Here is a 144179-nt window from a genome sequence, read left to right on the forward strand (position 1 = left end):
TCGGAATCACCCCATGGTGAGAGAAACTCCTCGGCAAAGAGACATTTTGGGAGCCAGCTACAGCCATGAAGCTGCTGTACAATTCTTATTAATAAATAGCTTTTGTGTTCATTAATGAAGACTGTGAAAGCACATCTTTACATCACTGAAACAAGAGGAACAAAGCTGCTGATAGAATACAGGCTGCACCCCTTCAATCAATCAGCAAAAATGAGAAAACTTCAGCAAGTCAAAGTCTGCTCTCTAATGCAATCATTTTTATAAAGAGAATGTATCAATTTTATTTTTTGCTACTCCAAATCCCAATGCTCTTCAGTTAATCAGGAACAAATCCAATCCACTGTTTGACATTAAAAATATTTAATTGGCTGTAAATGCGGTAAAGCCCCAATATTATGAGATTCACTGTAAAATAAAAGGCAAGATGAAGAAAAACCAAACTCTCAAGTAAGAGGGCCAATAGAGGCCATAGCTTAGAATCAGTGGCAGAGGTGAGGTGAGGAGATTGTTTTATTTAACTCAAACGTTGTCAGGGTCTGGGAAGCTCGACCTGAAAACGTGGCGGAAGCTAATTTCAGGAATAATTATGGAAGGAAATTGGAGGCTGAGGAACTCACACCATTACAGGCAAAAGGTGAACGTGCAGGACTCGGCATGACTACTCTTTCAATGAGCCAGCAGAAGAGCGATGAGCCAAATGGCCTCCTTCAGTGATGTGCATGTCTTCCATTACAGCAAACAAAATCCTATTAATATCGTAGTGAACTGTTCAGAGAGGCCAGGGGCCTGGATTCAGAAGTGGAAGACCAGAGGTTTATTCCTTTCCATCGGTTTCAAAAGGAAATAGTTAGCAGAGGAAAGTTGTGCAATATAGAAATGTCAGTCTGACATGAATACTTAGTGGACGAATGATACAAATAATAAAACATTTCAAGAAGTTTATCCTGAACAGTAATTATGCCCCTGGTAACAAAGATTAAATTTCAGTAATGTCACGACTTTCATATATCGGAGAAGCAGCAAGACAATTTAAGCACATCTAGTACAAAATTGAGTGTTCTATGTTGGTTTACTGAATTTTAAATGACTGGACTCCACTTACTGGGCACCTCCTGTGAAAATTCCCCAGTGGAAGACTATGGAGGGAATCCTGAACAAGTATCAAGTCCTGTGAAGTTTATTGTCTATTGCTCCCCTCGAGTAAAATGTCACATCCAGTTTCTGGATGGATGGGTTTAAACTAATCCCAGAATAAATTTACAGCTATGAGTTAATGTCCAGGTTCACTATTCAGTCAACAGGACCATTACCAACAGGACAAAACTAAATCAGACTGCAGAGGTTAGTTAGAAATTGCCATGGAGCTCATAGTTAATGGTGACAGGAAAATTAAGGCAAATACTTACCCATATCCCGACAAACACATTTAGTACAAAATATGCTGCAATTACTATAATATCAGAGATGCTGAAGGACTGTGCAGAGAGGTAATAGCCGCCAGTTCCGTTCATCTCCATTGTTTCACTTGAGGTTGTGTCTGATGAAGCCAACTGTGACAGTGCGAACTTTGATTGCCAATGAAGTCACTGGTTAACATAAGAAATCGAACATTAGTCAAATGTTGCGCATTAACCCAATGAGCCATTGCAGTGGGGGGTAGATGCCATCCATGTGGTAATTGCCTGTTTGCTCTTCAATTAATAAGGCAAAGCTTTTAATCACTGTGACAGGAATCCCTCTAAACACACAGAAAAGTGCATCACACCATTACCAAAACAGCCTTAGCGTTTGCTTTCAACACTTGATGCATCAATTTCCACATGGCCGGCATTAACTATTAACTAAGGAATACTTTGTAAATGCTTTGAGTGTATTCTTACAAGTTTTTTTAGAAGAAATGTTGCCACTCGGTAACATAAAAGGATTCTCTGCCCCCCCCCCCCTCCCCATTTCAATGGGGACTCTGTACTAATGAAGATCAGTCTTTTCAGGTGATGACCAATCTGTTGTATGTTACCAGTACATTAAATCATTAGTTCCTATTTTTAATATAAGTAGTTTTTTTTTACCTCCAGTACAAAAGTTGTACAACAACTATTGTGCTAATCAGTAGAAGTCTAACACTATCACATTGTAGCTTGGAATTGTGAGTCTCCATCTCATTCAACATCATGCCTTTGTAAATGAGAAGAACTAGCCTATTAAGACCTAAAATCAGCTTTGGCCTGCTAATTTCAAGAACCAAGGTTACTTCTGATAAGTACAAAAGCAAAGTACTCTAGAGACTACGTCACATAGATTAGACAAATCAGTTGGCAAAGGAGGCCTTGAAGATTAGTTAATAGAGCGTATTTGGGACAATTTCTTACAATAGTACATTCTAGTGCCAACACATAGTAAAAGAGCCTTTAAGTATCAGTGATCATCACATGATGATATTTCACAGTCAGTTTGAGGGTGAGAAGTATGGACCTAAGACTAGAGCCTTCAACTTACATTGAGCAATTGCAAAGGTATGAGGACAGAATTCCAAAAGTGAATGGATATTTCCTAACTCTCAATAACGTTATATTCCATTGAGAAAGAAAAAATTGTTGAGAAGGATGCACCATCACTGGTAAAGTAAGGAAGTTAAGGCTAGTATCAAATTAAAAGAAAAAGCATACAGTACTGCGGAAATGACTGGCAGGTCAGACAATTGGACAGACTATGAGAAATCATCCAAAAGATAATGGGTCAAAATTGGAATATGAGAAAATGCTATCTAGAAATCTTAAAAATTAGTCATAGTATCTGCCGGGGTAGCATGGTAGCACAGTGATTAGCACTGTTGCTTCACAGAGTCAGGGACCTCGGTTCAATTCACGGCTTGGGTCACTGTCTGTGCGGAGTCTGCACGTTCTCCCCGTGTCTGTGCGGGTTTCCTCCGGGAGCTCCAGTTTCCTCCCACAAGTCCCAAAAGATGTTAGGTGAATTGGGCATTCTGAATTCTTCCTCAGTGAACCCGAACAGGCGTCAAAGTGTGGCGATTAGGAGATTTACACAGTAACTGCATTGCAGTTTTGGGTTGGGCAAGTGTTCCATTGGGGTTTAGATGCGAAGAACCGGGGGTGGCGATTTTGGTGGGGAAGAGAGTGTCGTTTGTGGTGTCGAGTGTGGTGGCGTTTAGCTGTGGCAGATATGTGATGGTAAGCGGTAAGCTCCAGTGAGAGCGGGTGATGCTGGTCAATGTGTACGCCCCGAACTGTGACGATGTGGGCTTCATGCGGCGTATGTTGGGCCGGATTCCTGACCTTGAGACAGGGGGTTTAATAATGGGAGGGGATTTTAACACAATGCTGAACCCAGCACTCGACCGCTCTAGGTCCAGGACGGGTAGGAGGCCGGCGGCGGCCAAAGAGCTGAGGGAGTTTATGGACCAGATGGGGGGGGGTGGATCCTTGGAGATTCATGAGGCCGGGGGTTAGGGAATTCTCGTTCTTCTCCCATGTCCACAAGGCTTACTCCCGGATTGACTTTTTTGTTTTGAGCAGAGCATTGATTTCGAGGGTGGAAGGTGCGGAATACTCGGCGATAGCCATCTCAGACTACGCTCCGCATTGGGTGGACCTTGATTTGGGGGAGGGGAGGGACCAACGGCCGATGTGGCGGTTAGAGGTGGGACTGCTGTCGGACGAGGAGGTGTGCGGGCGGGTCCGGAGGTGTATAGAAGGGTACCTAGAAATTAACGATAACGGGGAGGTGCAGGTGGGAGTGGTCTGGGAGGCGCTGAAGGCAGTGGTTAGGGGGGAGCTGATCTCCATCAGGGCCCATAGGGAGAGTGGGGAGAGGAGAGAGAGGGAGAGGCTGGTGGAAGAGATGGTGAAGGTGGACAGGAGGTACGAGGAGATCCCGGAGGAGGGGCTGCTGAGGAAACGTCGTAGCCTCCAAGCGGAGTTCGATCTATTGTCCACCAGGAAGGCGGAGGCGCAGCGGAGGAGGGCGCAGGGGGCGGTGTACGAATATGGGGAAAAGGCGTGTTGGATGCTGGCCCACCATCTCCGGAAGCGGGAGGCAGCTAGGGAGATTGGGGGAGTTAGGGATGGAGGAGGGAGTCTGGTACGAAGTGCGAGGGGCATCAACGGGGTGTTTAGGACCTTTTATGAGGAACTATACCGGTCAGTGCCCCCATTGGAGGAGGGAGGGTGGATCGCTTTCTGGGCAAGCTAAGGTTCCCGAGAGTGGAGGAGGAGCAGGTGGGGGGGTTGGGGGTACCAGTTGGGTTGGAGGAGCTGGTAAATGCGATGGGGAGCATGCAGATGGGTTCCCGGTTGAATTCTATAAGAAGTTTTCAGACCTGCTGGGCCCGCTGCTAGTAAGGACCTTTAATGAGGCAAGGGAGGGGGAGCTTTGCCCCCGACGATGTTTATGGCGCTGATCTCACTGATCCTGAAGTGGGATAAGAATCCCCTTCAGTGCGGGTCATATAGACCGATTTCGCTCCTGAATGTGGATGCAAAACTGCTAGCAAAGATATTGGCCAGGAGGTGGAGGACGTCGTGCCACAGGTCATACACGGAAATCAAACGGGTTTTGTGAAGGGGAGGCAGTTGAATGTTAATGTATGGAGGCTTCTGAATGTCATAATGATGCCGGCAGTGCATGGAGAGGCAGAGATAGTGGCGGCAATGGATGTGGAGAAGGTCTTTGATAGGGAGGAGTGGGGATACCTTTGGGAGGTGTTGAAAAGGTTCAGGTTTGGAGAGGGATTTATTAAGTGGGTGAGGCTGCTGTATGAAGCCCCGGTGGCGAGTGTGGTTACGAATGGGAGGAGGTCGGAGAATTTCCGACTGTACAGGGGGACGAGGCAGGGGTGCTCCCTGTCTCGCCTGCTGTTTGTGCTGGCGATCGAACCCCTGGCCATTGCCCTGAGGAAGTTGAGGTACTGGAGGGGGATACTGCGGTGGGGGGGGGGGGGGGGGGGGGGGGGAGCATCGGCTATCGTTATATGCGGATGATCTATTGTTGTACGTGGAAGACCCGGTGGGGGGAGGTGAAGGTTTCAGTCTGGTCCCCGGTACGGGGAAACCACCGGTTTGTACCAGGGAGGATGGACGGAGGGTTTCTGAGCTGGCATAGGGCAGGAATTAGGAGGATGGCGGATCTCTTTCTCGATGGGAAGTTTGCGACCTCAGAGGAGTTGGAGGGGAGGTGGGGTCTCCCCCCCAGGGAATACCTTCAGATACATGCAGGTGAGGGCGTTTGCCAGGCGGCAGGTAGCGGAGTTTCCACTGTTGCCGCCAAGGGGGGTTCAGGACAGGGTGCTCTCGGCGACGTGGGTTGATGAGAGGAAAATTTCGGCAATCTACCAAGTGATGCAGGAGGGAGAGGAGGCCTCGGTGGAAGAGCTGAAAGATAAGTGGGAGGAGGAGCTGGGAGAGGAGATCGACGAGGGGACGTGGGCGGATGCCCTGGGGAGGGTGAATTCCTCCTCCTCCTGCGCGATGCTTAGTTTAATTCAATTAAAGGTGCTGTATAGGGGGCACATGACTGGGACTAGGCTGAACCGGTTCTTTGGAAGAGAGGACAGATTTGTCAGGTGTTCTGGGAGCCCAGCAAACCACACCCACATGTTCTGGGCTTCCCCTGCGCTGGAGGGCTTTTGGAGGGGTGTCGCGGAGATGCTGTCAAGGGTGGTTTGTTCCAGGTTTGAGCCGGGCTGGGGGCTTTCAATTTTTGGGGTAACTGCGGAGCCGGGAGTGCAGGAGGCGAAAGAGGCCGATATTCTGGCCTTTGCGCCCTTGGTAGCCCGGCGCAGGATTCTTTTGCAGTGGAAGGATGCGAGGCCCCCGGGCGTGGAATCCTGGATCAATGATATGGCTGGGTTTATCAAACTGGAGAGGGTCAAGTTTGCCCTAAGGGGGCCAGTGCAAGGGTTCTTCTGGCGGTGGCAACCGTTCCTAGACTTTCTGGTTTGTTTGTTTTTTCCTTTATTGGGCATGTGTGTTTGTTCTCATGTTCAATATTTTTGTTAATTTATTGTTTCTGAATTTGGAGCGGGGGGGGGGGGGGGGGATGGGGGGGGGGGGGTTGCTGTCATCTCTCTTTTTCTTCTGTTTTTATTGGTTAAAACCTGTTGAAAATTTGAATAAAAATTATTTTTTAAAAAACGTCATTGCAGTTGTAATGTAAGCCTGCTTGTGACAATAATAAAGATTATTATGTGGCGACTTCTGTCTGGGTGCTCGGTTTTCAGACCTTTCCGCCTGATGTACGTGTGCTTTTGTTTGAGGAAAGCAAATAAATCAGTAGTATAGGATCCCTCCATTCTTACCATGTCCTGTAGAAGCAGTTCCAAACAGAAGTGGGACAAGGGAACTTCAATGGAGTCTTGAGCTCTTAGAGCCCCAGCAGGGCAGTAGTGGCCTCTGCTGAGGCTGGGGCCCCTCAACGGATGACCGAGAAATTGGTTAGCTTCCTGGCCGATAAATCTAGGGAGCTGCGGCAGGAGATGACCCAGGATCAAAAGAAGGCTTTGGCCCCAATCCGGGTGACAATGGAGAAGTTGGACCAGCGGATGGAAGTACATGAGGAAGTACATGAGGAGACGATTCAAAAGGTGGAGGCGGGGCTCGCCGAACATAGTGATCGGATTGCATCATTGGAAGAAGAGATGACAGTGCTGGCAGAAGAGTGGAGGGCGCTAAAGGTCAAGGTTGCCAATCAGGAGAACCGCCCCAGATGACAAAACGTAAGGATTGTCAGGTTGCCGGAGGGCTCCAAGTGCATGAACTATATGTCCAAGATGTTCGGAATGTTGGTGGGGGAGAGGCTCCTCCCGAGTTGGACCACACCCATAGATCGCTGAGGCAGTAGCCCAGATCGGTAGGTCGGCATGGTGGCACAGTGGTTAGCACTGCTGCCTCATGGCGTTGAGGACCTGGGTTTGATCCCTGCCCCAGATCACTGTCGGTGTGGAATTTGCATGTCTGCGTGGGTTTCACCCCCACAACCCAAAAGATGTGCAGGATAGGTGGATTGGCCACGCTAAATTGCCCCTTAATTGAAAAAAAAAGAATTAGGTACTCTAAATTTATTTTTTAAACAAGCCCAGATCGGGGGATCCAACTCGACAATCATAGTCAGGATCCTTCGTTAAATGGATAAGGAGCGGGTCCTGAGATAGGTGAAGGACCATTTGGAATTGTAGATGGGAGGGCCATGGCATCAGGAAATACCAAAATCTTGGTACACAGCTGGCAAAATGAAGTGTGGCGTTTAATGAGGCCAAGGCTGCGCTGTACATGAACAACGTGCGGTTTGGTGTGGTACATCCGCCTCAGCTTTGGGTAACTTTCAAGGACAGAGACTATTATTTTTTCTTATATTTTATTCAAGGCATTTTCATATAAACAAAGAAAAGATCAACCAAATACCATTAGAAACAACCAATACCTACTCTCTCCAAGTCTCCTAATACAACCCCCTCTAACATCGCACCCCCCCCATTTTACCCCCCCCCTTACCGCACACTCCCCCCACAACCCTCAAGCCTTCTTAAAGAAATCAATGAACAGCTTCCATCTCCAGGTAAACCCACCCATTGATCCCCTCAAGACGAACTTGGCCTTCTCCAGCCTCAGGTCGCTCACCTACACCCCGGCTTTCGGCACCGGTGAGTCCCTCCTCCTGAGCAAAATCCATCTCCGGGCTTTCAGGGAGGCAAAGGCCTAAACATCGGCCTCTCTCATCCCCTGGACTCCCAGGTCTCCTAAAACCCTGAATACCTCCACCTCTGGACTCGGGGTCACCTCGACACCCAGCACCTTGGACATCACATCCATGAATCCCTGCCAGAGCCCCTTCAATCCTGGACATCCCAGAACATGTAGATGTGATTCGTGCCAACCCCCCCCCCCCCCCCACACACACAGCCCAGACCTATCCTCTACCCCCCCCCCCCAAAGAACCTACTCACCCTTGCTATTGTCCCTCCCCCGATGCTCCGCCCCCGATGGGCTAACTTCACGGCGGCGTCGGTTGCGTGTCCTCTCAGTTTTTGGTGACCTCACATGGTGGTTGTGGATTGTGTCCAGTGCCACCAGTCGGGGGGTGGGGTCATTCTGCTGGCAGGATGTAGCTTCGCAGGAGCTGTGGGGAGTGGTTGGGGCGGGGGATGGTCCGGGGGTGGCGAGGTGGGGTTTACAGGGGGGCAGAATCTGGCAGCCTGGGTCTGCGGGCAGCTGGTGCCATGTTACATGTCGTGGCCGCTGCCATGCGCATGCCATTCTCTGTCGGCACCACAGGTAACGTGGCGCGGCTGTTAACCCCCAAAGGGCGGAGCATCGGTGTGGGGGGCGGCACGACTTTTTGGTCATAAGACCAGACACTTCCTCCGGACATTGCCTCAGAATCGGAGAATCCAGACCGCTATTTTGGCCCATGCCCCCATCCCATCCCAGCAATCCCACCTAACCTTTTGGACACTAAGCAACAATTTAACATGACCTATCCACCTAACTTGCATATCTTTGGACTATGGGAGGAAACAGGCGCATCTGGAGGATGACACTTAAACAGGTGAGACAGTAAGTTGCAATGAGAAAATAAGAAATTAATAAGTAGATATAGGTAGGTTAGGTAAGTAGGCCAAGATTTGGCAGATGGAGTTTAACGTGGCTAGGTCTGAGGTTCCCTTTTTTTGGTAAGAAAAATGGAAAGGCAACTTATTATCGAAATAGAGAGTAACTAGAGAATTCTGCAGAGGACTGGGTGTCCTTGTGCATGAATTTCAGAAAATTAGTATGCAGATACAGCAGTGAATAAGGAAGGCAAATGGAGTTTTAGCCTTCATAGCTAAAGGGATAGACCATATAAGTAGGGAAGTGTTGCTGCAACTGTACGAGGCATTGGTGTGACCGCACATTGAGTGTTTTGTACAGTTTTGGTCCCTTTATTTGAGGAGGGATATAGTTGCATTAGAGGCAGTACAGAGGAGGTTTACTAGATTGATTTCAGAGATGAAGGATTTGTCTTATGAAAAAAAATTGAGCAGTTTAGGCCCATACTCTCTCAAGTTTAGGAGAATTAGAGATCTAATTGAGCTATATAAGATGATAAAAAGTAGTGACAACGTAGACTTAGAGCGGATGCTTCCCCTTGTAGGACAATCTAGAACAAAAGATCATTGCCTTAGAATAAGGGGTAGCAGATTTAAAAGAGATGAGGAAAAATTACATCTCTCAAAGGGTTGTGAATCTGTGGAATTCACTGCCCAGAATGCGATGAATGCAGGGGCTTTGAGTATATTTAAGAAGGTGATAGCCAGATTTTTAATTAGTAATGATTGAAGGGTTATGGTGAACGGGCTGGAAAGTGGAGTTGAGGCTGACAGATCAGTCATGATCATATTGAATGGCAGAGTGGGCTCAAGGGGCTGAATTGCCTACTCCTGCTTATGTTCTAACTAGACTGACAACTTCCCAGGACCAGATGGTTTTCTGAAATGAATTGAATGCAGAGTTAGTAGATGCATTGGTTGCAATTTTCCAGAATTTCCTAATACTCGCTAATACTTCTATTCAAGAAAGGGCAGAGATAGAAAGCAGGAACTTGTTTTTTCATTTGGTAGTACAGGACTTGAGTTTTGCTGAAAGATTGAGACATTTTTGTTGAAGCTTTTCATCCTCCACTTATCAGGATATGGGCAAGAATTTACTATCAGGGCAATCAAAAATTCATGCTATATGAGAAAAGAGTGCTGATTGGTTGGCAAGTGGGCTCTAATTAGTAGAGATGTTGCCCTGGATAATGCACCAGTTGATGGTGATTGACAGTTAATTGCCAAGCATTGTTTGAAATTTAACCAGGCAGGTTGACTCTGATTGGTTCCTGAGGAATGAATCAGTGAATGGCTGTTCACTTGTTGGTTTAGCTGAAACAGGCATGATGGTGTTCCCATGCATCTTCTGCCTTTGTCTTTCTAGGTGGTAGAGGTTGTGGATTTGGAGGATGTCATCAAATGGAACCTTGATGAATTTCTGTAGTGCACCTTGAAGATAATACTGCTGCCACTGTGTATTGGGGTGGAGGGAGTAAATGATTAAGGTGGTAGATTTGTTGACAACCAAGCAGGATGCTTTGTCTCAGAGTCTGTCAAGCTTATTGAGTGTTGTTGGAGCTGCACTCAAATAAACAATTGTAGGGTTTTCCATCCCATTCTTGAATTAGAAATATAGGAACTGGTGTAGGCCATTCAGCCCCTCGAGCCTGCCCCAGCATTTAATAGGAACATCTGATCTGTGACCTAACTCCATATACCTGCCTTTGGCCCTTGATATCTTTGCTTAACACTTGTAAATGGTGGACAGACTTTGGGGAGTCAGGAAGTGCTTTACTTGCCACAGAATTCCCAACCTCTGAACTGCTCTTGTAGTCATAATAATTAAATTGTTGGTCCAGTACAGCTTCTGGTCAATGGTAACCCCCAGGGTGCTAATGGGGGATTCAGTAATTGTATGCCATTGAATGTCAAGGTGTTATATTTTCTCTTGTTGGAGATGGTCATTGCCTGGCACTTATGTGGTATGAATTTTTCTAGCCCTTCATCAGCTCAAGCGTGAATATTGTCTCGGTCTTGTTGTATCAGGGCACAGCCAGCTTCTGTATCCGAGGAGTCACGAGTTGTCAACTTTTGCAAATATCATTATTCTGCCGTTATAACGGAAGCAGCTGAAGGTCTCAAAAACTAGCCCAGGTAACTCCTGAAGCAATATCCCGGGACTAAGATCATTGACCTCCATGAACCACAACCATCTTCCTCAGTGCTAGGTATGATTCCAACCAGTGGAAACCCCTGATTCCCATTGACTTAGGGCTCCTTGGTGCCACATTTGGTCAAATGCTGCCTTGATATCAAGGGCAGTTATAGTCACTCTCACCTCTTGAGTTCAGCTCATTTGTCCATGTTTGAACTAAGGTTATGAGGTCAGGAATTTAGTGGCCCAAATTGAGCACCAGGGAGCAGGTTATTGCTGAGTAAGTGTCACTTGATAGCACTGCTGTGACTCCCTTCCATCACTTCTGATATGCCCAGGTGAGCAGGGGTGAATTGGCTCCCCACTATTTGACCTCCTCAGTTGATCACAACCAAGATTTAAGTTTCTTTTTCACAAGGATATGGTTTCCCAAATCAGAACATTTTCAACTATTTATGTAGAGCAAAAGGAACCACTCAAACAGTTTTCCTGAATCAAAGGAAGAGAAAATATAGCAACCCTTAAACTCAAAGGAAAAGTAATAAAATACAATGCCACACACACATGCTCAAAAATACAGAAAGTTTAGCATCCAATTTTCAAAATGATTAAGCAAGCTTTGATTCTCTTGAGGCGTGGATTTTTTCAACCTTGTGGTCAATTTGTTTAAGTGGTCTCATGGATGTGGTTGCAACTATTCCAAGACCTTCAGTTCACAGTTAGATTTCTAGCAATGTTGGCTTCTAGACTGGTTGAACACTTCTTCCAAAAGGGAGAGATCTTTTGGTCCGTCTCTTCTCCTGAAGTCCTTTCTTGCCAATCTCTGCAATGTCCAAAGCCAGGCTGTTAGACATAGAGTCTCGAGCATGAAAACAAGCCCTTCAGCCCAACTTGTCTGTACTGCCCAGTTTTTACCACTAATCTAGTCCAATTGCCACATTCCTCTATACGCCTCTTACCCATATAACCGTCTCAATGCTTTTTTAAAAGACAAATTGTACCCGCTCTATCACTCCCTCTGGCAGCTCGTGAAGACACTCACCATCCTCTGTGTGAAAAAATTGCCCCTCTGGACACTTTTTTGTATTCTCTCCCTTAACTTTCACAACCCTATGCCCTTGACTCCCCCTACCTCTGGGGAAGGAAATAGATGTTGACCTCTACCTATCGAGTCAAGAATGAGGGTCGAGAGAGACAAAGGTTGAGAGAGGAAAAGGTGGGAGGAAGAGAGAAAAGTGGGGGGGGGGGGGAGGGAGAGCAGAGACACGGGGGGGGGGGAAGGGAGAGAGAACGGGGTGGAAGGGAGAGAGAGCACGGGGGGTGGTGGACGAGAGAGAGAGAAGAGAGATGAGAGGAGATGAGAGATGGAGAGAGAGAGAGCGACGAGACGAGAGAGAGAGAACGAGAGAACGAGAGAAGGGTGGGAAGGGAGAGAGAGAGAAAACGAGAACGAGTACGGGGGGGAGGGAGAGAGAGAACGGGGTGAGGGGAGTGGTAGAGAGAAACGGGGTCGGGGGGAAGGGAGAGGAGCGAGAGAGAGACCGGGGGAGGGATAGAGAGGAGAGAACGGAGGGGGGGAGGGAGAGGAGAGAGAGGAACTGGGCAGGGAGAGAGATATGGGGGAGGGAGAGAGACTGGGGGAGGAGATGAGAACGGGGGGGAAGGGAATGAGAACGAACGGGGGAGGAGAGAGAGAGAATGGGGGGGAGGAGAGAGAGACACGGGGGGGGGGCGGAGAGGGAGAGGAGAAACGGTTAGGAGGCGAGAGAGAAAACGGGAGAGGCGAGAAGAACCAAGGGAGTGAGAGAAAAATGAGGAGATAAGAGGGGAGAAAGAAAGAGAAATAAAAAGAGAAAGGGGAAGAGAAAAAAAGGCTACTGAAGGCATTCACCTTGGATGGGACATGTGATGCCTGCTGCAGGAGGATGGGCCCAGTTCAGAGGTGAGGCACCCGTACGGCTAGTGTCACTCTGCGTAACCATGGGTTACGGTGGGAGGCCAGTGGGTATGCGCAGCAGGATGGCTGTCTTGCAGGGCTGGCAATGGACGATGGTCACACGACCCAACAGCCCATTCCCTGGTCGTCCCCTACCTCCCAGCCAGGTCACCTGCCCATGGTCACGCCTCTGGGAACATGACCTACCTCCTCTCTTTCCCTCAGCAACCACGGCGCCGGTTTCCCAATTTTTAAAACCAAAAATGAAACTCGCCGTCAGTAATTCCTCCTGGCAGAGATGGAGCATCGTTGAGGCAATGGGAATACCAGGTCGGACCCGTTAATGATATGCCAATGGCATTTACTGTACACGCAGAGTAGAATGCATTGACATTGCAGTTAAAGGTACCAGAGCATGGCATTCCATCGGGCACCAGCCACGATTATCGGCTCACTTGCGATTCTCTGCCCAAATCGCTTTTTGCGATTTTGCAATCGGTGGTTGTGAATCCGGAGCCATCTCTTTTAATTAGGCAAGTTGCAGCCTTTTGGAATCAACATAGAGGTCAACAATTTCATATCACAATCTCTGTTCCCAAATTAAAGTTTTATTCTTTTTCGATAGTGGTGCTTTTTCCAATTTACATCTCTCCAACCTTTTTTGGTCTCATTAGTTTTTTTAAAAATAAATTTAATTACCCAATTATTTTTTCCAATTAAGGGGCAATTTAGCGTAGCCAATCCACCTACTCTGCACATTTTTGGGTTGTGGGGGCGAAACCCACGCAGACACGGGGAGAATGTGCAAACTCCACACGGAAAGTGACCCAGAGCCGGGATCGAACCTGGGACCTCAGCGCCGTGAGGCGGTTGTGCTAACCACTAGGCCACCGTGATGCCCTTTTGGTTCTATTAGTACCTGATTTTGCCTTCCACCACCATCTCTTTCATATTACCTGCCTGTCATTCAACCTATAATGTTTCCCTTTGTTCCTTTCCCTGCTCAGTAGTTGCTTAAAATCAGTCATATCACTAAATTTCACATTGCCGATAAAAGGTCTCTGAACCGAACACACTAACTGTTTTCACTTACACAGATAACAACACAAGTGTTTCCAACATTTCCTTTTTCTATTCCTTTCAGTACATGTTCTGCATATTTGTTACTAGGATTTGCAGACTAAGTCTTTGGTCTTGCAGTCTTTGGTCAATTGAGAGATTCCTGTTCCCATACAGTTTAGTCATTTACCTCCGTAATCCTTATGCATAGGGAATTTAGCAGGGTCCATCCTAGAGAACGTATGCCAGATGAAATTGAAATCAGGCTTGGGTGTCGTGTGCCTCTACCTCGCCAATCTAGGGTTCAAACTCCAACACTGCTCACCGCAGGCAAAGAGGTCCAGGGACATTTTCAGCTTAAAAGGGCATGAATCTATTTATGTCAAAAACAAGTGGGAACATTGTAATGATACTGCCTGTTCTGCCCCCATATTTACAGAATCTTCAGTTGTCTCGTTTTGATTGAATATGCACAAGCCAACCCCGCTTGAGGTCCAGAAAGCTAGAAGCATGTACAGTTTAGTGAAAATAAAGTTAGTGAATGTTAAAGTAGATATTAGGAAGAACTCATTTACTCAAGAGATTTAAATGGCATGCTCAGCATGGGGGTTAGAAACTGTGTGTTGGAGGGGGTGGGGGAAAGAATTGATCTTTCAAAATATTCTACCATCCTGCAAGGTTGAAGTTGGCTACTACAAATTTATTTCCCATCCACGTCTTTTATCCATTTAAAGAGATTCTGAATTTTGAAATGCTAAATATATAGGGAAGAGCAGTCTATTAAAACCAACCCTTTCAATGGTCTCAGGCACCTCCCCTTTGCTATAGGTTAAAACTAAGTATGTCAGCCAGTATGTAAACAGCATAACACGCCAGCTGTCACTTTACAGCAACAGACAAGATTAATGGCAAACGTGTTATGCTTACCAAAGCTTAAATTATGCTCGGCTAAGCTAACAGGTACTTTACGTTGCATTTTTATCTGTAAACAGTTCTCTAAAAAGATCTAGCACCAATGTAATAAGACATTGGTCAGTTAAGACAAATAGAAGAAAAAAAACAAGGACTTCTAAACTACTCCAGGCAGCATTTGAACAAATGATTAGGTGAAATGGTCAGTCATTAATACTGCGGATATCCCCATAACTTAAAACAATGTGCTATGAAAGGAAACAACGGCAGCTTGATGCTTAATTTTGTTGATCTAAATTAATTTTGCATGCTCAAAAGTACCCAATGCAGTACATACAAAGAGGCAATGAGCAAGTACAAAGCAATGAATACTAGGTTGCCTTTATTTAAGAAGGCTGGCTCTTGTTGACAGAATGAGCCAAGATCTCTCAAACAGTTAACGCTCGCACAATTACCAGTTCACAAAAATATCACAAGGCTATTTTAAAATGTATAACATGAAATGTTAGCTGAAACGCAATTTTTAGATCCACAGTGCTGCAGAGGAGATATTACTGAAAGGTCACCTGGAAAATTCTCTTCAATCAAGTCTCTACTTTTCCAGTCTTTGTTTTATATAAAAGGCCATTTCAGTTTGCATCAATAAGCAGAAAAATGATTCAAAGGTTTGGAAAACCCTGCGAGCTGAAATTTATATATGATTTGATTTATTATTGTCATATGTATTAATATACAGTGAAAAGTATTGTTTCTTGCATGCTGTACAAACAATGCATACTGTACATAGGGAAGGAAGGAGAAACTGCAGAATATAATGTTACAGTTATAGCAAGTGTAGAGAAAAGATCAATTTAATATGAGGTAGGTCCATTCAAAAGTCTGATGGCAGCAGGGAAGAAGCTATTCTTGAGTCGGTTGGTAAGTGACCTCAAACTTTGGTATCTTTGTCCTGACTGAAGGTGGAAGAGAGTATATCCGGGGTGCGTGGGGTCCTTAATTATGCTGGCTGTCTTTCTGAGGCAGCGGAAATTGTAGACAGAGTCGATGGATGGGAGGCTGGTTTCCGTGATGGACTGGGCTACATTCACGACCTTTTGTAGTTTCCTGCAGTCTTGGGCAGAGCAGGCTCCATACCAAGCTGTGATACAACCAGGAAGAATGCTTTCTATGGTGCATTTGTAGAAGTTGGTGAGGGTCGTAGCTGACATGCCAAATTTCCTTAGTCTTCTGAGAAAGTAGAGTCGTTGGCGGGCTTTCTTAACTATAGTGTCGGCATGGGTGGGGGGGGGGGGGGGGGTGGGTGGGGGTTGGTGGTTGGTGCGGAGAGACCAGGACAGGCTGTTGGTGATCCTGTACACCTATATACTTCGTTCCAATTAGAACATAGAACATAGAACAGTACAGCCACAGAACCCGAGGCCCTTCGGCCCTCGATGTTGTGCCGAGCCATGCTCACCCTACTCACCCAACCCACAGTATCCAACCTATACACGTACCCCAACCAAACCCCCAATTAACCTTACTTTTATTAGGACAATACGGGCAATTTAGCATGGCCAATCCACCCTAAACCCGCACATCTCTTTGGACTGTGGGAGGACACCGGAGCTACCCGGAGGAAACCCACGCACACACGGGGGGGCCGTGCAGACTCCACACAGACAGGACCCAAGCAGGGAACTCGAACCTGGGACCCTGAGCTGTTGAAGCATTTATGCTGACCACCATGCTACCCTGATGTAGACAGGGGCATGTTCTCCACTAGGCTTCCTGACGTCGATGACAATCTCCTTCGTTTTGTTGACATTGAGGAGAGATTATTGTCGTTCGCACCAGTTCACCAGATTCTCTATCTCATTCCTATACTCTGTCTCATCATTGTTGAATCCGACCCACTACGGTGGTGTCATCAGAAATTAGAAAATCGAGTTGGAGGGGAATGTTGGCCACAGTCATGGGTGTATATAAGTATAGTTGGGGGCTGAGGGACACAGCCTTGTGGGGCACCGGTGTTGAGGCTGATCATGGAGGAGATGTTGTTGCCTATCTTTACTGATTGTGGACCTGTGCGTTAGAAGTTCAGGATCACAGTCACAGAGGAGAAGCCGAGGCCAAAGGCCCGGAGTTTGGAGACGAGTTTCGTAGGAATGATGGTGTTGAATGCTGATCTGTAGTCGATAAATAGGAGTCTGACATAGGTGTTTGTTATCTAGATGTTCCAGGGTAGAGTGCCGGGCCATGGAGGGTGGCGTCTGCTGTGAACCTGTTGCAGCGGTAGGCGAACTGTAGTGGATCAAGGCAGGTACGGGAGGCTGGTAGTTGATTAGTGCCATAACTAACCTTTCAAAGTACTTCATAATTATGATATGGTCAGAGCCACTGGACGATGGTCATTAAGGCACGCTGCTGGGACTTTTGTTTGTACAGGGATGATGGCCATCTCTTGAAGCAGATAGGGACCTCAGATCTTGTTAAGAGAGGTTGAAGATGTCTGCGAATACCCCCGCCAGCTGATCCGTGCAAGACCCGAGTGCTCATCCGGGCCAGTGGCTTTCCGTGGGTTGGACCTTTGAGAAGGCTGCTCTGACGTCGGCAGTGGTGATCTCAGATACAAGTTCATCCACGGCTCCTGGGGGGGAGGGCTCGCTCTCGCTGACCTCTTGCCTCAAAGCGGGCATAGAATGCTGTTGAGCTCATCAGGGAGGGGTGCGTTGGAGCCGCCGATTTACATGCCTTCATCTGTAGCCATTTTGTCTTGCAGACCTTGCCATAGACGGCGAGGATCCATGTGGCGGAGCCTGGGCCTCGAGCTTGGTCCGGTGCTATCTTTTGGCATCTTTGATGGATTTTTTTAGATCATATCTGGCTTTCTTGTAGAGGTCAAGGTCGCCTGACCAAAAAATAAATAAATAAATAAATTTAAAAAATAAAAACAAATCGCTTATCGTCACAAGTACGCTTCAATGAAGTTACTGTGAAAACCCCCTAGTACCACATTACGGCGCCTGTTCGGTGAGGGGCTGGTACGGGAATTGAAACCGTGCTGCTGGCCTGTCTTGGTTTGCTTTTAAAAGCCAGTGATTTAGCCCTGTGCTAAACCAGCCCTGACTTGAACGCCTCAGGACTAGACTTCAGCAAGCAGTGGATACCCTGTTCATCCAGCGTTTCCGGTTGGGAAACACATAGATTTGCTCTTTGGCACACCGTCTTCTAAAACACTTACTAATGTAGTCAGTTACGGTAGTGGCCGTTACGTCGTTCAGGCTGGTCGCAGATTTAAATACTCGACCAGTCCACTGACTAAGCAGTCCCGTAGATTACTCCAATTCCTCAGACCAACAATGCACCACTTTCTTTGATGAATTCCCCCGCTTACCGTTTTTTGCTCATAAGCCAAGAGCAGGGGCACAGCCCTTGTGGTCAGATTTTCCAAAGTGTGGGCGGGCGGATAGAGCGGGTAGGTTATGTTTGATATTTATTTTGCAGTGGTTCCAGGATTTTTGGGCTTCTGGTGGAACAGGTGACGTGGTGGTGTAAACTTGGGTCACCACAATAATTAACACCAAGCACAATTATTCCAATCTGTTGTGAACAAACCTCAAACCACAAAAATCGTATGAAATCATATTTCACCACAGTAAAATCTTATACGTGTATATATATATATGAAAAAAATGAAAATCGCTTGTCACGAGTAAGCTCCAATGAAGTTACTGTGAAAAGCCCCTAGTCGCCACACTTTCGGCGCCTGTCCGGGGAGGCTGGTCTGGGAATCGAACCGTGCTGCTGGCCCTGCTTTAAAAGCCAGGTGATTTAGCCAGTGAGCTAAACCAGCCCCTATATACCAGCTCTATATATATATATATTTTTAAAAAAGCCTTCCGTGGCAACACCTTCCAAACCCACGACCACCTGGAAGGACAAGGGTGGCAGATTATGGGGAAAACCACCACCTGGAGGTTCCCCTCCAAAGTAACTCACCATCCTGACTGGAAATAGATCACGTTCCCTTACTGCCACTGGAACTTCCTCCCCTATAAAAGCATCTGAGTGTACTTACATTATATGAACTGCGGTGGTTCAAGCATTCATCATCACCTTCTCAAGGGAATTAGGGGTGGGCAATAATAGGGGCCTACTCAGCTGAACCATATCCCTTGAATGAATATTAAGGGCAGGATTCTCCAATCCCGCGGGCAGAGTGTCCACACAGTTGTAAAACGCTAGTCGCGTTTTACAACGGCTGTGAACGGGCCCCCCTCCAGGGGGCCTGCATGGTGCTGGAGCGGTTTGCGCGTTCCAGCTGCACGATCCCGGTCGCGAGCTGTGTGCGCAGGACTCCGTGCCTGGAACAGTGGCACCGGCACCAACGCGCGCATGCGCAGTGACTTCCCTTCAACGCGCCGGCCCCTGACGCAACATGGCGCAGGACTACAGGGGCCGGCGCATAGGAAAGGTGGCCCCCAGCCACAGGGGCAGGCCCGCGATCAGTAGGCCCCGATCGCGGGCCAGGCCACATCAGAGGCCCCCCCAGGGTTCGGACCCCCCCAAAGCGCCACTCGACCCTTACACACCGAGGTCCCGCCGGCCAAGAGCAGGTATAGAATGGCGCCGACGGGACTCAGCTCTTCCTACGGCCACTCAGCCCATTCGGGCCGGAGAATTGATGGGCGGCCGCGTAGAGCGACCCCTGACCTGCGCAGTGCCAACTACGCCGGCGCCAATTCTCAGCTCTGCAGAGAATTGCGTGCCGTCGTCAGGGCTGCATGGCGCAATTTCATGCGGCCCGGCGGCGATTTCTCCGACCCAGCGCCGGGATCGGAGAATACCACCCCAAGTTCCTTTTTTTAAAAAAAAATCACACATTGCAATTTAGTGCTTTTTTCAAACTTTTTAATGCAATTTTGTTACACTTCAGCTAAATGCAAACTTACAAACGGTTACTAATATTCCATGGACACATAGCCCAGTGACCTTTGTAAAGCAACGGATGGGCAATTGCACAGAATCTTTTTGTAGTAGTTTCAAGTGTTTTGCACACCTTTGCACAACTACATAATGCTCAGGTTTCTATTATAAATATACAAACATAGTCAATGAAACCATCAAATCTGAAAAAAATAAATTAAAAGCATACATCTTTCCTATTAAAGCTTTATTTTGGATTTTATCCTAACAGCGTTGGCGAGAGATGAAACATAAGGCCTTTTACTTCAGGGAGCTTGGTGTTGATTTTGCCCAGGCTCAAAGGCAAAATCTCTCTTCAAGCAGATCAGTCCTACATAAAAGAATATGAACAACCTCAATTTGTTTTCCAGCAAGGTCCCATTGCAAACTGCCATTGAAAAAAAAACACACAAGCAGTTAGTAACTTACTCTGTCTGTCTATTTGTGTTTTTTTTTATTTTGAATTTTTGGTTCAGGGAGCAGTAATCACATCAGTGAAACTGGATGGGTGAGTCTGAAAGCACTCAAAAAGATACACATAGTTGAAATGAAGTTTTAAAGCCCTTGCATCACTGACCATTACTATGATCATAACGGCTTCGATCAGCAATGGTTCTTCTCTGCAAGTCCTTCCAGCCAGTTTCACTGATAAAGAATGCCAGAATTACCTGTACAAACACAAAGTCCAATTTAAAAGGGGGGGGGGGGGAAAGAGAGAGAGAATGGGGATAGTGACGATAAACTGCTCTTTAAATTGAACATTGACACAGATCAAGTAATAAATACAATAAATCAAGCCATTAAAATTTCATTTAATGGCAGTACTGCACTACTCCCAATGCCAATTATGTAACTACCAATTTTAAAATATTGTCATGCCAGTCAATATATATTTCACCACTGAATAATTTACCAGCGATTAGTATATTGGGAATAAAATTATATAAGGTGATAAATTACGTGACATTCAAAGTTTTCCTCACACAAAAAAACACCCTATTTTTCATATTTTTGGTTCTTATCAGTGTTCAATACCCACGTTCCATCATAGCAATATAATGACCAGATATTTTTCTCCAGGGAGAAGCTTGATCATCGCAGGCAATGCAAGTTTGACACCAAAACAGGGCATTTATGAAATTGTTTCAGGGCAGTTAGTGAAGCACTCAATCTATTACAAAGTCAGGGAAACGTTCTGGTTTTGGATTCTCTCGAGGTGGAGACCTTTTACTATGCTGTACATGACGGGAGCAGGAGGTCTTTGGTGCGATCCCTGGGGTCCACTCTTCAGCAACGTTACCTCAAATACACACAAAAAGTCTACCTGCCTCAATGGTCACTTGACCATTAATCAGGAAACTTTCCTGAAGTTTAAAGGAAACAAGAACAGACACACACAAAGTAAAAAGTTACTTTCAAAAGATGGCTTATTTTATCTGTACAATTGCACATGACATTTTACAATTATGTATCCCTTCATTAAATTCCCTCGTGCATTATTAAAAATGTATTTTATTAAGCTTGCAACTTCTTTCCATTAGATTTTACAATTTCGAAAGAAACAGCCCAACTACCTTCAGGATCTCTAAACTAGCAAGATTTTCTAAGAAAATTGCTCAGGAGTTTGGATTTCATCCAAATGCTTAAATCAGGAAATTTAAAATCCAAATAGAAACATGCAACTCCCAGCCACAAAGAAATTAATATCATGCAAAAATTAGTATCACGCAAAAATGAGGGGTTGCAGGGGTGGAAAATTATTCTTCTTGGGAACAAATTCCAAATTTAAAACTTTCCAAGGTTTACCAAAAAACAGCTGGTGGCCAGGGTAACCTCCTCCAAGCACCAAGACAAGCTGTGAAAAATATTCCAGATATTGAGTTGAAAAAATACCGTACTGCAATTGAAATAAGGAGGATTGAATTTAACATTAGTCTTTTTCACTAAAGCTATTGAGAATTTTATGAGCTATGGAAAGTCCCTAGCATGCCCGTTTTAAAAAAACAATAGTCCCAGTCTGCTCAGAGGAAGTCACTACAACTTCAAAGAAAAGTGGTGTATGACATATGGGTTAGTGCGCACAATTATTGCACAACATAGAAACAGACAAGAATTCCATTCAACCTGGTGAAAAGCGGACCAGAGAACAGATGAGAAGAAAGACATCATGGTGCCCAAATACATGCAAACATTCCCAGTTTTCATATTCAACCCAATAGTCAATCATATAAAGCTACTTAAACCTGGTGAAAAGATCAATTAACAGCAAGATAACCTTTCTGCATTTATTGATATAATAAAGGAACTCCTGTGGTGTTGCTGTGTGGGGTGTGGAGGATTCGCTATGTTAAGGACAGCGGTAGTGCCTTATATATCATCAAAAAAAAAGATATCTACTGAAATCGGTTTCCCTTTATAGAACCAGTACAGCACAGAACAGGCCCTTCGGCCCTCGAGTTGTGCGAGCCATGATCACCCTACTCAAACCCCACGTATCCACCCCTATACCCGTAACCCAACAACCCCCCCTTAACCTTACTTTTATTAGGACACTACGGGCAATTTAGCATGGCCAATCCACCTAACCCGCACATCTTGGACTGTGGGAGGAAACGGAGCACCGGAGGCAAACCCACGCAGACCACGGGGAGGAGTGCAGACTCCGCACAGACAGTGACCCAGCGGGAACGAACCTGGGACCCTGGAGCTGTGAAGCATTTATGCTAACCACATGCTACCGTGCTGCCCTGTTTAAGCTTTAAAGGGCAAAAAGGTTTAATCTTTATAAACAGGTTCGGAGGTCAATTAAATGCCACTTCCTTTGATAAGACAAGCCTGAAGTAATAAGACGAAGACTGCTGACTACCCATTTGCTACTGATACCACTGGTTGTAAAACCCAGCTTCTGACTGTTTAGAAACATCCACAATGATAGTTTCCTTTTCTCTTTTGATTTTTTGTGCCTGTAAAAGCATGACACAATCCCAGTCTGATGGACAGCACGAGATGCAGGATTCCTAAAATATATATCTCCCTGCACAAGCTCACCTTGCCATTATGTAATAGCAACAACTGCTAGTTTTAAATCCTCCCGAGGATGGTGCTGTTACCTCAAGAATAATGAAGCAACAGTTCAAAGATGTGCAGGTTAGGTGGATTGGCCATGATTAATTGCCCTTAGAGTCCAAAATTGCCCTTAGTGTTGGGTGGGGTTACTGGGTTATTGGGATGGGGGAGGTGTTGACCTTGGCTAGGGTGCTCTTTCCAAGAGCCGGTGCAGACTCGATGGGCCGAATGGCCTCCTTCTGCACTGTAAATTCTATGATCTATGAATACCGGTTAGATTTACTTACTCCAAAGATGGTGCTGCAACATCAGTCTGGGTGCTGCAACATCAGTCTGTTACAATAATCACAGGTAAAAGGCATGCCTGTCCCTCCAACTAACAGTGAGCAAGGTCACAGGAAATTCTTTATTAACAAAACTGCCAATGGCACCCAAACTATCTAATTACAGAAAAAAATACAAATCAATTTGACTTTCAATTTGCTGGGGAGACAAGTTAAATATTTGTGGAAGGACATACCACCCAGACCTCAAGTGGCAGGAAGGGGCATTCTCATTAAAATGGAACAGATAGAGACAGTCCTCGCAGAACTCAAAAAGGGCAAGGCAGCTTCTGAAGAACCAAGTTGTGAGTGGTACCAGCAGCAGGTTCCTCATCTGTCTTGTTCGATCAGGAAATGGTACATGAAGCCAGAAGCCCAAGACAGCATTACTCATTTTGGTTCTCAATTGGAAACTAGCAAAGGATCGGGAGAATAAAGTATCCAGTTTATGTTCACTGAGGTGTGTTTCCTGCCAGGACCTGCCTCTATCTGTCCCATTTTAATGAGCACGCCTCGTCCCTGCCTCCTACTGCCACTTACATCTGAGTTCTGGGATAGTATGTCCTTCATATTGGGAAGTCTTCCAAAATTTATTCTTGGGCTGAAAGTGGCTGTTTTAAGTAAATTCAGGACCCGAGTCCGCATTATGTGCTACACATATAATGCCAAACAATTACATCACATTTCAGAAGACACCAATATCTACTTCTGCACAAATAGTTTTCTCCATTAAAGCTGCACGCCCTGCAATTTTCATCCTATTTTAAATTAACTGTTACGTATCAGTCAAGATAACACCACACCGTGTTGCTCATGTAATGTTTACAACTGTAAGTCAGTCACCTTGCAGACCAGAGAGTGTAGAATTAAAGCATTAATCATAACACAACAAAAATTGATTCCCTTCAGAATATTTAATCTTCAAATGCTTGAAATCTGTTCATTACCACCATGCCAACATGAGGGTTAATCTCTTCTTCACATGCTGACCGATGGGCTGTGCTGTAATTGATTATGACCGATAGATCAAGGGATTCCTAACCACGTTACACATTCACTGAAGCAGACTAGCACAAATATAAATTGTACTAAGCTAATTGGTCCCTGTGAATCTTAATAGGTCCACGGCAGACAGTTCACAAAATGTTACTTATACCCCACAGAGGAGGATTCTCATTGCACGTGTGTAAATTATGTGGCAATCTAATATTTTTAGAAAAAAGGACAATCCAAAGTTGAGGGAGCACAAGTGCAACAGCAATCCAATGTAAAAAGTAACAAAGCACATATTCGAATATGCGCACTGATCTCGTGTTGATTTATGAGCTAGTGTCTAGACATCTTTGAACACAAACTACTGAAATGTTTTTCCAACTCAAATCCATCAAGTCAATACTTCATCTAAATCGGCACAATTTAAATAACTATTATTTTAATGGCTCTACAGATTTTACAGAAAATGTGGTCTTCTTTTATATGAATGATCCAGGCTAGAAGCTTGGAAACAAAATCTTTTGGAGTAAATGTTAAAATCTCTCAACATGGCTTAGTGGATTATACACTATGTGCGTGGAATTTAGCAATGAAGTTCAACAAGCTTGCTGATTTATCCTTAGTTTCTGCTAGTTTCCAGATCGCCGTAGTTTCCAGGTTCCTTGGGCTACACAGGGCAGATAGAAAGTATACAAGGTGTCCCACTCTTAAGTTGTTATCCAGTGGTATTTCCATGTGCATTCCATGTGCACCCACAGTTACTACTAAGCAGAGTATCTGACTCTGGTGATGTCCCCCCCTCTGCTGGGCCAAATAAACAGGTGGCACTAAGTGCATAACAACTACTTGAGAACCAGGTTAGCTGCAGAACTGCACCTTTTCAGAAAAAAACAGCACAAAATAAGAGTTTCATCAGGATCATCTGGCAGGTAGGTTGGGTGGGAGACAACCCAAAACTATCTTGTACTAAAATGTTAACGTGGTTCAAAGTTGCATGGAACATTAGAAATGTTATTCCTTACATAGAAAGGAAAGACCAAGCAATTCCATTCAAATTATTCATCATGTGCAATATTTAAACATTTACTTTTTTTTAAATCCAGGTTAAATACATTAGAAAGAACTTGCATTTATAAGCCCTTTCATGACCGCAGGACTTCCCAAAGCACTTTGTCAAAAAAATATTTTTGAAGTGTAGTTACTGAGATTAAATGTAGGAAATTAGCACAATCTAGGTTGGCTATTTCACGTGTTTATGTTTATTACTTTTTATTGTGCTGCCATCACCTGGAGCATATTACCTTCGAGAGCAAAGATGTAGCTGAAGATATGAAAACATAGTACAATACTCCTAAATACAAAAGCAATAAAAACAAAGAGGGATTTTGGTCATACTTCGAGCTTACAAAACTAGGAAATCTGAAGTATCAAATAGATAAGTCTTCATATTCAGCATTGTTTTTCCTAAAAATTCACTTTACAAAGTCAGTCTCTTTTAAAGACACTTTTTTGGCACCAGTGAATCACGACACTTCCTTGCCAAGTTAAGTAAAGGTACACTTCGAGCTGGCCTTAGGGAACACCATTTCAATCATCCATACCATTTTCGGAATAGATATGACATTGATTCACCATTGTGGATTCTTCGAATAGCCTCAGACAAGATCATGCTGATGTCAACGGTCTTTATTTTATGGCACTGAAGTTTCTGGATTTCATGCGGTATTGTATTGGTTACTACCACCTGCAGAAGCAACAAACATGATTAACAGGAAAATGCTCACTTAATACCCAATCTCTGCCAATAATTTACAATAAGCCTGTTGAATTGTCAATTACAATTAGGAATGGCTATATTTCTCTAACAAATGGAATGAAACATAGGCCATTTTGCAGTAATAGATTTGAATTATAACTTTTTCTAAGTAATACAAAAAATAATCTATAAATGTTTAACTCAATATCGTGAAATACCAATCAACAGACTAGAGTTACCTCATCAATTGCTGATTCTTCTATCAATCTGGGCGCATCAGATGACAAAAGACCATGGGTAGCCATTACATAGATTTTGTAAGCTCCTCTTTCCTTCAACGTATCGGCAGCTGCTAAAAAGCTATCAACGTCATCAATTATGTCATCCTGTCAAAAATTCAGATGAAAACAATTTCCATCAGCAAATCCTACTTCACCATAATGGAAGCACAATTCTTTAAACAGAATGGATGGGAACAAACCAGTTTTGTTTATGGAGCAGGTCAAATCCAGTTTTGCTTATGGAGCAGGACAAAACCAGTTTTGCTTATGGAGCAGGACAAAACCAGTTCTGTTTATGGAGCAGGGCAATCACATTCTAGAAATGCACCATCTCACTCCAGGGTTACATTTATATCCCGAGCTACATTACACCATTATACCCAATGCAAATCCAGTTTACTACACAATAGCAGACTACTCCAATACTACTTGTCAATACAGGTCTTAAGTTTTGCAATGTGACAATAGATGATAACTGTCCTAAAAAGCAATTAAACTAGACCCATTGCATTATGGGCAACTATGGAAAAGTCTCCCAACTTTCCAGATAGCCACTCTCCATCGTTATCCAGGTATGACAGACAGAAAAGAGGTGTCACATGTAGGCTTGTGGTAGTGCCCGCCCGCCCACCACCACAACAAGTTGAAATGAAGTACTCAAGTCCTTTCTTACAGAGCTTCTTAGAGGGAAGATGATACAACACACTGTTCTTCCAACTCCCGGTTTAAGCGGAGATTTAAATTAACCACAAACCGATTGAAACAAATAACTGACAAAAGTGAAAGTAGTTTGGAACATTAACCCATGTACTTTGCAGGAAATACCAGTCTAAGGCATAAAACTGCTTGTCATTTGGTGCCAACACTAAGAAAACGAGCGATACAAGAAATTGCAACATGTAGCTCTGGAGCAGATAGATGCTCAAAATTAAGGTTAAGGTAAACTGCTGCAGCTCAGTAGGAGCCTCATTTTACAGGATTTATCGGTTACAGGATTTATTGGTTAAAGAGCCGTACGATCTCTGTAGAAATGACGACAGTATAGTGAGTTCAAAGTTCATTTAGACATTAAATAGACGGGCAATTTTCAAGCATTAATTCAATTTAATAAATGGGCTATCTCTGGATTGCAATCCAATCTCAAGATTCCAATTAGTTTTTGTTCAAAATTCCCCAGGCTATCCTTCCCTTTCCTATTGCTCCTCCCTCGCTAGATTATTCAACAGTGATTACAAGCAGCACTGATCATTTCCTATACAAGGAAGCCATTATGAGTTTGCAGAAAAAAGATTCCAAGAATGGTCAGCATTAAAAAAAAATGAACATTCTATTCCCCTCCACCTCTTGAAGTCAAAAAACTTGAAAGATACTGACAATTAACTGAAATAGGATAAAATCCAATTATAATTATGGTTTGACAATTACAGGACAAACTTAGTACTGTTGCCACATAGAATAATGAACACAAGAACCTCATTCGTTTCAGTCCAATTTATAGTGAAGCCTGTATGTTACAAAGCCAACTTGTTTATTTACAAAGAAGCATGTTGAATTACAGGCTTCACCACCAAACCTCAAGGTTTAAGTCAAGTTAACATGAATGAAATGAAAGTTTCTCGTAAAAGGTAATAAAATGCGACTGAATGGCTAGCCCATTTACAATCATAAAATTCTTCCTCAAAATAGTTGTATGTTTTAACAACTTTAAACCTAGGTCAAAATTCAATGTCCAATTCATCTAACAGCGAATACAGATGTTCCAAAAAGCTGTAAATTCTACATCTGAACTTATTCATGTATAATTATTGTACTATTATTTTTTTTTAAAGTTTGGGGTGGAAAGCAGTGTTAATTTGACTCACCAAAGTCATTAACTGAATTTAATTAACCATGAAGGATTCTAAATTTATTCTGGAAGTCCTGGTTTATATTAAAGTTTGGGAATATAAATATATTCGTGGTGTAAATATCAACATAGAGACCACTTTAAATTAACTTCATTCCAAAAGTCAAAAAACAAGTTTATCTGGAAGTCACCAGTTACTTTGCTCGTAATATTTTTGCACATGAAATGCCTTCTTTTAAAAAAAGTTTCCTATTTTGCAGTCTCCTTTCCCAGTATCAAACTAGTTGTCTTGTTGCAACAGCGTGCAAGTCAATTCTAAAAGATGACAATTAGTAATGTCATTTGATAACATCATGGCTGATCCCATGGGGCCTCAGCTCCACATTCCCGCCTCCCAATTCCTCTTAATCAAGAATCCTTAAAATGTTCATGACTTTGTTATTGCCCCTCTCTGAGGGGAAAAAGTTCCAAACACTCACGGCTCGAAAGAAAATTCTTCTCATCTCCATCGTATTTTTAAACGGTGAACCCTAGTTCAAATCTCTCCCACAAAGAGTAGATCCTTTCAGCATCTACCCTGTCAAGTTCAGAATATGTTCAAAATAAGATCACCTCTCATTCTACTAAACTCCAATAGATACAGACCCAATCTTTCCTGTATATACATGGGTTTACATTTCTACCTACCTTTTGCTAGTTAATAAACTTACTCCATCTTAACTCAAGAAAGCATGGTTAAGTTGGCTCATTTTTAATCAGGAAAGGGAACCTTTTTAGATTGTTCCTACCAGTAACAGCGTGTTTGGCAGCCAGTCATTCCTCCTCACCCAGGTTTGTAATAATTTTGAGGGTATCCGAGCTGGACAGTGACAAATCAAGAGGTGTTGCTCGGATGAATAACTTTTGGGGAATCTCACCTAGGGTTGGTCGTGACAGTAGCACCACTGCAGACCACCGAGCTTGCCAAGTCCTAAAGGACATAGCTGCTAGACTAGGTGTGTGCAGGTGGTGAGGTAATCAACAAGAGGGAATAAAAAAAACTTGACCTCATCCTCACCAAACTGCCTGCAAGATTCATCGAGCAATCCATGAGAGTATCGGTAGGAGTGACCACTGCATAGACCTTGTTGAAACAGAGTCCCATCTTTACATTGAGGATATCCTCCATTGTGTTGTGTGGCACTACCACCGGTGCTAAATGAGATAGATTACAAACAGATCTAGCAATTCAAAATTGGGATTCATGAGGCGCTATGGGCAGTAGAATTGTGTTCAACCACAATTCGTAACCTCATGGCCTGGCATACCCCTCACTACCACCACCTCCCATGCCAGGGGATCAACTCTGGTTCAACAGGAGTGCAGGAGGGCATGCAGGAGCCACAACAGGCATAGCTAAAAATGAGGTGTAAACTTGGTGTAGTTACAACACAGGCCTACTTGCCTGCAGCAAGTAATAGACAGTAAAGTGATTACACAACCATGGATCCGATAACCACTGCAATCCTGCCACCGTCCAGGTCCTGAATGGTGATGATAATTAGATAACTGACTGGAGGAGGAGGCGCCACAATATCCCCATCCTCAATGATGGAGGAGCCCAGCACAGCACAGGGCAGGGCAAAAGATAAGCTGAAGCATTTGCAACAATCTTCGTGCCGATTGAATGACCCATCTCCCAGGAACCCAAAATTACAGATGCACATCTTCAACCAATTCGATTCACTCTCGCGATATTAAGAAACAGCCAAGGCACTGGATAATAAAGGCTTGGGCCCTGACAATATTCTGACAATAGTACTTAAGATTTCTGCTCTAGATATTGCGGCGCCCTGAGATAAGCTGTTACAGTACAGCTACATACTGGCATCTACCCAGTAATGTGGAAAATTGCTCAGGTATGTCCTATACACAAAGAACAGGACAAATCCAATTTGGCCAATTACCGCTCCATCAGTTTGCTCGCGATCAAAGTGATGGGAGGAGGTCATCAACAGTGCCATTGAGCAGCACTTGCTTAGCAATAATCTTCTCACTGACTCTTAGTTTGGATTCTGCAAAGTCACTCAGCTTCTGACCTCATGACATACAGCTTTGGTTCAAACATGGACAAGAACTGAACTTCAGCAGTGTGTGAGAGTGACTGCCCTTGACATCACAGCAACATCTGACAGAGTTTGACATTGAGGAGCCCTGCCAAAACTGGAGTCAATGGAAATCGAGGGGGGAAACTCTCCAATGTTGGTGTCATACCGAGCACCAGGAAGATAGCTGTGGTTGTTGGAGGTCAATCATCTTAGTCCAGACGATTACTGGAGTAGTTCCTCAGAGTAGTGTACTCAGTCGTACTATGTTCCCCTGTTTGATCAATGACCTTTCTTCCACCAGGTCAGGTGGGAAAGTCACTGATGACTGCACCATTCACAACTCAAGCATTGAAGCAGTCCAAGTCCAAATGCAGGAAGACCGGGACAATATCCAGGCTTCAGCTGAAGTAGCCATAACATTTGTGCCACACAAGTGCCAGGCAATGATCATCTCCAAGAAGAGAGAATCTAACCATCACCCCATTACGTTCAATGGCATTAACTTCACTGAAACCTCCACTATCAAAATTCTGAGGGATGCCATTGACCAAGAAATTTAACTAAACCTACTGTGGCTGCTAAAGGAGGCTTTGAGGCTAGGAATCCTGTTGCGAATACCTCACCTCATGACTCACTCAAATTTGTCAGGAGTGCAATTGAATACTTGCCACTTGCCTGGAGTGCAGCTCCAAAGGAAGGTTAGGTGGATTGGCCATGCTAAATCACCCCTCAGTGCCAAGGGATGTGCAGGTTAGGTGGTGTTATGGGGATAGGACAGAGAGTGAACCTAGGTAGGGTGCTCTTTCAGAGGGTCGGTGCAGCCGCGATAAGCCAAATGGCCTTCTTCTGCGCTGGAAGAATTCTACGGTTCTATATGCCTCCTTAAGGAGGTCAAAACTGTACACAGAACTCCAGTTGTGGTCTCATCAATTCCTTATATAACTGTAGTAAAACATACCTACTTTTACCATTTATCTTCCTAATTGCTGTATCTCCATACTAACTGAGATCCATGCACCAGAATACCCAGATCCCACAGAATTTCAATTCTGCATTAAATTGCCGTTGTAATAATGTGTTGCATTTCTATTCTTCCTGCCAAAGTGGATAATTTCACTTTTTCCCCACATTATACTCCCATCTACCAAACTTTTGTCCACTCACACAACCTATGCCCTCTTGGAGATTCTTACATCCTTCTTCACAACCTAATTTTTTGCATCATCGGCAAATTTAGCAACCATACCCATTCATCCAAGTTATTGATAATAAATTGTAAGTAGTTGAGACCCCAGCACTGATCCCTGTGGCAGTCCACTCGTCACATCTTGCCAACTGTAAAATGATCCATTTATACACTGATTTCTGAAACTAGTCTATGGCACCTTATCAATGCCTTCTGGAAACACAGCATAATGAATAGTACAGACGCATTTAAGGGGAAGCTAGACAAGCCTATCAAGAGGCTTACAACGATCGATTTAGGTGAAGAAGGATGGGATGCTCAAGTGGAGCATAAACACTGACAAATCGGCTTGTCGCAATGCTGTATATCACATGTAAAAATTGCCACATCAATTTTTACTATTTTATATTTTCAGCAAACCTCTGAATGTACTTACTGAAAAGCTGAAAATAAATTTCCTTACTTGTACTTTTACAATAAAGCATTTCCCAATTATGTACAATTGCCGTGTTGTGTGTAGACTTTCATGTTCCAACTCACCACAATAATAGCTATTCTCCCTCCGACATCTCCAACAACTGTGATTGGAGGTTTTTCCTTTGGAATGGCCACTGGTGAGGAAAAATAAAGTCAAAATAATTACATCTGCTGTACGGCACAAACCCCATTTCAATAGAGCTATGCAATCCATTTGCAACCAACAACTCTCACTGCAGCTTCACAGTGGGCTAAACACCTGGCTTGCAAAGCAAAACAAGGCTAGCAGCGCTGGTTCAATTCCGTACAGCCTCCCCGAACAGGCGCCGGAATGTGGCGACTAGGGGCTTTTCACAGTAACTTCATTTGAAGCTTACTTGTGACAATACGCAATTTTCATTTAATTTCAATTATAATTAGAAAGTACAAACATAATATAGAATGTGTCAACACCTTTAAAACTCTTCACATTCATCCAATTAACACCATTGTACAGTTACCAATAGATAACTATTTGGCCTAGCGATATCAGAATTCAGGATGTTTTTAATAGATACCAGGAACCTGGCTTGGAATAATAACTCTAAACTGCTTTTTAAAATAGAATGATGAAGCTTCATTTCAGCACGGGATTTGCTGATTAAAAATAGCAAGGAGCATGTCAGTGTAGACTTACTAGGGATTTCCAGACTGGGATGTATGGCTGCTGCATTTTCACTGTAGGTGGTGAATGTCGCCATCTACTAAATCTGACTCTGAATCTTGCACTTCACCATGAATCACTGCGATCCCTAAACGTAACCGTTCAGCAAAAGACTGTGCTCTGAAACAGAACAGAAAAGGCCTTTGAGAAACAGATCTCCAAAAGAAACTCCCTTGCTTGTCACATTACATGGTAGAGGTGTGTCTGCTTTGAGTGCAATGGGCGGAATTTTCCCAGAATTTGTTAGTGTTAAGCTCTGACTGAAAACTGCCACATTCTGGAGAGAGAAACAACCGAGTTGGCAGGCCAGATTTTCTGGCAGTGCGCAGGAAATCTGGGTGTGGTTTACACCGTCACTCTGGCAGTGTGGGGCCTAAAACCAGCTCCACCGAGATCTGATGCACGATCCGTGTTGGAAGACCACCCCCAACAGGGAGGTATTGGGGGGGCAGTACTCTCTTCTCCTTTCCACCCCCCACTCAATATGGACGGTTTGCCCTCCCCTGACAGTGCCCACTTCGCACTGCCACCTGGAAGTGCCCCTTGGCAGGGTGTCGGGGTCAATTCCCCAGCCTTGGGCTCTCAAACCCATGGGTCTCCAGGCACCTCCGCACCAAAGGCGTGGTCATCATGGACTGATTTGCGCTTTTGGAAACCATCAGTAATTCACGTCGGCATGATGGGGGTGGGTGGATGGATCCATCATGGGAGGAAGCTCAGTGTATAAAGCCATTTCAGTACATTCAAATTTATTCAATTAATGGAAATCCTTTCTGGGAGTGAACCTAATCATGTCATGGTGAAGATCTCAAACAGAGATCTAGCTGGTGCAAATTCAGTTTTCGTCCCCATCGATTTAATGGCCATAACACAATTTACGCCTGTGGCCAATGGGTCGCTAGATCTCGTCCAATATATCAAATTTGAAATTAACAGAGTTAGAAACATTAAAAGAAATAAAGAAATATTGTTGCATTTGCTAGGATTTCAGTGGAAACTTATTACTGTAACCTTATAATATATCACCGCTCCCTGCCTAACAGCGGGTGTAGCTACACCACAAGGACTGCGGCAGCTTCACCACAGCCTTCTCACGGGCAATAAATGGGAACCTTGTCATCAATGCCACATCCCACAAATGGATTTTTAAAAAATTCCTATCCTGGTTCACACCTTTTGGCAGATGCAGGTGATTTTGCAACAATAACCGCAATTTCTGTAGTCGGGGATCTGCACAATGAGAAGAGAAAGTCAGGTATGTATTCCTTAAACCCTTACATACAGTGGGTGAATACCACCAACATTATTTGATACTCAACTTATATCACATTATAACTACTGTTTAATATTTACAACCAACATAATCTATTACAAAGGTACATGCTGTAATATGCTGGATTTAGTGTACTGTGTTCAATGCCTTGGAAGTGCAATTTAAAGGGGAAACCACACATCTGGTTCATGGCATATTAGGCACACCTGATCCTTGCATTTATATTGCGCTATACATATCTGCTGGTCCGTGTTGCCTGGGTCAGTGCCTGCTTGTACTGTTATAGTTCGCTTTATACAACAAATTTCAAATTTTGCATTTGAATCCAACCCTGCAATGTCTTTTCTTAGCAAAGATGCACAATATAGGATAGCAACATGTCATTTTTGTAGCGAGATCACTTTCTCAAGCAGCCTTTCTACTTAGTGCTAATGATTGAAGAACAGTGTCAGCTAATTATAAGGTTAAAATAAACTTCTCATATACGCATAACACCCTCAGATTTCCTTCCTTCAGTGATTCGTGACAAATACTGGTGACTCTTGGGAACTGGGCGCCGCAAGTGAAAATGTGTCAAGCAATTGCTGTTTAAAAATTCATACATTTACAGAAGTGTGGCGTTGCTGGTTAGGCCAGCATTTATTGCCCATCCCTAATTGCCCTTCAGTAGGTGGTGGGGATTGCCTTCTTGAACCGCTGCAGTTCCCGAGATGTAGGTATACCAACAGTGCTGTTAGGGAGGAAGTTCCAGGATTTTGATTACAGTGACAGTGAAGGAATGGTGATTATATTTTCAAATTGGGGTGGTGAGTGACTTGGAAGGGGAACCGCCAAGTGGTGGGGTTCCCATTATCTGCTGCTCTTGTCTTCTAGATGGTAGTGGTCATGGGTTTAGAAGGTGCTACCTAAGGAATCTTGGTGAGTTCCTACAGTGCATCTTGCAGATGGTACACACGGCTGCCACTGATCGTTGGTGGTGGAGGAATAGAGTGTTTGTGGAAGGGGTTGCTTTGTCCTGGTGTGTAAAGTGTTTTGTGTGTTGTTGGAACTGCACTCATCCAGGCAAGTGGAGAGTATTCCATTACACTCCTGATCTGTGCGTTGTAATGGTGGACATGGTTTGGGACGAGTTACTCGACATAGAATTCCAGAATTCCTAGCCTTTGACCTGCTCTGGTAGCCACAGTATTAATATGGCTAATCCAATTTAGATTCTCATCAATGGTAACCCCTCAGATATTGATTAAACATAGAACATAGAACAGTACAGCACAGAACAGGCCCTTCGGCCCTCGATGTTGTGCCGAGCATTGTCCGAAACCAAGATCAAGCTATCCAACTCCCTGTCATTCTGGTGTGCTCCATGTGCCTATCCAATAACCGCTTGAAAGTTCCTATGATGAGTCCTGTTATAGTTCGCTTTACACTCCACTATCACAGCAGGCAGTCCATTCCACACCCTAACCACTCTCGAGTAAAGAACCTACCTCGGACATCCCTCCTATATCTCCCACCCTGAATCTTATAGTTATGCCCCCTTATAACAGCTACATCCCCCGAGGAAATAGTCTCTGAACGTCCACTCTATCTATCCCCCTCATCATCTTATAAACCTCTATTAAGTCGCCTCTCATCCTCCTCTGCTCCAAAGAGAAATGCCCTAGCTCCCTCAACCTTTCCTCATAAGACCTATCCTGCAAATCAGGCAGCATCCTGGTAAATCTCCTTTGCACCCTTTCCAATGCTTCCACATCCTTCCTATAATGTGATCAGAACTGCACACAATTCTCCAAATGTGGTCTCACCAGGGTCGTGTATAGTTGCAGCATAACCCACGGCTCTTAAACTCAAGCCCCCTGTTAATTAACGCTAACACACTATTAGCCTTCTTCACGGCTCTATCCACTTGAGTGGCAACCTTCAGAGATCTGTGGACATGAACCCAAAGATCTCTCTGTTCCTCCACATTCCCCAGAACCCTGCCATTGACCCTATAATCCACATTCAATTTTATCTACCAAACTGAATCACCTCGCACTTATCAGGGTGAAACTCCATCTGCATTTTTCGTCCCAGCTCTGCATCCTATCAATGTCTCTTTGCAGCCTACAACAGCCCTCTACCTCATCCACTACTCCACCAATCTTGGTGTCATCAGCAAATTTACTGACCCACCCTTCAGCCCCCTCTTCCAAGTCATTGATAAAAATCACAAATAGCAGAGGACCCAGCACTGATCCCTGTGGAACACCGCTGGTAACTGGTCTCCAGTCTGAAAATTTTCCATCCATCACCACCCTCTGTCTTCTATGTGATAGCCAGTTACTTATCCAATTGGCCAAATTTCCCTCTATCCCACACCTCCTTACTTTCTTCATAAGCCGACCATGGGGAACCTTATCAAACGCCTTACTGAAATTCATGTATACGACATCACTGCTCTACCTTCATCTACACATTCAGTTACCTCCTCAACGAATTCAAATTTGTGAGGCAAGACTTACCCTTCACGAATCCGTGTTGACTATCCCGGATTAAGCGGCATTTCCAAACGGTCATAAATCCTATTCTTCAGGACATTTTCCATTAACTTACCGACCACCGAAGTAAGACTAACTGGCCTATAATTACCAGGGTCATTCCTATTCCCTTTCTTGAACAGAGGAACAACATTCGCCACTCTCCAGTCCTCTGGCAGTATCCCCGTGGACAGTGAGGACCCAAAGATCAAAGCCTCTGCAGTCTCATCCCTTGCTTCCCAAAGAATCCTTGGATGTATCCCATCTGGGCCAGAGGACTTGTCGACACTCAGGTTTTTCAAAATTGCTAATACATCCTTCCTCAGAACATCTACCTGCTCCAGCCTAGCCACCTGTATCACACTCTCATCCTCAAAAACATGGCCCCTCTCCTTGGTGAACACTGAAGAAAAGTATTCATTCAACGCCTCTCCTATTTCTTTTGACTCCATGCACAAATTCCCACTACTGTCCTTGACCGGCCCTAACCTCACCCTGGTCATTCTTTTAATTCTCACATAAAAGAGTAAAAAGCCTTGGGGTTTTCCTTGATCCTACCCGCCAAGGACTTCTCATGCCCCCTCCTAGCTCTCATAAGCCCTTTTTTTTAAGCTCATTCCTTGCTACCTTATAACCCTCAAGTGACCCAACTGAACCTTGTTTTCACATCCTTACATACTCTTCCTTTTTCCTCTTGACAAGACATTCAACCTCTTTTGTGAACATGGTTCCCTCACACAGCCATTTCCTCCCTGCCTGACAGGGACATACCTATCAAGGACACGCAGTATTTGTTCCTTGAACAAGCTTCTCTTTTCATTTGTGCCTTTCCCCGACAGTTTCTGTTCCCATCTTATGCTCCCAAATGCATCATAATTACCCCATCTCCAATTATAAACCTTGCCCTGCCGTATGGCCCTATCCCTCTCCATTGCAAGTGAGACACCAAATTGTGGTCACTATCTCCAAAGTGCTCTCACACAAACAAATCTAACACTTGGCCCGGTTCATTACCTAGTACCAAATCCAATGTGGCCCCCCTTCTTGTCGGCCTATCCACATATTGTGTCAGGAAACCCTCCTGCACACACTGAACAAAAACTGCCCCATCCGAACCGTTCAACCTATAGAGGTTCCAATCAATATTTGGAAAGTTAAAGTCACCCATGACAACTACCCTGAGACCTGCACACCTATCCATAATCTGTTCTGCAATTTCTTCCTCCACATCTCTATTTGGGAGCCTATAGAAAACTCCTAACAATGTGACCGCTCCTTTCCTATTTCTAACTTCGGCCCATATTACCTCAGTAGGCAGATCCCCTTTGAACTGCCTTTCTGCAGCCGTTAAACTATCCTTGATTAACAATGCTACTCCTCCACCTCTTTTACCACCTTCCCTACATTTACTGAAACATCTATACCCTGGAACTTCCAACAACCATTCCTATCCCTGTTCTAACCATGTCTCCGCAATGGCCACAACATCGTAGTCGCAAGTACCAATCCACGCTCCAAGTTCACCTACCTTATTCCGGATGCTCCTTGCAGTAGACACACTTCAACCCACCTTTCTGTCTGCCGGTACACTTCTGCGACCTTTACACCCTCCTTAGTACCTCACTACTCTCAACACTGGCTTCTGGACTACAGCTCGTTTTCCCAGCCCCCTGACAAATTAGTTTAAACCCCCACCCCCCCAAAGAGCCGTAACAAATTTCCCTCCCAGGATATTGGTGCATCTCTGTACAGGTCCCACCTTCCCCAGAATGTGCTCCAGTTATCCACGTACCTGAAACCCTCCCTCCTACACCATCCCTGCAGCCACGTGTTTATCTGAACTCTCTCCCTGTTCCTCACCTCACGCAAGTGGCACTGGCAACAAACCAGAGATTTTTTTTATTTTTATAAATTTAGAATATCCAATTCATTTTTTCCAATTAAGGGGCAATTTAGCGTGGCCAATCCGCCTACCCTGCACATCTTTGGGTTGTGGGGGTGAAACCCACGCAGACACGGGGAGAATGTGCAAACTCCTCACAGACAGTGACCCAGGGCCGGGATTCGAACCCGGGTCCTCAGCGCCGTAGGCAGCAATGCTAACCACTGTGCCACCGTGCCGCCCGCAACAAACCAGAGATGACAACATGGTTTGTTCTGGCTCTCAGCTTCCACGCTAGCTCCCTAAATTCCTGTATTAAATCCCCATCTCTTCTCTTACCTATGTCGTTGGTACCGATGTGTACCACGACTTGTGACTGTTCCCCCTCCCCCTTAAGGATTCTGAAAACACGGTCCGAAACGTCACGGACTCAGACACCCAGGGGGGCAACATACCATCCGCGAGTCTTTTTCGCTGCCACAGAACCGTCTATCTGTCCCTCTAACTATCGAGTCCCCAATAACTATTGCTCTCCTGCTCTCCCTCCTTCCCTTCTGAGCCACAGGAACGGACTCAGTGCTGGAGATCCGTTCACGGTGGCTTACCCCTGGTAGGTCGTCCCCCTCAACAGTATCCAAAACGGTATACTTGTTACTGAGGGGAACGACCACAGAGGATCCCTGCACTGACTGCTTCCTCCCAGCCCCTCTCACCGTCACCCATCTATTTTGATTCTTCGGAGTAACTACATCCCTGAAGCTACTATCTATGACCACCTCTGCCTCCCGAATGATCCGAAGTTCATCCAGCTCCAGTTCCCTAATGCGGCTTCTGAGGAGCTGGAGATGGGTGCACTTCCCACAGGTGATTCAGGTGCTTGTGGGGGATTCAGTGATGGTAATGGCATTGAATGTCAAGGGCGATGGTTAGATCCTCTCTTGTAGGAGATGGCCATTGTCTGTCACTTGTGTGGCACGAATGTAACTACGCAATAGTAATCTAGTAAGTGAGTTTATAAACTTTCAAAGTACAACATTGAGCAGTATGTGAATTCAAAAAACAGGTGAGGGAAGTCTTCACATCTTTATTTCAGTAACTCGAAGGCAAGTAACTATAGTTTAGTGTATATTTGATGACAGGTAATTTCTCATATCTGAAAGCAGTGCATTGTCATGCAATAACTACATCAACCTCACCTCTTCTTGAATGTACTGTAACAGGAATGGGGATGCTCGCAGATTATCAACTGGAATATTGAAAAATCCTTGGATTTCTTTCTGATGCAAATCCATTGTAATCAAATGAGTCAAGCCTGAGGAGAGTATGGAAAAATACAAAATCTGCAAAAGCAACTCAGGTTCTTATGCACTTGGGTGTCCTACAGCAGTGATCAAATCACAAAGTCAACTAAATTACTATGGCTGGATTATCATTAGCGCCAAGTACCTTTCATGTGCCTTAAAAACTGCATGCCTTTCTTAATGTCTCGTTCCTGAATGTTTCATTTGCTTCATACTTTAAAGTGAGATAGCCTCCTACACCAGGAATAGAAAGTTTCACAGAATGTACAGTGCAGAAGGAAGCCATTCGGCCCATCGAGTCTGCACCGTCCCTCGGAAAGAGCGCCCTACCCAGGTCCACACCTCCCGTAACCCAGTAACCCCACCTCACCTTTTTAAGGGACAATTTAGCATGACCAATCCACCTAACCTGCACATCTTTGGAACATGAGAGGAAATCGGAGCACCCGGAGGAATCCCATGCAGACACGGGGAGAACGTGCGGACTCCCCACAGACAGTGACCCAAGCCAGGAATCGAACCTGGGACCCTGGAGCTGTGAAGCAGCTGTGCTACCCACTGTGCTACTCCAAATGACAGGACACCGTTACTCTTTCAAAATAATTTTAGTCAAATGTCCGAAATTCTAACGGAGTAAATCCTTCAAAATTGCAAACAAACTGTTCAAATTTATTTTTGAAATACATTACAGGTGCAAAACCTGCTGAAAAGCAAAACACTGCAGAACTAGCTTCACCTAATTTTCTGCCTATTGCAACCTGATTACACAGATTTCCATTGTCCTCAACATTATTGCAGGAAGAGTGAATTGGACATTCTGAATTCTCCCTCTGTGTACCCGAACAGACACTGGAGTGTGGCAACTAGGGGCTTTTTACAGTAACTTCATTGCAGTGTTAATGTAAGCCTACTTATGACAATAAAAAGATTATTATAACACAAAATTTAATTCAGGTTCTGATGAAGGGTCACTAACCAAAATATTACTCAGTTTCCCTCCACAGATGCTGCCTGATCTGCGAAATAAAATAGCTTTTTATTTTCATTTCAGGATTTCTAGCATCTGCACTATTTGCTTTTATACGTGCCATTTCATCTTAAAAGCATTTTTGGGCTTCCATGCTAACTACAAAGGTTGGCTGGGGAAGGGGGATTGGGCCTAGGTGTCTCAATCGGAACAGGGGCCGGTGCAGACTCAATGGGCTGAATGGCCTCCTTCTGCACTGTAGGGATTCTATACATTACATTTCCAGACCTTCTGTTCTGGATATAGTAGCATTAGCAACTAAACAAGACTACTGATAGTGAGTAGCATCTCAACACATCCAATGCTTAACCAGGTGGACAAATAAGGAGAGATTTGAAAGAGCAGATTCATCTTTCATATAGTACAGAAAAAACCATTCAGCCCATCAAATCTGCACCAGTATTTTCTCCACCATTCACTTGGACTAGTCAAAATCTCTGCTCACTTTTTCCATAACCTTTCATTTTTTTTCAAGCAATAGTTTTTTTGAAACAATGTAAGGATCTTGTACTTCAACAAAGTTTGTGGCACCAAATTTTAACTATACTCTGTGGATCTCCCCTGCAATACTTTATAGTACGTGGGCAATGTTCAAAAATATTAAACATCCCACTTTTTATTTGTAAATTAACTAAATAGAAAACTAATTGATGAGGAAAGATGGCATACATAAATATATACTTTAATGGCTTGTGACCACCATTACTTCCCAGCTAATAGCTCACTCAGTTATGAAAATACCATTAGAATTCCCCACATAGTGATCTGAACAAGAACAGCTTTCCTATTCGCAAACATCCACCTAAGAGGATATGGGGTGGCATGGATAGTTGTCTATTCCCCAAAAGGCTCAAAGGAAAGCCTGATAGTAAATTTAGAATATACAGGCTGTTTCAATGCCCTAGCCACAAATATGCCAGGATATGAATTTTACTGTCTCTCTATATCATACCTGAATAGTCTTGACTCAGTGGTGGCTCTCTCAGCAAACAGATGATTAGACAATCAATCCCCTCTCTAGGATTTGAGCACATAACCTATATTAACACATCAGTGCAGCACAGAGAGTACTACATTGATTGAGGTGTTGTCTTTAAGACAAAGAAATTATCAGCCCTCAAGTGAATGCAAGAACTCCCATGGACAACATTGATCACTTTGTCATCATCATAAACAGATTAACTGGTCATTCATCTCAGTGCTGTTTGTGGTGTTTGCTGTTGCACTTGCCTACAAGACAATGAATACTTCAGAAATAATTCACTGGCTATAAACTTGAATGTCTCAAAGGCTGCACAAATTAAAGTTATTTTTTTATTAAGAAAAACTATGTTCTCTAAAACAGTGTACAGCTCCCATGAGCAGAGATGCAGAACAAATAGCTCCAGCACAACTCACCAGCTTGGCACATCATGGATGCCAGAAGCTTGGACACAATAGAGCCTCTTTTCCTCATCTTACATTGCTTGCTGTATGGAAAGTAAGGGATTACACCAATGATATTCTTGGCACATGAGGTCTTAGAGGCATAGATCATGATAAGGAGTTCCATAATGTTGGTATTGACATCCCTGTTGTACAAGAAAAAGTAAGTTATAATTTTAAAAATATTGACACAGACTCATATTAATGACATGTATTTTAATGTAATTCCCTACTCTTCCCCTCATTTTCCCTCTTAAAAAGCTATCCTCAATCAAGAGCAATAGAAGGTCTATTTGCAGGTTATCGTCACCACTCCTTAGGCAAAGGAAGAACGAGTTAAATCTTACACCTGCCTCTCACCTCATTCCAAGAAACTCTACCATGCAAGGTGACTTATGACTAGGCTTCGATGATCTGGTCAAACCTGAAGATTCAGCAAGGTATTCGCTATAACACTGTTCTTCTCATGGTCACTAAAGCTGAAAATGGAAAAAGTAGACATCCTGGGCAAGATTCTCTGGCCTCCCAGCTGTGTGTTTGTCAGTGGTGGGAGATGACACTCCGTTCACTGGCAGCTGGATTCCCTGCTCCTGCCACTGTCAATGAGAATTGCCATTGAAGCTATGCCACCAGAGAACTAATGGGTGGGGGTGCGTTGCTGGTGGGACCAGAGAAACCCTCCTGAATGGCCCTCTTGTAGACTGAACTGATCTTTCTACGCTTATTCTTTACAGTTATAGCACTAATTCCATATGCTGAATCCGATGTCTTATGTTTACGCATTTGCGTTGTGTATTTATAGTACGTTCTATATATTCATGTAGGTGCGATCTGCCTGGACGGTACACAGAACAATACTTTACACTGTACCTCAGTACACGTGACAATAAATAAATCAAATCAAATCCCGACCCCCATCTTAAGCCTGCTCAAGTTAGTTTCATTTAAAAAGTTTGTCAACAACGTATTGGCAGTCCAGCTTTATGCAGCACCTGTGCACACACATTCGTTTTCACGCAGTCAGGCAAGTTGAACAAGATCACGAAAAAAAAAAGCACTGTTGCTTGCAATTTTATTTATTTAAAAGGCTTGTGAAACAAAGTAACACTTCTTCGAAACGATCATGGGTTTTCAACTTACACCGGAACTGTAGTCGAGAACGGGCTTCCTGAATAGAGTCAGAACAGATGTACGACAGCATGACAAAATACTCATGAAAAATAACCCATTAACACGATCACTGGAACCAAGATAGATGCTTTATAGACTGATTTTGCCCTGAGTTTCTATTCTAAATTGGTATTGTGATGCAGCTCAGAGTTTGAATCTTTAAATTGTAGTGGGCACTACATATGGAGAAGAAAAAGTTACTTAAGTATTCTTTCATCAGAGTTGTACACTGAAGTTACAAACAATCAAAGATATCACAGAAGATAGGAATTCAAGCTTAATTTTCAAACTCACACTCCCAGATGCAAATTGGTACAAGCTCATGTTCCCTGTTTGACGAAGAAAATGCACAGTAGATCAAGTTACATTTCACCACAGTACTTACTTTGAAACAGTCTGAATAATAAATACGTCCTTTCCCTCTGACAGACTCCTGAATCTGTACTCTTGTTTCTATCAGAAAGAACAGAAATCACCAAAAGTTAAGTAACATGAAAATGGAGTTCAAACTAATTTCACATTACTAGTTCCCAATCCCTATTCTTCTACAGCTCAATCCAAACAGCTAATGCAACATCATAAACCACACTATAAATGTTACAAAATATTGGGTGGAGGGGAGGTAAATAACATGGGGGAAGTTGGTGCTGGTGGGAGTAGCCTATAGGCCCTGTAAAGGAGATTATTAGTAGAAATGCTAAAAATTACAAAAGATTTTGCTATACTGTTGGACGGAGAATAAATCAGGAGATAATAAAGGTGTGTTAAAAAAAAGGCAGTGCTTTAATCATAGGTGACTTAATCTTCATGTAGATTGGGAAAATCAAACTGACAGAGGTAGTAATGAGGACGAATTCAGAGTGTGTATTGGGTAGTTTCCTCGAACAATATGTTGTGCATCCAACCAGGGGTCAGGCTATTTAATAAACAATCTCCGAGTTAGGAGTAAATGATCCCACAAGGAAGCAATGGCGATAACATGGGTAGGATTTAGCATTCGATTTGAGAGACTTGGATCAGAAACAACTGCACTACATTTAAATAAAGGGAAAGGAATCATAAAAGAATGATGGCAGAGCTGGCTGCAGCGGGCTGGGAAAGGAGTTGATCAGCAATTGGCAGACCGTTTCTGAAATTAGTTCAAAGCTCCACAACAAAAATATATCCCAGTGAGGAAGAAAGGGGTGAGTAATCAACCATGGTTAGCCAAGGAAGTGAAGGGTATAGCATTAAACTTAAGAAAAAAAACCATATAATGTGGCAAATATCAATGGTAAGACCAGAGGATTGGGGAAAGTTTTAAAAAACCAACAAAAGATAACCATAAAATTAAGAGGGAGAAGATAAACTAACAAGAAAGATAAAAACAGACAGCAGAGCTTTTTAAAAAACATAAGACGAGAGGCCAGTGAACGTAGAGAATTAGACTGGGGAAATAATAATAGGGATCCAGGAATGGCAAGAGTTAACAAACACATTAATCAGCCTTCACGGTGGAAAGACACTAATAACATTCCTAAAATATTAAATCATCAAGGTGCAGAAGGGAGGTGGGGAGGGAATAAATACAATACAGAAAATATCTAGGGAAACTAAGGGGGCTAAAGTGCCATAAGTTCCCTGACCTGATGGGTTGAATCCAGGGATATTAAGGAAGCACTACAGAGATAGTCGATGCAGTGATATGAATCTTCCAAGAAGCCTTAAATTCTGGAAAAGAGTCCCAGAGGATTGGACAACTGCCAATATAACACTTTTGTTCAAAAAAAAGGAGAGAGCAAAATAACAAGTAACGTAGGCCAGTTAGCTTAGCTTCTGTGATTGGGGAAATGTTAAGATTCCATGATAAGGATGTAATAGCAAGCATTAGAAATACATAATATAATCAAGAAAAGCGAATGTGGCCTCATGAACGGAAAATCATGCCTGACAAATTTATTAGAATTCTTTTTGGGGGTAACAAGCTGGGTTGATAAAGGGGAACTATTTGATGTAATATACTTGGATTTCTAAAAAGCCTTCAATAAAAGATACCACACAAAAGACTACTTAAGATAAGAACCCATGGTGTTGGGGGTAGTATGTTATCACAAATAGAGGATTGGCTAACTGATAGAAGACAGAGTTGGGATAAGAGGGGCATTTTCAGGATTGCAACTTGTAATAGTGGAGTGCCACAAGGATGCGTGCTGGGCCCATAATTATTCACAATATATTATAATGGCTTGGACAAGTGAAGTGAATGTAATATTGCCAAGTTTACAGGTGGCACAAAATAGCTTGGAAGGCAAGTGGTGAGGATGACACTAAGAGTCTCCAGAGGAATATAGACAGATGAGGCGAGTGGGCAAAAAACTTGGCAGATGGAATATAATGTGAAGTTATGGGCCTGTACTTAACAGAGTTCAGAAGAATAGAGAGGCTACCTTATTGAAACATTTAGTATTCTCAGGGGCTCGACGGGATAGATGCTGGGAGGATGTTTCCTCTTGCGGTAGAGGCAACAGAAGCTGAAACAAAATAGTTTCAGCACAGGAGTATAGAGACTAGAATTTGAAGAGTAAATAATGGATGGTACCACCCAGCTGATAATCAGTCTGGAGCCAGAGGGCATAATCCTCAAGAGTATGGATCACCCATTAAGACCGAGACGAGGAAGAATTTTTCTCCCAGACGGTAGTGAATCTATAGGATTCTTTACCGCAGAGAGTTGGATCATTAAGTCTGTTCAAGATTGAGATGGACAGATTCCTTAATCAGTAAGAGAATCAAGGATTATGAGCATTAGGCAGGAACTGGAATTGAGGATCATCTCAGATCTGCTATGATTTAATTCAACAGCAGTGCAGAGTCATTGGGCTGAATGACCTACTTCAGCTCCTACATCTTATGGTCCTATACATGGAAACAAAAAAGATGTTCAAAATGTTCCAACAATTAGGAACAAATCTTTATGCAGGTGAAAAGATATCCAACAATCAATCAATAAAAAGCAAGTAAATATTGTCCATTAAAAGCAAATGGCGATGGGAAACCCTATATAGGTAAACTATTCCATGGTTATTATTCTACATCTCTCATCAAACAAAGACATAACAATTGGGTTCACATTCACTGCTGATGTTTACAGAATGTTATTGCACAAAATAAAAGGAGACAAGTCATTTACACTGGAATTTCTGTTCCTATGCAATGGTCCCCATTTAAAGTGGTATGATAATGACAACAGAATGGTCAGCGTTTTCCACCATTAAAAACAGGTAGCAAGTTCCGGAGTCCACCCATACACAGAAGACTGTGGAAACCAAGGATTTGCTGTCAGTGATGTTGAGATTGGGGTTAGGCACCTCCAGGCAGTAACCAACTGAATTAATGAAAGCTTCTACTCTTACATAGTCAATCTCATTGCAAAAACAGCATTTTGTTGAATGAGGCCTAACTGGGAAGAGACAAACTGCTACAGGACAACTACACAATTTGTTTGTTTCACAGATGTGGTCAATGGCAAATCAATTTATTGCCCATACCCAAATTACCTTGACAGTGATGATTCTAGAACATAGCCGAGTGTTGTTTTTAATTCCTTCATGGGAAGTGGGTGTCGCTGGCTGTGGCAGCCCATCCCTAATTGCCCTTGAGAGGGGGCAGTTAAGAATCAACCACATTACTGTGGGTCTGGAGTCACATGTGGGCCAGACCAGGTAAGGATGACAGATTTCCTTCCTTAAAGGACATTAGTGAACCATGGATTTTTACGACAATCGCCATCATTAGACATTTAGTTCCAGATATTTTATTTAGTTTAAATTCCATCACCTGCTGTGGTGGGATTTGAACCTGGGTCCCCAGATCATTATCCTGGTCTCTGGATTACTGAATCCAGCGACAATACCACTATGCCACCGCCTCCCCTATTCAGGGGAGACAGAGGGCAGTTAAGAGTCAACCTCACTGTTGTGGGTGTAGAGTCATCTGGCTAATATTTTCATGAGAAGATCATGTTTAGGACAGGCGAGATCAAAAAGGATTCAAATACTTTCAAGACATTAATTTTAAACTCCTCAGTCATAGAATATTTGAATACTTTAGGAGATGAAAGCAATTGGCAAAATGCAAATTGTAGAAATACCTTGGGTTGACGTATGTATTTTTAAATTCCAAGGTAGATAGATGTCTCACCAAGCAAACAAGATAAAATGGCCATGTGGGGAAGGGGACATGAAGCAAGAGTTATATAATCAAATTGATTTTTCATTTCTGAGATCAGGTGAAATGTAGACCCAAGGGATAAATATATTTTATCTTCTTCCTATGTGAAGTAAACTTACACCTCACATGTCCTACTGGTCAATGGTCCACAGCACAAAACTGCTCACAATTTGGCACTACAGCTGATTCATTACAACTGGAGTGAGGAAGGGAAAAATATTATTCTGGCACAGGACACACGCTGTTCTGTGACAAAACTGCTAAAGGCACTGAGTATTTATTCTGCAATTGATTGCAGTTTTGTTTAGTCTGGAAGGGATATTTATTTATCTTGCACTTACATTTTGCAAATATAGCATTTCACACCAAAGAGGGGTTTGGCTTTGTTCAGCCATTACACATTACAGTGATCAGTCCATGCTGTTATGCAACCAAATCCACCCACGCAACCCAAGCTCATTAGCACAACATATTCTGGCTTGGTCAATTTACTACAGACCATTACTTAATGCATAGAGATATATTTCTGACTGCCAATTTACAGTCCACACTATTTAGCCCAATTCACAAACAGTTCGAAAGAAGCAAATTAAGTGACACAATGAACAATTTTTTTCCCCCAACTTAAATGTAATGGAGCAGAACCAAGTGATTTTTCCCTTTATAGCAGCTGTGTAAGCATGACTTTCCTGTGGAAATATTTACTTTAAAAATACTCTGAAGCATTATCATTGATTAGGAGCACAGATTAGTAAACAAGTGACAAGCAAGGTTACTGGTTAGAGTTTTCACAGCAATTGCCAGAATGCTAACCACAGTGCCCCCTGACGCGTTTAATCACCAATCCAGTAGTTTTGCTGCCTTGTTTTAAAAATTAACCGTAAACTTTTGTCATTGAGAAACGTTAGTGCATTTGAAAACAATTCATCCTCTATTAGAAACGGTTTACAATTCTTTACTTCTCAAATTCCACCCCTCCACCCAAAAGTGATTTTGCCTCGTCGTTGTACCATAAAAGTCTCCTCCATCGTAAAAAAAAATGCACAATTTAGATTTGAACTGGCAACAATTTTTAAAACCTCAAGTTCAGTCCTGGGGATAATGATAACCAAACATCTACTTCTGAAAGTAGAATGCTTCACCCATGACACTATGACAACAAAATGTAATGCTAAGTATTTGGCAAGTGAAGCTCATACGCTTGTGTTCCCAATAAACCTGTGCAGAGTAACTACAACATCAGTCTATTCCAAATGTGTCAACTAGCTTCCACTTCACATTTTTGTCTATATAGATCATTCAAGATTTAAAAATTCTGTTTCATGTTTATATATTGTAATGTAAAATTTCAGTTTGCATCTATGAATAGGTAAAAATATCAGTTATCATGATCCTCTCTTTCCCAGAAAAAAAAGAGCTCCAACTCCCTCAAGGTTTTCCTGATCAGAATGTAATCCTTGCACCGTCTCCAGGTGATTCTATATCTGGTGTAATATGGACGGCAGAATCATGCTGTGTGGTCTAAACAGGGTTCTTCGACAATTTAACAATTTTAAATTCTAGTCCTTTAGAAATGAACCTCAGTGCTTTAATTACATTTTTCATATCTTGTTAACACATGTCGCTAATACAAAATAACCTGGATCTCTGCTCTTAAATGTTCATTGAGCCTGGCCAGTGAGATGTCACTACACAGTTTGACAAAATAAGAGAGCCAGATTTAAGAGGCAGTCTTCAAAAGGAAGAAGTGAAAGTTTTTTTAAATTCAGAGGTCAGGATCAGCTGGTCTGTGACACTGGCAGGATTAATGTTGAGAAACATGTTAAATGAGGATACAGATAGCTCAAATTGAAATACAAGTTTTCATTCTGCCCGCACATCAATGTAACTTGAGGGGAGCTGACTTGAAATCTAAACCGCAACTCCCAGTATCATTTGGAAACACGTTGTACAACTGAACAGGTGCAATCTTTAGTCTATATCCAGTTAAAAGTTCATTTCAACCATGGCAATGATTGCCGACAACTGGTCCAAGCAGCCTCCTTTAACTAGTGGAGGAGAGCAGGGAGGGTGAACCAGAGTTTCTGCTCCAGAATGCTATGAAACAAATGCTTTTATAATGGGTGAAAACAATATTGATCATAGCCGCAAAAGCCCTCATGCTCCATGGCATCAGAGAGTGTGTGGGACCGAAAGCAAATACACATCAGTTCCTCAGAAACAATGTAAAGACAAATTGAAAGGGAATCAATTTAGAATACAAGAGCAATCCATATGCACATGGTTGTCAAGAGGCTGACCCTCAAACTTTGGATTCAATCGGTCCTATAAATAACACAAACCAGATTTAACTGATCTAATTAATCAAAATTTAATTCAAATGAAAAAGGGCTCTAGCATTCCATCTACTAAAAGGATATAATTGTTATGGAGATATATTTAACAATGTTGCGCTGGCCAAACACCAGTCATCACATAATTCACATTACTGTTCACAAAAGCAGCTGTGATAACAAGACCGTCTCAGAAAAGCTGCTGGACTCTATTCGCTCGGACAATATAACTACTATACTACCAACAAATTAGGCATCAAGTAAGGAAACCATCTGCCCGAGGGAGAAACTTAGAAAATTTACAGAACAGGAGGACATTTGGCCCATCATGTCCAGGCCAGCAGAAAAAGAGCTAGTCATACTTTCCAGCTCTTGGTCCTTAAGAGTTCCAACAATTTGCAATTTGTAAGACTGAGAGACTAACCACGGGAGTAATAACGTTGACCAATGGATATCTTATATTAAAACAAACTTCAATTTAAACACAGAATCAAACACAGTAATAGCTTTCCAATTTACAGCTAAAGACTCACTATCAACACCTGCCACTGTGTATTCTAGTTCAGTGACCCAATAGCACGGTGGTTGGCACTGTTGCTTCACACTGCCAGGGACCCAGGTTTGATTCCCGGCTTGGGTAACTGTTTGTGCAGATTACGCACATTCTCCCAGTGTCTGCGTGGGTTTCCTCCGGGTGCTCCGGTTCCTCGCACAAAGTTCCAAAAGATGTGCTTGTTAGGTGGATTGGACATTCTGAATTTTCCCTCAGTGTACCCGAACAGGCGCTGGAATGTGGTGACTAGGGGATTTTCACAGTGGCTTCATTGCAGTGTTAACATAAGCCTACTTGTGACACTAATAAAGATTATTATTATAGCTCAAATGCCTCAATTAGGATTTCTTGTCTCACTGTGCAGACCTTTGCAGACACACCCTTCAAGGGACAACCAGAAAATCCTTCTCTCCACAGCGGATGCCATCTCCCTGGCCCTAAACTCTTCCCTGGAGTATCTCAACAACAAGGGCTCCTACGTCAGACTCTTATTCATCAACTACAGCTTCACCTTCAACACCATAATCCCAGCCAAGCTCATATCAAAGCTCCAAAACCTAGGACTTAGCTTCCACCTCTGCAACTGGATCCTCGACTTCCTGACCCATAGACAACAAGCAGCAAGGATAAACAACAACACCTCGTCCACAATAATGATCAATACTGGGGCTCTGCAAGGCTGCGTACTTACCGCTACTATACTCCCTGTACATACACATATGCACACGACTGTGGCAAAATATGGCTCTAACTCCATGTACAAGTTTGCTGATGACATGACCATAGTGGGTCGGATCTCGAACAAAGATGAGTCAGAATGCAGGAGGGAGGTACAGACCCTAGTGGCGTGGTGTAATGACAACAATCTCTTCCTCAACGCCAACAAAACTAAAGAGCTGGTCATTGACTTCAGGAAGCAAAGTATTGTACAAACTTCCGTCTGGATCAATGGTGCGGAGGTGGAGATGGTTAGCAGCTTCAAATTCCTAGGTGTACACATCACCAACTACCTGTCCTGGTCCACCTACATTGACGCTACGACCAAGAAAGCACAATAGCACCTATATTTCGTCAGGAAACTAAGGAAATTCGGCATGTCCACATTAACTCTTACCAATCTTTACAGATGCGCCATAGAAGCATCCTATCTGGCTGCGGCACAGCCTGGTATGGCAATAGCTCGCCCAAGATCTTAAGGAACTAGAGAATCGTGAACGCGGCCCAGTCAATCCCATCCACTGGCTCGGTCTACACCTCCCACTGCCTTGTGAAAGCAGGCAGCATAATCAAAGAGCCCACCCCTCCGAGTTATTCTTTCTTCCGTTGGGCAGGAGATACAAAAGTCTGAGAACATGCACTAACAGGCTCAAAAACAGCTTCTACCCCGCTGTTACCAGACTCCTGAATGACCCTCTTATGGATTGAACTGATCTCTTCACACATCTTCTCTACTGAATAGTACTACAGTCTGTATGCTCACCCGATGCCTATACACTTACATTATGTATTTAAGCATGTCCTATGTTTTTTCATGTATGGAACAATCTCTCTGGACTTACGCAGAACAATACTTTACACTGTACCTCGGTACACGTGACAATAAATAAATTCAATTCTGTCAAACACTCAACTGTTCAACTTAAAAATCTTATAAGCAGACTGCAAAACTACAGAGACCTGGCTCCTCCCATTAATTATATAATCTTTATCCTCAGCACAAGGCTTTCGCCAGCCTCCTCCACTAAAGGTGTCCCATGGCCCGCTTAGCAGAACAAAACACAATCCCTCTTTAATTAACGTACAGCCCAAGGAAACACCAAAAATCAAATGTTCCATCAGCCATCTCTATAAACAAGTAAATGTCTGCTTTACTGCCTACATCAATTGGAACCTAGGTTTTTAAATAATATTACTACAAAATAGGAATATATAAAAATCTCATACATTCACACAAACCATGTTCATAGCGAAGGCCTTTTTCAGAGTACCTGCTTCGGCAATTCAGGCAGCTAGTTCCAGACAACCATCACTCTCTGGGTGAAATCAATTACTCCTCAACTCCCTTCTCCAAGTGTTCTGCCAATTACATGAAATCTATGGAGCGGGATTCTCGAGCCCCTCGCCGGGCTGGAGATTCGCCGCAATCGCACCACGCCGCCCGAGATTCTCGGAGGAGCAGAGAATCGGCGCCATTTGCACGGCGCTGGTCGCGGGCCGTTGTTGCCGGCCGGGCTGCCGATTCTCCAGCCTTGATGGGCCGAGCGGCCGCGTGGAAACGGCAGAGTCGCGCTGACGCCAACTCTGCACGCAGGATCGGGAGATGGCCTGGGGGGGGCCTCCTTCACTGGGGGGGGGGGGGGGGGGGGGTCCACTGATGGGGTCTGACCCGTGATCGGGGCCCACTGATCTGCGGGCCGCCCCCTCCAGACCCAGCCCTATTTTGTTACATGGCCAGCCCCTGAACCCCCGCACCATGTTGCGTAGGGGCCAGCGCGTTGAGGAAGTTCCCCGAAGATGCGTGGGTTGACGTGGCGCCCAGTTGGTGCCAGGAAGGGAGGCTGGAGCGGCGTGAACTGCTACAGTGCCGTGCTGGCCCCCTGCAGGGGCCAGAATCAGTAGTGCCCGTGCCCGTTTCGCACCGTCGTGAAACACGATGGCGTTCACGCCGGATCAGTCTGATTCACAAGATTCCTTGTATTCAAGTGTATGCCGCTAATCACTGGACAACTCGTTTAATTTCTAGTTACTGTTTTCTCTTGTCTTCCAACTTGCATACTAATTTTCTGCCTTTCTTCATCAATGTCACTTCTCTCATTTCAGAATCGACACAAGTTCTAACCCATCCCCCATGAAGCTAATTTAAACCCTCCCTCCCAGCACTAACAAAATCCCCTGCAAAGGTATTGGTCCCAGCCCTGTTGAATTGTAGCCCATTCGGCTTGTAAAGATCCCATCTTCCCAGATGTAGTTCAAGTGTCCCAGGAATCAAAAGCCCCGTCTCCCTCCCCATCACCTCGTTATCCATATATTCATCTACACTATCCTCCTTTTTCTGTATTCATTAGCACATGACAAAGTAATCCAGAGATTACTATCTTCAAGATCCTACTTTTAACATTTCCTTCCTAACACCCCAACATCAGCCTGTAGGACCCACTTTATTTTTCTACCTAGGTCATTAGTACCGATATGAACCACCATAATCTGTGGCTATTCATCCTGGAGTCATATGTGCAACTGCAGAAAGGCATGTCTACTCCATCCATTAAATCCTCAGCATTATTGCTTTTTCCTAATCTTCTCCCACTGGTACAGCTGAGCCACTTGCAATGCCATGGTCTTGGCTCCAGTCGTACTTCCCAAAGGGAACCAAGTATTCAGGGAACTCCTGCTCTACCTGCCAGTTGAGTTTTAAAAGTGACTTACAAACCTTGTAGTTGACACAGATATCGCTGCACTAAATACTGCATTTCAAAAAATGACAAATGTCAACTTGCCGTTTCAAATCCCCAATGACAAAGAAGTACCAAGTGAAATTCAAGCACCACCACAAATGGGCAGCACGGTAGCATTGTGGATAGCGCAATTGCTCCACAGCTCCAGGGTCCCAGGTTCGATTCCGGCTTGGGTCACTGTGCAGAGTCTGCACATCCTCACCGTGTCTGCGTGGGTTTCCTCCGGGTGCTCCGGTTTCCTCCCACAGTCCAAAGATGTGCAGGTTAGGTGGATTGGCCATGCTAAATTGCCCTTAGTGTTGCGTGGGGTTACTGGGTTACGGGGATAGGGTGGAGGTGTGGACCTTGGGTGGGGTGCTCTTTCCAAGAGCCGGTGCAGACTCGATGGGCCGAATGGCCTCCTTCTGCACTGTAAATTCTATGTCTAAAAATGGAGAGAGAAAAAAATCTGGAGGGTAAATCAAACCCAGCTTTTTCCTCTATTGCTTCTAGAAGGTAACTGCAGTGCAGCATTGAAAGTTATCCGGAGAGCTGATCACTGCTCCATTCTGGCATCCAAATAATGGGACATGATTGTTACTTTATCAGGTTTATGAGATTACTGATAATAGCCAGACTCCTATACTTTGGAATTAGATGTTATGAGAACAAGATGTTTCAATTTACTGTTTGAGTTAAGTTAATGCAAGTGGACCATGCAATCATTAATTAACACCAAATGTCAGCCGAGATTCCGCACAGACATGAGGTTTTCATTCATTTACACCATCCACACTTATTTGTGGGCAGCTGCCTAAAGACCACTAATCATTTGCTATTTCCACAGAGGTCAATTATCGAGGCACTGCTTTATAACAGCACTAGCTATTTCAGGCAGCGATGGAAGATACTTGCCATATCACGTACAGAGATATTAACAAAACTCAGATTCATTATTTAAATGTAGTAAAATCTCGAAATGTATCAAATCGTGTCTTGAAAGTTGGATCTGTGAGCAGCAGATGCCTCCGGGATCATTGGGTTTCTCTGTTGGCCACAGCTGTCCAATTAGATTTAGCATCATAAATCCTTTGTTTCTTATTTCCAGGAGAACAATTTAACTTAAACTAACAGCTGTTTCCAAAATGACTTCCCACAATATTATTAGATATTTTAAAATGTTGCCAGCAGAATTATCCATGAATACAAAGTCTATTATAAGATCAGATCAGCCATGGCCTTTTTGAATGGTGGAACAGGCTCAAGGAGCAGCATAGCCCACTCCTGCTCGTTTATTTAAGGTTATAATGCTTTGATGTCTATCATAACTACTCATGCACATGACTGCTAGATGCCATTTTACCATCCTTTTCTTATAGCTGACAAATCACCTTAATATCAACACTCCCGCTATAAGCAGTGGGGAATGTATATGGGTGTGTAAATTGTAAAAATAATTGCAATTTCAGAAGCGGATTCTTCAACCCCGAGCAAAAAGAAAAGTTCCCACTATTTATTTACCTGCGAAGACAATACAATTCAGCAGAGACATTTCCTTTAGGAATGTACTTCCATTACTTAGCCAGTGGTGATAATTGAACACCTGTAAAGAGACCACCAAAACAACCTGGCAAAGCTCAACTCCCAAAAATGATACCTCATCCAGCCATTTACAAACCATCAAAAACAATAACTTGGGTGTGAAATCACATGGCTCAATATTAGCATATTACATAGCTGCTCCATGATTGATGGGATACCATCTTTGTTTCTATTTACCAACCAGAAGTCAGAAAATGAACCTTTTTTTAAATTTAAGCTGTATTTAAATTATTTTTTTCCCCAATTAAGGGGCAATTTAGTGTGGCCAATTTACCTCTCAACACAACATTTTGGGTTGTGGGGGTGAGACCCACACAGACACGGGGAGAATGTGCAAACTCCACACGGACAGTGACCCGGGATCCAACCCGGGTCGTCGGCGTCGTGAGGCAGATGTGCTAACCACTGCCCCACCGTGCTGCCCCAGAAAATGAAAAGTTTCAGACAGCTTTTCAGACAAGTGAATCCTAAACAAACAAAAACTATCACACCACACAAATAAGCAAGAAAGCAGCAGAGTAATTTGGTTGAGGAACTCTTGCGAGTACATTGAAGACAAATTATAGGGATGCAGTTGGAAGAGTTGTGTCTCTGAAAACCCCAGAATGTCAAAAACAAAGCAAATTTAGTGCTATTTGTGAAGTATTACTAGCAGTTTGGTGCTGTGAACTGCTTCCTCGTAGAATATGGATCAAGGGTGCCCAAACATTTCAATCAGGACTCCTGCATTAGTCAGAACATGACACATCAATCCAATTACACAACTATTGGTTGCAGAGTAACTGTTAGAAACTTTCAGTAGGAAAATCAAGAGGTTTCAGGCCATGAGGAACCCGGTGAACAAATTAAATAGAGAATCATTTAAACTAAAGGAAAGGAATGGAAGAAAGAACTAATTTACATAATGCCTCATTATATCCTCAGGTGAAAAGTGCTACTTCATATTAATTACTTTTACAGGATATTCAATGTTGCTACACAAACACATGCAAAACCAGCCTGTGCAAATGCAAAATTAGCCTGTGCACAATGAGAATCTGCAAAGTTAATGGAGTATTGGTCTTGTTTCAATAACTCATTCTTGATTTATTTTAAAAACATATTTTCCGTACAAATTGTTACTATGGCTTCACCACTGGTCGGTGGGGGGGGGGGGGGGGGGGGGGGGGGAATAAATTTATCTTTGAGCTAATGTAGGGTTATTCTGCTCTAGGGGCCCACGTATTTATGTTAACCACTTCAACAATAAGGGGGGTTATGACAAATAACCTGCATCTTAATCCCTTCACAAATAGAATCCTACATACAAATTTGATCTGTCCCAAAAATACAATCTGTTCACACATCCGCCACAAGATCTTGTATTACACAACCACTCTGACATCAGGCTCATCAGTCGGTCACTGTCCTCCCTTTCAATCACAAAAATGGGCTGGTGAAGGTGACAGAGAGGAGCTTAACCACAAATCAAACATCAGCATACCCGTGGCCGCCTGCGTATCTTTTAATTTAAAAACCGTCCTCAAAGAAAGCTTACTGCTACAAATCACACTGAACTTTAAAGGTTGGAGTCTTGTATATGCCTATGTTCTGAACCATGACTCTTCAGTAGTACAGGCAATACAGATAAACATTAGCTTTGCTTTACAGGTTCCTGGAAATATGCAGTTGTGCAACAGAGACACTAATAAATGTTCAACCTGGAACCCATTTACAGACTATTGTAGGTCTAATTACAGGAACAACCACAGTAATTGCAGTGAGATTTCTGAAGTTAAGAACAAGAAGTTAATCCTTTTGAGTAAGTAGAATGTCAGATACAGACTTACTGTAGATGTTGTTAACTATTAAATTCGGCCCTGGGTTTTTAAAAAAAAAATAGCTCAAGAGAAAACTTTTTCTCAGTCTGCTAATGAGATTCAAAATCAGCTTGAGAGGTAAGAGAACCTAGATAACTGAAAACTATCTTGCCCACACCCTCTGACAGCGAGGCTGGGGGAAATGTCAAAGGGACCTCAAAGCTTCAGTTGAGTCACTCCTGCTGGCCCAGTCTGAAGAAGTATCAGCAGATGTCTGGGAGCAGTACAGTCATTGCGCATTGATGGAATTTTTATTAAAGCCTAAAATAAAACAACACAGTTACAATCCAAAAATAAGAATAATATTCCTGTCTTTCCAACAGAACAGTAATATCCAATATGTACAAATTAAAGGAACAATGCAGATATACTCTGCTACAGGCCTGTAGTTTTATCTAGTTTCACCAGGCAGTACACGGACAAATTAGATCAGGTCATTACTGTATATTCTGAATGTATCCAAGTAATAGATCAGCAAGACCATTGTAATTAAATGATTTACTATAACATATCCAGTCCCTTGGTATCTTCTAGTATTTCAGCAAAATGGTTGTTAGTTTTCAAATCAAAAATATCTCAAACGGAATGCATTATAAAACATCTGCTCCTTTGACACTTTCTATCAAATGCTTCAAGCTGTGCCAATATTTTGTAGTATGTCTGCTTTGAAAAGTTCTCATTATTTCATCAGTGTTGACCTTACAGAATTCAATTAATCCTTCAAAGTATGCATCTGTCACACTGACTGAGCAATTTCACCTCTTGCATAACCCCAGTGTCAGATCTTATTTTTAAATAGACAAAAACTATACACGCGCAAAAGCCATTCCTCGTGAAGTAATGCTCACGCTACAGCTAAGCCTTAATGCATCAAAATTCCCAAGAAGCTTTTGCGACTATAATATGTTACATTGTGCACTTACCTCTGTTAGCTTCTTGGTAGACTTGAACTTTACCCGGTTCTACGCCAAGTCGCCTAAAATTGAAGATGAGGAATAACCCTCAAAAAAATCGTTCCTCAAAAACCACATTGCTGATTTTTACACAAAATTAGGGTAAAGGCACAAGAAATGTCTTCAATAGGGAACTGAAGATATTGAGACAAAAAAAATATGGGGTAAAACAGTTTTTGGAGGGGGGGGGGGGGAATAGCAGGGAAGTACTCAAATCTTCCCATCAAACCTGCACCAAGTATTGATTACCTATAACCATTATATAGAATTACATCGACACCAACAGGCAATCACATTTTTCTCTCGAACACAGAAACTTAAAAAATCATATTTAATCAATGGCTCAGCAGGTAAGTGGCCCAACATAATGAGCCACATGAGGCCAGCACTGCTTGTTGGTCTGTACTGCAATGCTTTGTTTTAGGGTGATAATTTGGGTGGGCACTACAAATAAGCTTTATGTTCCAAGAATTGGGCTGGGGGAAGGGAAAAGAGTGCAAAAGCTTTGACAGCTTCCCGACAACTTGTCACTGACCTCCATTAATGGAAACGGCGAATGCTACTTTGCGGGGTAAATGACATGTCTGACTTACCTGTAATGGCACACTATGGTCGAATAGCCCAGTCCCATTTGAAAACCTGACTATTTAGCTGAAGTAATGGGAGAGTGTCTGCACTTGCAGAACACCTTAATAGGTATTACCATGTTCAGAACAGGAGGAAAGAAAGCTGGAAATGGGGGAAGCCGGAGATAAAAGGTGCATTTCTATAATACCCCCAAAGCAATAAAGTGGTACTGATCAAAACATTTTATCATATTTTTAAAAATATATTAAGAGTGGTATGGAAAGATGAGCCTTATGCTCAGAGTGGCTCTAGATGAATAATCTGAATAACTGTGGCAAAAAAGAAAATCAACAGCAAAAATTTACTGTCCAGGAAGCCTATTGGGAAGATTCATTTTATAAACAGAAACAATTGACTCACGACACATCATAACAGTTCGGTATCCAGAAGATTTTAATGAGCTTCACAAATCTGAAGATCAATACCACTACTGCCCCTCTCAGACAAATCGGACCATTTAAAAGTCACATCTTCTGAGTAAAACTAGCATAAACTGTGCCAACTCCTATACCTATTTTCTATGTTATTGTTTTGGTACATGGATCTTTAATGGAGACATATCTTTTAAGTTGAACTGGGGAAGTGAGAAACTTGAAAGTTGAAAAATAGTACACTGTGCTATGAAGATTTAGAACAGAAGAACTCAGACTTTATGGCACCTGGGAAATTGGAAGGATTCAGTTTGATTGGTTGGCTGATGACCAATGGATTGGCCAGGGATAATATTCTGCCCGGCAATCGACAGCGATTGGGTCCTACCGGGTAAGGCTTTTTCAGAGAACCCAGCAGAAAAGCTCCTAGACGTTGAGAGGAGAGGTTGTGTGTTGCTCTCTCTCTCTCTCAAATGTTTCCTGACCTCTGCTTCGGAGTCTGCAGAGAAGTCTCGCGATCCTGATGAATCTACAGTGAAAACCATTACAAGACTGAAAGCAAATACATCATCCAAATACATGCCTAGATTGAAGAAAAATCAAACTGGAAGACGTCCATCTGAAGCAGAGACTTTTATCCTTTTACTTTTAGTATTATTCTTACATCCCTTATTACACACGAGGGTGGGCGAGTTAAAGAAGGGGAGGGGGTTAGAAATTAGATAATTAACCAATTATATTTATTGCCTATTTTATTATAATTATTGTTATTATTAAAAGTTCATTGTTTAAATTTACAAACTCGGCGACTGTAGTTATTGGACAGCAAAAGTCTTGGGTATTTTCCCAATTTAGAGTTAATTTCAACTGTGTTGCGACTCTGGGTCAAGTGGAACTGGAATTGACTGCTCACTACCCCAGGGTGTCGTAACAATGTACATGTACTGAATAGTGCAAATCAAGGAGATGTCAGTAGCTGGATAAAAACATTTTTGAGAAACCACCAAGAAATTAAAGGTACATTCATTCGTAAAAAAAAAAACATCTGGAATTAACTTCTGGCTCAGGATCACGTTAAAAACCACCAAAGAAAGATGGATTGACCACTGCATTTAATTAGTGGGTGGAGATAAAAGTCCCTCCAAAATTAAAAAAAAAAGCCACTTATCAATAGAAGCAATGTACATGACATGTTGACACATTATTCATTAACTGCTTTTAGCGTTATTATGAAACATAGTCAAAAGACTCAAATTTCCAGTGGACCCGTTGTCAGTGTTAGCTGAAAGAGGCTTATCCAATCTAATGCCACATTCCAGCTCTTGGTCTGTAGCCCTGTAGGTTACAGCAATTTTGCATATCCAAGTTGTTAAAACTGTTATGAGTGTTTCTACCTCTATCACCTTTCAGACAGTCAGTTCCAGATCCTACCATCCTCAGTCAAACTATTTCTGCTCAACTTCCCTCTAATCCTTTTACCAATAACTTTAAAACTATGCCTCCTGGCTATTGACCTTAAAGATTGGAATCCTTCCCAGCAAAACCATAATTCCAATTTTTTTTTAAAGTTTCAACCATGAAGCTCAAACTTTTATAGCCTTGTACGGCAGCTCCCCTCCCTCGCTTTTCAAAATATTGCAAGACACCCTTTTCTGAAAACGCAGTCTCATGGCTACATGACTATTGACTGCCCTCTGTTAATCTTCAATCAATTAATAGCTTGCCTACTCTAAGGAGGGTAGATCTGACTTAGCAATGAACCATAAACCATGGAGAAAAGGAACCGAGTCTTTATGCATTGGGGCCATTATAGAGGTGTTTTTACACGGCATCTGCACACGCCCACTTACCAAGCAGGTTCACTGGATAGTGAAACAAGGCAGGAAATTAAAATGAAAAAAATGAAAATGAAAATTGCTTATTGTCACACGTAGGCTTCAAATGAAGTTACTGTGAAAATCCCCTAGTACGGGAAATGAACAGTGCTGCTGGCCTGCCTTGGTCTGCTTTAAAAGCCAGCTATTTAGCCCAGTGTGCTAAACCAGTTCCCAGAAATGCTGCCTACTTTATTAAGTCTGCCAAAATCGAGGGTATGGGTCCCCAAGGCACCCTTATTAGAAACTCTTACTGCTGAGGGTCAGGTAACATGGCAAATTCCCAATCTTTACCATTCTATAGCACAGTGGATGGGACAATTGTTCATCGAGTCAGTTGGCAATGGTGCTACACAGAAGAGAAGTTCTGGGAAAATGTTAAAAATCAATGCAAAGTTCTCCTGTAAATTACTCTCCACAAAAGACTGCATTACTCAAAAAGGAAACGCATGAGCAAAACAAAACCTAGTTCCTCTTACCCAATACCTGAATATTAAATGAAAATGTGTACTTTGCTCTATTGCTATGCAACATCTTGTAACTGCAAAAGGCTGAACTTTAATAAGGAATCAAGGGTAAAAATCAACCCTCAATGAAATATAGACACAAATGATAAAAAAGTTGAAATAAATCAGTACTTTGGTAACTGTTCATTTAGCAAAATATATGAACATCCAAACAGTAAATGGATTTAAGATCCGAACATCAGGAAAACCTTTGTACCCAAACTACACTTTCATGTATTTTGGTTTACATAAAACTCTGTAGGCTAATTTATAGTTTATAGAATTTATACTGACCCCATAAAAATACTGGAGATTTGCAGGAGAGATTTTAACAAAACTATAAAATTTATGCCAATAGGTTAAAAATGCTATAATTGTGGGTGATTTGCAGTTTTAGTACTTTTTTCAAATATGGAATGTCAAAAGTATTGGGCAGACTCAGGAAGGAAACAATTTTTAATCACCTAATGAGCTGTATTAAACTGGCTCTGGCTCAAAACTAAACCCACACATAGGAAAAAAATACACAACTGGGTGTATAGCTATCCCACCCTCCCCCTCCCCCTCTGTCAAAACATAAGCAAACATTTTCATACATATTCAAGCAAAAAAAAATAGCTCCGCAATTAGTGATGTCTGCCCACATCACCATGCTTTTAAAAAAGTATTAAAAATTAACTGTAAAATACCATATCTCCTGCTGATTACATGATGCACTCTTTTTGCATGCGTTGGTTGCCCTTAAAAATCACAGATGATTCACAAGAATAAGAATCAGGGTGGATAAACGGCACCCTCTCAATCTGATGTCGCAATGGCTTTGTAAGAAAAAAAGTCTGTTTACTTACTCTGAAATCTTCTTCGCCAATTCTGTGTAGGCTGGACACGAGTTGGCAGAGAACAGTGCCAGACCTCCTTTGGTTCCATTCATGGCTGGTAGGTCCTGTTTGTTTCCTCTCAGGATATTGTTAACCCAATGACAATTCACCTGCAATACCAAAAAAGAGGGAAACATGTATTATATATTATACACATATTGCACAGTGGGCACCATTTTATGATAAAATCACCTGTGAGCTTCAATAGTAGTAACTACGCCTGGGAGGTGTTGGCTGAAACCAACGTGCAGCTGTAGCGGCTGCATCCTCCCAGCTCAGCAGCACACTCTGAACACTTGCAAAGCCTCAGTGGCTCTGCTGCAGTTCCTGTCACATGTGGCCTGCTTGGAAAGAGCCCCTTCACCATTTGATTCGGATCAGCGCCCGAATACTGGGCGAGGCCCAATAGACCGACGTCAACAACCCTCACCATCCCCACCGACCGGACGCACGCTGCCCACCCCAAGTCTCCCGGTTTGCCGATGATGGATTAAGCGCGCGTCCCAACCCACTCAACGGTCGTCTAACTACTGGGCGGGTCGGCCACTGAGAACCAAGGGGGCCTCCTGAGAAACCGCTTCTCACCTGCCGCCACCGCCAGCTGCCTCGAAGCTGCTGCCGCGCGCTACCCTCCACTCAGCCCGCTTGGCAACCGCGACCCACCCCTGGCAACATAGGCCCTGCCCCTGTCAACTCGCCCCACCCCCTCGCAACCGAGACCCTGCCCCTGGCAAATCGACCCACCCCCTCGCAACCGAGGCCCTGCCCCTGACAACTCGCCCTACTCCCTGACAACCGACGCCCCACCCCCTGGCAACCGAGGCCCCGCCCCTGTCAACTCGCCCCACCCCCTGGCAACCGTGGCCCGGCCCCTGGCAACCGTGGCCCGGCCCCTGACAACTCGCCCCACCCGCTGGCAACCGGGGCCCCGCCCCTGATCATTTGCAGGTCACCCCGACCGACCTCGACTCCGCCCCTGGCAACTCAGCCTCGCCCTCCAGCAACCTAGGCCCCCGCCCCTGACAACAGCCTCTCCATCTGACAGCCCCTGACAACTCAAACCCGCCCTCTAGCAACCCAGGCCTCGCCCCTGACATCTCGCTCCGCCCCTGACAGCCTGCGCCCTGACAACTCAGAGTCGTTCCCGGCAACAGTCTCCCGTCTCACCCCCCCCCCCCCCCCCCCTTACCAGGGGTACCCGCCCGCTCCCCTTGACAGCGCACGCTCCGCGTCCGCCCCGTCAACTGAGCCCCGCCCCCCGGACAACCCAGCCCCTTCGTCGCAGCGTGCCGTCCGCTGACATCGGGCCCATTACAAACCGCCGCATCGCCCCGCCCTCCCTCTGACAGCCGGCTGGCCCCGCCCCTATCCTGCCCCGCTTGGGGGCGGGGACAGGGTTTCTAAGCAACGACGTGGTGCGAGACAGCGCGTGACGCCAGCTCGTAGCGCGAGGCGGGGTTACGCCGGGCAAGTGGCGGATGCAACTTTTGTTGCCATGGTCAAGTTGCAAAGAGTTTGATTTGCCGATTTTGCAAATAGATTCTTTCACTGGCATAATAAGAATGCAGTCCCGTAGCCGTCTTTTTAAAAACAATTTTGTCCTGTGATAAAGCAATTTGGGGAAATTAAAGCAATCCAAGAAGGGCAATCTTCCCTCTCGATACAGGTGCTGATTGCTACATGTTTAGCTATTATCGAGCCAGAATAGCCCTAAAATGTGTTTTTATGTAGTGCCCGTTAGTTTGGCAAAATGACCCATCTGCGTGACAAAGTTGACCTGCAAAAGACGGTTTTCCATTGGGGCAAGGCAGATTTTACTAAAATAAGGCAGGATCTGGCCAAAGCTGACTGGGAACAGCTTCTTTGCGGGAAAGTCTACTGCAGAGCAGTGGAGGGCATTCAGAAAGGAAATGGGGAAATTCCAGGTCCGACATGTTCCCCATAGGGGGTAATGTAGGAGAAACAAACCCAGGACGATAAGGAGGAAGGTAAAGACTTGTAACAAGCCCAATGGGAGAAAATCAACTGCAGCCCTGGAGGAATATAGGAAGTGCAAGAAGGAGCTTAAAGGAATTAGAACAGCAAAAGGGGGGCATGAAAAATTACTTGCAAATAAGATTAGGGAGAACCCTAAGATATTTTATAAATACATAAAGGGGAAAAGATTAACCAGGGAAGGAGCAGGTCCCATTAGAGGCCAAGGGGGCAATCTGTGTGAAGCCACAGGACATTTTGCTCGGGTGTTAAATGAATACTTCTCATCGGTCTTCACTCAGAAGGAGGACGTAGGTACAGAAGTCAGGAAATGTGACTGTGGCGACCTTGAGCAGTTTGACATAGGAAGTGAGGAGGTATTGGAGACTTTGACAAACGTGGGTGGCATGGTAGCACAGTGGTTAGCCCAGTTGCTTCACAGCTCCAGGATCCCAGATTCGATTCCCGGCTTGGGTCACTGTCTGTGCGGAGTCTGCACATTCTCCCCGTGTCTCCGTGGGATTCCTCCGGGTGCTCCGGTTTCCTCTCACAGTCCAAACATGTGCAGGTTAGGTGGATTGGCCATGCAAAATTGCCCTGAGTGTCCAAAAAGGGTAGGAGAGGGTACTGGGTTACGATAATGGGGTGGCGGTGTGGGCTTGGCTAGGATGTTCTTTCCAAGGGCCGGTGCAGACTCGATGGGCTGAGTGGCCTCCTGTACTGTAAATTCTATGAATATTGACGGGCTTAAAAATAGACAAAACCCAAGGCCCGGATGAATTGCATCCCAGGCTGCTGTGGGAGGTGAGACAGAAAATTGCAGGGGTTCTGAGGCAAGTTTTTAATTCCCCTCTGGCCACAGGGGAAGTGCCAGAGGACTGGAGAACAGCTAATGTTGTTCCACTTTTCAAGAAGGGTGTTACATATAAATGTTAGATGTAAACCAGGGAATTACAGCCAGTTGTAGTCTTACAACTCCAGTCTTACGTCAGTTGTAGAGAAACATTTGGAGAAAATTCTAAAGGAGAGAATTAATTTCCACTTGGAAAGGAATAGGTTGATTCGGGATAGTCAGCATGGCTTTGTCAGAGGGAGGTCATCCCTAACAAATAAGATAGAATCATTTGATAAAGTGACGGAGTGTGTGGATGAAGGAAGTGCGTTGGGAGATTAATTGATAAGGTTGAAGCACATCGAATTTAAGGAAATTTGTCGAGATGGATCCAAAACTGGCTCAGTGATAGGACACAAAGGGTGGTGGTAGAAGGCTGTTTGAGTAACTGGAGGCCGTGTCCAGCGTCGTACCACAGGGATCAGTGCTGCGTCCCATATTATTTATTATATATATGTATAAATTATATCGATGAGAATGTGGGAGGAATAATTAGTAAGTTGCAGATGACACCAAGATTGGTAGGGTGGTCAACAGTGTAGAAGGGGGTCATAGGCTACAGTAATATATAGATTGGTTGGTCAGATGGGCAGAGCAGTGGCAGATGGTATTTAATCCTGTTAAGTGTGAGGTGATGCACTTTGGAAAAAGAAACAGGACAAGGGAGTATGTAATGAATGGCAGGGCACTAGGAGGCTCAGAAGAACAGATGGATCTTAGGTACTTGTTCACAGATCACTGAAGGCAGTAGAGCAGGTGAAAAGGGTAGTTAAGCAATATGGGACACTTGCCTTTATCAGTTGTGGCATTGAATATAAGAACAAGGAGGTTATGTTGGAGCTGTACAGAGCATTGGTTAGGCCACAGCTGGAGTACAGTGCGCGGTTCTGGTCACCTCACTACAGGAAGGAGGTGATTGCACTGGAGGGGGTACAGAGGAAATTCACCAGGATGTTGCCTGGGATGGAGCATCTGAGCTATAAGGAGAGACTGGATAGGCTTGGATTGTTTTCTTTAGAGCAGAAAAGGCTGAGAGGGAATATGATTGAGGTGTGTAAGATTCTGAGGGGTTTGGGGAGAGTAAATAGGAAGCAGCTGTTCCCCTTGGTTGAGGAGTCAATCACAAGGGAGCGTAGTTTTATGGGGAGGAGCAGGACGGATTTGAAAAAATAAATTCACTCAGAGGTTGATGAGAATCTGGAATGCACTGCTTGGGAAGATAGTGAAGGCTAGAAACCTCACAACCTTTAAAAAGTGCTTGGATGAGCCCTTGAAACACCCTCACATTCCAGGATATGGAACAAGTGCTGGTAAATGGGATTAGCGCAAGATTAGGGGTAGTTATTGTCGGTGCAGATTCAATGGGCCTGTGGTAGTATGACTAGGGGTATTACGGTACCTTGGAAGTGAGCTGCTATTGGTGCAGAGTACTCGCTGCCCATTGGCCCGGGTAAGTCATGTGCCTCTCAGCCGATTGGCTGAGAGGTAGGTAGCTCCGCCTACAAGGCGGGATACAAGAACCCGTGCTTCCCAGCAGTTGGCCTTTCTTCTGTACGTCTGCTGCCGGGCACCCATCTTGTGCATTAAAGCCTATCGTTTGCATCTCATCTTCGTCTCGTGTCCATTGATGGTGCATCAGGGCCAACGGATCTTTTCTACGCTGTACGACTCTGTGAGGTACAATAAAATGAACGCCAGACCAATGAACCAAATGCTGCAATCCTCAATTGCCACATCTAATTGGTCTAGATTTTTCCAGTCAGCAGTGAGCCAACAGCACGAGCCATTCATTCCAGTTACATTTTCCCAAAGATTTTAAGAATCTTTACTGAGGCATGCAGAGTCTGAACCAGAATGTATCGTTAGAATATTTAATTCAATGTAAAATCATGCACAGAAAGCAAAACAAAGAACAATATTGGAAGAAGAGATTGGGAGAGAGACAAAAAAGAACTCCAATAATAATCAAAATCTGAAGGAATGAGATATCACACCTGTAAAAGTTAATTTTCGGTGTCAAATAGCTGGCTCGGCAATAAATGAGACTTATTGTGACATTAAAGTTCAATGGATAGAGCTGAGCCTTTACTGCAGGTGAAGTGAGCAACGGGATTGTCATAAGGGACCTTAGGGGCTTAGAGTACAAAATCAAGGACGTTATGATGAACCTGTATAAAACACTGGTTTGGCTTGAACTGGGGTAGTCTGCCGCGTTCTGGCCACCACACTGGGCATCACAAGATGGCGCCGGAGCATGGCGTCTCTCTGCGAGCTCTCCCGAACAGATCCTCATTTTACATATCTTATAATCATTCTAATCTTTTAAAATTTAATTCTAAGACTACATTGTGTACCTTGTGTTGCCCTATTAAGTACTTTCATTTTATTTAATTTTCGTGTACTTTTTTTAAAAAATAATTTTTATTGAGAAATTTTGATTTTATACAACAATAACGCACCTTAGTAAAATACCGAAAATAACAATAATATTAACAATCATATACATTCGCCCCATCCCCATGAACAACCCAGCATTTTAACAACAACGCAAATTAATTGACTATAAAGTTACAGAATAAACACTACAATAATGCACCACCCCCCCCCCCCCCCCCCCCCCCCCCCGGGTTGCTGCTGCTATTGACCCAGTTACCTCTCTCTGAGCCAGGAAGTCCAGAAAAGGCTGCCACCGTTTATAGAACCCTTGTGTTGATCCTCTCAGGGCAAATTTGACCTTTTCCAATTCTATAAATCCCGCCATGTCACTGATCCAGGTCTCCACGCTTGGGGGCCTCGCATCCTTCCACTGTAGCAGAATCCTTCGACGGGCTACTAGGGACGCAAAGGCCAGGACCCCGGCCTCTTTCGCCTCCTGCACTCCCGGCTCCACCCCAACCCCAAAAATCGCGAGTCCCCACCCTGGCTTGACCCTGGATCCAACCACCCTCGACACCGTCCCCGCCACCCCCTTCCAGAATTCTTCCAGTGCTGGGCATGCCCAAATTTTCGTGTACTTAATGATCTGTTTGAGCTGGTCGCAGAAAAAGACTTTTCACTGGACATGTGACAATAAGTAAAATCCAATTTAGGGAGGTTGTGAAGGCATTAGAGAAGGTGCAGAAAAGACTCACTAGGATGGTTTCAGAGATAAGGGGCGGTATTCTCCGGTCCCGATTAAAAATCGGGATGGCCATCGTGAAATCGGCTGAGGTTCACAACGGCCTCGGGGCCCGCTCCCCGCACCTAATTCACCCCCACCCGGGGGGCTAGGAGCTGGCCACCATCTTACCCGGCAGCGATCTCGTCGCGCTGGAAATGACGCGCAAAATAGCGCATTTGTGAGGTCATCGGATTACTTCATCGCGCACACGGCGCGAACCGCGCATGCGCGATGGCCGTCTTTCTCCTCAGCTGACCGGCAAGACGCGGCGGCTTATTCTTGCCAGGAGGCGGAGGGGAAAGAGTGCGTCCGTTTTGGACGCTGGCCCGACGATCGGTGGGCACCGATCGCGGGCCTGTCCCCTCCCGAGCACAGTCGTGCTGCTCCTGTGCCAATCGGGCCCCTAGATGCCCCAAACGGGCATCTGGCGCTCGTCTCACGAATGCAGCGACCAGGTGTGGTTGCTGCCGTGTTGAAATGGGCGTGAAGGGCCGGCCGCTCGGCCCATCGGGCTCGGAGAATCACTGTTGGCCGTGAAAAACGGCGAGTGGCGAATTTTCCGAGCCGGGGGGGGGAGAATCGCTGGGGGCGCCAGGGGGGCGTGAAAAATGTCGGGAGGCCCTCCCACGATTCTCTCACGCCACGTGGGGAGCGGAGAATTCCGCCCAAGAAACTTCAGTTACCTAAATAATTTGTTCTCCTTTGGAGAAAAGGTTAAGAGGAGATTTGATAGAGATATTCAAAATCACGAGGGCGCTGAACAGAGTAGATAAGGAAAAACCGTTCCCATTGGTGGGAGGATCGAGTACCTGAGGGCAGAGATTTAGGATAATTAGCAAGCAAAGCAATGACACGAGTAAAACCTGTTTTATGCAGTGGGTATGTCGGATCTGGAATGTGCTTCCTGGGAGTGTGGTAAAGGTGGATTCAATCATGGCTTTCATAAAGCAGTTGGACCATTATCTGAAAACAAAAGATTGCAGGCTGTGGGGAAAACGCGGAAGTGTGCTTCTAGGTGAATTGTTCTTGTAGAGAGCCAGAATAATAATAATAATCTTTATTATTGTCACAAGTAGACATACATTAACAACGTGTGGTAGTATGACCAGGGGTATTACGGTACCTGGCAGTGTGAGTTGCCACTGGTGCAGAGGGCTCGCTGTCCATTGGCCCAGGTATCGTGTTCTCCGTATTCCTATTGGCTAAGAGGGAGGTAGCTCCGCCTACGAGGTGGGGTATAAGAACCTGTGTGCCCCAGCAGCCAGGCCATTTCTGTACGTCTGCTGTCGGGCTCACTTCTTGCTGATTAAAGCCTTTCGTTTCGGACTTCATCTACGTTTCGTGTCCATTGATTGTGCATCACAACGCAATGAAGTTACTGTGACGGGGCCGCTATCTTCCTTCTGTGCGGTAACACATCAATTATTCCAATTGTATTTGAATAGCAAGTTTCTCAGTCAGAAGTGGCAGCATGGTATAACCTCTGGATGCAGGGCATCTCAAACAACAACCACCTGATTAACTGTGCATTTGTGATCGCTTCAAGTTGCTATCCAATTTACTCCTTGCCATTAAGATGTAATTGCAATAGAAGCAGTTCAGAGAAGATTCGCTTGACTGATGTCTGGGATGTGCGTTGGGGGATCAGGGTACCTTAGGAGGAAAGGTTGGACAGATTGGGTCTGCATCCATTAGAACATAGGACATACAGTGCAGAAGGAGGCCGTTCGGCCCATCGAGTCTTCACCGACCCGCTTCAACCCCACTTCAACCCTATCCCCTTACCTCAATAACCCCTCCTTACCTTTGTTTTTAGACACTAAGGGCAATTCAGCATGGCAAATCCACCTAACTTGTATGCCTTTGGACTGTGGGAGGAAACCGGAGCACCCGGAGGAAACCCACACAGACATGGGGAGAACGTGCAGACTCCGCACAGACAGTGACCCAGCGGGGAATCGAACCTGGGACCCTGGCACTGTGAAGCCACTGTGCGACCGTGCTGCCCTAGAGTTTGGAAGATTGAGAGACAATCTTATTGAAGCATATAAAATCTTGGGCAAGGAGGACGCTGAAATAATGCTTCCCCTTTGGGACCGACTAGAACTATAATAGGTTAAAAATAAGGGATCTCCTATTTAAGACAGAGTTGAGAAGAATTTTTTTTTCTCAGAGTCCTTTGGAATTACTCTCTGCCCAAAAGAGCAGTGGAGATAAGATCATTGAATATTTCTCAGGCAGAGGTAGATAGATTCTTGATTCTCAAGGGAGTTAATGGTCATTGGCAGACTGCAGAGTTGAGGCTACACTCTGAGCAGGCATGATCGTCTTGAATAGCAGAGCAGGCCCGAGGGGGCGAATGACTTGCTCCTGCTGCTAATTCAAATGATGGTATTATTTCCATCACAATATCTGGGCCTATGCTTTTTAAATGTTTGCAGGGATTATCACAGTACCCCTCTGCCCAGAAATACATTCTGATCATTTAGCACCATCTGTGTTTGATGGACTCCCATAGTTATGTTTTGCGAGTTTCACAAAGTTTAAAATATTGTTCTGGGTTAACCATTTCCATGCCACTTTATATGATAAAACTATCGCTTAGAAGCGTGCTTTCCCAGCTGAAACCCAAGTCTCTCCGATCTTTTCCTAGAACTGAAATCCTGATGTTAGAGATCAGCCTTATTGTTCTATTTTGTTCTGCTCACAGTAGGTGAATGTGACCAGAATGGAGTCAAGATTACAACTCAAAGTGTGGCCTGGATAGACTACTGCACCATTTATGTGTCCATTATTGCTTTGTACTTCTTATCTTAGCATGATGTTCTTTTTCATCCAAGGTATGTGTTTTTTTGCTGGCTAGGCCAGCATTTAATGCCCATTCCTAACTGCTCTCAAGAAGGTGATGGCTGCAGTCGATGTGTGGGTGCACCCATAGGGCTGTTAAGGCAATTATAGGATTTTCCCCCAGTGACAGTGAAGGAACGCCTTTATATTTCCAAGTCAGGGTGGTGACTGGCTTGGAGGGGAACTTCCAGTGGTGTTTCCATGTGTTTGCTGCCCTTGTCCTTCTAGATGGTAGTGGTCTTGTGTTTGGAATGTGCTGTCTAAGGAGCCATGGTGAGTTACTGTAATGCATCTTGTGGATAGTGCACACTGCTGCTACTGTGTGTTGGTGGTGGTGGGGGTGAATGTTTGTGGATGGGATGCCAGTCAAGTGGATGGTGTCAAGATTCTTAAGTGTTGTCTTAACTGCACTCATCCAGGTTAGTGTGGAATATTCCATCTGTTATGGGCCAGGGTTTAGAGAACCCCAAAGTGTGTCATGGAGGTCACCTGACCCACAACTTTTAATAGATTGTGGATATGGGGAACCACGGGCCTACCTTATAGGTGTGATGCACCAGAGATCCACAGTACTTTTAAATTAAAACAATGTTTATTTATGAAACCAGTTACCACTGTATAAACCCATGATAAACATCTTAACAACTATCAACACCAATAAATCCTCAAAGAATACAGTACACTATAGATAACCCTTGATAAATTTCCAAACAACAACCGGAAGACAAAAGACCCTTTTTAACACAGGGATCAGGTTTAAATCCACTATTGAGAGCAGTCAGCACTTTGAAATTACCCAATTAATTTGGAGACAGTCTTTAGTTTGCAGAGAGAGATCCTTATACAGCTCCTTGCTTTGCCTGCAGCTATCCAGCTCTCAAAACAAAACTAACCACACCGTGTAGCAAAATAGCCTAAAACAAAAATAAAGCAGACAGATAGCCCAGCTCCACCCACACTCTTGACATCACTGATAAACACCCATTTCTTAAAGGTACATCCAGTACAGCTATTTTTATAAACACCCATTTCTTAAAGGTACTCTCACATGACACATTACACACCTGACTTGTGCCTCGTAGATTGTGTAGCCATCTGGGATGGCCACTTCCAGAATACAAAATGGACGCTCGCAAAGAATATAGGGAACTGTGGACAATGCTAGAAAACAAGCAGGCACAGAAACCTGAATGTATATTTGGGAAACAGCTCCCAGACGGAATTGAAACTATAGGTTGATTAGCATATTGATGGCCCATCTCCGGGAACAAAGGAATGACACTCAGGTAACCGATAGTATTGCAGACATCCCGGCGCCAGAAAGACACAAACAAAGCAAGGCCAACGGCCACCTAAGACACGCCCAGCTATCAGGGCACCCACCCCTTTATTGGTCAAGATCGATAACAGTGATTGAGAAGCGACCCAATTAATTGGGGCCAAGTTTAAGGCCCACCTAAAAGCACGCAAAGCCCCTCCAAGTATAAGAAGGAACCCCCACGAGAGATTCGCTCTCTTGGACGTGGCTCTCAAAGCGAAGAGACCTGTCCACCAGCATCACCAGAGGCAAGCAAGTTCAAGGTCAACGCTCGCTACCAGACGGACAACCTTAGCTGTTCTCCTGTACCTCTTTGAACCCAATAACCTCAGATCCGAACAACGGCCATTGTTCCTCTGACTGAGTGAGCACCTGAAGTTAAGTACAGGCGTTAGCGTTAGAGATAGTTTAGTTTGTAGTATTTTGTGCATGTGTAGATCCTACTGTGTGTGTAAATAAATAGTATTGACTTTGAACTAATTAACAGGTGTATTGGCTCTTTGATCAGTATTCGGGTTTGAACCTTGTGGCGGTATCGAGAGATACCTGGCAACTCTAAGTGTAAACATAATTAGGATTAAGGAAGGCGACCATATTGACTGCTATATTTATAGCAAGTAAACAGAGCAACATTTGTGCCTTGTAGATGCAGCATAACAAGTGGCCATTTAACCAATTGTGCCATTGTTGGATCTCCGATGGGGTTATACAATTAATTCCACTCCTCTGCTATAGCTACATAGTCCTTTAAGTGTGTATCAAATTCTTCTGTTTGATGCTATCATGGGCGGGATTCCCCATTCCCCCAGCCGTGTGTTTCTCGGAGGCACACCATTCGCTGCCGGTGGGATTCTCTCTTCCTGTCGCTCGTCAATGGGATTTCCTATTGAAGCCATCTCATCACGGCTGGTGTGCCCTGCCAGCGGGAAAAGCAAATCCCTACGGCTAGAGAATTCCAGCCCTTATCTACTTTCACCACCCTCTCAGACATTGCATTCCCGATCACATCAACCCGCCATGTAAAAGAAAGGTTTAGCATAACTTCTTTGCTTTTGCACTGTATCCTTATTGGCACAGTAGCACAGTGGTTAGCACAGTCGCTTCACCGCGCCAGGGTCCCAGGTTCAATTCCCGGCTTGGGTCACTGTCTGTGTGGAGTCTGCACGTTCACCCCGTGTCTGCGTGAGTTTCCTCCGGGTGCTCCAGTTTCCTCCCGCAAGTCCCGAAAGACGCGCTGTTAGGTGATTTGGACATTCTGAATTCTCCCTCTGTGTACCCAAACAGGTGCCGGAATGTGGTGACTAGGGGCTTTTCACAGTAACTTCATTGCAGTGTTAATGTAAGCCTGCTTGTGACAATAATAAAGATTATTATTATTATTCATGTATCGACCAAAATCATGTTCTTGATGTGTCAGTGCAGTCTAATGGTATTTCCTCGTTAGCAGATGCTCCTTCAAAGTTGATTTGTGCAATACTATCAATTCTGAATCCATAAAAGAAGCCTCTTGAAAATATTGCATTGTGCATTTCCATTACTCATTCCAATATGGTGCTCTAATTCATTTCGGACACACTTAACAAGGAAATTTCTAAAGCAGAATGAGATTCTTCCAACTCATGACGATTTAGGCCACTGAACACCTGACAGCAGGAAGTAGAAGCTGAAGATGGTTGCAAAAGCTGCCATTTGGTGATCGTAACTGGTGAAATCCAGCAGATGTGTTTTCTCCGTATCCTGCACCTCACACCATTTGGAATTGGCAGCTGGTCACTGAGCCCTGTGTGCAGTGCTGCGTTGTTGGAGGTGCCGTCTTTCAGTTGAAACGTAAAACTAAATCTGCTCTCGTGGGTGGGCGCAAAAGGATCCCTGGTACCTTGCGAAGAAGAGCGGGCAGGTTATTCCTGATGTCCTGGCCAATGTGTATCCCTCAATCAACACAGGGGCCCGGCGTGTATTTCTCTATCTAACACCACGTAAACAAATGATCTGGTAATTACCATATTTTTGTTGTCGGAGCTTCCTGTACATAAATTGGCTGTTTTGTGTTTCCTACATTGCAATAATGACTCCACTTCAAAAAGTACCACTTTGGCTGTCAGCACTTTGGGACAGTCTGCTGTCATGAAAGATGCTACATAAATGCAAGTCTTTTTTTTTTATTATTTAGTTGTCTAACTTGTATTTCCCATGATGTGGAGATGCTGGCGTTGGACTGGGGTGAGCACAGTAAGAAGTCTTTACATTAACCTTGTATTTCCCAGTTACATTTTCTAATGATTTCATATGTACACTATTTGCTAAATTTTTAAAAAATGTCTGCATGCAAAGAGTGCTTTGCGTGACAATTTGGACTTTGAATTCCTATATGTCCACTTTACCTGTCTGGTCTGATGGTCTCACAGCAGCAATCAAATTATCAGTTTGCAACACAACAGGTTTGAGCTTAAAAGAGCTATTTCAATGAAAATGTGTTTGTTAAAACTGAACATGATGTGGATTTTTTTTAAGTCCTCACAGCATATGGAGCTATTTCAATTCTCAAATGTTACCTTTAAAATGCAATTCAATAAAAACAGATTTGCAGCTGAACGTTAAAAATTGTGCCACATCCGAATTCTGTTTTGAAATGCACTGTAATAGACTCTGCTCAGAATAGAAAGGGGAGTAGAAGGCTATGTGTCATTACCATATTCACGTGCGTCATAAGAGTACTCTAAAATTAAGAAAATAGCAGCACTTTGAAGCCAACTGTGTCAATAATGAATATTCTGATAAGCATAAGAGGGAAGACAAACATTTTACGTCTACTGTACAAAAGAGGGTAGATTAAAATCAGCATCCTGACTGAATGTACTCTTTAGTTTTCTACTTCTTCAACCTTTTAAACTCCACTTAAGTCTGTGCTTGCAGTTGTCCAGTATGTACACTTTACAACTAGTTAATTGGATGGATGATTCTGCCCTCATTTTTCAGGATGTTCAGCACACGTTGTCCGTTCATTGGTTCTAGATGGTACAATTGGTCTTTGAAAGAAATGACAAAACATGCAACTTCAAAAGGAATCCGATACACTTTAATCTCAATCTAGTGTGACCTGGTAAATACTTTTCCATCCAGTACATCTATGAATGGCTATTTTAGACTTCCATAAGCATGGGAAAATTAAAGAACAGCAGAACAGCATTTGAGACTCATTGGCCGGGATTCCCCGACCCACGCCGGGACGGAGAATCGGCGGAGAGGCGCGATAAACCCGCCACGCCGCTCCAACGCCGGCCCGGCGATTCTCCGTGCTCGTCGGGCCGAGTGCCCGCCGAGTCCCGCCGGCATGGTGTACATATGGTCCCACCTGGCGGAGCCTCGGCGTTCTGGCTGCGAGGGCCATCCTGGTTGGGGGGGGGGGAATCCGACTCTGGGGCAGGCCTCCACGGTGGCCAGGCCCGCGATCGGGGGCTACCGATCGGCGGGTGCGCTCATTCCGGGGGGGGGGGGGGGGGGCTATGTTCGTCCACGCCGGGCCCCTGTCGGACTCCGCCATGTTGCCCGGGGCCGGCGCAGAGACGGCCACCACGGCATGCGCCAGTGTGGAGATGGGCGTGGCGCGCATGCGCGGACCCACGCTGGTCGTGTAGGGCCGGTTTTCGGCGCCGGAGCAGCGCATGGCACTCTGGCGCCATTCTAGCCTCCGAGGAAGAGGAGAATGACTGGGCCTGGAGGCCCATTGAAGCAGGCGTTGCTCGCGCCGGTTTTGACGCCGGCGTCAACACTTGGCTGCGTTATCGGTGAATCCCGGCCATTAAGTTTTTTCACTGTTGTAGCTGGTTCCAACAGAGACAATCTGACATAACATTGGCTCCATAATTAACTTTGGCAGAGCTCATTGAGTGAGGCATCAAACAAAATATAGAAACAATTAACATTGAATAAGATAGGAACCTCTGGCTCATGAAACCTCCACTTGTCCCTTTAAAGGCAACACACCAGCGTGATGGCCACATGGCCTACGTGACCAATTGGGACGCTGAGTGGTGAATCACACCCAGGAATGGAGTTCTCTTTGGTAAAGAGACATGTTGGGCACGATCTTCCCAAAGTGCCCCGAGTGAGCATGTTTGACCATGTGTTTCCCGCCACTCTCAGTGCTGAGAAACACAAGCGGCTCGCTTTGAATAAGGGCCTGAATCGGGAACGCGCAGCCAACGGCACATTGCCCCGTTTTTTACAATGGAAAGATTCCCTCGCCGGAAGATCTCCCCCCCCCCCCCCCCCCCCCCCCCGGCCGAACGCAATATGTGAGGGTCCCGGCCCCCCCCTCTGCACCCCCCCCAACATCCACACTGGGCAACCCCAGCCTGATTGTGCACACGCAAAAAATGCCACCTTGGCACCGCCAACCTGGCACTTTGGCAGTGCCTTGGCCAGCTGGCAGTGCCACCTGGGCACCTTGACCATGCCAGGCTGGCACCAGCAGTGCCTGGACACCACCTTGCCCAAAGGCCATGCAGCTGGGAGCCTCCAATCCCCTTGGAGACAACCACGAGTGCTGTTCCGTCTGGTCCCTGTTTGAGGGGATCAGTACCAAAAGGCGCTCGCCCGAGGTCTCTGCGGCAAAGGGATTGAATCTCAAAGCCTCAGGTACCTCGGATAAAGTGCAGATAAATTAACTTGTAACACGTTGGCCATTCATAAAAATATTTTTTAAAAAACAAGAAGGCATAAAGATTTGGGTAGGACATGTTGCCATGCGGCATACATTCCTGCCAAAAGGTTCAGCTAATTGTTTGCAATTAATTCTGGAAAATCTGATACAACCGACCACCCGACGCTGTACTCCAGTCTAAAGTCAGGTTCCTGAACATTATATATGGAGTGTGTAAATAACATACCAGATATATCTTATGTTTACCAGTGATACTGGAAGTCCTATCTTCGTGACAGAATAAATTACTAGTTCCTGACCTGTTGCAGAGTTTTATTGCTTCTTGTAAAACCTTCAGATTTCATCATGAATTATTAAGGTATTAGTGGCTTGGTTGTCTTCCAGCAGTTTTAACTGTTCCTATCATTGGGTGAAATGTAATTCCCTCCTCCCATATTGCATTTGGTGGTGAGGGGGCATCAGGCAGTCAGGTGGTGGATCGGGACTCCACGATCTTCCTGCCATTGCCTTACTAAGGGCGGGATTCTCCCGTAACCGACAGGGCGGGGGTTCTGGCGGGACGGGGTGGTGTGAACCACTCCCGCGTGAACCACTCCTAGCACCTTCAGGGGCTAGGCCGGCGCCGGAGTGGTTTGGGCTCCGCTGGCCGGCGTGGAAGGCCTTTGGCGCCACGCCAGCCGGGGCCGAATGGACTCCGCCGGCTGGCACGGGGCCACGCATGCGCGGGAGCATCAGCGGCTGCTGACGCATCCACGCGCATGCGCGGGGGGGTTCACCTACAAGTCGGCCATCACGGAGGCTGACATGGCCGGCGGGTAGGAAGTGCCCCCACGGCACAGGCCCGCCCTCGGATCGGTGGGCCACGATCGCGGGCCAGGCCACTGTGGGGGCCCCCCCGGGGGCCAGATCGGCCCGCGCCCCCCCCCAGGAACCCGGAGCCCGCCCGCCCACGCTGCCAGGTCCCGGCAGTAAGGGACCTGGCCTAATTTACGCCTGCGGGACTGGCAAAGAATGGGCGGGACTTTGGCCCATCGCAGGTCAGAGAATCGCCCGGGGGGAGGGGGGGGGGGTGGGGGGCTGCTGCAAGCGGCCGCCGACTGGCGCGGCGCGATTCCCGCCCCCGCCGAATCTCCAGTGCCGGAGAATTCGGCGGCCGGCGGGGGGCGGGATTCACACTGCCCCCCGGCGATTCTCCATCCCGCCCCATGTCTATGATGGGATGACCCAGGAATGACCTTCCTTCCCTGATGCCAATGGAGACCCTTACATGGACAGTTAGTGCCCATTTTAGGGCCTCATGCTCCACTGGTGCCTATTTAACAAATGGCAGGCAGGGGTCTCACCAGTCAGGGACCCTCAAAAGCAAACCCTTTTAGTGTTACTATGGGCTCCAAGTGGAAGGGGGGGTTCCTTCTTTCAAAGGTATTCAGTGCCTCATTGAAGGGTCACCCCTCAGGAAGGAGGAAATCTACTCTCTGCCCTTGCTCCTGAGCGTGACCCCACGACCCCAATCTGTTGATCCTGGGCCTTGAGCGGGTGTAGTACCGGAGTGGCCACCACCATCTGGAGGGGTCGCTGAGCAATGAAGAGTCACCGGTCTCTGATTGGCCAGCAGCTCACGGTGGGCGGGACTTCTCCCCCCTCCCCCAGGGTCCATGATCTCTGGGAAGGTTCGCAGCTGCCCAGTGAAGTGCCTTCTTTTTCTTCTTTCATTCCTTATCCAGTCCAAAGCCCTGCTGGAGAACAAATGTAACTCCAGGATGTTACCTTCAAACTTGCACTGGGGCAATATGTTATTATATGCTCCATGGTTTGGTCAGGGTTCCACTGTTGCAGCCAGACAAAGATTTGAGGTGCCACTTGTACATCAGGCCATTCCCGGTCTGTATTCTATTGAGCATTGCCCATTTAATAAGGTCACGGCGAGTCCACACGGAGTAAATAAAGAACTTTGACTTATTTACAATTATAGTATCTACACTTCCTTGTAGATCCATAACTGGTCTATTTCTGATTGGTGTCTTACTGGCCGACCTTTTACACAATGCTATTCCTCCGCCCCTCAGCGGGGGAGCTCATACTCCGCGAGAACCACGGGAAAGATAATCATTCACACCCCCCTCCCCCAAAGTCCGAAGACGCCCTCAACGACTGATGGGAAGGAGGAGCAGGTGGAGGACGTCGGACTCGATTCGGTTCCGACGAATCATCGTGTACCTGATGTGCTGGCTCAGTTGGCATATACATCGCAGGAACATCTGCGGCAAGTATGCCACGGTGGATGATCGGGAGGAAGCAGCTGAACGGTTTAATGGGCATCCGAGACCTCAGATGGCTCCGCCTCCAGTTCGCAATCCGAAGATTCAACAGCGGGCTTGTCGGCATGGACATAGACTGGAGGTGTCAGAGCAGGCTGGATCGGCAATAGAGTCGGAGGATCCAGAGCAGGTCTCTTCTGAGGAGTGACCAATGTCCTTGAGCAAATATGATCCAAATGTCATCTCAATAGTTGCCCCCGGACCTGCACCTTGTAAGAGACTGGTCCCCTTTGGCGGGCGACAATCGCAGAGAGCCAGCGAGCGCCATCATTCAACTTACAAACAAACACCACATCGTCGGGTGTGAAGAGCCAGAGAGGTCAGCGTCGAACTGGACAACGCCCTTGTAATTCCTGGTTACAGCGCACCTTTGCGCCAATGTCTGGAAAATCAAACTGAGTTGGGGACGAAATTTACAACCCATTAGCATCTCAGCGAGGGCTACCCCAGATACTGCGCGCAGCGTGGTCTTGCACAAGAATCGAAAACATGCCAGACTAGTGTTCATCGAGCTCAAAGTCTGCTTCTTTAGCCCCCCATTTAACTGCATGCATGGCCCTCGTTGCCAAGCCATTTGACACCGGATGGCATCGGGCAGTGTGGACATGCCAAATCCCGTTGACTTTCATGAAGGTGGTGAACTCTTCACTCGTGGAAGAGGCCCCGTTAACTGTTACGAGCACCTCCAGGATTCCATGGGTGGAAACAAAATGTGCAATCGCTCGACAGTTGCCCAGGGGGTGATTGTCACCACCTTGTGGACCTCCAGCCACTTGGAGTGGGCATCCACGAGGAAGAGAAACATCGAACCCATGAATGAACTGGCACAATCAGAGCGTATGCGGGTCCAAGGGCAACCGGCCCCTCCCAAGGGTGTATGGGTACCACCGCAGGGTCCATTGTTGATCCAGCAATGATCCATTTGTTGAGCCAATTTGATCCATTGTTGAGCCAATGTTTCGATATCCGTGTCCAAACCCAGCCACCAGACATAACATCTCGCCAGCATCTTCATTTTGGACACAGGTGCCCGCTGTGAAGGTCCTTCAATACGATTGCCTGGTCTTTCGCCAGAACAACATCCCTTGTGCCGCACAGAAGGATACCATCTACCGTCAGCTCTGAGAACTTTGAGGAGAAAGCCTTCAACCCCCCTGGTAGCTGTCGATGATGGTAACTGTACAGCACCAGATACCGCACCTTGGCAAGTACAGGGTCAATTTGTGTCCAGTCACGAATACACAATACCATGACAGGAAAGGAGTGCCTAAAATTCAGGACAGCAACCACTTCATCCGCCGTAGGGGGGGGGTTGTGGATTTGGCCTGGAGAGAAAGATGGCTCAACGCATCAGCATGCACAATCTGAGTCCCTTGGGGTGCTTAAAATATTATTCATAAGCAGCCAATAGCAAGGCCCAACGCTGGATCCTTGTGCAAGATGAGAGAGCCTTATCCTCACGGAAGAGGCCCAGCAACGGCTTGCGATCCGTGACAATAAAGAAATGGCGGCCATAGGCACACTGATGAAATCTCTTCACTCCAAATACGATCGCCAGACCTTCCTTTCGTATTGGAGCGTGCTTTTGCTCAGCCAGAGCCAGCGTCCATGAGGCGATCAGACGTTCATAGCTATTGTTCGTCTTGTGAGACAGGACTGCCCCAATCCCATACGCCATGCATCACCTGTGACAAATAATGGCTTTGAAGGATCGAAATGCATCAACTCCCCCAAAGAGGACAACCACCATTTCATTATTTTAAATGCCTCATCCTGGGCCTTGCTCCACACTCAAGACTGGTGCTTCTTGAGGGGCAAATGAAGGGGGGGGGGGGGGGGGGGGACCAAATTCGGAGTGAACCTGCCATAATAATTGACTACTCCAAGAAAAGAGGGAAGCTCTGTGGCGTTCCACGGGGTGGAGGCCTATTTGATAGCTCTCACTTTCACAGTGACCGGGTGCAGGTCGTCCCAGTCCAGCTGATACCACAAACATACGACGTATTTTCCTGGGAAACGCGGACTTTGTGCGGTGCAGGCAGACCTCATATTCGGAAAAGTGCTTCAGCACTACTTCGAGGTTCGGTAAATGCTCCTAGCCCGTGGCCCCCATGACTAGCACGTCATCTAAATAAACAGCAGGGCAGCAGCACGGTGGTGCAGTGGTTATCACTGCTGCCTCACGGTGCCGAGGTCCCAGGTTCGATCCCGGCTCTGGGTCACTGTCCGTGTGGAGTTTGCACATTCTCCCCCTGTCTGCGAGGGTTTCGCCCCCACAACCCAAAGATGTGCAGGGTAGGTGGATTGGCCACACTAAATTGCCCCTTAATTGAAAAAAATGAATTGGATACTTTAAATTTATTTAAAAAAAATCTAAGTTAACAGCAACTCACAGTAATCCACACAGGATGTTCTTCATGATGGGCTGCAAGATTGTGCATGCCGAGGATTCTCCGAATGGTAGTTAGTTACACCCATGGAGACCCTTGTATGTATTGATCGTGACGTACTTCCATAAGGACTTATCGAACTCCAGCTGTAGATAAGCATTGCTCATGTCCAATTTTGTAAATGTGCAGCTACTGGCCAATGTAGCATAAAAATCCTTGATGCGGGGATAACGGCCTAATCTCACAGTCATGTTCACTGTCAATTTATAGTCTCTGCAGAGGCGGACTGTCTTATCCAGCTTCATGACAAGGAACACCGTCGCTGTCCAATCGGCGAAGCACACAGGTCTAATGATGCCCAAACCTTCCAAGCGATGAAGTTTGGTCTTGACTTTCACCACTAAAGCACAGAGAACTAGACAGGCACAAAATTATCAGGGCCGGGTCTCTGGGTCCACCTGGATTTTGGCCACGGCCCCTTTAATTGTACCCAAGCCAGGCTGGAAAACCTCGGGAATCTGGCTCAGTACCACAAACAGACTGCCAGATGCCACTTGGAGGATGTGCTGTGCCTGGTGTAGCCAATCACAGTGCCGCAGGCTAGGGCTGCTTCCTTTCATGACAATAAGGAAAAGGCGAACCAATTAACACCCATAAATTATCGGGGTAAGCGCATCCCCACTATATTAAGTTGTTCCCCAGGAAAAGTGGCCAAGTGAGCCGTTGTCTCAGCCAAAGTTAAGGTGTGCGCACCCCGTTTAATAAGATCAAAGGTACTAAGCACAGGTGCGTTCCAATCCCATCCTCGTCGCCAGTTTAATGAGGGCACGGGGAGTCCGCACCGAGTAAAATAAAGAATTTTGATTTATTTACAATTATAGTATATACACTTCCCAGTGGATCTATACCTGGCCTCTTTCTGGCTGGTGCGTTACTGGCTGACCTTTTATACAATGCTAAATGGAGTTCCCCGCCCCTCAGCGGGGAGCTCATACTCCGCGAGAACTACAGGAAAGATAATCATTCCCACCCTGTATGTCCCGTGTGGGATGGTACAGTTCCCATGCGCCGGGGGAGATTGAAGGCTGGTTGTTGAGATGTTGGGTTGGAGGCAATTGCTTATTTTGGAGGGAATTTTCTGCCTCAGCTTTCTTCCAGGTTTCAGTGTTCTAGAGGTGGAGATTATTGACTCATGCCCAGAAGTGTTTTGTAGCGTCATGTGGTGAGTTGGCGGCATTGAAGCTACCTGTGGATGGGGAGGACCAAGTTCCTGCTGATGAGAGTTATCTCGGTGTATGTGGCTGAATCCGGTCCAGCGGTGTGAGGGGAGATATTTGAGAGGACTGGCAACCAATGAATTAGAGTTGATCTCAGAGTTCCAGAGATTATCCTCACTACCAACTGAAGTTGTGTGTCGATGGCTGGGATTTTCCGGCCTCCCCGTGGTGCATATTCCGCTGAAGGAAGGTGGCCTGCAATTGGATGGTGGCGGGATCTTCTGGCCTTGCTGAAGGCAATGGCGTTTTCCATGGCTCGCCGGCTGTGCTGCCAGGGAACCTGCCCTGGAGAGGTAGAAAATCTGGCCAAAGAATTTGATGTGTCTGATTGACACTTCCTTCAACGTGCCTTCCCGAAAAAAGAAGAGGGAGGGCTTTCGCCTGCTCTCCAGCCCACAGTTGGGACGCCCGCCACCTCCATTAAGTATCGCCTATTGTGTGAGAGTTATTGCTAATTGTCCAGTAAATCACACAAAAAGTATTTCTTGGTTGAAGAAGATGCTATCGTTGCATATATGTCGACAATGTGTTTTGGTGCTTCCCGTGGCAAAGTTGTTAAAATATGCAGAAGCTCCAAGAAACTACTGCCAGCATTTGTTATCTCTGCTTCCTCGTGGTTACATTCTATTCAGAGAAGTTTGGGCCTCAGCGTTTCTCGACTGCTTTTAAATTGCTTGACAAAAATCATTTTGAGGAAGTGGATGAAGCCTACAAAAAAATGCCAACAGCAATTTGGAGTTTATTAATAGGTGCACGGGGCACAAGAGTGAAATAGCAAATGCTAAGTTTGTGCTGGTTGAGCAAGGTTTAGAACATTATACACAGTTTCTGATGCCCGGTTTTACAAAGAGTTTTCTGATGTGGGTGCGGCTGCCTCAATTGTCCATCACTTGTTGGCTTGAGATGGTGGTCGATGGGCCAGTTCGTGACTTTCCTTGTCACTTCTAAAAATATATATTTTATTCAAGATATTTTCATATAAACAAACAAAAGCAGAAGAGCAAAAAATATTATGAACAGCCCACCCCACTGCCCCCCCAACTCCCCTAATACCACCCTCTCCTCATCTCCTGCCTTCCCCATTTTAACCTCCTGACCCCACCCTCACTCCTCACCCCCCGCCGACCCCTCATACACACTGAAAGAAGTCAATGAACAACTTCCACCCCCGGACAAATCCATCCACTGATCCCAGAAAGACGAATTTGACCTTCTCCAGCCTCAAGAATTCCGCCAGGTCACTCACCCACACCCCCGCTTTCGGCGTCTCCGAGTCCCGCCTCCCGAACAAAATCCGTCTTGGGGCTATCAGGGAGGCAAAGGCCAAAACATCGGCCTCTTTCATCCCCTGGACTCCCGGGTCTTCTGATACCCTGAATATTGGCACCTCTGTACGGAATCACCTCCACCCCTAGTACTTCGGACATTACAGCCGCAAACCCATGCCAGGACCCCTTCAGCTCTGGACATTCCAAAACATGTGGACATGATTCACAGGCCTCACCGCGCATCGCCCACAACCATCCTGTTACCCCCTCAAAGAACCTAGTCATCCTTGCTACTGTCATATGCACCCTATGTCTTACTTTAAACTGGATGAGGCTTAACCTCGCGCACAACGAGGATGCATTCACCTTCTGCAGGGCCTCTGCCCAAGTCTTGGCTCCCACCTCCCTTCCCAGTTCCTCCTCCTACTTGCGCTTTCTGTCCCACGCCAGGGCCCCCTCCCAATCCATCAGCTCCTTATAGACATGGGACAAGCCTTCCCCTCCCCTATCTCGCCCCTCAACAGCACCTTGGTTTGGAAGCCCAGGAAAGGATGGCACCTTTCTCCTTCCAAAATCCCAGACCTGCAGGTACCTAAAACTTTCCTTGTCACTTCCAGGCCAATGGATCATCCACGGTGTTGCTTGGCTGAAGTCACAAGTACACTGGTCTGTAGCAACAAAAGCATTATATTCAAAGCACCATGTATTATTTTGCTGCTGACATGTTGTGTTGAAGGTGGCCTTTCCCTTTAAGGCCATATTCACTTGCTGTAAGTGAACACAGGAAAGCGGGTAACTTCAAGTGTTGCTGCTGCAAATGGACACAAACCATGAGCCACTTTAATTGTCCAGTAAATTACACCAAAAGTCACACAGTTCAATTGCTGCTGAGGAAGAAATTTCCAGGGCTTTAGATGCTTGTATATTTTCAGTCCAGGTCAAACTGCAGTATTTTTCTGCCAGTCGTAATAACTCCATTTATGACTGAATTTGATTTAATTGACTTTCTCTGTAACGTCCGACATCATCATCGCCTGTGGTAACAGGCTCGGTACACATGTTCCTAATCACCTTCCTCTATTCCTATTAAAGGTGCTGCCAGCAAACATGCAAAATCACCCAGTGTAGCTGAGTAATCGTCCCCTCTCCTCTTTGTCAGGAATGTCTCTGACAAGTCACAAGTCTCCGAAATACTCCATCTGAGATTGGGAATCATTGGTATTCATTGGGAATTGCAAACTTTTTTTTAAAAAAATTTTTTTTCGGGATGTGGCGAGGCCAGCATTTGTTGCCCATCCCTAATAGCCCTTGAGAAGCTGGTGGTGGGCTGCCCACCTGAACTGCTGCAATCCATATGGTGTAGGTACACCCACTGGGCTATTAGAGAGGGAGTTATAGGATTTTGACCCAGCGACAGTGAAGGAACGACGATATGTTTCCAACTCAGGATGGTGAGTGACTTGGAGGGGAACTTCCAGGTGGTGGTGTTCCCATGTACCTGCTGCCCTTGCCCGTCTGGATGGTAGCGGTCATGGGTTTGGAAGGTGCTGCCTGTGGAGCCTGGGTGAGTTCTTGCAGCGCAAATTGCAAATTTACTTTTAATACAACATTATCTCGAACAATAAATGGTTCCAAGATTACAGATTAATATTTGGAGATTATAAATTACTCATCACACTGTGACAGAAATACAATAATTAGCAAACTTTTGTTTGAGAAGGTTTGTTTGGCGTTAAAATGTCTGTCAAAGTTGGTTTTATTTTTATCATTGACTATCATTGGCTTGTGAGAGGGACAGCGACCAGGACACAGCAAGTGGCAAACAGGATGCCGCAAGCTCAAACCATCTCTGCCACCAGTTTCTCAGTGCTGAGAGGGACTGCGCATGTGCCAGTGGATGTTATATACGCAGGCACAACTGTTCCTGTTTGGCATCAGGATTATGCGTCCCTCCAAGTGGGGGAAATAGAAATTTTATAATGGAAGAGGCTGACACAGGACGTGTGAGAAAATTCAAGACATTTATTATAATATAAATTTTTATACTTGAATAGCCAAGCAGTTTAAGAAGCAGAAAAATAAAGTTGGTCGCAGGATAAGAATCTCTCTTCACTGTTGACTCAGCTAGGTGGGAGATGCCAAGTTAAGATTGATACCAATTAATCCAGTCGAAACAGTAGTTAACAAACTAGTTTTAATCAGCTAGAATGTGCCCACCAGTAGCTTCTTCCGCACTTAGAGACTGTCCCGGATCGATGGGTTATATACCTGTGATGAACAGTATTAATAACTGCTGTAAACGGTACCTGACCTTTAATACCTTGCCCCTTTAAGATGCTTGGAACCCTGGGGGACTCCGCCTCTGGCTACGCCCCCAGGAAACGGTATATAGGATAAGGCTCCATGTGGTGAGCACACTTCTCTCGGATGCTGTTCAGTTCTCTGTAGACTAAAGCCTTTTGATTACCGACCTCGCTCTCGCGTCGTAATTGATGGTGCCACAATATCTTCTCAGAGGGGCGGAGCCACAGGCGGAGGCAACAACAAATCAACACAACAACAGTAACAGTGAGTAAATACAATAATATATACAACAGCCATGAGTAAATACGTGGCTCACCACAAAGATACTGCAGTGCCACCAATGGAGGGAGGGTGTAATTGCAATGCGACAATGTCCATGGGCAATGTCCATGTATAAATGTGGACATAGGAATTCATAACGGAAAATATTGACACAGCTGTGACAGACGTGTGACAGCAGCATGGTTTAGGAGACAAAAATTGCATAAAGCAATCCTCTCTGTCAACTTTTTGAAAAACTCCAGTAAGTTAATTAAACACTGAAACATCTTATATCTATCTCTGTCCTATTTATATTGATAACTGGAAGGAACAAAAGTACATTTTATTAGAACACTTAAAGTTTATATTGAACCAATAAATATTTACTTTTTCTCAAAGCAATTATAATGGAATTGTCACTTTCACAACATTATCCGGAAAACCTACAGATATTACTGAAAGCGGGAAGGTCCTGTGGCTCAGTAGGTTGCACCCATGTCTTTGAACCAGAAATTCCAGAGGGGGAAAGGAGGGAAAAATATGTTGGGGGGGGGGGAGGGGGGGGAGTTCTATGAGTTTCCATAACCTGTGTTGAGGAAAGACTGGCTCTAGGTTCCTCCTCTATTCAGTGAATGAGCAGTGCATTATAACAGATGCATGCAAGAAATGTATGAAGGAAAGTGAGGCAGGAGAAGCCAGGACCAGCATCACTTATTTCTGTAAACCATCACTGAAATAGAGTAGGAATCAGAGGTTTCTTCATGCACTGACCTGCCCTGTTCATGAATATTAAACTGTGCACATTTGATTTCTAGGCATCACAATTCTCCCAATTGACGTAAGCTATTTTTAAGCAGTCTGTCTGTAATTAGCCACATTCCACAAGAGAACATGGGCATTGCTCTCAGTTAGAAAGAGAGAGGGAAAGACAAATGATTATAGCTTGAGAGACACCATTCTGTACCAAGCATGGCTGACCAGAAATCTTTCCCGCACTCACCATCTGCCACAGGTGTGTTAAAAGGATCAAACAATTATCAGCCTGTTTGGCTGCATCATATGCTCACTTTCCTTGGTCAACAAGTCCTGGAGTAGGACTTGAACCTGGAATTTCTGGTTCAAAGACATGGGTGCAACCTACTGAGCCACAGGACCTTCCCGCTTTCAGTAATATCTGTAGGTTTTCCGGATAATGTTGTGAAAGTGACAATTCCATTATAATTGCTTTGAGAAAAAGTAAATATTTATTGGTTCAATATAAACTTTAAGTGTTCTAATAAAATGTACTTTTGTCCCTTCCAGTTATCAATATAAATAGGACAGAGATAGATATAAGATGTTTCAGTGTTTAATTAACTTACTGGAGTTTTTCAAAAAGTTGACAGAGAGGATTGATAAAGAACAAAGAAAAGTACAGCACAGGAACAGGCCCTTTGGCCCTCCAAGCCTGCACTGACCATGTTGCCCGTCTAAACTAAAATCTTCTACACTTCCGGGGTCCGTATCCCTCTATTCCCATCCTATTCATGAATTTGTCAAGATGCCCCCTAAACGTGACTATCGTCCCTGCTTCCACCACCTCTTCAGGCAACGAGTTCCAGGCACCCACTACCCTCTGTGTAAAAAACTTGCCTCGTACATCTCCTCTAAACCTTGCCCCTCACACCTTAAACCTATGCCCCCTAGTAATTGACCCCTCTACTCTGGGAAGAATTTTCTGACTATCCACCCTGTCTATGCCCCTCATAATTTTGTAGACCTCTATCAGGTCACCCCTCAACCTCTGTTGTTCTAGTGAGAACAAACTGAGTTTATTCAACCTCTCCTCATATCTAATGCTCTCCATACCAGGCAACATCCTGGTAAATCTCTTCTGCACCCTCTCTAAAGCCTCCACATCCTTCTGGTAGTGTGGCGACCAGAATTGCACTCTATACTCCAAGTGTGGCCTAACTAAGGTTCTGTACAGCTGCAACATGGCTTGCCAATTTTTATACTCACTGCCCCGGCCAATGAAGGCAAGCATGCGTATGCATTCTTGACTATCTTCTCCACCTGTGTTGCCCCTTTCAGTGACCTGTGGACCTGTACACCTAGATCTGTCTGACTGTCAGTACTCTTGAGGGTTCTATCATTCACTGTATATTCCCTACCTGCATTAGACCTTCCAAAATGCATTACCTCACATTTGTCCGGATTAAACTCCATCTGCCATCTCTCCGCACAAGTCTCCAAACGATCTAAATCCTGCTGTATCCTCTGATAGTCCTCATCGCTATCCACAATTCCACTAACCTTTGAGTCGTTCGCAAACTTACTAATCAGACCAGTTACATTTTCCTCCAGATCATTTATATATACTACGAACAGCAAAGGTCCCAGCACTGATCCCTACGGAACACCACTAGTCACAGCCCTCCAATCAGAAAAGCACCCTTCCATTGCTACTCTCTGCCTTCTGTGACCTAGCCAGTTCTGTATCCATCTTGCCAGCTCACCTCTGATCCCATGTGACTTCACCTTTTGTACCAGTCTGCCATGAGGGACCTTGTCAAAGGCCTTACTGAAGTCCATAGAGACAACATCCACTGCCCTACCTGAATCAATAATTTTTGTGACCTCCTCGAATAACTCTATCAATTTAGTGAGACACGACCTCCCTTTCACAAAACCATGCTGTCTCTCGCTAATACATTCACTTGCTTCCAAATGGGAGTAGATCCTGTCTCGAAGACTTCCCTCCAGTAATTTCCCGACCACTGACGTAAGGCTCACCGGCCTGCAGTTCCCTGGAATAGCCTTGCTACCCTTCTTAAACAAAGGAACAACATTGGCTATTCTCCTGACCTCCAGGACATCACCTGAAGACAGTGAGGATCCAAAGATTTCTGTCAAGACCTCAGCAATTTCCTCTCTTGCCTCCTTCAGTATTCTGGGGTAGATCCCATGGATGAGGGTTATGTTGTTGATGCGATGTACATGGACTTCCAATAGGTATTTGATATAGTGCTGCACCGTAGACATTTGAGAACATTCATAGCTCATGGAATAAAAGGGACAATAGTAGTGCGAATACAAACTTGGCTGAGTGGCAGGCAAGGGAGTGCAATGGTTCATGGATGTTTTTTAGGCAGGAGAAAAGTTTGCAGTGGAGTTCCCCAGATGTTGGTATTAGCCCCCTTGTTTTTCCTGGTATACTACTTGATGCGCTAATAATTGCACACAAAGACACAAATGGGTACAAGAGAGGCTTTATTACCATGAGATGTTATTCCCTCGACTGCAGCTGTAGAATGGCAGCTCAGGAGAGCTCATGAATATTTATACTGTTCCCTGTGGGCGGAGCTAGCCAGCAGGGGCTTACCGGCAAACCTGTAATAGCAGGTACTGCTGTACATCCCCTAATACAGGCACACACATATATATACAGTGGTGGATCACCACATTCACCCCCTGTTAAGAATGTGTCCGGCGGGGGTGGCGTGAAACTATTATACATAAGCACTGATTTATTTACAGAGGGGGAGGGTAAAAAATCAAGTGTCCATTCTGCAACCCGGTGCCTGTCATAGGTTGAGTCTGGCTGGCGGTCTGACGGTTCGTTGAGAGCGACGCAGCAGTGGTGGCGACGTCTGCACAGGCGGTGTCGGCGTCGACGGCATCGGTGGTGGCGGTGTTGGTGCTGGCCAGTGGCTGGACGACTCCGGGAGCGTGCCAAAATCTTCCATGTCCTCTAGTGTGGGCAGGGGAACGAGGGATGGACCTGGTGGGGCTGATGTTGGGGGCACCGGGGAAGGGGAGGGTGGGGCGTGGGTGGGGACGTGTGTGGGAGTGGGATCGGCACCCGAGGGAGCCAGGTCCCTGAGCAAGACTGTATCCTGGCGGCCGTCGGGGAACTACACGTAGGCATACTGGGGGTTCGCATGGAGCAGGTGTACCCTGTCCACCAGAGGTCTGCCTTGTAGAGTCTGACATGCCTACGAAGTAGGACCGGCCCTGGAGCTGCGAGCCAAGTCGGGAGCGACTTCCTAGGGAAGGTAAAAACAGTTTCATGGGGTGTGTTGTTAGTCGCGGTGCACAGCAGTGACCAAATGGAATGGAGTGCATCAGGGAGGACCTGCTGCCAGCGAGCGGCTGGGAGGTACCTGGTCCGTAGGACCAGCTGGACGGCCCTCCATACCGTCCCGTTCTCCCTCTCTACCTGCCCGTTTCCCCGGGGGTTGTAGCTGGTCGTCCTGCTGGAGGCGATACCCCTGCTGAGCAGGAACTGACGCAGCTCATCGCTCATGAATGAGGATCCCCTGTCACTGTGGATGTAGTCAGGGAAACCGAACAGAGCGAATATGGAATCGAGGGCTTTGATGATGGTGGCAGACGTCATATCCGGGCATGGGATGGCGAAGGGGAACCTAGAAAATTCATCGACCACACTAAGGATGTAGGAATTGCAGTCGGTGGAGGGGAGGGGCCCTTTGAAATCCACGCTGAGGCGCTCAAAGGGGCGTGACGCTTTTACCAGGCGCGCACAGTCTGGCAGGCAGAAGTGCAGCTTGTACTCAGCACAGGTCTGGCTGTCCCTGGTGACTGTCCGTACTTCCTCGACGGAGTAGGGCAGATTGCGGGCTTTGATTAGGTGGTACAACCGAGTGACCCCTGGATGGCAAAGGCTCTCGTGCAAGGCATGGAGCTGGTTCACTTGTGCACTGGCAAATGTACCTCGGGAGAGGGCGTCTGGGGGCTCGTTGAGCTTGCCGGGGCGATACAAGATCTCGTAATTATAGGTGGATAGCTCAATTCTCCACCGCAAGATTTTGTCGTTTTTGATCTTGCCCCGCTGCATGTTGTTGAACATGAAGGCTACCGACCGTTGGTCAGTGAGGAGCGTGAACCTCCTGCCGGCCAGGTAATGCCTCCAGTGTCGCACCGCCTCAACGATAGCTTGGGCCTCCTTTTCAATAGAGGAATGTTGAATTTCGGAGGCATGGGGGGTGCGGGAAAAGAATGCCACGGGTCTGCCTGCCTGATTCAGTGTGGCGGCAAGGGCGACATCTGAAGTGTCGCTCTCTACTTGGAAGGGCAGTTTCTCATCTACTGCATGCATCCCGGTCTTGGCTATGTCTGAGCAAATACGGGCGAAGACATGTTGTGCCTCGGCTGTGAGGGGAAATTGCGTGGACTGGATCAGTGGGCGGGCCTTGTCCGCGTATTGTGGGACCCACTGGGCGTAGTAAGAAAAGAACCCCAGGCAGCGTTTGAGAGCCTTGGGGCAGTGGGGGAGGGGAAGCCCCATGAGGGGGCGCATGCAGTCGGGGCCGGGCGGCAGTAGTCCGTTTTGGACTATGTAGCCGAGGATGGCTAAGGGGTCTGTGCTGAATACACACTTCTCCTTGTTATAAGTGAGGTTGAGGAGAGATGCGGTGTGGAGAAATTTGGCAAGGTTGGCGTCGTGGTCCTGCTGGTCGTGGCCGCAAATGGTGACATTGTCTAAGTACGGAAACGTGGCCCGCGGCCCGTACCGGTCAACCATTCGGTCCATTTCCCGTTGAAGTACCGAGACCCCGTTAGTGACGCCGAAGGGAACCCTAAGGAATTGATAGAGGCGACCATCCGCCTCAAAGGCAGCGTAGGGACGGTCCGATTTATGGATGGGGAGCTTGTGGTAGGCGGATTTAAGGTCAATCGTCGAGAAGACCCTGTACTGTGCAATCTGATTGACCATATCAGATATGCAAGGGAGGGGGTACTCGTCAAGGGTACGCGTCGAGCTGAGGGTACCGGTTGATGGTCTGGCTGTAGTCCACGACCATCCTGTGTTTCTCCCCAGTTTTAACCACCACCACTTAGGCTCTCGAGGGACTGTTGCTGGCCTCGATAATACCCTCCAGAAGCAGCTGCTGGACTTCGGACCTGATGAAGGTCTTGTCCTGGGTGATGTACCGTCTGCACCTGGTGGCGAGGGGCTTGCAATCTGCAGTCAGATTGGCAAAGAGGGAGGGAGGGTCAACCTTGAGGGTCGTGAGGCCGCAAATGGTGAGTGGGGGTAGGGGTCCGCCGAATTTGAGGGTGAGGCTCTGAAGGTTACATTGGAAGTCCAAGCCCAGTAAAAGTGTTGCACAGAGGTTGGGGAGAACATACAGGCGGAAACAGCTGAATTCAACGCCTTGTACGGTGAGTTTGACCAGACAGAAGCCCCGGATCGGGACAGAGTGGGATCCGGAGGCCAGGGAGATCCGCTGGTTGGCGGGATAGACCGCGAGGGAGCAGCGCCTTACGTGTCCGGATGAATGAAGCTATCGGTGCTCCCGGAGTCAAGTAGACAGGAGGTCGCGTGGCCGTTGATGAGCACCGTCGTTGAAGCGGTAGCCAGGTTGCAAGGACAGGATTGGTCGAGCGTCATGGAGGCGAGTAGCGGGTGATCGTCCGAGGAGTCCGATGAGTAGCGGCAGCGACCCGGGTCCCGTGGTCCAGTCCCGATAGGAGGACAAAATGGCGGCATCCGAAGTACCTGCGGGGAAGAAGATGGCAGCGCCCATGCAGCGCACGTTGTGGGGGTGGGGCAAGATGGCAGCGACCATGGAGCGCACGTGGCGGGGCGGCGAAAGATGGCAGCGCCCACTGATCACATGTGGACCTGGGGAAGAAGATGGCGGCGCCCACTGGTCGCACGTGGCCCCAGGAGCAGCGGACAGCGGGGCCCATTGCGTGATCGGCTGGGGGAGAGGGGGAGAGGTCGGGCGCGATAGCAGCAACTGCGCGGGCCTGACACACTGCTGCAAAGTGGCCTTTCTTGCCATAGGATTTACAGGTCGCAGCGCGGGCCAGGCAGCGCTGGCGGGGGTGCTTCTGCTGGCTGCAGAAGTAGCACCGGGGACCCCAGGATGCGCGGTGTGGCGAGCAGCGCAGGCATACTGCGCGGGAGCGGCCCCAGTCGGGGGGGGGGGCGGTTGCGGGGTCCACGAGGGGTAGGATGGGTGGGCGGAGTAAGATTGCACGTTATGGGAAGCGACCGTCATAGAGAGCGCTAAAGTCTTTGTCGCCGCAAGATCGAGCATGGCACCTTCCAGCAGTCGTTGCCGGATGGGGTCCGATGCAATACTCATTACAAAGGCATCTCGCATGAGGAGGTTGAAATGTTCCGTGGCCGTGACGGCCTGGCACTCGCAGTCCCGTACTAGAGGGATAAGGGCCCGCCAGAAGTCCTCAATCGACTCACCCGGTTGCTGGATGCGAGTGGAGAGTACATGCCTCGCAAACAGAGTGTTCGTCGACTGGATGTAATTTTCTTTGAGAAGTTCCATGGCGCGGGCGTAGTTCGGCGCGTCCTGTATCAGCGGGAACACGCTGGAGCTCAATCTTGAGTAGAGTAGTTGAACTTTCTGAGCTTCCGATGGTGTAGGGTCCGCTGAGGTGATGTAGGCCTCGAAGACAGCCAGCCAGTGGTTAAAGTCTTTCCTGGAGTTCGGCGATTGCGGATCCAGCTGCAGGCGGTCGGGTTTAATTCTGATGTCCATGATGTGGGAAATCGCACGGTAATAAATTGATGCGCTAACAATTGCACACAAAGACACGAATCGGTACAAGAGAGGCTTTATTACCGTGAGATGTTGTTCCCTCGACTGCAGCTGTAGAATGACAGCTCAGGAGAGCTCATGAATATTTATACTGCTCCCTGTGGGCGGAGCTAGCCGGCAGGGGCTTACTGGCAAACCTGTAATAGCAGGTACTGCTGTACATCCCCTAATACAGGCACACACATATATATACAGTGGTGGATCACCACACTACTGATCTAGGTCTTGCTGTACAGAGAACTTCACAATGTGAGAGCAATACAGACTGGGAAGCATTATAAACAGTGAGGAAGACCACTGCTGTCTCACGGCGCCGAGGTCCCAGGTCCGATCCCGCCTCTGGGTCACTGTCCGTGTGGAGTTTGCACATTCTCCCCATGTTTGCGCAAGGTAGGTGGATTGGACACACTAAATTGCCCCTTAATTGGAAAAAAAATGAATTGGACACTCTAAATTTACAAAAATAAACAGTGAGGAAGACTGTTTAGAACTTCAAAAGGGCATAGGTATGTTAGTGGAATGGGCAGATAGGCGGCAGACGAAGTGCAGAATTGTAAGGATGACCATTGAAAGACGATATAAAATAAAGGGTACTATTCTAAAGTGGGACTTTGGTGTATATATGCATAAGTCATTTAAGGTGGCAGGTTGAGAGAGTGGTTAGTAAGGCAGACAGTATCCTGGGCTTTATTAATAGGGACAGAGAGTACAAGAGCAAGGAGGCTATGCTGAACCTCTATAAGGCAAAAGTTAGATCTCAGATGGAGTATTGTGTACAGTTCTGAGAGTCCCCTTTTAGGAAGGATGTGAATGCATTGAACAGAGTGCAAAAGATGTTTATGAGAATGGTTCCGGGGATCAGCAACTTCAGTTATGAAGTAAGATTGAAGAAGTTGAGTCGCTTTTTTTCCTCAGAATGAAGAAGGCCAAGAGGAGATTTGGTAGAAGTATTCAAAATTATGAGGGATCTGGACAGTGTAGATAGGGAGAAACTGTTCCCACTCGATAAATGATTGCAGATTTACAGTTATTGGCAAAAGAAGCAAAAGCGATATGAGAAAGAAACGTTTTCACACAGCGAGTGATGAGGGTCTGGAGTGCCCTACCATCGTATCTGGTGGAGGCAGGTTCAAATGAAGCTTCCCAGAGTAAATTTGATGATTATTTGAAAAGAGACAATCTACAGAGTTACCAAGAGAAGACAGGAGAATGGGACTAGATGAAAAGTTCATTCGGAGAATCAGTGCAATGGTGGGCCAAATGGCCTCATTCTATGCTGTAGCAATTCTGTGATGTTTCCCCTGACTGCCTGCCATTATAACTTGGGAGCAGGTTAGGCGACCTGGTGTCTGTTACAATATATGAACTGGAATCGATTATTTTGTAAAGTGCAATTTATTACGTTCTGTAATTTTAAGGACTGTTGCCCCCTGTTTGGAAATGCTATCTTTCTCGGCAGTATTTAAAAAAATCTCACAGCTGGAAACTGTTTGAAAGTGCTTCCAAGATTATTTAAATTTGTTTCTTAGTCTGCCAAATGAAATAATCAAAAGTAATTTCCATAGAAATCTGCGACAGAGATTAGTGCCCTATGTAACTTGAAAGACGCTTAGTCATGGTAATCACTGTGCATATGCAGAAAGAACTTAGTCTTTTGCTGTTACAGAAACATGAAATAAAATTTTGCTGTCACCAATATGCCGAACAGCAAGAATCTGAATTAAGGTCAGGAAATAAAAGCAAAATTATTTCATGTGATGAAGATAATATTCAAAGAGTGACTCAACGTTTATGAAGGAATTGGATGACCCAAAGGAAATTACAATATAACAGCAATCCTTTATTCCTTCAGATATGCTCGCCATTGATAGCTTGCATAGTGACAGTGCCAGCATGGCACAGTGGGTAGCACCCTTGTCTCTCAGTCAGAACATTGTTGGTTCAATTTTCATTCCAGAGCCTTAAACAGGTCCAGGCTGATACGTTTGTGGAGCTCTGACTGAATGTTACTATATCAGAGATACTATTTTCTGGATGAGATATTTTTTTTTTAAATAATATTTTTCCAATTTAGGGGCAATCTAATGTTATTTGGTCGACCTCAAAAGAGTGGTCAATCCACCTACCCTGCTCATCCTTGGGTTGTGGGAGCGATACCCACGCAGACATGGGGAGAATGTGCAAACTCCACACAGACAGTGACCTGGGGCCGTGATCGAACCAGGGTCCTCGGTGCCGTGAGACAGCAGTGATAACTACTGCACCTCTCGGCCGCCCCTGGGTGAGACATGAAGCTCCATCAGTCCTTTCAGGTAGATATGAAACATCCTATGGTACTACTTGAAGAAGGGCATGAGAATTCTCCCTTATATCCTGGCCTATATTATCCAACTTCCTATTTGTTCATTGTTTCATTATTACTTGTGGGACCATGCGCTACACAAGTTGGTGGCGATATTATGACTTAAAATCTACTTGCCATGATGATGGAGGAAAAACCCCAAATTACATTTGGACACAATGAACCTTTAAGACATGTGGCTTTAAAAATGAACATACAAGCCAAAGAAGGCCGAGGATATAAATTCAGTCACTGGCTGACTGCTGATGAGTGATGCTAAGAGAGAGACAATGGGATCACACCCTGTTTCCAGACAAGCACACATTAACAGCACAAAAGCCATACATACACTAATTGCCATCTCCAGTGGAGATAATGGGAGCTGATTATTCTCTCAGGAGGAATGAGCAGTATCCCAGACTGGTTTGTGGATTTTCCCCTTCCAGGAATACACAAAGACTGGGATCAAAACCAGATGCAAAATGTGGTCAGTGATAAGTGGTGCTGGGTGTGTCAGTGTGTGACACAGAAGGAAGAATAGCAGCAGATCCCTGCAGGTTCTGTGGGAAACTCTCTCGCTCTTTGATTGTTAAAGCAAGCCAAGTCAGCAAAGCCACAACTGATATGGAAGCAGGCCAGTTTCTTAGCCAAGCTCCAGAACACCTGAATCTCAAACCAACTATTCACCTGCTGAAGTCAGCACAACTGGAACCACGAATTGCATTCAGGATAACCAAGGTCCTTCGAGAACCATCATTGGTGTGGTTGCCTCAAAACACGTCAGCGCTCCTCCTGGCAAGACCACAAATGCAAATCCGTTTGCCAGTCCCTGCTTGACCCACTCCCTATTGCTTCACTGAGGGCTGTTGTCGGTGAAATAGCAACCTGAAATCTAAATGCATTTGCCGGCAAGCTGCTTGTGATTGCACACCAGGCGTCTGCAGCTTACAGCTGTGAGGTTAATTCAAGCTGGCACTGTACTCCTATATTTCTTTGACTGGCTCTTAAGTTCTGAAAGTTTGACCACCGGTAAATGAGAGCAACCAAATGCGTAAACTGTTGCCTCTGATCATCTGATCTGTCCAAATATTATGTTGCTCTGCCTGTGGTATTGTGCTTCACCACAAACTTCTTCCATTAGATATGAAACATAATCCTGTAACCCACGTTGCCGTATTCATCTGTGGCTCATCTGGTAGCACATTTGCCTCTGACTCTGAAGATTGTGGGCCCTAGTCCCACTTCAGGATTGGGAAGCACTAAAATTAGGCCAACTGAGACAGTGCATGTGCTGTCTTTTGGATGTGATCTTAAAGCAAGACCTTATCTTCCATGTCGGGTGAACGATTGCGTGGCACTATTTCAAAGAGGAGCAGGGTAGTAATCCTTGACGTCCAGATCAATAGCTGTACCTCGGTCAACTATTATGGACAACTATCTGATCGTTATCACATTACTGTTTGTGGGAGCTTGCTGTGCCCACATTAGCTGCCATGTTTCCTACATTGCAGCAGCGATTACACTTCAAAAATATTTCATTTGCTATAAAGCACCGTGGGATAGCCTGAGGAAAGGCGCTATACAAATGCAAGTCTTTAAAAAAAATTTCCAGTTATGCTCAACTAGAGCAAGATTGCAACATTCCTCAAATAGAACATGCTTAGCAAAGAGATTTGTTCATTTTTGCATGAAGCAAACTGATCAGTGGCTCTCTGTAGCTAGTCTGACTAATATCCTTGTCAAATATTATACATTGAATTTGCTTTGGAATATTCCTGCACGCTATTCACGCTGCCTGCTAATTCGTAATTTTCCACAGAGTGAACTTCTGGTTTGTAACTTGCACCATTGTGAAGCCTGGGATTTTTCGGTATTACCACTGTATTGTTCCCTGAGGGTATCTCAGCTGTGTTTTCTGTTGTTGGCAGTGAGCCTGTTATTTTTATTCTCCACGATATTGTCATCTTTGCTGTGCTATCAAAACCCGAAGGGGTTGAAGAGCATCCTTGACCAGCTGATTATGTTTGCTGCTTGTACGTTCCTACCCCCTTCCAATCTTCTCCTAATCCCTGTCTCTGTGGCCCTGTGATTGGGTTAGTAAAATGCAGTAGTGCTATGGAGAATATAACTCTGATCTGCAGGGGCAAATGACCTCAGTTGCCAGTGGATATAATGAGGAGAATTTTGAACCCCACCAATACCCCCGAAACAGGTGCGCTTGGTACGTAAAAATTATTTGCGTCTTAGAATTGAAGCTCACACTTGAATCCGCTCACTTCCAGTTTTAACAGAGGCAAGTTGCAGAGCAGGCAACAAACCTGATCCCAGGAGGCAGGCCATTCATTTAATTGTTTTAATGAGGCTGTGCGCCCCAGACTGTATCTCTCTTCCAGGGTTAACCCTGGCTGACTGGATTTCATGGGTCTTGGGGAAGACAGCAGCTAAAGGGAAACAAGTAGCACTGTGTGGAAATGTTAAGTGCCTTTGCAACAATGTTTGTGGGCCAGGAGTGTTTCCTCCCAGACCCCAAGATAATCTGTTCTTCTCCCAGGATCAGACCCCTCACTGACCCCCTTCCCCACCCTCACTAGGATCGCCGAATCTCCCCCCACATTACCCACTTTTCCTTGTTTCATTGAAACCCCTGCAATCACTAACCTCCCCCACGGTGCCTAACCTCTAAAACTCCCATCCATGCCCCTGATATGTCTCTAATGCCCTGTGTTTGCTCCCTGATCCTGAAAGCCATACCGTACATAGCCATCACCCACCCTCGCAATCTCTACCACAGTGACAAGACATGTACCTGCTCTTCAGCTGTAGTCTCTGTGCTGATATGCATCACTGTTGATACACAAGGGGTTAATGTAAGTACACGTAGACTAGCTAGACACTAGAGGGAGCACCAGAGACATGACTCACAGACACTCAACCAATAGGTCAGTAAGAAAGGACACGACCAATGGGCATTCACGATACACACAGAGGTGACACTACCACAGGGGGGCATTACACCAACCCATATATAAAGGACACAGCACACATGATCTTCCTCTTTCCAGTGGAGACACTCAGTGAGTACAGACACAGGGTTGATTCAATATCACACCCACCACGTGGATTGTAACAGACTGATTTGTCAGTCTGAGTAGCTATAGAAGGATTAACAGTAGTGGCGAATCCGAGTAGGAGAATTGTAAATAGTTCAATAAACGTGTTGAAGTTATCTCCACGTCTGAACCTTCCTTTGTCAGAGTGCACATCAAGGAAGCTGCTTATGCTACGCCAAGAGCATAATAAGACAGTCTCTTCTGTTATGCTCTCCACCCCCTGTCGATGGTGAGCCAAGCCTGTTGGAGATTGAATCTAAAAATCAAAGACAAGTCCTTCAAGTATTAAATTAACAAACACTTCTACACGGTATTAGAAGTTTGCAACACTGTTCCACAAACAGCAGTTGATGCTCGGTCAATTTAAATTGAGATGGGTAGATTTTTGTTATTGCAGATATTGAGGGATGTGGGGCAAAGGAGGGAATATGGGGTTCGATCATAGATGAGCCAACATTTATTGAATGGTAGAACAGACTTGAGGGGCTGAATGGCTTCATCCTGTTCCTGTGTTCCTCTCAGGATGGTTTTCAGGCATGCATCCTACGTGGGAAAAAAAAACAGGAGGCAGTGAATTAGGGTAAACGTTGAAATTATTATTTTTCAGATTGGAGGATGGTAGATGGTGATACTCGCCAAGGGTCAGTGCTAAGGCCACTCCATTGTTGATCTATATAACTGACTGGCATATCGAAATCCAAAGTAAAGTGACAACATTTACCAATAAAGATCAACAGCATGTCACATTTTACAGCAACAACAAGGTTTACCTTAATCTTCTTCTCGATCCTCCCACATTTTCTCCCCATCCCTGCCCAGGTCCCTCATGGTTTCAATACACCTGTCAAATCTCCTAATTGATGATGTTCCTCATCCCTGGAACAATTTTTGTGAACCTTTCTTTTCTGCATGCTGTCTAATACCAACACATCTTTCTGGAAGTGCGGTGCCCAGAACTGACGCAATAGTCCAGTTGAGGCTGAAGCAATTTGAACATAACTTGATTGCTTATACCCCTATTAAAAAAGCTTAGTCTGCTGTATGCTTTATTAGCATGCTCTCAACCTGTCCTGTCACCTTCAATGACTCATGCACATATACACCCAGCTCCTAGGATCCCATGCACCCCCTTAGAATTGTACCCTTTTTTTATATTGTCGTTCCACATTCTTCGTACCTAAATTAATCACTTCACACTTTTCTGCCTTAAATTTCACTTCCACCTGTCCGTCCATTCTGCTGACCTGTCCATACCCTTCTGAAGTTCTCCGCTATCCTCCTCATAATTCGCAATGTTTCTGGGTTTCATCCCGGACGAGCCCCCAAGGGCGGCACGGTAGCATAGTGGTTAGCATAAATGCTTCACAGCTCCAGGGTCCCAGGTTCAGTTCCCGGCTGGGTCACTGTCTGTGCGGAGTCTGCACGTCCTCCCCGTGTGTGCGTGGGTTTCCTCCGGGTGCTCCGGTTTCCTCCCACAGTCCAAAGATGTGCGGGTTAGGTGGATTGGGGGAGGTATGTATAATTGCGTGCTATGCCATGGGCTGCAGGCTGGCAGGATTCACTGGGCAATCTGGTAGCTGGGCAAGAGAGAGGGTACCACCTTTACATTCTCACTGTGCGATTGGAAGAGCCTACCCATCAAACTCTTCCCATCCTCGCGTTTCCCTTCCTCCCATCCTCGCGTTTCCTTTCCTCCCTGCCATGCCCACTCTGCCATCCCGCCTCACTTTAAAAAAGAAATATTTTATTGAAGCATTTGTAATTTTCACAATTTAACATGTTGCCATTTCTGAAACAACCACGCGGGTTGACGCACAAAATGCCCCCTAAAACAACAACAAACAATAAACCACGTACCCACTTCTCCCGCTCTATCCCCAATTACCCGTATACTAAATTCCCTATCCTTATTTAACATTACCATGCCTCCTATTTTCCTTCCCCCCCCCCCCCCCCCCCCCCACATTTTTCCCTTTCCCCCCCCTCTTACTGCTGACGTTCAGTTTTTGTTAAAGAAATCGATGAACGGCTGCCAACTCCGGGCAAATCCCTGTATTGATCCTCTTAAAGCAAACTTGATTTTCTCCAGACTGAGAAACCCTACCATATCGCTGACCCACCCTCCTGATTTCAGCGGCTCCGAGTCCCTCCATCTCAGCAAGATCTGTCTCCGGGCCACCAGGGAGGAGAAGGCCAGAATATTGGCCTCCCTCCCCCCCCTTTGCCTTCGCATCTTCCGACACCCCAAATATTGCTAATTCTGGACTGGGAGTTACCCTACCTTCCAGGACTTCCGACATAATATCCGCAAATCTCTGCCAGAATTCCCTCAGTTTCGGACATGCCCAAAAGATATGAACATGGTTGGCCGGACTACCCCGGGCATATATATTCACCAGCACCATGGCCATTCCCTCTAGCTTCACGCTAACCATAATAAATCTGCCTCCCGGGTCGACTTCTATCCTCCCCACCTCGAATGTCACCCTTTTATTAATCAGGATAGCCACCCCTCTTGTTTTAAAGTCCAGTCCTGAATGAAACACTTGCCCGACCCATCCCTTCTTTAATCTAATTTGGTCTCCCAGCTTCAAGTGTGTCTCCTCTAACACAGCCACGTCCGCTTTTAACTGTCTGAGGTGTGCGAACACACGAGCTGTCTTAACTGGCCCGTTCAGTCCACGAACATTCCATGTAACCATAGTCAAGGGGGCTTTATCCCCCCTCCCCTGTCGGTCAACCATAACCTTTTCTAGGCCAGCTCCCAGCCTGTTCCACACCTCGCTTGATCCGCCCCTCGGTGGCGACTGCCATCTGATCTCCATCTCCAGTCTCCTAACTGTCCCTTACCCATCAACAGTACCCCCCCCACCCACCCCCCTCCCCCCCCACTTCGTCTTTCCTCAGCTCTCCCCCCACTTTGCTCCCGTGAACCAGCTATCCAGCTAGCTCAGCATCTCCCACCCTCTGGCGTCAAAAAGCCTGCTGACTGCCAGATTATATCACACCGAGCAATAAAACAAGCACTCAACACAGTAACAACAATACCAAAAAACAAACATACCCTCCCCCAATACGCAAGCAAAGAGGCAAACCCCTCCCCCTTTAACCGATTCTTATCAGTCCTATCACCTTCAAACAGAATCCAACAAAGGAAGAAGCTTCAAGCAGCTTATGTGAAATTATGCATGCAAGAATCAACCATCATTCTTGCAGAAACTAAAACACCCCAGCGCATCTTAAAAGTTCTTCCCTCTATGATATCATACATAAAGCAGTAAATCAAAATCAAATTACACAAGAAGAAAGAAAAAATAAATAAAAACACCAAAACCCTTTTCTTCCCGAACATCGCCACTTAACTCACATAATTATAAGACCGAAATTTTAAACAAGATATAGCAAAACACAGAACCATTTTTCTCTCCTCCCCGCCATCCTGTCTCCTCCCCAAAATCACACCCCCACAGTTTAAGTTTAAAAGTCATTATACCAGATTTCCTTGTTCCCCCCCCCCCCCCCCCCCCCTCTGACCAATTCTTATCAGTCCCATCACTTTCAAAGAGAATCAAACACAATCGAAGAAGCTCCAGGCAGCTTAATCAAAATTATACATGCAAGAGTCAACCACCTTTGTTACAGAGACTAAATCAAAATCAAATTACACAAGACAAGAGAAAAGAAAAGAGCAAAAAACATTTTTTTTTGCTATAAAACACCCAAACCCTTTTCTTCCCGAACATCGCAACTTAACTCACAGAATTAAAAGACTGAAACTTTAAGCAAGACAAAGCAGAATACAGAACCATGTTTCTCTCCTCCCCGCCACTCCATCCCTTCCCTCAAACTCAGCTCACCACAGTTAGAATTTAAGAGTCCATAATTTAAGAGTCCTTAAGCCAGATTATTGCCTTTCATGAAATTAACCATCTCTTCCGGAGAATTGAAGTACAGCTCCCGGTTCTCGTAGGTCACTCAAAGACGCGCCGGGTATAACAGTCCGAATTTAATGTCGTTCTCAAACAGGGCCACCTTATCTTTGTTGAAACTTGCTCTCCTCTTTGCGAGTGCTGGTCCCCAGTCTTGGTACACCCAGATCTCTGATTCTTCCCACATGCACCGTTTTGTCTGCTTGGCCCACTTCATGATACGCTCCTTGTTGAGGAATCGATGTAGCCTCATCACCATGGCCCTCGGGGGCTCACGACCCTGGGGCTTATGTGCGAGCACCCTATGCGTCCGGTCCTCCTCCAGTGGCTTGTCAAACATATCGGCCCCTACCATCTCCTGCAACATCTTCCCCACATTAGCTCCCGCATATGATCCCTCCTTCCCCTCTGGCAGCCCGGTGATTCGGATATTTTGCCTGCGAAACCGGTTCTCCAAGTCTTCCACTTCATCTAGCAGTCGTTTCTGGCTGTCCTGTAGTATGCTAATTTCCTTAGCCGTTGCAGTGGATTGGATTGGATTGGATTTGTTTATTGTCACGTGTACCGAGGTACAGTGAAAAGTATTTTTCTGCAAGCAGCTCAACAGATCATTCAGTACATGGGAAGAAAAGGGAATTGAACAGAATTCAAGAAAATACATGAGAATACATAATAGGGCAACACAAGATGGACTCCTCCTCTCGTTCAGTCGCCAGCTCCTGCAGCTTTAGAATCTCCTGTCCCTGGGTCATCATTTTCTCCTCCACCCGGTCAACCACTTCCTTAATCGAGGCTATTATCTGGGTTCTGTACACTCCTTGCGATGCCGGGCGAACTTCTCATCCAGGTACTCGACCCATTGCTCCATCGTCCGGTGAGCTGGTGTGGATACGCTTTGTCTCATTACCATTGAGCTCGATGAACTCTGATTCTTGCTTTCACTCATCTTTTGGTTTCTCCTTTTTCAACTCTTATTTGGACACGATTCCATAAATTGAGGGTCATCTCCTTTTCCTCTCCCTTTGATCAATTTATGTTGAGAAATTTTCTGAAAAATCCGGCTTAAACACCATTAAAAAAACACTAAGAGTGCAAGCTGCTGAACGTTCGACCGTTTACTCCATGGTCGCCACCCAAAGTCCCCATTCTGCCTCACTTGCCCACCTCGCCGGTGCCTGCCAGCATGGCCCTGGCAAGGTCTTGGACGCACTTTTCGTTCCAGCTCCATTGCACACACCTTTCTCAGTGACAATTGCAATCCCAGCAGCAGCCAGCACTCCCGGCGGGATGTTGGCACCGGAGAGCTGTCAGCCATTTGATTGGCTGGCAGCTCTTAGGGCAGAACTTCCTTCCCAGCTGGAGGCCGAAGACCCCACCTTAAGCTACGTAATGAACAAATGACTTTAAATGGCTGCAGGGTGAGCTGGCAAAACAGGACCAGCCCCTCACATTTACCACATAAAATCCAGTCCAATGTATGATCATTTGCCGCTTTGATGAATCACTTTGAGATGGGGGGGTTTCTTTGCAATTTTTTTAACCTTACAATGCATACGTTTGTGCACTTTACACATTTTGACTTTCGTATCAAGCTGTACCAGGGATGAGGCTTATTAGTTTTCTGGAGGCACTAGAGAAGTTGGGATTGTTCTCCTGATAGACGGGAGAGTTAAGGAGAGATTTAGTACAGGTGTTCAAAATTCCGAACAGATTAAGAACCGCACTGATGTTATCTGTGGGAGTATCTCAAAACCCCGAAGATAACTTCTCAGTGGTGTACATTTGTTTGGAATAACACTGTACAACCCAGTGAGGAACCAGGCAAGTTAAATAATAAATAAAGAATATTTATTAAAGTAAAGGAAAATTTAAAAAACACAAGACAAAAACGTAATATACACTATGACACTTAAGTATATTAATAACTAAACACTCCATACTATCTGAAATTGTCTCTTGTCCCCAAAATATATCCACATCCCCTGAACTCACTGAGACACCCCTTTTCCCAAGCAACATCCAATATTAGCAACTCTATAAAGGTCAAATCCAGCTAATAGTTACCACATGATACTGCTTTTGTTACCAGGTCTGGGAAAAGTCTCTTCCTGGTTCAGCGAAGGCACAAAATTATGTATTTTAGAGGAGAATATCTCCAATCTGCTGTGGCTTTAAATGCTAGATGGAACAGGCCTCCGTGGCTCGGATCTTAGATGAAATTCATCTGTCTGGTTGTTGGATGGAGAACCAGCCTCTTTTCCCAATGAGGGTGTTAGCAGTTATACTGTTCAGTCTCTTTGATTTTCCCCTCTGTGAATTCTGTTGTCTACCTCTCTCAAATTCCTTGCCTTTGGAATTTATCATTTGCATAGCCCCATGATCCCTGGTAAACAATGTTTCTGAGATGGCGATTTGCATCTCAATGTCTCTAGACTCCTGCTAATCTTGTTACTGGGCAATTTGTATCTAATTATTCCTCTGGATGCCTGCTAATCTTTATACTTGTCTGTTCTTCTGATTTTCATCTCAAGTTCACTGTTAATCTCATTAACATCCCTCATATAGGAGGAAAGCATTTTCTCTTGTAGAAAACAAAGGATACAGGTTTAAAATAATTTGCAGAAAAGGCAGAGAGTTGGTGAAGAGATACATTTTTGTGATGACCTGGAACGCAGCCTGAAAGGGTGGTGGAAGAAAATTCCATAGTAACTTTCAAAAGGGATGGGTCTCTAACTCGATCAAAGAGGAAAGGTTTTCATGGCTCGATGGGGTCAGGAAGACCTAGGATTAATTGGTATCTGTTTTGGAAAACCAGCATGAAATGATGGGCCAAATGGCCTCCTTCTGTGCTCTGTGATTCTATGATTGTTCTAATGCCTTCCAGTCTTGCACACCAGGAAACTGACTATATGCACAGTTGCTTAGCTGAGATTTATATGCTGCTGTTTAATGTTAAGCAAAGGGAGGCGTGCTCTTCGTTGATTTCAGAAGTGTTGCTGCATGTAACATTATACACAGCCATCTGGTTAATGTAACAGATTACTGAGGTGTGTGTGTGTGGTCTCTACCTCTGGAACTATCTGTATGCGTCTTTGCGGCAATGCACCTAATAACCGTATCAGCTCAAAACAATCTGGGGAAATACATGCACAAGAAAGTAACAGGAGGATATGCAGACTGGCCTAGATGAAGTAGGGTGGGAGAACACACATGTAGAGCGAAGACAGCAGCACAGGCCAGTTGGGCTGAATGGCCTGTTTTGGTGCTGTAAATTCAATATCAATCAAGATAACAAAGGATTCATTACGATTTTGCAATTTGTCCATTTAGCAATGTGCAATACATACTGAATACTTTATTTACTGATAATCCATTGTCCCCTCATATTATCAATTAAATAACATCACGTATCAGCACGTTCTACATAATTACTAGCTTGATTACACTGTCTTTGATGGACATGTAAATGCAGAAGACAAACGTTATTTAAACCGTTATAAATTTAGACAAATAGCTGCCAAGCAGATGAAGGTCGTAATTCAATTGCAGGCTCCTATTCTTCATTAAACAGTATTCACCATCAATATTCATAATGGTATCAGAACAGCTCAATTGAATTACAGCCCGGTTGCGCACTGTCAGCCAGCCATTATCCCTGTAAGTCTACAGAATCAGTCACAAAAAGGGTGCACATTTCCTATTCGAGATTTGGAGGTACATAGGAAGTCATGTTGTAAATAAATGTGGATGTTGTGCAGTGATGGTAAGGTATGCCTGTTCCAGCCCAGTAATATTATGTTACTCACACTATCCAAGGTAATGAGGATCTGTGAGTAGACATGCACATAGTGTTGTAGTTCGTCTGGGAATTGAAATGGACTCAATCAATTCAATGTGGATTGTTTATGAGAATGGTTTAGCACTAAAACTGGGGATTGAGAGCATTGCAAAACCAATGATCATAAACAGCCAATGTCTCAGACAAGTCCATGAACCTATTCAGCATAACATCAAAGTATATAGCATTTTCCCCGCCCGTAACATCCACAGATGACAATGGATCAAAAAGTCACCCCCGCTCTTAATGAAACCCAAAATGCCCACGGCAAATAGTGCATCATTTGAGTTGAGGCTTCTAGGGAGCAGCCTGTCCTTCCTTGCAAACATGGCTATATTTACCAGACACAACAGGCTGCATTCTCCGATTTTGAGACGAAGTGCTGACGCCAACGTGGGAACGGTGGTGTTTTACAACCGAAAAAATTCGCAAAACGGACACCGATCCCCTGTCTGGTGGGGGGCTAGTAGGCACGCAGTGTAGAGAACCCAGCTCTAGCTGCGAATATGGCCGGAGGAGAATTGCCAGGTCTGTGGCCGCGCTGCGCACGGTGGCGGCCTGCGGCGGACAGGCAGTGCAACAGACGCTGGCCACGCAGAGACTCAGCCTGCCAAATAGTGACCCCCTTTGGCCAGGCTCACCACCCCCGGACCTCCCCTATCAGTGCCCCCAGCCCACGCAAAAGCACCCCCCTGACCGCGGACCGGCTCCCTCCCCCCCCCCCCCCCCCCAACATGTGGCGGCGCTGGACTTAGTCCGCAGCTGTCATGCCGAGTTCCCGAACAAAATACCACACGTGACTGACGCCGTCGCGAACTCGGCAGGGGCGGAGCATTGCGGGGGGGAGGGGACCTGAGGCCGTGCCGACAGCGTGCGAAGTACTCCTAGAGTACACCATTTTGGAGAGGGCGGAGCATCGCAAATGCGGCGCCGCCCCCCGATTTCGGTACCGGCGTGGATTCTCTGGCTGATCGCTGAACACGATTTCAGCATCAGTGACCAGCCAACATCTCATTTTCAGACCAGTGCTGCCTGACCTGTAGGTTATTAAGTTTCACTCAATGCAATAGATAAATATCAAGTAGGGTCACTAAAGTAAAGAAAATTTATGAACTTAACCCTCCCAATAATAATTCTCTAAGGAATGCGAGGAGTTATCTCACATGCTATCCTTTTTTATTGCACTGTGGTTCATGTTCTCTCGGCTAGTCTGAAATGGGTTCCTTAGGCGGAGGAATGGAATATATTGGCTAGTTGTTCAAGATCACCTCCCAATGTGTTTGAAGAAATACGGACCTGTCCTCGACAACAGTACAAGGGACTGTCCGCAATATACATCAGTTGCTGCAATTCCCACAGGGTTTTTTCTGATTGACAGAAATAATGGCCATTCACAGAGCATACCTGGATTTACAGGACACCCCCTTTCATTTCCATTTATTAACAAAATTACTGTCTTTTGGAGCACTGAAAATAATTCAAATGAGGGTATTTTTGCATGAAACATTAATTCAATTTTTTATTTAAAAAGAATATTATGCGTGATAAATTAAACTTCTTATTTAATCTTTATAATGGTAACACATTCTAAACGATTAAACCAGCTGCATATCTATGTTAACCTCAGCGCTCAAAATAGCAAACAATTATGCAATGAAAGCCCTGAATTGAAATATGTTTAGGTAATCAGAATACTTGAACGCTAAATGTCGTCGCATGGATTTTGGTTAATAAGGAAGGATGTGATTTAACTTAAATTTGAATTATATCTTAAATGCACTTTGGCCCTCTCTTTAGCGAGCTACTTCTTTAATGGATATAGTGTAAAAGTGAAGAGGTGCTCCTCCATTTTATATCCAGAGGTTTATTTATTGAACAGACATTCATGAAGTCTCTATTACTGTGTTATCCAATGAATAATTTAAAAGCAAAGATCTTAGAGGATGGTTTAATTTTCCTGCTAAGGCGTTTGTTTCTACACTCGTACTTGACGTGTAAGAGTTACTGTGGCATTTATTGCCCATCCATTGTTACCCTTAAGAACGTGGTGGTGAGCTTTCTTTTCAAACTGCTGCTGTGGTGAAGGTGGTCTCGTAATGCTGTTAGGTTAAAAAGCTATAGGATTCTGACCCAATGTCAATGAAGGAACAGTGACATAATTCCAAGTTGGGATGGCGTGGGACTTGGAGAGGATCCTGGAATTGATGGTGTTCCCATTATTTTTTATGTGGCCATCACTGACTAGGCCAGTGTTTATTGCATATTCCTATTTCTCCTTGAGGAGGTGGTAGTAAGCTGCCTTCTTGAACCATTGCAGTTTGTGTGTGAAGGTACGTTCACAGTGCTGTTAGGGAGGAATTTGATCTAGTGACAGTCACGAAAAGGGGATATAGTTCAGATCAGGTTTGGAGGGGAACTTGAATCTTCTGATGTTCCCATGCATTTGCTGCCCTTTTCCTTCTAGGTAGTAGAGGTCGCAGATTTGTACTGTCAAAGGAGCTTTGGTAACTTGCTGCAGTGAATCTCGTAGGGGCACTCGCTGCTGTCACTGGTGGAGGAAGTGAAATTTTCAGATGGCAGATGGGGTGCCAATCAAGCATACCGCTTTGACCTGGATGGTGTTGAAATTCTTGAGTTAGAATGTTGGCCCGATCAGGCAAGAGGAGATTCTTCCATCACACTCTTGATTTGTGCCTTGTCGACAGTGGACAGGGCTTTGGGGAAGCAGGAGATGAGTTACTTGTTGCAGACTTCCTAGCTTCTGACTTGCTTTAGTAGCCACAGTATTTATATGACTGGTCCAGTCCAGTTTCTGGTAAATGGTAACCTCAAAAATGTTGACAGTGGAGGGATTCAACTACGGCAAAACCATTGAATATCAAGGGGCAATGGTTTGATTCGCTCTTGTTGGAGTTAAGTCATTGCTTGGCACTCACGTGGTATGAACGTTACTTGCCACTTATCAGCCCAAGTTGACAATATTGCCCAAGTCTTGCTGCATATGACACAGACTACTTCAGTATCTGAGGAATCATGAATGATGTTGAACATTGTGCATAACTCAAGACGTTCAACACCATCCAGGTCAGAGCAGTATGCTTGATTGGCACCCCATCCTCCACCACCAAAGCAGTCATCAGCGAACATCCCCAGTTCTGACCTTATAACGGAAGGAAGGTCATTGATAAAGCAGCTGAAGCTAGTTGGGCCGAGGACATTATCCTCAGGAACTCCTGCAGAAATGTCCCGTGATTGAAATGATTGTCATCATTTTCTTTTGTGCTAGGTGTGACTCCAACTTTTTCCCCAGATTCCCATTGAATTGGTTTTGCTAGGGCTGCCTAGTGCCATACTTGATCAATTGCTGCCTTTGTGTCAAGGGCAGTCGCTCTCAACTCATTCCTTCAGCTTTGTGCTGATATGCCTCTAGGCAATATAATAGATGGATGGTGTGTGACTTCCAACCAGCAGGTGGCGGTGCAGACACACCATGTGGTCACAAGACCGTGGTCATGTAATCAGGTACTCCCATATAAATGGAGACACATCTGACCACCACGAGATGGGTGTAGGAGATGGTAGTAAGACATACAGTTGAACAGTCGAGCTAGGTGTAGTTCCAGAGGAGCATAAGGTAACTCCATGATAAAGTTCTGTTACACCTGGTCCACGTTTGTGTGGACCAGTAATAAACAGTGCCCTGGCGAGGTCTCGCAGGTGCGGCCGTTGACTTCTCGGCGCTGGGCGAATCTGTCTCCGGGTGTTTAAATGAATCATTAGGCTCATTTAAATATTCCGATCTGGATCTCGCTCTCACTGGACAAGATCCAGATCGCTCTAGGCCGAGCATGTCGGGTGAGTGGTGATTGACCCGGCGCCTGGTGGGGCACAATATGAGTGTGACAGATGCAATCCATTTGAAACATGGAGACGGTGGAAAGTAGACTTGAAATGGATTCAGCCTCCGTATTCCATTGTTAACTTGACTGGTGACCTTCAGACACATTATAATCAAAGGAATAACTCATCTATCTCTCCTGTACATATCCATATATATGTGTGTGTTATTAAAAACAAATGTTAGCGTATGTTTCATCTCCATCATGTCACAATTCAAGTTTGCGTTTTGGTATCACACTTCTTGTAATATATTTTTTTTAAATCACAGGGCGGGACTCTCAGTTTCTGAGACTAAGTAATGACGCCAATGCAGAATCCGTGGACTTTTACGACAGAAAAACTGGCGCCACACCTGGACCGATTCTGCTACTATTGAGGGGCTAGCACCGGCCCACGTCGAACACAATCGATTCCAGTGAAAAACGGTGCGGGATTCGCCGAGATTGATACTCGGGAGACTGACAAGCTGCATCCGCACATACACATTACACTCCCCTTATCCCAGCCAACAAGATGGCACTGGTTGTGCTGGAGCGCGCCAATACTGCTGATGGGTCGGCTGGGGCCAGAAATGGGGATGCCCTGGGGGGGAGACACCTATACGACCCGTGGCACTAAGTTCACAATGGGCAGTCAGCGGCATGCAGAGCTGCATGGCTGCCTTGCCGGCTGCGGCAATGGTGTTCCGTGCCCGTCCACTCCGACCCACAGCCCACCTCCTGGCTACCCCCTACTACTACCCCCGGTCTTTGCAGAAGGCCCCTGGCCAGCGGCACATCTGTCAGTACACTATGGCGATGTTGGACACTTTCCGTACCCCCTCTCTTTCAGCTGCCACCACGCCAGTTTCACAATTTGTAAAAGTACAAGTGAACCTCGGCCACGGGACCTCGGCCATGGGACCCCTGCCCATCGAAGGCGGAGAATCACGGCCGGAGAATACCGGGGCGGGTCCGCAAATGATATGTAAATGGTGTCTATTGTACGTGCGATCCGGAATGCATTGACGCCTCTGTCGAGGTGCTGGAGCATTGCGATTTGGAGTCAAATCAGTGCCTACCACGATTTTGGCATCAGAACTGATTCTCCGCCCAATCGCCATCCCCGATTTTGCCGTCAGCCAACGGAGAATCCCACCCCATAACACTTTAACCAGATGCGCTTGGGAAAATCTACCATATAAATAATGCTGTGGCTTTGTCGTTTCTTGGGTTTTCCAAATGATTATGAAACAAACTGAAGAATTTTGTTTAAAACGTTATCTCAGGTGAGTTTGATGGTTAAACTATTAAAAGATTGCCTAAGGTCTTATGAGTGGTTTCATTTTACCTCAGAGAGACAACTTCGCGACACAGACTGATGGAGGTGAACATATTTGGTTTCCTTTTACGTTTGAAATGATTATTTATTAAAATTAATTGTGGAGTGATGCAGCACAGAAGGAGTCCATTTGGCCCATCTACCCTGTGCTGGTTCTTTGGGCTGAATTATATGCTGACGGTGGGCTTTCCACGTCCCTGCTTAAATTATGGGGGCAGTCCCCCCACACGGCCAGCTCAGAATCACAGAATAATACAGCTCAGAAGAGGCCCTTCAGCCCATCGAGTCTGTGCCGTTGCATGAAAAACACATGACCTGCCTACCTACTCCCATTTTCCAGCACTTGGCCCATAGCCTTGAATGTTATTGTATGCCAAGTGCTCATTCTGGTAGTTTCTAAAGGATGTGACACAATCTGCCTCTACCACCCTCCCAGGAAGTGCATTCCAGACCCTCACCACCCTCTGGATATTTTTTTTCCCCCTCAAGTCCCCTCCTAAACCTCCTGCATCTGACCTTGAACTTGTGTCCCCTCGTAACTGTCCCTTCAACCACGAGGAACAGCAGCTCCCTATCCACCCTGTCTAGGCCCTTCACAATATTGTACACCTCGATCAGGTCACCCCTCAGTCATCTTTGCTCCAGCAAAAACAACCCAAGCCAACCCAACCTTTCTTCATAACTTAAATGTTCCTTCGGAGGCAACTTCCTGGTGAATAGCCTTTGCACCCCCTCAAGTGCAATCACATCCTTCCTATAATGTGATGACCAGAATTGCACACAGTATCCAGCTGTGGCTTCCCCCAAGTTCTATACAACTTCAACATGACCTACCTGCTTTTGTAATCTATGCCTCGATTGATAAAGACAAATGTCCTATGTGCCTTTTTCACCACCTTATTAACCCTGCCCTTCTGCCTTCAGAGATCTATGGCCAAATACACCAAGGTCCCTTTGTTCCCCGAAACTTCCCAGTGTCATGCCGTTCATTGAATACTTCCTTGTCACATTACTCCTTTCAAAGTATATCACCTCACACATTTTTATATATATATTTTATTCAGGCATTTGTATAAACAAATAAAACAAATGAAAGCAGAAGTGCAATTATACAACATAATGAATAATCAACACCCACTCCCCCCCCCCCCCACCTTAGCCCCTCCTCACATCCTGCCTTCCCCCTTTTTAACCCCCTTAACCCTCCCACCCACTGCTGACACCTCAATGCTCCTGAAAGAAGTCAATGAACGGCTTCCGCCTCTGGGCGAACCCATTGACCCCCTCAAGATGAACTTGATCATCGACAACCTCAGGAAATCCGGCAGGTCGCTCACCCACACCCCTGTTGGCTCCGAGTCCCTCTACCCAAGCAGAATCCATCTCTGGGCTATGAGGGAGGCAAAGGTCAAGACAGCAGGTCATCTGACACCCCAAATATCGCTCCCTCTGGGCACGGGGCCACATGCACCCCAAAAACCTTGGATATTACGTCTGCAAACCCCTGCCAGAACCCCTTCAGTTTTGGACATGCCCAAAACATGTGGACACGATTTGCGGGCCTCCCTACGCACCGCCCAAACCTGTCCTCTACTCCCTCAAAGAACCTACTCATCCTCGCCACCATCATATGCACTCTGTGAACTACTTTCAATTGAATAAGACTGAGCCTTCCATACGACGAGCACGCAGTCACCCTCCGCAGAGCCTCCTCCCACGTCCCGGCCTCCATCTCCCGATCCCCCCAACTCCCATTTCCATTGCACGTAATGTCTCCCATCAGGGCCCCCTCCCAATCCGTGAGCTCTTTGTAGACCTCAGACACCTCCCTCCCTTGACAACACTCTATCTTGCAGTCCCAAGGGTGACAACCCGGGAAGGAAGGCACCCCCCTCCTCACGAAATCCTGGACCTGCAAGTGCCTAAAACCATGGGCAGGTCATATTGTTCCCCCAGGTCGTCTAATTTCGCAAAGCTGCCTCTTTATCAGCTTCTTAAATAGTGGAACCACATTCACAGTTCTCTAGTCCTCTGGCACCTCTTCCAAAGCCAGAGAGGAATTAAAAATTTGGGTCAGAGCCTGTGCAATCTCCTCCCTCGCTTCCCGCAGCATCCTGGGACACAATTACATAGAACATAGAACATAGAACAGTACAGCACAGAACAGGCCCTTCGGCCCTCGATGTTGTGCCGAGCAATGATCACCCTACTTAAACCCACGTAACCCGTATACCTGTAACCCAACAATCCCCCCATTAACCTTACACTACGGGCAATTTAGCATGGCCAATCCACCTAAACCGCACATCTTTGGACTGTGGGAGGAAACCGGAGCACCCGGAGGAAACCCACACACACACGGGGAGAACGTGCAGACTCCGCACAGACAGTGACCCAGCAGGGAATCGAACCTGGGACCCTGGAGCTGTGAAGCATTGATGCTAACCACCATGCTACCGTGAGGCCCCAATTCATCTGGACCTGGAGAATTGTCCACTTGTAAGCCTGCCAACACCTCCAATACCTTGTCACTCCCTATGACAATAAGCTCAAGAATCTCACTGTCTCTCTACCCGGGTTCTATATCTACTTCTTCATTCTCTTGGGTGAAGCCCTGCTTCAATATTTTGGCCAATGGTCTTTTAATTGGTACGAGGCCTATATCTCCAGGAGGCTGCCCTGCCTCATGAGGTGGCCAGCCAATTGGAAGTCATACCAGGATGTGTGGCCACTGCCAATATTGCAGGAGGCCCAGGTTAAACCTGTTGGACTACACGCTGGATGTAGGCCTTCCTTGCCTCCTGTAAATTCGTAACCGGACGGGGAGGCCTACAGCAGGCAGACTACCAATGACATGTCATCCTAATTTAAGCTTCCACCCAACTCTATTTCCACCCGCGGGTGGGCCGGTAAAGTCCAGCCCTTTGAAACAGCAATCCAATAATTCCACTTTCCTGCTCATTTTCGACATCTTTCAGCAGAAAGATATCTTCTCAGATTTGCACATGTTTGCCTGAGGTGGTCTACTTGCCAGGGTTTCCTGCTGTGCTGGAGACTCTGTGTCCAGCCAACCCTGTCCTTACACTGGGAAATGCATCTGGCTAGGTTGTAGGGTCTGCTCTGGACTTCGTACTCGAGATATTTCATCTACTGTATTTAAACAGTGAATTTTAGCATTGCACAACTTTTGACAGGATCTTAGATAAAAAGTGCTGAAAATACTCAACACATCAGGCAGCATCTTTGAAGAGAGAATTAGAGGGCAGAATCCTCCTATCTGGGACTAAACCCTATGGAGGTATGGCGGAGTGTTTCCCAGAGGTTGATAAGTAACCATGCCATATCTTCTGGTCCTGACCTTAGCAATTATGCATCCGGGGGTTTTGCGCCACCTTCCATGGTGGCGCTGGCTTGATGGCACGTGTCTCGCCTTCATACCTGGGTGCCATCTTTCAAAGGCGCCCAACATCACTGACCCACGATTGAAAAAAGAAGATGGATCTCTGGAAAAACTCTTGAGGCTGGAAGATGGACCTCCTCGAAGGCACTAAAGCTGGAAGATCCACCTGACGGATGTTCTCCCCACCCACCACCCCCTACCCACTGTTGTGGTGTTCCAGGGTTGTTGGCGGCCTCCATCCTGGATTCCGGAGACAGCCCCAGCTTTCTTCAGGTACTTTAGCACACCGTGTTGTTCCAGATGTGTTCTGGACTGGCATGGTTTCCCGCTGGCTTTGTGGAGAATCGGCCATGAATGGAAGATTCCGCTCAGGCCTTCATCTACATCCTATTCGTGGGATGCAAATTGGTTTGTTGCAGGCTTCTAGCAGGATTCTCAATCCCCCACATCGGGCAGTATCGGAAGATCCCGCTATAATTTCATGCCAGCACGAAACTAATTTTCGGGTCTCCCACTGAATTCTTCCCCACCCCGTTAGCCATTAATTGACACAGGATCTATTCTGTGTTTCCATAATATCTTCCTGAGGTCTCTGAGAAATATTAAAATGTAACAAAATCAAGATCCTGTTTTGAACTTTCACTGGAATCTATTAATAGTAGATGAGCAAGCAAATTAATAACAATTCAATGTTATATACACAGAGAGGGAGAGAAAGAGATTGAGAATCTCACAGTAAGTGTCCTCAGAACAGGAAAAATAATAATAGGCTTTTCATTTTCCATACCAAACTATGGGTGGAATCTTGTCCTTTTGTTCCTGTTGACCTTGGAAGTGGGAAGGGTATGTACTTAAGTGGGATGGTGATGGACTGGAACTTTGCCACCTTCCCAACTCCACCAGAATTAAGCTCTGGGCACAAAGGCCCATGATCAACCGTTACACCCCATCATCAACTGAGGCCCTTAAGTGGCCAATTAATGAAGACTTAAGTGCCTCAACCGACATCATTGGTATTAATTCAGCAGTAGGCGGGCCTGTCACCATACAGCATGCACGCAAGCCAAAACAATGAGGGAGGGGGTCTTTATCCCTCGATCAAAGGCACTTGGTGCCTGATCGAGGGGCTGGACATAAGCAAGGGAAGGGCTTGTTGAGAGCCACTCCCTTTCCCTTGCTGCCAACCCCCCCCCCCCGGAAACCCTCTACCCGTGATCCTAACCCCACGAAAGTGCCCCCACATTACCAATCTCTGGCCTGGGTTGCTCCGCAGTCCTGGCATTCTGGTTCCCATCCTGCTGGCACCAGCCACTACCTCTCCATTGGCACTGCTCAGCACAAGGGCGGCTATCCTCTGATTGGCTGGGAACTCTCGGTAGGCGAAACTTCTGCGCCCCCCCCGGGGCCTTGATTCCAGACATAAGCCTGCCGCTGGCTTCAATGCTGTGGCCCGGTGGGCCTTCCCAAAATGAAGCAGAGTGGGTCTCTTGCCAGCTCTCCAGCCCACAGGCAGACCTCTAACACCTCAACAAAATTCCAGCCAAATGTCTTATAATTTTGTTTTTATATTTACACAGTGATTCATGGCAACTAAAGTAGCTAATTGGCCTGACATACTTCCTGTCAAAAGTCCAGATTGAGTACTGAATGCGCCGTGCTTACAGACATCAGCCAAGTAGTCACTGAAGTAATGAATTCCCAGTGTTAGGGTTAAAGGACGCAAGAGACTCCTGTACTGCGGTGACATGCGTCACATTCAGTCCAGGAGTATGACTAATATTTGGTTCACCCACTATCCTTCATTGGGCCAAGTTTAACTCAGTTTCCACAAACAATATTTTTTCAGCAGTCCAAATATTAACCACACCCTATAAATCATGGATATTGTTCCTTCTTGATCACAGCTCACCATTATCATTTTAACCTGTCATTAACATGAATTTCTGATGCAGAGAAGTGATATTCTAAAAATAATAGAATAGTACAACCTGATTAAGGATTGAGTTGGGAAGAGGGTTTCGGAAACAATTTCAATAAATAGGAAACTGTTAAATTTGAATAATAATCTTTATTAGTGTCACAAGTATGCTTACATTAACACTGCAATGAAGTTACTGTGAAAAGCCTCTGGTCGACACACCCCGGCTCCTGTTCGGAGGTCTATTGGCCTGTACACAGACAGAGAATTCAGAATGTCCAATTCACCTAACAGCAAGTCTTTCTGGACTTGTGGGAGGAAACTGGAGCACCCGGAGGAAACCCACACAGACACAGGGAGAACGTGCAGACTCCGCACAGACAGTGACCCAAGCCGGGAATCGAACCTGGGACCCTGGTGCTGTGAAGCCACAGTGCTGACTACTGTGCTACCATGCTGCCCATGTTTATTTGTTGATAATGCATGAAAGAGATTGCGCGTCATTATGTATGCTATGTATTCCATTATCAGGCACATGAAGAATAGTTCCCTAAAATATTAAATGAAGCTTTATTGATTTTGACACCCCAAGTCTCTCCCGTGGGCCCCCCTTCTGTTTCCCATCTACATCCTGCACTTAAGTGACATTGGCATGAATATAATGATTTCAGCTCCAACAGCACTGGAGAAACCCAACCAGCACAAACCATCCAGCACAAAGCAACCCACTTACTTGGCACCCCTTCCACAAACATTCACTCCCTCCACCACTGACACACATTGGCAGCAGTGTGTACCATCTACATGATGCACTGCAGGAACTCACCAAAGTTCTTTAGCCGGCATCTTTCAAACTGACAACCGTCAGTCACCATCCTGGCTTGGAAATATATCAGCCGTTCCTTCGCTGTTGATGGGTCAAAATCCTGGAACTAAGGGCAACACCGTGGCACAGTGGATAGCACTGCTGCCTCATGGCGCCGAGGTCCCAGGTTCGATCCCAGCTCTGGGTCACTGTCCGTGTGGAGTTTGCACATTCTCCCCGTGTTTGCGTGGGTTTCGCCCCCACAACCCAAAGATGGGCAGGGTAGGTGGATTGGCCACGCTAAATTGCCCCTTAATTGGAAAAAATGAATTGGGTACTCTAAATTTATAAAATCCTGGAACTCCCTCCCTAACAGCACGGTGGGTTTACCTACACCTCATGGACTGAAGTGTTCAAGAAAGCCAGCTCACCACCACCTTCTCAAGGGCAATTAGGGATGGGCAATAAATGCTGGCCTCGCCAGCAATTCCCGCATCCTGTAAATTACTATTAAAAATAATGCCAGTGAGGGTGCTAACAGTTTCCAGCTCTACCTCACCAGCACCTCTTTTAGTCCACTGAACTCATTGGGAATAAAATTGAGGAGAGGTGTAAAGTGAGCTGCCAAATTGCTATGATGTGTTTTACAGTACTGCCCAAACTTAAGGTGGACCGCAGTGTTTGGAACTTAACAAGCATGTGTGGTGGATGTAGGAGCAGTGGGGTTAGGTCACAAGAGCGGGACTTGAGTGTAGAAAGCAGTGGAGACCAGTAGCTGTCAGCGAATGGCCCCTTGCGCCATAACATGGACAGAATTGCAGCTGGACACCTATTCAAGCACCCATGTGGGTTGCCTTTGCATTCAAGCAAAAATACGGTGGTACAGTGGCTCAACATCGAAGCAAGTTCAGGGTCAATGGTCAAGTGGAAAAGAGAGAGGCAAACACTGGAGCTGAGAGGCTAAAGTAGAACTGAATAGAGGTGATCAAAAAGTTGTGAAAGGATTTGAGATGGGAAGAATTAAATATTCTTAATTGGTGCGTTGGCAACAAGGGGCACACACAGGATTATGACCATAGTGGGCCGGATCTCGAATAACGACGAGTCCGAATACAGGAGGGAGATAGAGAACCTAGCGGATTGGTGTAACGACAACAATCTCTCCCTCAATGCCAGCAAAACTAAAGAACTGGTCATCGACTTCAGGAAGCAAAGTACTGTACACACCCCTGTCAGCATCAACGGAGCCGAGGTAGAGATGGTGAGCAGTTTCAAATTCCTAGGGGTGCACATCACCAAAAATCTATCCTGGTCCACTCACGTCGACGCTATCACCAAGAAAGCACAACAATGCCTATACTTCCTCATGAAACTAAGGAAATTCGGCATGTCCACATTAACCCTTACCAACTTTTACAGATGCACTATAGAGAGCATCCTATCGGGCTGCATCACAGCCTGGTATGGCAACTGCTCGGCCCAGGACCGCAAGGAACTTCAGAGAGTCGGGAACACCGCCAAGTCCATCACACGAACCTGCCTCCCATCCATTGATTCCATCTACACCTCCCGCTGCCGGGGGAAAGCAGGCAGCATAATCAAGGATCCCTCCCACCCGGCTTACTCACTTTTCCAACTTCTTCCATCGGGCAGGAGATACAGAAGTCTGAGAACACGCACGAACAGACTCAAAAACAGCTTCTTCCCCACTGTCACCAGACTCCTAAATGACCCTCTTATTGACTGACCTCATTAACACTACACCCTGTATGTTTCACCCGATGCCAATGCTTATGTAGTTACATTGTATATCTTGTGTTGCCCTATTATGTATTCTCATGTATTTTCTTGAATTCTGTTTAATTCCCTTTTCTTCCCATGTACTGAATGATCTGTTGAGCTGCTTGCAGAAAAATACTTTTCACTGTACCTCGGTACACGTGACAATAAACAAATCCAATCCAATCCAATCCAATGAAGTGTAAAGAGAAGGCTTGAAGAAATTGGATCATGCCAAAAGCATATTGTGTTAGAAGCAGAAGCAGCTATTGAAACTGGAGTTTTGGGAAGGTCACTGATATTAAAGGGTTTGTGAAAAGAGCATGGGGATGCTTTTGCATAGATAGTGCCAACAATGCATGCAGCACTGGCTCAGTGAGCCAGCTTGAATACAACATTTTTATCATTCTTTATATAAAATGAAATGTTGCCAGCCCTTTATCATATTCGCAGATATGCAATTTTCTCAGTAAAGATTCAATTTTACAGTGTCAGTACCTCACATTCTTCAAGCTGGGAAACACATTCTCCTCCAAAAGGCACTTTGGTGGTGGTGATGCTGTGGGACTGGAGGTGGAACAATCGCAATGAAAGTTGCAATTGTGAACAGGTGACAAAAAACTGTAATGATACTGAACTAAAGAAAAGAACTGTTGCTAGTCATCTGTATGAAATTATGTATGTTCTGCACAGGGCCTGAGACTAGGGTTAAGTTGGGTTGTGTGGTATATATGTAATTCCCCTTTGGAACTGGCGTTTACGTGTATTTTCTTTATTTTAATTTCTTTCACAAGGTTGGGTATAAAGATTCCGCAATTGGTTCCTGCCTGGGTGCAGACGGGTTTGATATCCGAAAGGAGGAGGCTGTGGGGTGTCATTAGTGCCTTAGGTGTTGCTAGAGTTGAGGGAGATATGGAAATGAAAATGAAATAAAAATCACTTATTGTCACGAGTAGGCTTCAATGAAGTTACTGTGAAAAGCCCCTAGTCGCCACATTCCGGCGCCTGTCCGGGGAGGCTGGTACGGGATATACATTGGTGCGTACTGTTATAACACCCTGGGATAGTGGGTGGTCAATTCCAGCCCCACCTGACCCAGAGTCGCAACACAGTTGAAATTAACGCTTAATTTTAAACATACCCAAAGTCTTTAGTCTTTGGCTGCCCATTAACTACAAGATTGGTAAATTTGAACACAATTAACTTTTATTAATAACAATAACTATAATTAAATACAACTGGTTAACTATTTTCTAATTTCCAACCCGCCCTCTTTAACTCACCCCATATTCTAGACACACACACAAGACAGACAAACCAAGTGGAAAGAGGGATGTAAAACAAATAATACTAAATGTAAAAGGATAAAAGTCTCTGATTCAGATTGATGTTTTCCAGTTCAATCTTTCTTCAATCTAGGCCTCCATTTGGATGACGTCTTTGTTTTCAGTCTGTAATGGTTTTCACTGTAGACGCATCAGGATCTCGAGACTTCTCGAGAATTGTCTGCAGACTCAGAAGCAGAGGACAGGAGACATTTGGGAGAGAGACAGAGAGAGCAACATATAGCCTCTCCTCTCAGTGTCCAGGAGCTTTCCCTGCTGGGTCCTCTGAATACCCCACCTGGCAGGACCCAATTGCTGTCTGTTGCCAGCCGAATATGGTCCTTGGCCAAACTATTGGTCATCAGCCAACCAATCAAACTGAATCCCTCCAATCTCTCTGGGTAAACAAAGGCAGGGAAGCAAGACCCAGTAATCTGCTACATTTTCCCTAGATCCAGCTGACAAACCCACCAATCGCAAGGGCGGCCTGGAGCAGAGTGGCATTAGTCCTCAGGGGAGTGGAAATAAATCTCTAAGCGACGGGGAAGAGGGAGATTGTCTCCCTTCATGTGGGTTATAGGACTGAAACCCAATTCTGGGCCACTCCATTGCCAAAGACTGACAGAAAAAACAAAGCCCTTGTGGAAAGGGCAGCACGGTAGCACAAGTGGATAGCACTGTGGCTTCACAGCGCCAGGGTCCCAGGTTCGATTCCCTGTCGGGTCACTGGCTGTGCGGAGTCTGCACCTTCTCCCTGTGTCTGCATCGGTTCCCTCCGGGTGCTCCGGTTTCCTCCCACAGTCCAAAGACGTGCAGGTTAGGTGGATTGGTCGTTATAAATTGCCCTTAGTGGCCAAAAAGGTTAGGAGGGGTTATTGGGTTACGGGGATAAGGGTGGAAGTGGGTCGGTGCAGACTCAATGGGCCGACTGGCCTCCTTCTGCACTGTATGTTCTTTTAAAAAAAATTTAGAGTACCCAATTCATTTTGTCCAATTAAGGGGCAATTTAGCGTGGCCAATCCACCTACCCTGCACATCCTTGGGTTGTGGGGGGGCGATACCCACACAAACACGGGAAGAATGTGCAAACTCCACACGGACAGTGACCCAGAGCCGGGATCGAACCTGGGACCTCGGCGCCGTGAGGCAGCAGGGCTAACCCACTGCGCCACCGTGCTGCCCTGCACTGTATGTTCTATGTTCTATGAAAGTCAGCACCAAAACCGTTCTTGCTTTTTTTTGAATATAACTTGGTTTGGTTTCCTCTTTATCCACTAGATGTCAGCCTTTGCTAGGAGGCATTCAGGAACCAACATGATGAATCACACTGTGATGTTTCCAGTGTATTCTAGTCAGTGAGCAATTGTTAGGAACGACATGTAAAAGGTCTAAAAACAAGCAGAAACAATAAATGTTCACATAAAGGTATAAACATAAACTAGAAAGTTGTAATTCGACACAGTTACTGCACTTGGAATCACAGTGAGTGGGATTGAGAATTGCACATTTGCATTTAATTTCTTTTCCAAGTTAAGCATCTAACCGGGAGAGTAACATGTTGTATTTCGCTTTAATTACTCATATATGTCATTAGTGGAAACTGTGCTGTCAATGAAGTTGGTGCTCGTGTCAGCTTCTTTAGTTATTATTGAGGAAGGAGGAAGTCACGTGTTCAGGAAAAGCCATCAGGACACAATGCAGGAATACACAGGATATGTCTTCACCAGGATGAGCAAACTGCAGATATTGTCAAGTGAGAGCCACAGCACATCCAGGTTGTAAATTAAGATTTGTCTTTAATGAGCAGCATTGAATTGCAATGGTCTCTCCAGCCTCCAAGTATCATAGAATCCCGATAGTGCAGAAGGAGGCCATTTGGCCCATTGGGTCCGCATTGACCCTCCGAATGAGCACCTTTTGTAACCCCCCCCCTCCGTCCGCCCCCCCCCCCCCCCCCGTCGTCGTCCCCCGTCCCCCCCGTCCTATCTCCATAACCCAGTAATCCCATCTAGCTTTTGAACACTTTGGGGCAATTTAGCATGACCAATCCACCTAACCCGCATATCTTTGGACTGCAGGAGGAAACCGGAACACCCGTAAGAAACCCACGCAGACATGGGAAGAATGGGCAAACTCCTCACAGACAGTGACCCAAGGCTGGGAGTTGAACCCAGGTCCCTGGCGCTGAGAGGCACCAGTGCTAACCCCTGTGCCACCGAATCCTGTGGAGATTTTATTTTGTTTGGATTGATGGAGTGCGAGAATCGCTGTCAAGGTTAGCATATACTGCCCATTCCTAATTGCCCTTCATAAGGTGGTAGTGTGTCAATGCCGTACATGTGATGAAGGAACTCCACAGTGCTGAAATAGGGCGTTCCAGGGTATTGATCCAGCAACAATAATATATTTCCAAGTGAAAATGGTGTGTGACTTGGAGGGAGGCTCACATGGCCTGGTGTTCCCAAGTGTCTGCTGCTCTTATTTGTCTAGTGGGCAGAGGTTGTGGCTTGGAAGATGTTACCTAAACACTTTGGCAAATTCAAATTGCTGCAACACATCCTGGGCAGCACGGTAGCATTGTGGGTAGCACAATGGCTTCAAAGATCCAGGGACCCAGGTTCGATTCCGGCTTGGATCACTGTCTGTGCAGAATCTGCACATCCTCCCCGTGTGTGCGTGGGTTTCCTCCGGATGCTCCGGTTTCCTCCCACAGTCCAAAGATGTACAGGTTAGGTGGATTGACCATGATAAATTGCCCTTAGTGTCCAAAATTGCCCTTAGAGTTGGGTGGGGTTACTGGGTTATGGGGATAGGGTGGAGTTGTTGACCTTGGGTAGGGTGCTCTTTCCAAGAGCCGGTGCAGACTCGATGGGCTGAATGACCTCCTTCTGCACTGTAAATTATATGATATGGCCCTCACTGTGTGCCGGTGGTAATGGAGAAGAACCCTCGCTCCAGTCTGATTCATTCTTTCCCAGATCCTTACTGTTGTGTAACTTCGGACCTTTCTCAGTTCTTTGTCCGTCCCTTCAAGGTACAGATGGTTAAACGTCTTGAATTGGGTGCTGCATTGCAATTCATGGGCCATTTTCTTTAGACAGCATGTTAATGGAATAGTTATCTGCACTATCTACACTTCTGCCATTTCAGTCAGGCCTCCAGCAGTGTATTAGCTTACTCTTTCATCATCATATATTGACACACCCTTCCACGAACACTGACATAACCCAGGTATTAATGTTTTATAACATGTGGAATTACACCTGTTGGAAGGAAAACCACACAATCTCTCTACAGCATTACTGGGTCTCTAATGATTAAGTGCCGGGTAATGTAGTCAATGTAGTGACACCACAAGATCAGGGCGCAAACTACAGGGCAGCACGGTAGCATTGAGGATAGCACAATTGCTTTACAGCTCCAGGGTCCCAGGTTCGATTCCGGCTTGTGTCACTGTCTGTGTGGAGTCTGCACATCCTCTCCCTGTCTGCGTGGGTTTCCTCCGGGTGCTCCGGTTTCCTCCCACAGTCCAAAGATGTGCAGGTTAGGTGGATTGGCCATGATAAATTGCCCTTAGTGTCCAAAATTGCCCTTAGTGTTGGGTGGGATTACTGGGTTATGGGGATCGGGTGGAGTTGTTGACCTTGGTGCTCTTTCCAAGAGCAGACTCGATGGGCCGAATGGCCTCCTTCTGCACTGTAAATTCTATGATAATTGAATCATTTTGTCTTGTAAAGGTTGTATCCTTTCATCAGTTTTGCTGGTTGTTTCTGATCTGTATATTTTTAACATCCCCCTGCTGCTTAAAGGTTTTATTTTCACACGTTTCTAATAAGAAAATTTACAGATCTATTTGCTTTGTGGCACCCAGAGTTTATAAATTAGAAATTGTCACTTTGGTGCAAGCTTCCCAATATTGTTGGAAGTGTGGCACTGGTTTATAAATATTTCCATGGTTGTGAATTTGGAGATACTAATTTCTCAAATGACTACCGAATACCGATCCCTCTCCGTGACAAATACCAGCCTTCTTTACCTATTCTTTAAGTCTTACTCTTCCACCTCCTGCGAGTGACTTTTTTTTATTTTTTGACACGGTTTTGGTTTTGGAGAGCAAGTGGAATAGTCAGGGAAATTCTAGAACCAGAGGAGCGTAAGGACAGGAAAAGGCCATTCAGCCACTCTTCTGGCATTCAGTGGGATTATGGCTGATTTACAGCCTAACTCCACACACCGGCCTTCACCCCACATCCCCTATAACCTTTAGTTGACAAAAAAATCTATCAACCTCAGTTTTCAAAATGAAGATAATCAGAAATCAGAGCAGCAGTAGGCTAGTCGGCCCATCATTCGATCCATCATTTGGCTCTGCCAATCATCAAGATCACGGCTGATCTGGGGCGGGTTCTCCAAACCCATGGCAAAGTGTCCACGCCGTCGTAAACGGCGATGCGTTTTACGACGGTGTGAACGGGCCGCTCCCATGTCTAATTCTGGCCCCTATAGGGGGCCAGCACGGCGCTGGAACGGTTCGCACCCCTCCAGCTGCAGATCCCGGCGTGATCTGTGCGTCGCGGAATCTGCGCATGCGCAGTTGAGCCTGCGCCAACAAGGACATGCGCAGTGGTGCTGGCGCCAACGTGCGCATGCGCTGCGGCCTCCTTCAACGCGCCGGCCCCAACGCAACATGGCACAGGGCTACGGGGCCGGCGCGTAGGAAAGGATACCCCCAGCCACAGAGGCCGGCCCGCCGATTGGTGGGTCCCGATCGCGGGCCAGGCCACATAGGAGACCTCCCCCCCGGGGTTGGACACCCTCTCCCGCCCCACAGGCTGCCACCCAACCCTTACACGCCGAGATCCCGCCGGCCTAGAGCAGGTTAGAACGGTGGGACTCGGCTCTTTCCTACAGCCACTCAGCCCATCTGGGCCGGAGAATCGGTGGGCCAGCCGCGTAGAGCGACCCGTGACTGGCGCTGCGCTAACCATGCTGGCGCCAATGGCACGATTCTCCGCACCGGAGAATCGCGTGCCGGCATCGGGGCGGCGTGGCCTGTTCTCAGGGATTCTCCAGCCCGGCGCAGGGCCGGGAGAGTCCCGCCCCTGATTGTGGCGTTAACTCCACTTTCCTTTCTAAAAAAATTTTTTAGAGTATCCAATTCATTTTTTCCAATTAAAGGGCAATTTAGCGTGGCCAATCCACCTACCCTGCACATCTTTGGGTTGTGGGAGTGAAACCCATGCAAGCACGGGGAGAATGTGCAAACTCCACACGGACAGTGACCCAGAGCTGGGATCGAACCTGGGACCTCGGCGCCGTGAGGCAGCAGGGCTAACCCACTGCGCCACCGTGCTGCCCAACTCCACTTTCCCGCCCGTCTCCCATAACCTTCACATGGCAACTCTTTCATCCCAGGAATTAGCCTCGTGTGCCTCCGCTGAGCTTCTTTCAATGAAAGTATATCCCTCATTGAGGGAGAAGACCAAAACTGTACACAGTACTACATTTGCTTCTTTACCAACGCCCTGTACAATTTCAGCAAAATATTCCTGGCCAGGATTTTTAGGATGACAGTGATGGGTGGGGTCCTGAAAGGGAGGGGGTGTCGAAAAGAGGCTTGGGTGCCTGAAGAGGTTGGGGACCCCAGGGACCCCATAGCAGCGTGTCCTCATTTGGGAGTGTGGGGTAGTGGCCATGTGTGTGGGGGTGACATTGTCTATGGGTGGGGATGTGGGGGACCCACAAGCTCACTTAGAGATCGGGGCACCCTTTCAAAATGGTGGCCTGATCTCTGAGTTTAGCTCCCCAGTGCTGTGTGGGAAACTCACCAGGGCCCAAAAAAGTGACTTAGCGTCATTGAGTAGCAGTGAGGAATGAAACTCCCTGAAAAATACACCACAAATGAACTTAGAAATCTTTTGGGAGATCCGCGTCCAATATATTTTCCCTCAAGTATTGTCCATTCCCATTTTTAATACAGAACCTGCAGTCATAATTATTAGATTCTGACACCTCAGTTCAGCCTCACAATCAGGTTTCAAGGCATGATTGGGCCTCCACACAGTTTAGAAAGACAACCAGCCTTAAAAAAGGCGACTTTAAACAAGGGGACAGGAATGCAAAATTGACGGGCCTCAAGTGAGAAGGGATGAGAAGAATCAGTTTTTCCTCAACTGATATGCATCGTTAACACAAGGTAAAGTTCTTTCCTCCTCACTTATTTGAAAAGGAGCAGAATTTCCAAAGTATTAAAATTGTGAACGTCAGCAGAAAGAACCTATTTATGATTTTTCTTCGAAAAGCAAAACAGAGGAAGCCTACCACACTGCCTGCAGCCAGGAACGAGATTGATGCTTATAAGGACAAGCCTAGACATCAAATACAGCATTGTGCACGATTGTTCAAGTGCTGTTAAGGCAATATCATTCATGAATGCAATCAGTTAGGAGTGAATAATGCAGATTGCAATGTTAGGTTAACCTCAAATTTGACTCAATTATCTCTTTGGTTCCAGGAGGAATGTTCGAGTTTTTATTTTCATTCCTGGGATGTCAGCATCACTGGCAAAGCCAGCATTTATTGCCCATTCTTGGCTGCCCTTGAGAAGGTGACAGCCAGTAACAGAGAGTAGGTGAACTGAGGCTCTGTTGGTGAATGGAGAATTCTGTTTGGGTTTACTGGTATCTCTTTCTCATGGGTTTCCACGGACAGTCTGGCCAAAATTGGACTACCGATGGTTGACACCTCCCCTTCCTCAGCTGCCCGCTGTAAAGCTGGTGGCAAGGGCTGTTTCCTCGTTATGTGCAGGATGCAGCAGAGACCCAGAGAATCTTGACACTAGCGTTTTCAGGTTATCCAATAGTGGTGCAGGCAGCTGAAATATTATTTTAGGATGCCAATGGGACACTCCAGCACATTTCATGTGGCAGTATGGTATCCATTGACCGCATGCCACCCACGTATGCATGGGTTGTGAATGGGCTTGCCGCCAACAGATATCCCTGGCTGCCCAGTGGGCAACCATTGGTTTGTCGGGCTGGCAAAAATGCAGATGGCATGCAGAGGACCACCTCAGAATGAAGGCATTATCAGCTGCCAGGATATTGGGCATGGCCTGCATAATTGAAACAGCTGGACATTGAGGGAGTGGAGGTGGGAAGGTGGCAGAATTCTGACCTATCACCCTCCCGCCTGACTAAATGCCCCCTACCCCAACCTCACCGCAGGGGAGGGCACCGGATTCCCTGCAGTGTATTAACTTCAGTGACACAAGTTTGCATCAATACAAAGTCCTTTAATTTAATGAAATTACACAATGTAAAAATTACCCAGGGCAGCACGGTAGCATTGTGGATAGCACAATTGCTTCACAGCTCCAGGGTCCCAGGTTCGATTCCGGCTTGGGTCACTGTCTGTGCGGAGTCTGCACATCCTCCCCGTGTGTGCGTGGGTTTCCTCCGGGTGCTCCGGTTTCCTCCCACAGTCCAAAGATGTGCAAATTAGGTGGATTGGTCATGCTAAATTGCCCTTAGTGTCCAAAATTGCCCTTAGTGTTGGGTGGGGTTACTGGGGGGTATGGGGATAGGGTGGAGGTGTTGACCTTGGGTAGGGTACTCTTTCCAACAGCCAGTGCAGACTCGATGGGCCGAATGGCCTCATTCTGCACTGTAAATTCTATGATAAAAAACATTTAAAATTAATGCAATTTGGGCCAATTCTTATTATTTAAAAAATATCAATCTTACAAGCGAGACCAGTTTCATTATTTACCTCTAAAAGAATCTAAAGGTAAAATCACAAACTGGGACAGACTGAAAAAAATAGATGTTTGGGAAAAGCAGATATGGACATAGTTTTCTGATCTTTTGATTGCAATTTTCTATGTGTTTTTATCCTCATGGAGAAACTCCCATGTTTGAACGGATTTCTATGGCATTGCTATGGGACACATTAAAAATTGAATGGTTTCCCCGATAGTGGGTCCCTAAATGTATTGAGCTTGTTGTGCAAGAATGATGGCGAAATGCTTTGAAGCTTACATTTCATACATAACAAAATATGTGGGCCTAAATCTTCGAACCATTCGGCCCATCGTCTGCACTGACCCTCTGAAAGAGCACCCGACCTCGGCCCACTCCCCTGCAATCCCCGTAACCCCATAACCCTACATAACCTGCACATCCTTGTACACTAAGGGGAAATTTCAGCATGGCCAATCCACCTAACCTGCACATCATTGGACTGTGGAAGGAAACCGGAGCACCCGGACGAAACCCACGCAGACACGGGGACAATGTACAAACTCCACACAGACTGTCATCTGAGGCCGGAATTGAACCCAGGTCCTTGGGGCTGTGAGGCATCAGTGCTAACCACTGTGCTGCCACCCCACCCACATTCCGTCCTCATTTGCCACTGGGATTTTCCGGTGCCTCTGACTGCGAATGGCTGGAACGGCAGATTTTCTGTTCTCGCTCCCGACGGGTCCCTCCACGGATGTGCCTGGAGAATCCTGCCCTATGATGTGGGTTTTGCACTCTCCTTCCCTACCCCACAGAAAATAGGTTCCCCTGATCTACTCGCATTTTTAATTTGGACATATTCTAATGAGATTGGGAAGATATTTGAGGCTTACTTGACTTCAACAAAACGTGCCCGCCATTGGGTGTGCAAGTTCATCCAACGTCTGAGCTTTGACCAAGGAGAAAATATGGCCTCTCGTAATTTGGAAACCTCAAGGACATCATAAAGTGTTGAAGATTCTGACACCCGGAGGTTATCCTGTTTTGTTGTTTTATCGCACATAGGCAGCAACTCAGTTGAAAGCATCTTCTGTTTAAATGAACAAATATTTATACTTGGCACCAGTCTTAAACTATTTGCCAGGCTTAAAGATGCAAAATCTCGACGCTTTTTCATGTGCTTCAGTAACGCAACGGAGAAGCAAATTCTTTAAATAAATTGGAATCCCTATCAACTCTTTTAGTTTTGTTTTCTCACACTGCAGCTTTAAGCAAGAGTCTACATTCGAAATAGTGAAGACGGTTTGCTGAATCCCACTGAGGTGCGAGTATCTGCTCTGGTGACAGATGTGATGCCTCTTTAATGGTGGTGTGTGAGAAATCTCCCTTGGAGTTGCTCATGTCCTTGGTCTCCAAGGGGTGCCAGGATGGTGCAGGCTGGTCGACTGATTGCCCTGCAAGGGAAGGGAGATGGTATTGGTACAACGGGGGGGGGGGGGGGGGGGGGGTGGGGGGGAGGAATAAATGATGGGACAATATTTACTCATGTGAGGCTTGAAGAATGACTGTGTGTCCTGAGGGTTCTCACTTTTTCTGCAATCCCCACATCACCCTCAGAACAGGCATGGTATTGCTCCTTGCTGACCAATGCAAGGGCTCTTTCCTCAAAGGGTGTGAGGCATCTTAGCTTAGAACATAGAACGATACAGCGCAGTACAGGCCCTTCGGCCCTCGATGTTGCACCGACATGGAAAAAATCTAAAGGCCATCTAACCTACACTATGCCCTTATCATCCATATGCTTATCCAATAAATTTTTAAATGCCCTCAATGTTGGCGTGTTCACTACTGTTGCAGGTAGGGCATTCCACGGCCTCACCACTCTTTGCGTAAAAAACCCACCTCTGACCTCTGTCCTATATCTATTACCCCTCAATTTAAGGCTATGTCCCCTCGTGCTAGCCACCTCCATCCGCGGGAGAAGGCTCTCGCTGTCCACCCTATCTAACCCTCTGATCATTTTGTATGCCTCTATTAAGTCACCTCTTAACCTTCTTCTCTCTAACGAAAACAACCTCAAGTCCATCAGCCTTTCCTCATAAGATTTTCCCTCCATACCAGGCAACATCCTGGTAAATCTCCTCTGCACCCGTTCCAAAGTTTCCACGTCCTTCCTATAATGAGGCGACCAGAACTGTACGCAATACTCCAAATGCGGCCGTACTAGAGTTTTGTACAACTGCAACATGACCTCATGGCTCTGGAACTCAATCCCTCTACCAATAAAGGCCAACACACCATAGGCCTTCTTCACAACCCTATCAACCTGGGTGGCAACTTTCAGGGATCTATGTACATGGACACCGAGATCCCTCTGCTCATCCACACTACCAAGAATTTTACCATTAGCCAAATATTCCGCATTTCTGTTATTCTTTCCAAAGTGAATCACCTCACACTTCTCCACATTAAACTCCATTTGCCACCTCTCAGCCCAGCTCTGCAGCTTATCTATGTCCCTCTGTAACCTGCAACATCCTTCCGCACTGTCTACAACTCCACCGACTTTAGTGTCGTCTGCAAATTTACTCACCCATCCTTCTGCGCCCTCCTCTAGGTCATTTATAAAAATGACAAACAGCAACGGCCCCAGAACAGATCCTTGTGGTACGCCACTCGTAACTGAACTCCATTCTGAACATTTCCCATCAAGTACCACTCTCTGTCTTCTTTCAACTAGCCAATTTCTGATCCACATCTCTAAATCACCCTCAATCCCCAGCCTCCGTATTTTTCTGCAAATATTCTGCAAGTATTTTAGCTTGTGCATAATTCCGAATGGCTGTGCCTGTTCACGCCTGTTATGCTGCGATTTGTCCTGCAATGAGCAGGGATGTGAGGAGCAGAGTAGATAGATACTGGGGAGACCATGGGTATTGGGCCGGGGAGGAAAGAGGGCCTCTTGACAGGTGTGGCCTTGGAGGTGCGAGGGGTGTGTGAGGGGATGCAGCGAGGGACTTACCCTGGCTGCACAAAGAAGGTAATTCATCTTCTTGTGGCACTGCTGACCCATTCTCTTCTGCAGTGAGCTGGCACTGACTAGGGCTGCCACTGCCTCCCAGGCCGGGGGAGGGGGGGGGGGGGGGGGGGGGGGGGGGGGGCGGGTCACTTTGCTGGATGGACGTATGCGCGACCGTGGATAGAGGGCATCCCGCCTCTGCTGCCTGCCACCCTGGAGTCTGGTCAGGACTCTCCCTGAGAAACTTGGTGCTGGAATCCTGGCAGCTATCACCTCGAATGGACTGGGAACAACTGCTGAGGAGGTGTTTGTATGGATTTCCCCACTGATTGCCAAGCTTAAGGTGCCCAGGGGGCAGTGAATCAGCGGGAAACTATCACGAGCGTGGCGTGGTTTAAATAAATTTGTTAAATCGGCTCAATATTCCGTGAGAACTCCCCCCCCCCCCCGGTGACACTGGTGGGATTCACACCGGAACCGACACTTTGCCAGATTTTGGTAAGATTCTGCCCCTAATTGCGTTTCGCAACAGCTCTTCCCTTTGACATTGACGGCTTCATTTGCTTTTCCAGGAATGGACATTTCCTTCTGATAAAAGGTGAAGGAGGAAATATAATACCACAGAAAAGCAGACAGAACCTCACTGCAGACTAACTAGCCTCGCCCAATCCCTGCAATCGCAAGAGCTCTTACCATGACGATCATATTTTCTAATTGAACAACCTCCTCGAAACAGATGTTGCCCAGGCCAGAGCAGCTGCAATATACTTTTATTTGCTGTACAGAAAGCAGAGACTTCGTGAAGGGTGAACACCTGAGTGTTTCTGAAAATTATTTCTTGGGACGTTGATCATAAGCGAAGGCCAGAATTTGTTGATAATGCCCCCCCCCCATTCCCCCCCCCCCCCCCCCCCCCCCCCCTCCCCCGCCCTTGAGAAGGTGATGGGCGGCCTTCTCCTTGAGCCTCTGCAGCCTGTGTGGGTTGAGGTGCTCTCACAATGCTGTTAAATAAGGAGCTCTACAATTCCGGTGAGGAAGGAATGGTGAGATGTGCCCCCTTCAGGGTGGTGTGTGCAATCTGGACGGGAACGTGATGGTGATGGCTTCCCCATGCTTTTGCCTTTCTAGCTGGCTGAGGTGCTTTGGCGATGCTGTAGAACAGGCCACCTCCCAAACTCTCTGCATAACAGATAATTTGTCACAAGCAAATGTTCTTATACACACGCTTAATAGATCAATGGCTGCAATTTTACACATGCTGATCCACTGCAACATTTAAGCTGGCACCTAAAAATGACCTTTCACCTCCCAGTTATTGGCTCTGTGAACTGCCGAATCTAAAGTATTCCTTGTAACATACTCTTGTGTGCTTTAGGCATGTGAGGTCATGCACTTCAGTAGGAGGAATCAAAAGGCAGATTATTATCCGAATGGAGAGAGACAGCAGGTGAGTGAAGTACAGAGGGATCTAGGTGTCCTAGTGCATGAATCACAAAAATCTAGCAGGCAGGTCCAACAAGTAGTTGAGGCGAATGGCATTTTGGTCTTTATTGCAAAGAGGTTGGAGTTTAAAAATAGGGAGGTTTTGTTGCAACTGTACAGGATGTTGGTGAGGCCTCACCTGGAATACTGCATATAGCTTTAGTCCCCTTACCTAAAAAAAAGGATCTTGTAACATTGAAGGCAGTCCAAAGGAGATTCACCAGGCTAATTCCTGGAATGAGTAGAGACTAATTAGTCAGGGTCTGTATTCCTTGGAGTTTAGAAAAGTGAGGGGTGACCTTATTGAAACGTATAAACGTATATTAGGGGCTGGTTTAGCTCACAGCTAAATCGCTGGTTTTGAAAGCAGACCAAGGCAGGCCAGCAGCACGGTTCGATTCCCGTACCAGCCTCCCCGGACAGGCGCCGGAATGTGGCAACTAGGGGCTTTTCACAGTAACTTCATTGAAGCGTACTCGTGACAATAAGCAATTTTCATTTAATTTTTTCATAAGATCCTGAGGGGGCTTGACAGGGTAGATGATCAGATGTTTACACTCGTGGGAGAGTCTCGAACAAGGGGGGCAGAGCTACAAGATAAAGAGCCGGTAGATTAAAACTGAGATGCGTAGAAAATCCTTCTCACAGAGGGTGGTGAATGGCTGGAAGTCTCTGCCTCGGAGGGTGGTGGAGGCTGCATCAGTGGAAGTGGAGGTGGATAAATATTTGATGGAACGAGGAATAGAGGGCTATGATGAAATGGCACCAAAAGGAGATGAGGCCGGCATAGATCAGCCATGATGGTATTGAATGGCCGGGCAGGCCTGATGGTCTACTCCTGCCTCTAATTCTCACGTGCTTGTATTGTGTTCTTGCGATATTCATATAAGGCAATATTCCCAGGCAAAATAATAAACTGTGGCAGCTGCCAGCTTAACAGAAATATTATATTTAGTTTAATGATTTGAGGAAGGATGAAATGATGGAAGGTTTAAAAACGGAGATAAAAAGGACAGGTGATTTGTTTATTTGTCCTTTCAGGGCACAGTGCTTTCTCTCTCTCGATGATCATTCTGTCTAACATCTTCAATGATAATTTCAAAATAGTAAGATGCTCATTTTGTTCATGAATGAGAAGCCCTTTTCTGAGGGAAAGGCACCACAGTGCATATCACCGCGGGCGCTCATAGACCTTGCAGGTTTCCCACACAAGAGACCCCCACCACTCCAACAAGTTATGTCCAAAAACCATCTGATCTTTTGATCAGGTTAAAGGGGGGGGGTGGAAATTACTGTCTTGGTTCTAATTAGCCAACCTCTATCCTGACGTTTAATCCTATTATTGTCCCTAGCATCAACACTTGAAAGAGCGATGAACGAACCTTTTCACTGTGTTTGATGCCTTTCTGCATCTTTAGCACTACAATTGTCTAAATTCAGTCGAGCTGGTCTGGTAATTCTTTATGTAAAACTATGCAACCCCAGGGACATTAATGGAAAACCCCAACGATATTTTAAATTCGATATTCAGTGTTGGAGTCAGCAGCTGTTCCACGGGATTGAAAATAAACACGGCTGATGTGTGGCGGGATTGTGGTAATTCTCAATACATGGCATTTATTTTTCAGTAATATTTACTTTGCTAAGGTTTCCTTTTCTAACCTCATGCTCAAGGCTTTTTTTTCTCCCTGTATGACTCTAATGGCGAGAGAGAAGCAACTTGTTCTCCTTGGCAGGTTTCAGCTAAACCGTTGCCATAGTGACAGATTGGGCATAGCATTATCTTAACAACAAATAAATTATACCTTTATCCACAGTGTTGCTATATCCACCTTGCCACATGCTAAAGAAATGCTGTTCCTCACAGCTGCCGTGGACGTACGTAAAGGGAATATGCGTTGAAAAGGATGCTTGAAAAGGTTCTTGGTGAATCTTTTCAATCATCCCTCTCAATAATCAAAATGGCGCCTCATTGGGATTTCGAGGGTGCTAACTGATTCCCGAACATTTGGAAGCAACACTTCCAAAAGACGTGGTCTTGTTTACACTTTGACCAACAACTTGTATTTCCACAGCACCTTTTACTGAGAGTAAACAGCCGGGGGAACTTCGCAGAAGCACAACCAGCCATGGACTGAGGGAAAACCTCGGGCAGGCCACCTATTCTTTAATTCTGGCCCCTTCGCGACCATTTGGAGAAGGCCCTGGTTTAACTTCTTTTTGGAAAGGTGACAGCTCTCGGTTAGTCAGTCCGATTTGGTCACAGGTTTGAACCCAGGATATACTCAACCAGGAACCTACCAACGGTGTCAAACTGCCCACGAAAACATGGCATTAGAAACCTGTACAGATTCCAACATTCTGACCATGTGTCATTCAGCTGCCACCCATGGATCAGTGGGCAGAAACCATAAACTCGTGAACGGTGGCACTAATTGATCTTTAAAAAGCGAATCGGCTGAAGGAAGCACAAAAGTTCATCAGTGCCAGGGTGTATCAGAAACACTTCTTTGCCCTACTTTAAAGTTGTTTCCACTTTGCCCGACAACTTGCAGAGAAACTTTGCATTTAACTGAGAACAGATGTCCCAAGGAACTTCACAGAGGCATGAGCAGAAATTTAATAAAAAGGAGTTGAGAAGATATTGCTTTAGCCTGAGTCGGATTAACCATTCTTCTGCAGTTTCTGGGCAATTCCCAAAGAGCTTTCTTTCTTCCTTCCACCTGGTACGCAGTTTGTTTGTAAGCTTAAAAGACTCCCTTCACAGTAAGACAACACCTACTTAGTCTCCCATGGGAAGCAACAGAAAATAATACACCCTCATCAAAGATCCAGAACATTTTTATATTCCAAATTAATTTTAGATACGCATGCAACAGCCCTCCATAACCCATGTAAACACAGCATATTGCTTTTCATCACAACCACCCTCAGTTCAGTTTGTAACACTCGCCTTGTTTTCTGAAGATTGTGGCTTCAAGTTATACTCCAGAGACTCGAGGCACAAAATCTCAGCTGACACTCTCAGGGCAGTGCTGAGGAAGTGCTGCCCTGTTGAAGGGCTGTCTTTCGAATGAGACATTAAACCAAGGCCTCAATTGGCATCTTGCGCGGGTAGAAAAGAGCGGGTGGCAATATTCAAAGAAGAACTGGTATTCCGCCCAGTGTTTATTCCTCAACCAACATCGCCTGAAACAAAAAACTGTTTAGCTGCACATTGTGTGATTCTACTGTGTGCAAATCGACTTCTGTGATTTCTACTGTGATAACCCTCACGATGACCATGGGGGATCGCTGATTGATTTCCCCATGGGCTTTGTAGAATATGAGTTCTTGTGGTGGGCGGGCGGAGGTCGGTCCCACTGGGGTTTGTTACCGGGACCTTTAAATATAGCTCCCAGACCCAGACCAACAGTTCCCGATAGCCCTGAGCTGGGAAGATTGTTTGGTGTTCCGGGATAGTAACTTTATTTTCCGCACCTCCTGGAACTATTACATTGGTGACGAGGATTAAGCCCGGAATTCTGAGCCGCCTTTTTGAAACTCCTTGATGACAACTCGGGTTAGAATCAAAGAAAAAAGAATAACCCGGAAGTGCCCCTGTTTGGGAAGCTCGAGCCTTATGATGCGGACTTGGGGACTGGTGCCATTATGCCAAACTCAGACATTACTTCTTCCGCGCCAACTGCATAGAAGTGGATGACAGACATAAAGTAATCCTTTTGGCAGCATGCGGGGCCCCGATGTTCAGCATTATTAAGAGTTTAACTTATCCTGCAGCCCCTGACGCTAATTACATTCACTGAGCTTATGGACCTAGTAAAAGAACCATTACGACCCAAAGCCATCCGTACTCCTCCATCATTACCGATTCAACACAGGTAGAAGGACCCCCGGGGAACCTGTGACAGAATTCCCGGCCAGATTGAGAAAGCTGGCTGAATGCTGCAGGTTTGGCCCATACCTGACTGAGATGCTACGCAACCGGCTAGTTTGTGGGATCAATAACGGCCTTCCCTGAGACTTTGACATTGTAAGAAACGTAACCGGTCTTTTCCAGCACAGCTGGATCCATTGAGAGCCATCTCCAAAGTTCTGCATATAGTGGTCGTGTGTGGTGTGGTTCTATAATCAAAGAGGAATTGGCCCAATTTTGTATCCAGGGAACCAGCAGGCTGCTTCTTCATCCTTTGAATGTTTGAACTGCCCATTCGGCCAGGCCGTTAGATGATGGGTGGTACTCCGCAATTCGGCTGTGTTTAATGCCATTCGACTTCTCCATTGGAACAAAGTAGCGGGTGCATCTTCTGGAAAAATAAACCAGAAGATCGCTGTCCCCATGGTGTTGGATCTGCCATTAAAAACAAAACAGTTGGCCATCTCAGAGACTCTTCTTGCAGGATAAACAAATACAGCCTGACCCTTCAGCTCACCCTAGCCCTGAACCAGTGCACTACAGTCCTCAGTGTGTGCGACCCAACACCGGAAGCGACAGACAGACCAATAATCTATCACTCCCACATGAGCCCGAGATCGCAGAGCGGATTATTGCCAAGAACCATCTGCTTTTATTAAGCAAGGAAATGTTCTCCAAATTGCCTGGACATATAATTTATCACCCTAAAACTTGTTTTCAAGGGCAGCACGGTGACGCAGTGGGTTAGCCCTACTGCCTCACGGTGCCGAGGTCCCAGGTTCGATCCCGGCTCTGGGTCATTGTCCGTGTGGAGTTTACACATGAAATGAAAAGAAATTAAATGAAAATCGCTTATTGTCACAAGTAGGCTTCAAATGAAGTTACTGTGAAAAGCCCCTAGTCGCCACATTCCGGTGCCTGTTCGGGGAGGCTGGTACAGGCATTGAACCGTGCTGCTGGCCTGCCTCGGTCTGCTTTAAAAGCCAGCTCTTTAGCCCTGTGCCAAACCAGCACATTCTCCACATGTTTGCATGGGTTTCGCCCCCACAACCCAAAGATGTGCAGGGTTGGTGGATTGGCCACGCTAAGTTGCCCCTTAATTGGAAGAAATGAATTGGGTACTCTAAATTTATTTTAAAAAGACTTGTTTTCAAAGGGCAATTGCCATCAATTTGATACAGGTTCCCTTTGCTTAACTCAAGTGTTCCATATTTTTTGGGCGGCACAATAGCACAGTGGTTAGCACTGTTACTTCACAGCTCCAGGGACCCAGGTTCGATTCCTGGCTTGAGTCACTGTCTGTGTGGAGTCTGCACGTTCTCCCCGTGTCTGCGTTGGTTTCCTCCGGGTGCTCTGGTTTCCTCCCACAAGTCCTGAAAGACGTGCTTGTTAGGTGAATTGGACATTCTGAATTCTCCCTCAGTGTACCTGAACAGGTGCCGGAGTGTGGCGACTAGGGGCTTTTCACAGTAACTTCATTGCAGTGTTAATGTAAGCCTACTTGTGACAATAATAAAGGTTATTTTTATTATTAAACAATTGTTACTCTTGGATATATGTTTTAAACATTTCCTTGTTTCAAGCACATTGTCCTCTTGATTTTTGAAGTCTTTTACCTAATTCAAGTCTGTTTGTGTGTATGCGACGATTGAGCAAATCAGGTGGGATGTTTGTCTACTTGAATGCGTGAAGAGTTACAGTTGGGTGTTTATTTAATGGTGTCATGTAACATATGTGCGATGGAAAGGGAAGGTACACATTCTCCTCTTGTCATTCTTTACATAACAAATGAGCTGATATCAACTGATAAGTTGGTGCTGAAAACAGGTAAGTGTTTTCATCAGAGAGAATGGAGGGAAATGCAAAGGGGTGAGGTGGGCAATGTTACTGGAGGCCTGAGAGACTGGAATATATAAATATAATCATTTTTGTTTCAAGAGTCTTGAAGATAAAACGTCAAAATATTGAAGTAAGGAAAAGGAAACCAATACCCCAAACTCTCTGAGCTGAAGATTGGACTGTATAAACATGCTGCAGTGTACAGATTCCAGATTCATAGCATAATAAAATCAACTGGAGATAAAGAAAGCTGACATCTGAAATATTAATGTTTGACAAATATAGGAACTTATAGCAACAGGCACAGATCATTTAGGTCCTCTGGCCCATTTCCCAATTCAATGAGATCATGGCTAATCTATCGCCTAACTTCATATACACAACTTCATCCTTTATCCCTTAATACCATCATATAACAAAATATCTTGCAATCTCAGTTTTTAAATTATCAGTTGATCCTGCATTAATTGCCATGTGTGGAAGTGAGTTCCAAACTTCTACCACCCTTTGCGTGAAGGAATGTTTCATAATTTCACTCCTGAAAGATCTATCTCTAATTTTGAGGAAATGTTCCCCCCCCCCCCCCCAACCAGCGAAAATAATTTCTCACAATCGACTTGGTTACTATCTTATTAAATGGCAGAGCTGGCTCAAGGGGCCGAATGACCTACACCTGCTCCTTCTTTGTCTGCCCTCTTAATTGTTCCCCTTAATATTTTGAAAACTGTTCCAAAATGTTCCAACAAAACACAGTCACGGTTTAACTTCATTCACAGAAGTAAACTTAACCCCAGAGAAACAAAATTATAAGGTGGAAACAACAGAAATCAGCCAAGACAAAGATTTGAAATATGAATTATTCCCTGCTTGTTGGAATATTACAGATTGTTGCACAAAGCTGATGTACCACAGGGGAAAGGTTCAGGGTGCGATAGAAACAACAAATGAATGTTTTTCTAGAGATCTCAATTTACTTTTCTTTGATATTTGTTTTCTTTCACCAAATGATGAACACAAAGATCATTTAAGGTTGGCATTCCAGTCGTGCAGTGAGGAGGTGCTGCCCTAAAGTGACATTTAATGGTCACTTTTAACGAAAGATTGAAACAAGGGCCTATTTTCCTGTCCCTATGGGTTAGGTGATGTTATGATGGCATCATTGGAAGAGGAGTCGGGAGTTTTCCCAGCGTCCTGTCCAATGCTGTCCCTGCCAGTGAACAGATCAACTGGTCTTTGATCTTATTGCTCTTTGTAAAGTTTTGCTGTGCTGAAAAAAAATGTCACATTGGCCGACTTAACAATAGTCTCGCCATTTCAAGGGTATCTAATTCCCCACAAAGAACTCGAAGGCCTTTCTGAGAGATGTGCACATATTGTACAATACTTTAATATTTTTCTTTAATCTATTTTTCCTTACAGAATATGGGGCCAGGAGTTAATGGAACCTGCTGGAATGGGCTGTGGGTGGGCGGGCGCGCATAATTGTGCTGCTGGCTACGTGGCTTATTCCTGCCAGTGGGAAACTGGCACAGTTAGCCAATGGCGGGACTGGGCCTGAAGAAGGAATCTGCCCCCTTGTTAATTAGACTCATTGTTAAGACATTTAATGGTCACTATTCCTGAGCATGCTGAGATTTAGTGGTGGCTCAGGGATTCTCCTACATTTGTTTGGGTCTCCCATGCCTCTTGAAGGCAATTCACGAAAGCCCTGCCAGGTTTGCCAGCGGCACCCTGGGTGTTCCTCTTTCAAAGGCATGCAATGCCCATTCGAGGGACCCAGAATTTGGAAGGGGCTGCCCACTGAAAACCAACCCCTGCCCTTGCATCCAATCCATCCCTCCAACCCCCCCCCCCCCCCCCCCTCCAAACCACCCCATGTCAGCAAGAACCTTCTGACAACCTCCAACTTGCTCCATTCACCCGATCCAGGGATCCAGCAATGATCCCTGGTAAAGGCCCAATTGCATTACCGACTGTTGCCACTGCTTCTGATGGCGCTGCCTGTGACATAGAGCTGCTGGGATCTTTGACCAGCCCGATTGGAGCTCTGATTCTGTGGGAGGGCCACACTGCCCACTTAAGTGCCTGATTTTACTTTAAATAAAGTTGGTCACCCTGTGATGAGCTGACAGATTTCCCACCGGTTCTCCCGCCAGAGACCAGAACCCTTGACACCAACACTAAATCTGCCCTCGGAATCTTCTCAGTTGTGACATTTGGAATCCAGTCATTAAGCCTTCTGTCACCACTGGGGAACACAGATGTATCCAATTTCCCCGCAGAGCCAGAACAATGGTCAAAATCTAGACTCCAAAAATTGTATTCTTTATCATTTTTTTTTCTTTTATCACTCTTTCCTTCTCCTTTCCCCAACATTTCAACTTGCATGACATCATTTCATTTGAGATTCTGAGACTGTAATTTATTCAATAAAAATATTGCAATTTGATTGCAATCAAATCCACTTGATTGTGCAGTTGAATAGTTGAATTCAGCCCACAGTTTCCATGGTCGTTGCATGCAAGTAAAAGTTTTTCTCCCATTGTTCCTGATTGCAATGTGAGGCAGGATCTGATGTGTTTACAAGATCATTAATTTTGCTGATAACCTAACAGTAGAATGTTTGAAGGCCAGCATTTTACTGATTGGATACTTTGGGCATGGCGTGGAATTAGCACACTCAAAGCTAATGTTATTTCTGTTCATGGTGAAGAGGCCGTCCATGACAAGATGCTGAGATGGCAATAATTATATTTGTTGCAAGGTAGCTGTTACCTAACCTGGAGACAAACTTGCAGTGGAAGGGGGAGTATCCCATTGTGTAGGCACCAAGGACATAGATAGAACGAGGAAAGAGGTTCTGCATGGAGAGTTTGAGGAGCTGGGCACTAAATCAATCAACAGAACACACACACATCACATCAAGGTTGTGATCACTGGATTATTTCCTGAGCCACGGGCAAAGTGACACAGGGTATATCAAATTAGAGAGATGAATACGTGGCTCAAAGACTGGTTTTTGATTTGATTTGATTTATTATTGTCACATGTATTACTATACAGTGAAAAGTATTGTTTCTTGCATGTTGTACAAACAATGCACACCGCACATAGGGAAGGAAGGAGAGACTGCAGAATATAGCGTTACAGTCATAACAAGCGTGTAGAGAAAAGACCAACTTAATACGAGGTAGGTCCATTCAAAAGTTTGATGGCAGCAGGGAAGAAGCTGTTCTTGAGTCGGTTGGTGCGTGACCTCAAATGTTTGTATCTTATTCCTGATGGAAGAAGGTGGAAGAGAGTATGTCCGGGGTGCGTGGGGTGCTTAATTATGCTGGCTGCATTTCCGAGGCAGCGGGAATTGTAGACAGAGAATATGGATGGGAGGCTGGTTTGCGTGATGGATTGGCCTACATTCACAACCTTTTATAGTTTCTTGCGGTCTCGGGCAGAGCAGGCTCCATACCAAGCTGTGATACAACCAGAAAGAATGCTTTCTATGGTGCATCTGTAAACGTTGGTGAGAGTTGTAGCTGACATTCCAAATTTCCTTAGTCTTCTGAGAAAGTACATAGCCCCGTTTTGTACATTGGAGAGCACCGCTCACTGGAACTCTCCAGCGTAGTGAAAGAACTGGGTGCCATTTTTAACTGGCATCTCAATCTCCAAGGTCACCAAAATAATCCCCAAGCTCTCCCCCGCCACCGGAATAATCCCCAAGCTCCCCCTCCCAGCCCGAACAAACTATCGGAGGGTCCCCAGCCCACCTCAACACCGGGCATGCCAGCCTGATCACAAGTGCACAAAAAATGCCAGATTGGCACCATGGCAGTGCCAACCTGGCACCACCCATGCCAGCTAGCAATGCCACCTGAGCACCTTGACAGTGCCAGGCTGGCACTGCCAAGGTGCTAAGCTGGCACTGCTAGGGTACCGAGTTAGCACCAGAGGCACCAAAGCACCACCCTGCCCAAAGGCAGCTGGCAGCTTCCAATCCCCTGGGGACCCCCACAAGTGCTGTTCATCTGGTCCCCATTTGTGGGGACCAATGTTGAATGGCGCTCATCCAAGGTCTCTGAGGTAAAGAGACGTCACAAGAAACTGTGACCTGATTGGCTGAAAGGCAGACTGCGGTAAATTTGAATATTTGTGGAGTTACTAGTTTTAAA

General features: G+C 45.6%; 1 protein-coding gene across 1 annotated transcript; it reads right to left on the reverse strand.

Moving 5' to 3' along the window:
- Positions 1–23878: 23878 nt before the first annotated feature.
- Positions 23879–62513, reverse strand: prpsap2 (phosphoribosyl pyrophosphate synthetase-associated protein 2). Its single transcript, XM_038819363.1, is given in 13 exon segments — positions 23879–25716; positions 25968–26114; positions 31669–31739; positions 32282–32317; positions 32320–32340; positions 32343–32428; positions 33482–33519; positions 33521–33538; positions 39179–39294; positions 41709–41881; positions 43291–43358; positions 62075–62214; positions 62297–62513. Coding segments are annotated over 10 exon segments (840 nt in total). The 5' UTR covers positions 41863–41881; positions 43291–43358; positions 62075–62214; positions 62297–62513; the 3' UTR covers positions 23879–25563.
- Positions 62514–144179: the final 81666 nt, after the last annotated feature.

This window comes from Scyliorhinus canicula, chromosome 15, assembly GCF_902713615.1.
Source record: "Scyliorhinus canicula chromosome 15, sScyCan1.1, whole genome shotgun sequence".
NCBI classification, from domain to species: domain Eukaryota; kingdom Metazoa; phylum Chordata; class Chondrichthyes; order Carcharhiniformes; family Scyliorhinidae; genus Scyliorhinus; species Scyliorhinus canicula.